Raw genomic sequence first — 144,179 nt, forward strand, 5'->3', positions numbered from 1 at the left:
ACCCCAACCTGAAGCAGATTAGCAGACTATGTAATAAATAAAACCCCCTTTTTTATCTTTCTCCTCAACAATCATTTATTTATTTGTTTACAGGAACAAATAAAAAAACTCAAACTGATTGTGTCCACCCTCATCTTTTTCATGTAATTTTAGAGGATTATGTGTTCTTAGGATAAACATTCACATAGTAATCAGTTAATGTCCTGGAAAGAACTGTTTCTAATAATAAACAAATGCATAATAAATTTTATTATTTAGAATTTGGTCACCAATATGTGCATGTTTCCAAGGTTTTTTGATTCATTTTGAGTTTTTTTTATATACAGAAGGAAAGCAACAGAGGAAAGAGAGAAGAAGTACCATTCCTGTCAGTCAGAATGTATTGTGGACACACACATTGGTAAACATGAAAATGTCTGTGCTGGAATTGTAAGATCTGCCATAGAGTAATTTTCTTGAAATACACCAGTAAAAGGGACATTGACCCATTTTATCTGTGCAAAGGGCCACCTAAAGAGTTTCTTCATCCACTCATCATTTCCCATCATCTTCTCTCTTGCATTTGCACATTGCACTGAGTAGCAGCATTTTCCTTGGTAGCCAGTACAAAATCATGGTCTTCAGAAGTGTTCCTTTCTCTGATATCTCTTTATCTGCATTAACACTTCTAGAAAGATCAGGAAATAGGGAGCTGTCAGAAAAAAAAGAATTAAAAAACCCCAATGGAAAATTACTACTAAAAGCACAAAAAAGCTTTGTGAAAACTATTAACAATCTCTTTCTGTTTTCTTTTGTGCCCAAGTTCTTCTCTTAACGTTGTTCAGTCATGGAATTATACATTATTACTGCTTGCTCAAAGGGCCTTATGTTTAAGGCACTTTCCTTCTGAAACCCATCTATTTGATTTAGTTTATACTGTTATAACTGCAAGTGTGTGACTCAGAAAAGGGCTAAATGGAAATCAGTATTACATTTTCTATTTAAATAACTTTTTCTCCTGGCTAATCAGAAGTATTTAATTCCAAAGAATTCCTTTATGGTGTGAAAATTCACCAAAAGAAATGTATTGCACACATACTCTACCTTCTGAGTAATTTTTGTTTAATTTACTGAAAAAAGAACAAGTTTTACTATGTCCAGTCCTTAGAGTCAATAAATCCATATATTATTTCACCTCATTCATCTTGATGAAAAGAACTAGAAGGTAAATTCTTACTCAATTACCAAATCCTCTTTGAAAGGATTTGTCACTCTAAGAAATCAAGCAGTGTCTTATTATTTGATTACTATTCTACAGTATTTGTCCTGAGTATGTGGAGAATGTAATTTATTGGCCCAATGACATCTTCTACCTCAAAAAAGTGTGACATTATTGTATTTGATGACTATCATGATGATATGGGATTTGGTTGGTTTTCTTAGCAGACTTTATATTGCTTTAAATTTTTAAATGTGTTGACTATGAGCAAATGTTTGCCCAAGAATTGTATTATTCAGAAAGAAAATAAAAGGTTACTTGTGAAAGAAAATGACTGATGTGAGAAATATTTTTTCTTTTTTTTCTATATCTTCTCAATGAGCTTTGATAGCTCTTCTTTTTTTTTTTTCTTTTTTTTTTTTTTTTGCTATTGAAGTTCTGCTTAAACAGTGTACGCTAGAAACATGATATGTACAAAGTACAACATTCAGGAATTAGTTTTTCCTCTGAGGCAGAGGTGCATTTTCAAATTTGTCACTACTGAGACTATTGAAATGAGTAGAACAGCACAAAATGTGCTTTTAAGTTTATTTAACAAAGACTTCTTTGTTCTTGCTGTTTGTAAATAAGGTCAGCTAATGTAAGAACCTATTTCCCAGTCTTGCAAGAGTAGAGCCATGCTGATATAATGTGCTGGTCAATTACAGCTACCCCTCAAGTTTCTTGAAAACCCATTGTATTAGTGAGAGCCCTAATAAGCTGCCTAAATTGCAATCCTCTGTTCACCTATAGCAACTGATGGAAGGAAGGAGATAACAACTTTCTAAAAAGTTCTCAGAAGCTGAAATTCTGTCTGATGTCAAATTAGGGCATAGAAGTTACCAAGAACACCCAAAAATGGGGTTTTGTGCCAGTTGTATGAGTTTAGTTATTTTGCTAGGTTGCCAGCCCTTCTGTAGGAATTAGGAGTGGCTCACCTTATAGCTCAGAAAGGTTACTGCAGCAGAAATTTGCGCTTATGTTAAGAATAACATAATGGTACTCAGTTAGAATTATTATTACTATTTCGTTATTTTAATTTTGAAGAAATTTTCCACCATTTTCGCATGACTTTATGCAGAAAGACAGGAGTATATACAAACTTCCAAAAAATCCTGGAAAATCAGATCTTGGGAAAAACTTCAAAATTATTATACTGTTATTTTTAATTTAACATTCTTCTAAAGGAAATAATGTTTTGAAAGTCCTAGTAAAAGCTAGGACAGAATTATCAAAAATGTAGCTAATGGGCTGTTGCAAATAGATACTTCATTCATATCCAGAGTACTGAGACCAGTTTTGTATTCGTGGGTATGAGGTATTTTGTCACACAGTGTGCATCTTGTTTATTGGTGGTACTCATGGTACATATTTTTTGATGCGCACTCCTTTATGCAGTCCAATTTACACAGAATCTGTTCTTTACATAGTTTGGGGTGTTTTTTGGCTTTTTTTTATTTTGGATTTGTTTTCAGATACTGTCTGTAGCAAATGATAAAAATTTGTGATGTATATGACGACGCAGGTAACATGTACTGTAAATAACTTAAAGTTATATAAAACATGCAGCTTATGGACTAGCATCAAATTTGTTGTCCAACATTTAACATAACCATGCATATTTATGTCTGAAAAGTAGTTGTAACTATTCCTCTGATTTCAACATAAATCCCTTGTAATTTGCAATAAAACAAGTGAATAAGTTTTAGTAAGTTCTATATGTTTGGAATATGCTTACCTGGACATAAAACCTTTCTCTGTATGTGCCATACAAGATTAATGCATTGGCCTTTAAAACTGTACTGCCAGCACTAAATATTAGGCACTATAAAAAAATATGTAAAGTATTTTAGTCTGTGATCTTCATATTTTTGTCCATGATCTGTAGTCAAGATCAGTTTTCTAGATGAATCTCTAATATTTTGTCCGGTTGAAAATATCTCAAATGATGGTGTAGTTATTGCTTGTACTCTGTACAGTAATAAAATAATTTGATGGGATATTTTCCTTATACTCCATTGCTTATTTGCTTCACTGAGGCTGCTACAGGTTTGTAGCTTTTCAAAAATTAGATGATTTCAGGATATGCTATAAAAAATAAATTCATGCATATCTATCAACATACCCATATTTTTGTTGCTGCTATTCTTTCTTTCTTTTTTTTTTCCTTCCCAAAATGTGCACACATTGACCTGTGCATGAAATGACTTTTCCTTCCTGAGAGAACAATGCCGAGTTTTTAAGGGGGCTGAAGAAGTACTATAGCATGGAAACACTACCAACTCTCCCTTTCTGCGCACAAGCAGATTAGATATATTAGTTTTGCAGTTGTTTTTAGAGATATCAAAGGTGCTCCAAGTGTTTGGAATAATAGCTTTACCTCTTTATTTTCCTCTCCTTTTCTTTGACTCATTGAGAAAAATCTGAGTCTCTCCAAATGAAGGCAAAAAATGAAGGCTTCATCTACACAAATATTCTATTTGCATAATGTCAAAGAGCATTTTAGAATAACTTTGTTCTTTTCTTTCTTATGTTTATAAGCAGGTTTCCCATTCTAGAAAAATTGTTTAGCCTTCTTCTTGATTAGGAATTTGGGACCTATACTCTGTTTTGTGTGGTTTTCCCTGTAAGCTTTTTTGCTATTTCCAATTTTAGGTAGGGAAACTATGTCTATATAGTCCTAGATATAGTCTGAGTATTCTGCAGCTAATTCTGTAAATGAAATTCCTAATTTCTACCCTAGTTTTTGTTGACCAAGTCTTATCATCAGTGTATAAAATTCTATTTATTTTGTATTCCAAATTATTAATATTTCCTTTAAAAAAGGAAATAGACTGCGTTTCTACTGCTATGGAATTAGAGCTCTTTAAGTCTCCTCCTTTTCTAATCAATCTGTGAGCTTTATACCATCTTCCCTCACTGCTGAATCACTACTTTGTCACAGTCAAAAGTTGCTTTTTACTTGGCAGTGGTGAGACTTTGGCTTGGACTACTGTGTCAAGTTTTCTTTGGAAGATTCATAAAACAAACAAGCAAACAAATAACAAACAAACAGTGACAGGGATCCAGAACAGAACAAATCAGAATGCTTAGAGTTTTAGAAATCATTATGTTGTATATTCAGCTGAAAGAGGCAATTGTTCATACAAAAGACCCTGAAAAAAAGATATAATGATCTGCCACTACAAAGATAAAAAAGGACAAGTCTTCTATTTCTACTGAAAAAAATCTTTAAATGAATAAGGAAAAAATACATTATACAGGGTGAATTTGTCATAAAGAAGGCTTTCACTGGAAAACTAAAGTAGACTTTCTGTTTATAAATATATATATTTGTTTTGAGCATGTTAAATAGAAGAAAATCAAGGAAGAGATTGTTCGGGAGGTACTGAAAAACACTTGGAGGACAATTCAATCATTGGTCACAGTCAATGTGGCTTCACGATAGGAAAATCCTGTTTGTCAAGCCTTATTTCCTTCAACAACACAGTAACCCAGCTAGGAAAGCTAGTAGATGTAATATTTTTGGACTTCTGCAAAGATTTTTATAAGGTCTCACAGAGTGTTTTTCTGGACAAAGTACCCAGCACAGAACCGGGCAATGGTGTTACGCGGTGGGTGAGCAATGGCGTTACATGGTGGAGCACAAAGGGTTACAGCGAGGGGGTGACATCAGGATGGCAACTGCCACTAGTGGGGCTCTGCAGGGATCCATCTTAGGCCCAGCTCTCCTCAGCACCTTCATTAGCACCTGGGGCACAGGACACAAATGAATATTAGGTTTCCACAGCACTGTGGAAAGGGACCGGAGGGTCCTGGTTGATGGCAAGGTGAACCCTGGCAGCCAGGAGGGCCATCTCTGTCCTGGGGGGCATCAGGCACAGCATCACCATCAGGGCAAGGGAGGTGAAACAGGGTAGATAGGTATCCTTCTGCTTCAGGGACATGTTATTTTGCTACCTTATAGGCCATTAGAAGTACCAAGGTAGTAAACTCAAAGACTTTTACATATGTATATTTAGTGCTCTGCTGAGGATATTTTGTAAACAACTGATGGCAGTTTTGCACTGCAGGGTCAAAGAAATAGGAAAAAATCTGTCAGTTTTTAGGGTAGTAGAAAATATGAAGTGTTATAGAATTACTAGACCATATACAAAATGAATTGCAGCCTAATATGAAGAGAAGAAATGAAACAAAAATAGTTGACCCAGTGTGATACCTTGAAAGACAGTATTCAATTTATTTACTTTAAATTGTTTTTTTAATTTGAGAGAAATATTTGGGAGGATTAGACTTGAGAAAAACTATAATTTAGCATTTAACAAATGCTACAGAGTTATCCTGAGACTTAGAGACATTATATCAATCAATTTGACAAGTACTTGCACTTTCAATTTCAGTGCAAAAAAATGATAAACTGTGAATGAATTCACAAAGATGTTTCCTGATATTTCGTTAACTAAAAAGCTACAAACAAAACAAAAAACCTCTGCAAGCCTGATTTCTACTACTGCCACGTCTTGCTGGTAATTATATTATTTGTGAGTGCTACATACACATGTATGAGCTACACAAATATTAAATAAAATCATCTTTAACCATACTTTCAGATAGAATCAGTACATAAATGTTTGTACACTTTTCTTTAAATTAACTAAAATTTCTAAATGCTTTTGTAAAATCAAATAGAAACTCATGAAACTCAGGGCTATCACTATCATTAGAGTTCCTTTGAAAACATCTCCGTTTAATCTTCTTAAATATCTAGTCACTGTCATGCTTTTGTTTTGTATCTACTTATTTGTTGGACTGACCTCTGAAGTGCTTTGAGATAAGTTTGTGCAATGCACTATACAAAAGAGCCTGAAGAATCATGTTGCTCCTTAATAGAGGCAGATAGGGCATAGAAAATTGGCAAATTGCTGAAATTTCCCCAGGCACATGGTTTGCAGTAAGATGTTTTATGACTCTGTAAACATCAATCACAGGCATAAGAAGCTGGGGCTTTCCCCCTTGTACCCCAGATTTTTCTAATTCTAAAGCTGTCTACCAAGAATAAACACAACATTATGTATATCCTTCAGTTTTTCCACATTTTTGGTTTTGGTACTTCTCCAATTTTTTTTTTTTTTTTTGTTTAAGGCTAGAGCATAGCCTTTATTGAACATTAGAAAAAAATGTAGGGGTTCTAAAGTTCAGCTGAAGTGAATCAATCAGATAAATATTAGGGGAAAATAATTGTAAACCTAGGAATAATACATCACTTGTAACCATATAGGTTTTAATGACAATTTTAAAACTTTTGCTTAAAATTAAAACAAATTTATTCTTTCAGATTAGTAGCAGATGATTAAGGTAATTAAATTGGATTAAAAATGCCATTTAAAAAAAAGTAATTGGCCAGATTCAGGATCAAAACAGGTTTCTTCATATCCTTAAGATATGATTTGAACCTGTAGACAAGCCCTTGTTTTGTTTTAAGCTTTTCTTTCTGACACCTGTGCTGGTCTCAAAAGAAATTAATGGCATTTAGTTTTCAACCAAACTGAAGCAAAGCTATCAGTAGCTGATGTTTTCATCAAAAGCACAAGGTCTAGAGGTTTCATTCTGCATAAGGTGTGCCTGAAACTTTGAAATCACATCATGCAGAGAGTAGAATGTGCTCTGAATCAGGCTTTACCTCATTAGATTCACTGCAGTGGAAGCAGAGGCTTCTAACACAGTCAGTGTGAGTACTTCACCCTAGATTTAGATCTCTTCTTACTGGAGTTGTCTTCTTATTTAGAGGACTTCAGTGGTTAAGATTTACTCTTCTCTGCTTCCACAAGTATATGTAAATGATACATACAGTTTTTTGAGGCAGATTTAAATTTACCCGTGTGCAGTGTGTATCTGTTTGGGCTCAGAGAAGCTGTTTCTCCCAAACAATCTTCTACTTGTGCCTTTTATCTTCCAAGGAGGGAACACTTTTCTGCTGCACTGACTTTCTTTCCTGAGCAAACACAGCTGGCCACTGTCCTGAGGCAGGACAGTTGTTCTGGGCTGGCTCTGCTTCCCTGGCTGGTCTGCCCACCCACTTGGGCAGCCAGGTAGCACAACAGGAGAGTAACATTTGCTAGTAATTGCTCCTCATGTGCTGAGATACCTGGGCAGACTTACACATAAAAGGTTTATACTGACTCTTAGTGCTAATTTGTATTCCCAAATAAAAGCACAGTACACATCAAAATATCTTTAAAATAATAGTGAAGCTGCTTTCTAATTACAAACATATCAGTATTACTGTTGTTTCTAACTCTGAAGTACTCAATTTATTCTCTGAGAGTATTGCTCTTATTTCTCCAAGATCTCCTTTTATCTTTGTGTATTTTGCCCCCTAAAGAAATCTTCCTTCTCACTTCATGCCTTTAGCACTTGCACAGTTCAAAATCCAGTGTTACAAATGTGAGATTATGCCTCCAGGACAGATGCAAAGGACAAGATTCATGCAACATAATGAAATGAAAAGATATTTCTCCTGTAGAACATGAGAGAAAAGAGTTTTATCCACTCATGTATTAATGAATAAATGTGTGTCTCTGCTATATAAAATTATTACGGATTTCAACTATATATAATTATTACATATTTCTGCATTCATGCATATAGGCTCTTTTTCCCTAAATATTTTTTCTGCAATTTCATGATAAGACATTTTTAATCGTTCATTCTGTGAAATTTTGGTATTTTAGAATAAATTAATTTAGAGCAGTTTGGGGTTTTTTTGTTTGTTTGTTTTTTTTTTTTCTGGAATATTTAATTTTCTTCCTCTGGAGAAAAACAAAGAGGGTTGTTTTTTTTTAAAGGTGGAGATTACAAACCTTTGCTCCTGTAGATTAATATACATTAGGCAGTAGATACTACAGAACTGAGAGACAAAACAGCTGCTACTACTGGGAGGGACACAGAGAGCATGGAAGCAAACAGATGCTTAAATAAGGCGAGAAGGAATTTAAAATAGGACCCATCTGAACTTTCAGTGGCACTGCTTGAAGCTGTGATGTAGTTCAGCTGTGATGGGAATGTGTGTGAGCACAAAGCAGCTTGCAAGACAAATTATTTTCTTTACTGCAGAGAAAAAACCTCTGGTCCAGTGAATCGCGTGCATATGTTTAATCTATTAGCTCCTTTAAAATGAAGCAACAATTTATCTCCCTAATTATTCTTTATTTGTTGTTAGGGTTTATTTTCATCTGATTATTTCATTTTACTGCAAATAGTTTATGGAATATGAACATGTGTCATTCTAGAAAATAGGACTTATGGTCCTATTTTTATGACTTTCTTACAGTATTATAACTAAGGAAAGCGCTTCTTTCTGTGAGGTGTACAGATTGTACACTACTCACTGAGTAGCTGACTAAAAGTTTTTTGTAAATCAAACTTATTAGCTTATTGACATAGAGTCTTTCCTTAAGGGAATGTGTTTGTATATAACTTATTGATATGCTTAAAAGCTTGGCACCTTCCATCCGTTCATGTTAATGAAAACCATATGCTTTACCTATGGTCTACCATTTCCAGAGGGAGAGATGCTGTTTAGCATATTCTGAGTATCAGCCCTTAATGGATTTAAAAATTTAAAATATTGAAAGAAATATAAAATATAAAATATAAAATATAAAATATAAAATATAAAATATAAAATTTCTTTCTAAAACAAACAAAAAATGAAATAAACAAACAAAAACCAAATTAATCTGGAATAATAGGGAAGATGGAAATAAATAGGAATAAAGAAAATTTACCTTGAATTGTGGAAAGTGGAAAGCTTGAGAAATAAAAGGTTCTTGATATATGAGAAATATTTTCAACAAAACATCTAAACTGGGATTAATTTTTTTATTTATAGCTCATGTATTAAAGTACTGCATGGTCTTTATCCTTATAAGATCCTATGAGTATAGTAAAGAAAAATTTGTTTCAGGAAATTTCTTTCACTGAAAATATGCTCTGAGATTTCCAAGTAAATACAATATCAATGACAGTGTTCCAGCTTTTTAGCAGAACATTTCAATTAAATATTAAGGTTTAGTAATGACCAGGGGAGGAAAACCCCACAATACCACAAAAAACTCTTAATCATAGTCCCTTAAACTGTTGAAGGACCACGGCAAGAATAAAGGCCGATCAAAAATATAGAGTAGATAGTACAGAATGAATGGCATTTATTAAACCTATTTTTAATTACAAAACACCCTCTTTTATAAAATATTCTGTTAGCTAATCCAATTCTTGAAAATGTTGTGTGTGATGCTTCATTATTCCTTTGCAAGATAGTGACATTTTGAGTTTGTGTGCTTAGAAGACATTAGAACTTTAACATCCCAGTCTTTGTCAAAAATCTTCTCTATATATATATAAATGATAATTGATTTTTTTAAATCAAAACCCCAACAACCCAAATCAGCATGAAAATACAGGAACAATCCATACTTTTTTATTTTTAAATAAATATTTTTCATATTTTTTAATTGTTCATTTATATACCAGTTTCTATGCATTTATATTTTTACTGGGTCATGGTTTGAACCCTCAGTCCTTGAATGTTGTGGTTCATCTCTGTGGTCATTAATCCTAGCAATCCCATGATAATGTGAAACAGCAACTCAATTTAAATTGAGATAGTACAGATTATTGTTTCCTTATAGCTTCTCCAAATGCCTTGTTTTCTTCATAAGAATTTTAGACAGCATAATTAGTATTTCCCAGACACTTATCATACAGGTCTGTAGAGCTTTAACTAAACAAAAGCAGTATGAGAAAGCTCTGCAGAGATGGAGTTATGATTTACACATACATGCACATCTGGTGTGTCTACATGGGCATGGGCAGAGGACACTCTCTGCCAATCAGGAGGCTGTTTTAGTCAGTCATTCCTTCTTTTCTAGGTCCTCTTCTTGTTGTGCAAACTCGAGAAACTTGAGCTCTCAAGACATTAAGTAAGAGTAGTTTCTGTAAATGTACAAGGAGTAAATACACTAGAAGCCTATTTCTTGTTGGGGATTTAACTGGACATTGTTTTTTAAGTTTAAGTAACCATAAGAAGTGGAGAGACTTATGAAACTCTTGATTTCATGTAGAGTTAAAATTTCTCAACCAGATGTTTTAGCCCCAGAGCTTTTGTTATGCACAAAAATATTAATTTCCTTTTAGATAATGTCACTAGAATTCATTTGAAAAAAAAATCTTCCCCAAATGAAATGGTTCATTCATCTCATACTCTGAAGGGACATTTATGGCAAAATAAGTGCAGAAATGAAAAGTGATATGAGACATGGAAAACTTGATTTATGCAGGGAAAAAGAATCCTCCAAGAGGCTCCACTTTAAGGATTTACCTATAGATGCCTGGCCCATGCCCTAGAAAAAAGAGGCAGAAAAAACCAAACACTTTTCTGTAATAGGAAGAAAAAAATGGCTACAATTCAGTGAAAGGTTTTTGCCTAGATGGTCAAAGACAATTAATCACAGAAATAGAGGTGTCAGCATAGTGTGTAACTTAAGATATTTTATACTGAATGACATAGCTACACTCAGGGTACAGAAAAGCTTTCAGTGAACTCTATTTTAACTGAAATGAGTATTTCTTTGTGTGTGTGTGTGTGTGTGTGTGTCTGCACGTACAAAGGGGAGAAGCAAGGTTACATCTACAGGTGTAGAGAATGAAATGTTCTTCCATTGGAAACCCATGAAGGAATAGGACTAAATAATGCAACTAGCTCAAATTTATCATTTAGACTCATAGCACCTTAGTTTTCCTTTCAATACATAGATGGTACACTATGGGTCTCCCAGAGAAATTACAGGAGTTTCACGATGTGCACGAGTCAGCTGCCGGTTTCTGAGTTTTCTGTGGTCGACTGACTTAGCAGAATAATGGAGACATTTTATTGCACTTTCAATAAAATGCAAATCATAGAAATTTGAGTAGTTTTACCTCAGACACCCACCAAATGAGGCTGAATAGGTTACTGATGATTCATCCAGATAGACAGTGATATTTTTTCAGTGTGTCAGAGAGAAGTAGTGCTACCATCAATAGGTTATCAAAAATGCTTAAGATGCATGAAATATACAAATGTTTGGGCCAATTTAATAAAAATAATGACCTTTTTTCCTAAAGATTTTTTAAGTGAAATTGTAAGCTAACATATCTCTTTTAAAATTATGAAGAAGTCCTTTTTACTCAAAATAATCCAGGTGTTTTCTTCAGTGCTCATCCTTTTTTTCTGATTTCTTCCTTAAGTCAGATGTCTTCATTACTGGTGATTTTTATTTGGACATGAAAATAATTTTTAGTCTTGAAATATGTTCTACTACATTCTGCGCCTAAATTGAGATCCCACTTCTAAATACCTTCTTCTGTTTTGTTATGATAAATTATTATTTCCTTTAATGTATCCAGCTTTGTAGCTCTTATTTTAAACATATAGATCTGTTTTCCTTAAACATATTTTCCTCTTTTGGATATTTTCAAAATGTTGCTTGGCTGGTCAGTCTCATTCTTTGATTAGTCACACAAATCACATGCTACTGGTATCTTATAGGTGTCCAGGTAATATGTCGACTACTGCATGCTGTAGTGTTTGGTGTTAATAAAGCAGAGGACTACTGTATTTCTCTACAGACATTACTTCTTTTTAATCAGGTCCAGAATGAGAAATGTTATTAAATGTTTGACATGCATAATTTTATATTTTTCCAATTTAAGAAGATAAATGTCAACAGGTTATATCAAAAGAGGTCTTTACATTGGAGTTTTAAGTGTAAGCCAGTGGCAATTGTCATGTTGCCTTTCTAGTGACCTCATAGCCTGTTTTAGGAGACATATATTTTTAAAGAGACATAGGGATCTTTTCTCTTTTTAGTTATTTCTTTTCCCCTGGAGTCATTTTATGGTAAATAGAAGTTCAACTGTCTAGCTGTTCAGTCTTTTCTTGTCAAGCAGTGTTCTTTCAGGTACTTTAATGCTTTTTGCTAAGAGAGAGAGAGAGAGAGAGTGTGTGAAAGAGTAAAAGAAAAGAGCTTAGTTGGAATTTCCCTCAGTTTCTACTATCTGATTGACTTATGTCTCAAATGTAATGCCTACACCAGCACTATTCATTTGCATTGTGCTTATTTATTTCTTTGACCCCCCCGCAAAGGATGGGTGCTGTGTTTTGTGATGCTTTAGTGGTGAGGCTATCACTGACGCTGTGTTAAGCTGAGTTCGAGAAACTCTTTCATCTGACTGATTGTGCTGGCCATACAGAGCCAAAGTGCTTGTGTGACAGCAAAATACTATCCAAGCTTTTGTAGTACCTTTCATGCAAGCTCATGCTTCCTCTAACTTGTGAAGAAGTGCCACTGACAAAATCACTCTGCCAGCTTGAGCTAGGGTTAATTAGAGTTAAAAAAAAAAGAAAGGGAAAAAAGAAAAGAAAGAAAATGGAGTTCAGGTTTTTGTTTTCCTAATTTTCAAGTTTATTGAACCAGCAATGAATGCTGTCTCTGAATGAATTCCCAACTAACATGGAAGTGAAACACAAATTAAAAGTAGAGGTGCGATACCACTTTGTAGTATAGAACATAAAACTCTTTCCCTGTGAATAGGAAAATCTGGGGTCAGTGAGTCATATAAACATGTTTCAGAATATGCTGGAAGCTATTGCAATTATAAAATGTAATAAGTGTTTGACAATAGGTATTGAACTAACTCCCCAAAGACTATCAGATTAAATTGAGGCTGCTTAGTGTGGCTTAAAATGCTTTCAACACCTTTTTGTGTTAGTAGGTGCACAGACAGCACAATAAAATAAAGCTTTTTGGTAGTCTAACCCAGATGTCAAAAAGGGATGGAATGAAGTTATCAGCATCAAACCACAGAAGCTATGACTGAATTATGCTTGGTGACTTTACATATGAAGTTCCAGCAGTGGACATGAAGCACATTGGGTGGCCTTGAAAAAAGGTAGAAAGGACTCTAAAGACAAATTTAAACACAAGTTCTTCCTGTTTAATTTTAGCCCAGAAAGTCTAGGCTTAAATTTCCAGAATATCAAGCTTCTAGAAATGGCTATAAAATCATTCTGAAATTCATTAAGGTCTGTATCTATGATATCTATCTATCTATCTATCTATCTGTCTATCTATCTATCTATCTATCGATCTATCAATCTATCTATCTATCTATTTCTATTTCTGTGTCTCTATATGTATCTATCTGAACTATTGAAGAGGTTGTTTAAAACACACCCTAAATATTTCTTAAGATTCAAGAAGAAAGCTGTAATAGCAATAGACCAAAATTAAACTTTTAACTGCTTCTCTGATTACCAGTTCCAAATTGAAGCGGAGAGCAGACTTTGTGTTAAAGCTAGTTAGTATCACAGATGATGCCCTTCCAGATGGTTATTGTCAGCTATGAACTGAAAAAAGCTCATTTGCACTTAAAATTGTGTTTCAGCTATACTCCATACCACCTGATACTTTAATGTTTTTTAGTATAGGTACCATTTCAACAGGTTTTGAGCTGATGTAGCTGATATAACTTTGTAAGCTTCCAGTTTATCTTCAGGAAGCTTGATTAGGAGAAAATAGTAGATGTCACTCTAAGTTTTAGATTTAGGTTATATATTATTTAGTTTTAGATTATATATTATTTAATTTCCCATGGAAAATGTGAAGATTTGGAACTGGATGAAGTAGTTTGATAAATGAAGTCTGATCCTCAGAAGTTTAGAGCTAAAGCTTTTGAAACTACTCTTGTTTACCACTGCTGAAGATAGTGATGAAACTCTTGCTGAATAAAAATTGCCCTCAGATTTTTGGTTTAGATGTTCATTCATGTGCTTGACTATGCATTCCAAGTGTATTAAAACCTTTCAAATATCTCTTGTTTAAAAATAGAATGGAAATATTAGGCTTTACTCCAGAATTTCCTTTACAGCTTATTTTCAGAAAAAGATTCAACTGCAGCCCCTTTTAGATTTAATACATTGTGTCAGCTCTTTGAGGCATTGTTGTTGTCTTTTCTCACTGACAAGTGTTCAGGGGCCATAATGACCCTTCTGTTATTGTTACCTATTTTTGTCTGTGCCCAAATTTTTAAGAATCCCCAAGATTAATCATTAAAATTTATAGAGATGGTGTATTTTATGTTATTTCATATATTCTATTTTAATTTTAGTCCTTGCTAGAGATGAGAACTTGGTTGTCTTAGAAGACAATAAAAAAATTGAATGCAAAGACTCCCTTACCTGGATTTTCTCTCTTGTTTTAATTTCTGTGTATTTTATGTATTGCTCTATTCATTAATTTTTATTGAAACTTTGATTCTGTAAATTCAAGCCTAACTGTAGATATTAGAATACAGTATTCTTTTTTTCTCAGAGAATAAAATATGACCTCAAATGCAACTCAAATACAGGATAAATTATTAGTAGCATGGGAATTTGACCACTTATTTTAACAGTGATTTACTTCTCAAGCATTGGTAAGTGTATCAGCAACTCCCAGTTATATTATTTATAATATATTCAGAGCTAAAATGTGGTTCTGATATTGAATGGCTGTTTCAGGAAAAATACAAGTGTCATATAATTTTCTGTTTGTGTCTGTGAAAGGAAAAACTTATTTTTATCTGAAGTGGCATTGTCAAGTTTGCAAAGGAATTTGTCAACCCAATGTGCAGTTTAAAAAAAAAAACTCACTATAATAAAAGAAAATATTTATTAACCTTATCATCTCCCCATTAGCATCACTGATGTGAGATGGGAGCATTACTAAAATGTCTCATTTGCATTTTGCATATCAAACAAAAGCAGATTACTTTGTTTAAATTACAGCTAATATCATTGTAGTGGTGTTATATATTAGAAATTGATTACCTTGTTTCTTCTTCTGTAATGGTCTCATTATATTTGATTTTTATGCCTCATTTTTTCCTTATTGAAATAATGAATGCACAACAGTGAGATTATTAATATTTTATACACATTACTTGCTTCCACCTAATATTTCAAATGAAATGCATTAACTAGTCTGACAAGAAATAAAGGAAATTTGACTCCAAGAATTGTCTGTCTGTGAATAAAATAAACCTGAGATTGTGACAGCTCAGCTTGTTACAAAGAGAAAAAAACTAGTATCCTCTATATTTTCAGAAAACAGTAAACCTATTGGCTGTGTGTATAGAAAGGAAAAATTCAGAGTAATGAACAGGGTCCATGATATTTGCAAAGAAACTATGAATGAGTATAAAACCAGAAAACTGAGTAAAGGAGAATCTGAGAGCAGGATACAGTACAAACTACAGAACCAGAACAGTGAAGTACACTGCTCTTCATTATGAGAAGGCTCCCTTTGGTCAGTTTAAGAGGTCTTTTTTTGAGTTGCGATATTTTGCTTTGGGCTGGTTTGTTTGTTTCTTACAAGTTAACTGGGATCATCAAAAGATTTTTTGGTGTTCGGAGGTCTATTCTTTCTTTTTTTTCTATGGCATATGCAATTACAATTTTTTATATGTGTTAAGATCAATTCTACTTCTGCTGCTTCCTGTGAAGTGTCTTACTCTGAGAACAACATTGATCTGAGTGACATGAGCAAGGATTTCATCCTTTTCAAACAGTTATCAATCTTTATTCTTCTGTACTAGCTTAGTAAGATTTATGAATGTAGCATTTATAGGATATTCATACCACTATCTTTACTGCGTATTTGCTCAAATATACTGTAAGGCTTTCTAGTCACTTAACCATTTCCTCCAATTTCTTGACAAGCTTCTTCTATTGAGGTGCCCCAAAGTGTGCATCATATTGCAAATGTGTTGAATTAGTGCTATACAGGAAAGGATCTTTATCTCCTTTTCAATGATGCAAAGCCACTGTGTATTTCACTGTCAGGATTTTTATATAGGAGGACAAAATATGCTGGTTTTGTTTGTACTGTACAACCTTTCAAGATCACATTTCTTTTTCCTGCCAAAATTGTGCCTGTTTTCTACAATTTAACCTCCTTTAAAGCGTTCCCTTCTGTTAAGTATAAGAAAACATTTAGAATTCATAAAAACATTACATTTTTAGGATAGATTTCTTTGATTCCTTTTTTCCTGTGATACTTTGTTGATATTCCTCTGGTGCCTGCAGCTTTTTCAACATCTAGTACTTCTTAAGGCTTCCATTAATTCATTTGTTTTTAACTTTGTATGTATTTTTTTTCAGTTTCATAGGAATCAGAAAAAAAAAGAATTGAGATTTGCCGTGATCCTGTGATTTAAATGGGTTTTATCTAAAATTAGATTTTCATTACATAAACCCAAGCTTACAATTATCATTTATACACCTTTATTTACATAGATAATCAAAAAGGCATTGGTCCTTTAATTGGCTTTAGTGGCACCTCATATACAAACCAACTAGAATTACTTTAGCTATCTTATTTTCATGGTAATGTGCATCATTTATTAAAATCAAAGGAATTCAAAAAGCAATTTGAAGTTGGAATATTCTGTCAAGGGATGTATTGGGATATATATTGTGTATATCTATCAAGATATCTTTTGTGGGTATCTATCAAGATAAAAAACCACTCTTGAAAGAGGTAATACAATTAGTGGGCTCTACACAATAGGAAAAAAATATTCTCTAGCTAGAGAAGTACAGAAGATAGAACTATATGACTCTAAATATTGGATTTACCCCCAGATTTCCTTGTGGTTTTGAACAAAGGAAACTATAAAAGGATTTTGTGAAACTGAAATTTCAGTAGAACTGAGATCAAATATATAGCACAAATTTTTCTATGTTAGCCAAGCCATTTGATAGTTCTCATTGAAAACTGATTGAACAATGCCGTTAGGTTAGACAAGATAGCATTTTCATGATTAAAATTATTTGTGAATCTTCAGTTCTTGAGAAACTAAAACATTTTTAAAATTTAGATTATGATCAAATCTACTCCAATTGGTCCTTCAGTCCCTTTGAAATTATGTTCAAAAATCTCCGCAATGGTTAAAGTTTTCAGGCATTTTGCAAAACTGCTTACATCTTGATGCTACACAGCCACAGTTAGGCAGTTACAGTGAAATGGTTCCCAGAGCTTTTCATACCTATGACAGAGCTGAGAAAATTGTCAGTGTTGTTTTACACTAAGTTCATGTTCTCAGCCTTTCCTCTGTGAGTTCATGAACACTAACGTGCAGTCTGTCTAAAGCTGGGCTTAGACACACCTGAGGCAGCTGTGGACAATGGCAGGAAAAGTAAGGCTCAACTTGACCCATTTCATGAGGGACCTATGGGTTCCTCAGACATGTCCTTATCTGATTAGGATGAGTATAAGGGCGGGGGCTTTAAAAATTAAAATATATTTATATGTTTGTGTGTGTTTGTATGGATTTATATTTCATCTGTTATGTATCTAAACTTTTATATATCCATATATAATATACAAGTAATACCGTCGCATATGGGCCATGCAGAGTTCAAAAGATAATTAATTTGATTCTTGTGCCAGACAAAACATTAACTCACAGATCATATAGGTGGATATTCAGGTACTGCTTAGACCTGAATCACAACACTTAGAGGCATCAGGACTATTATTTTACTGTACCTCAAATGTTAGAAATTGCTGGTTATAGTCACCTTTATAAACTCCTTTGGATGCTGAGAAAAAAAAAAAAAAAAACTGCATTAACAGCATCTGGTGTATTTCCCCTAAAATCAAACTTGAGAGGTTTTTGTCTTGTCTTCCCACACAGTTTGCTGGGAGTTCTTTGCCAGAGACTGCCTCTTCCCATAACTTACAGCTCAAGCTGTTTTCATTAGAAAGAACCATTTCACGAACATTTGCATCATCTTTAATAAGTTACATGTTCTCTGAAATCTCTCCCATAGTCCTGGCATTTATTCTTACTTTCTTTCTGCAATTTCTTTTCTTCTTGTCAAAGATGTAGTTTTATCCTATTAGCTGTGGTCAGCTAACCAGAAAGGTAGACTCGTAGTGGTAGCTGAATACAGGGGAAGTGATGGAACCCATCTGTGAGAGCAAGCAAGGGAAAAGGAGTGTAGGACCAGCCCAGCTGCCAGCAGACAGGTATTAGCTCATCACAATTAAGATAGCAAACCAAATCCTTGTCATTCAGACTCCTGTTACACAATCTTTTTTCTACTGAATCTAGTATTTTACATTGGGGTGAACAGTAATAAACTCTTTTTATACATACTGTTAATTAGGATAAAAAAATAAACACATCTTACCATTAAAATCTCACATTAATAACTTTGGGATGATAATGGATGTGACCACTGCTTTTCAAAATCTTTATTCTAAATATAATGCATGCATTACTAGTGCATATCTTTGAATATATGCATGCATATATGTAGTATTTACTGCGGCCATAGCAAGTACATATGTTTAGTATACTAAAAATATTTCCATAGAATGATTAAGAGCATTATTACTTACTATTAGTATGTTTACTTTCAGCATTTAAAAAATAATTTTTGAAACCAGACTTTCTGGATAATTTTCTCTTTTTTCTCTCTGAATTAATATTCATCAAAGTATAGAGTATGTGTATGCAAATATGTAAACATGTTTTATTAATTGCTCTAACACATGCAACTACAATTTATAGATAGATGGAACCACTGAGAGAATTGCAAACTATATTTCTTTTAACCTATACCTGTAGAGTATTTGTATTATTAATATTTCAGTGGCAGATAGGAAGAAAAGTTTGTTGGGTTTTTTCTGATTGACTGGGATGATTCACACTAGAGTCCGGTTTTGCAGATTTTCCCCCTAGCATTGGAAAAGTTTTGCAGTAAAAACATTATGCAGTAAAAGCTGAAATAAGCAGAATGATGATGAGTGGTGGACTTATGAGTTAAACATACATGTGGGGTTTTTTCTTCTTTTTTTCCTGCTATGTAAAACACATATTTTTCAGAAGAGTAAGGAAAATTTCCCTTTATCTGTTGTTACAGAAATACCAAAATAATCTACAGGTAGGGAGTGTAAGCAAGGTTAAATTTTACAGGAAGTTCCATAGACACATTTTCTTACAGCTAATGAAAATGTAAGGCTTTAAGTATCCTCTTTTCTTTCACCAGAATTTCTCCTTTACACTGAAATATTTATTTCAGAATTCTTTCTCAGGACTTTCATCCATAATGAAATTAAATTCCTTTCATGTCCATTGATTTAGAACATAAACTATTCAATATGTACCTACTGAGAGGAATCACAATAATGATAATAAATATTCTTGATGCTGGCATTACGTTTTATGTTGTACATAGTAGAAAACAAAAACATTTCTGTTTTAAGACACGGAACTAGAGAACAAGAAAATGCCAAATGCACTTGTATACTTACAAGAGAGGGGCAAGTATTTCTGTAGTTGTTTTTCTCTTTTAAAGCAAATCTCGTTTTATAAAGAAGAGAATTCCTCCCTCACCCAGCTGAGACTACCAGAGTGTGTCTTACTGAAGCCTGCTACTCCTGGGTTGCAGGAGATCAACATTTATCTTTTGCACACAGACATCAAAGGGTCTTCAAATGCAGGCAGTAGGTAAAGAGAAGGAAAGGTAAAATAGCTGCCAATTCAGGACAGGTTTATTGAGAAGGAGAAAAAGCCAGGCACTGTAAGGAGCATGTTCAGGTGGGAGAGACAGCAAACCAGAATGAAGTACACAAAACAGGCCCGAGTGTCTGCAGTTATTTTTTGCTTACACTGGAGTAACAACACCACAGAAATACATTGATGAACTGGGGCTCAGCTGGTCAGTCTGGTTCCAGGGAATTTACATTTTCAATTCCAGAGGAATGGAGGTTTAATTCTAAGCTCTATGCCACGCAGTGATTTGCACTGTTCAGTTTTTTTCCCTTTTGAGAGATTTAATACAGTCCTTTTCAGTGGCGCTCAGCTCCAAAAGAAAATGAAAGGTTTTCCTCACTCAATTTTTCATGTTTATATATATAAATATATATATCTGTTTGTTTTATTCCCGAGAACAAATCTGCCTAACTTGTGAGAGGTGAACAGAGCTTCATTGAAGACACTGAGGGAAAACTGCAGGCATACTAAGATCTTTGACTTACTACCAGCAAATATGACTTGATAGGCACAGTAATTGTTCAAAACATTCAGCAGTTCCTTCAACATTGATTCCTTTTACATACTTTCAGGTTACTCTTTTACATTTAGAGATTTAAAATGCCGAATTATGCAAAACTTCTACTTAAAGACTTTCAAAGAAACCTTCCTTCTTTCTTCTTTTCTGAGTTGTTATTTCCATGTTTTTTTCTGCTCAGTCAAACAAAAAGAACAGGCAGTGGAAGAAAAGGGAAGAGAAGATGAAAATTGAAAAGAAGTAATTGGATTTTCCTGCATGCGCATATCAGGAAAACCACAAAATAATGTAAAGAAATTATTTTAAAGTCCATAACTTCAATTAAAAACAAATTAGCACATTTCACATTCCAGTTACTTGTAGATTCCTTATGCAGGAGATAAATGTATATTGCTTGATCAAATGTGAAAGATTCTTCTGCTTTTCCAAAGACTGCTTGGTAAGAATTTTATCTTAGTGGACAAAATACCACTTTCATAGAACAAAGTAGCATGTTCTAAATCTATGCAAAATCTAACGTTCAGTTTTATAACACAAAGATATGGTCTGTCCTTCACTGCTAGTGATGTCTCCATTGTTTGTTGGTGATCATTGAAAAGCTAGAGTCTTATTTTTCTTAGATTGCTTCTTGTTATTTTGAGCTTTTCTGAAAGAGCCCAACCCTATACTCAGAGCACAGAAAGAGGAGTCAATATAGATGTCAGCGTTACACAATAAAAAGAGAGTTTTCTGTAGCAACAGAAATGAGTACTAGACTCATAGCACTAGTTAATATTTGGGGAGGATATTTATATAAAAATGTATATTACAATAACAAAGTTCTCTAGAGTTTACAAAAGTAAATTACTTGACTACCAAGAGTAAGAGAATTCAAGGGAAGTCTTGAATCCTTTAAAATTGATGAGTTTTACCTGAATTAAATCTAATAGGATCGGTGTTGGTCTCTTTAAAATCTGTTGCTCCCTAATCTCCTGCCAAACCCACATAATCATGGATTATTGATGATTTGGAAGATGTTTTATGTATTTCTGTACAGACTAAAAGAATAGAAGACAAAATATTGATTCTGTTTTTTTCCTGGTAGGTTTTCTTTTCCCCCCAAAAGTCCAGTTTTATGCGTAGGCTTGAGAGGACATGGTTGTTTGCCTTTAGCTACCAATAAAGAATGTTGCAGACACCAGCTAAGGGATTCAAATTGCAAGCAGAAATTGCATTACCATGATTGTATTTTATGCAGAATTAGCCATGTGCCAGTGTCCAGTAACACATAATTCCAGCATAGCTGTAGGGTGATTGAAGATACTGATTCTTTCTGCAGCGTTAGCTCCTGACTCATGGATGCCCATAAGTTTTTAGTGATGTATCAGTGGCCTGCAAACCTATTTCCATATGATTCTTTCCTGAAACCCGGAGTTTAACTATCACACAGCAATAGATACATAAGATGCTGTTACATTTTATATTATTTAAACCGTGTATGCTTTCTGTCTGTCTGGGACCTCCCCCCAAGGGTGCTGAAATGTGGTTTTAGTCCAGTTTTACTCTCCTATGAAATTACTTCTGGTTTCACTAAAATATCAAGGAGTAGAATCCTCACATTTAATTTATCCATGCATAGCAATGTGTCTTCTGCTGGTCCTAGCTCATAAGGCATGTTTTTCCATATCCTGTTGTCCATTCCCCCAGAATTTTCGCTTTTACAAAAGAACAAGGAAGGGGTGATGATTTTTATGGATTTTTATGATTTTTATTCATTCTCTGATGCTGTACAAGCAGCAAGGGGCTAGCAGGCATATATTTAAGTTCCTGAATGAAGCTTGGTTTGCTTTGGCTTTTTTCCTTTTCTGTTTTCCTCCTTTTCCTTAAAAGAGAAGCAAAGCCTTGCTTACAGACTATGCATCCAAGAATAGGAAATAAGGCACATAACTAAGGATTCTGGACCTTCAATCAGTCCTGAAAAAGTGGAACGTAATGAGATCATAGTGGTCATTGTATTTGGATTGAACTCGAAAAACAGGCATAGTCTTCATACTTTAAAATACTTCTGTGTTCTATTGATATTATACAACTGATAAATAGTTTTCACTTGAGCTATGAAACATTTTCTCTTACCAGTGTGGAATCCTTAGCTTTTCCTCTTCATGTATTTTATATTTCAAGTTGTGTAGTATAATTCACTGTTTTAAATACTATGAAGCAAAATGCTTTATAGATTTCAGCTTGTAGAAGATGCAATCAGAAACCATCATAAAGATTCAGATTTTTAACCTATTTCTTTTTATAGTAACAGCCTCATTCAATTTTGTATTTTACACAAAGTAAGTAAATGGGCTAGCTTGATTTGGCAATGCAGTTTTCTGATCTTTGTTGTTTTATGTAGTTGGCTCCTTTATCTGAAACTCCCTAATAGATATAAACTAAGGTTATGTAAACCAGAGGTTTTGCCCATATTTTTTAAATTTTGTTTCCTTTTGAGTTTCAAAGAAGAAACAAGGGACACTCCAAAGTCTCTGAAGTATATCTGCACATTTTCACAGACATTAATGAAAGAAATTATTTGGGAGATAAAAATATTTTGCTTGCAGCTCATTTGCCATATCAGTAATAGAGACATTTTAAGTAGTTTTATTATGCTGCCCTAGATTTAACCTTGATTTTTCCCACATATAATTGTGCTATTTCTCCCAACAAGAAAGAGTTGTGAAATGTGTTCAGGTGTGATGACAATTCATGCTGAGGGAACGACATGTTTCCAAATATCTGTAACAGACTCAAAATTATAGCACAATTAGCACCAGGACACTCCACTCTTTTAATCTACATATTTTCTTGTTCATAATGCAGATAAAAATTCCATCGTTTACTTCTCATTTCACAGTGGTATGGACAGACAAAGATTTGGTTTTCCTGTGCAAGCAGACAGTTTCTCTTTGCTTTCTTTGCACAAACTGTGGGGTCCAGGCACCTCTAGAGCCTTATTTCCAAATCAGCCCCACAACTGCAGAAGAGTCACAGGCTGTGGGGAAGGCTATGGAAGGGATGCCTTGCACATTCTCATCTGTCTGCTAGCATAATGAATGCAATTTATTCTCTGAAACTCATATACATTAGGTTCTTGGATGGATAAATTACAGATATCCTTGCCAGACATACAATGATATCCTTGTACAGAAAGTACATTACCTTAGTCAAAAATTGGCATTTAGGCAGGCAAGATTCATGACATGGGACTGCTGAGAGCGTGCCTAGGCAGGCCTCATGGAATTATACAGCAAAACAGGAAGAGCTGCCACAACTGAACTTATTATTTATTTCTTTATTCTGAGATAAATTTCTTTATTCTTTATTCTAACTTTATTCTAAGTAAAAGAACCGCATAAAGCACAGTAAGCAATGCAAAAACAACAAGGTTTTCACAACTGCTTTAAGAGAAAGCGCATTGTGAGTCTGCCCCCTGCCATGAAACCAAAATTATGTATTGATGTACACATCCCTGATTTTGCAGAAGTAGGATTCTGATGAGATAAAAACAACAGTAGCAGTGACCTGTTTAGGTAGGATGACAGTGTGTTATTTTTAAATTCTTCTCAGTAAACAACTGCATATGGTCACCTGTGTTGCATATGTGAAAAAAACATACTCATGTCTAAGATATAAAGCAAAACTTCTGTGGAAGTAGCAGGTTAATCAGGGTTATATAACCTATTTCTAAAAAGCTAAATTGCTTTTTTATTTACAGGGTGAGAGGGCAATAATAGATCTCACAAACTGCTACTTTTTAAAATCAAGTGGAATGGTTTTTTAAAATTTGTATTAATTCCAGATTGAAATCCCATATATCCAATTTTAGCCTACTGCACATTTTTACAGCTGACTGTACAGCTGGAACTTCTGGAAATGAGAGCTTTTATTATGGAAATGCTGGCATAGTTTTAGCTGGGGTCGGCACATGCAGCATACCATAATGTGCTTTAAAACTTGAGATGGAGACCAGAAGTCTGAGGCTCAACAGTAGCAAACCCTGTATGCATGAAACACAAGCCTCCCCAAAAAAAGTCACACAAGACTGGTGCTCCTGGCATAACTCTCATTGATTTAAATGTCAAAATGAACCTCACAGTGTTTGTTTAAAAAAAAAGATGATAATGATGTGCTTTTCACACACAAGCTGAAATACTTGGAATAATAAAAGATAGAGAAGAGCATAAGAAAACTCTGATATGTATGAAACTAAGTGATCAGTTAAAAAAAGTTGTGTTAAATTAGTTAGCATTTTGAAATCATATTAATTTTTTTTTTGGTTACTGATGATCAGAAGTATATTCCTCAGCCAAAAAGTGAATACTGGAGTGTCAAATCACTTTAGTTTATCCATCTGTATAATTTAAAGTAACAGGTGAGATAGAGGCAGTGCTATACCAGACTGATCAGTACGAAACAGTAGACTGATACTGCAGCAAATGATGTGAGAAAATGACTTCTCTTGGCAAGGTCCATAAGGCAAGGGTAAAACAGCCTGATCATCTCTCTAATGTGGATTTAAAATGAGAGTTAAGGATTATGAGTATAAAAAGTGTTGATTATCAGATAAACGGAGTCAGATGGACAATGACGTCCTTCCTAATTTTTACTCTGCCCAATGGCAAGAGACTTGGCACACGTTTAGTACACATGAGTACAGTTCTTTCATTTTCTAGCCTTTCTTATTTTTCACTTTATTCCTTACCTTCCTATTTTTCATTTACCTTCTCCTATGCTTTTGAGCTTAATACAGCTATTCAATACATCTCATGCTCCCAGTCACCTCAGACAGGATAATTCACACTCTAAGCTGTGCATTAACCTGCCATCTCCAGACACACAAATGCTTGCCTAGCTGGGGCTGTGCAAAACACTAGTGTGTGGACTAAATTTAAGAGGATAATCCTTGATCTCTTCCCACAGCTGTTACTGATGGAGAGACACATTTTCTCATTATTTTGATGATGTTTGTTGCAACTGATTATTGCACAGAACCGTGGAGTGTCTGCTTCCAAATTCAGACAATGGCATTATGAAAATATGAAAAGAAATACAGAATAATGTTTGGGGAATGCTCTCATGTGTGCTAAGAGATATGTTCAGACTGAGAAGCCAGTTACCATCCACTTCGGTAATTTATCTCTATCCTTATTCTACCCAAGTTTCATCCTGTTCTCAAGATGTTTGTGATTGTCCATGTGGGGAAATTCAGGTGCTTAGCATTCTCCCAGTGATGTCTTTCTTTTATTCCTCCCTTTGGTCTTTGAATCATTCTTTTTTTTTTTTGTCTATTTGTTCATTCCTTTTTTTCTTGGCCATGTAAACTGCTAGTTCACCTTTCATTAACAAAATAAATTTGAAATGCATTCAGCATTTTCCCTGATTTCTTGCTAAGAATATAACCACTGCCCTTAATTAGGAATGGATTAAAGGGAGTCATCCAGAATATCTAAAGGATTTAAAAGTTTTCTAAAGGGTGCTGATGATTTTCTGTATGCTACATCTTCTTAGAAAGTATTTTTTTGATACTTTCTTTAAACTAAGTGTGATGATGTGGTCATCGTCAAAATCAAGAGTAGTATCATTAACGTTCAAGCCATTTGTGCTCTCTAAGAGGACATATGCATTTTAGGAGGTTATAAGTTTCCTAGGTAGACTAAAGCGCCTTGAAATTTTAATATCTGAAAAAGAATATTTAATTACTGTTAAAGAAGAAGATTTAGAAATAATTTTGTATCACAGGTTTTTGAATCACAGATTCTAAAAGCATAAAAAATGAAGGCTGTCAATCACTTGTTCAATTAATACTGGTGTCCCTGTTGGATGACCACATGCAGAGAACCCTAAACAGATTAAGATAAAGGAGAGAAAGACAATGTTTTCCTTTTCCTTTGATGGCTCACAATTAAATGGAAAGTCTTTCTTCAGAATAGAAAATAAAACCAAACCCATCTTGAATGAACTAATGACATAAAACATTCAGAAGTTTTGGCCTAACAGTTTGAATCTTTTTCATTCTACTACACTGTTTTTTGGAAACAAATCACCGCTCAGTAATTGGACATGACTCTGAGAAACCTGGGTGACTGAAGATGTCCCTGCTCATTATAGGAGGGTTGGACGAGGGCATCTTTGGAGGTCCCTTCTACCCCAAAGTATTCTATGGTTCTATGATTCTATGTTTCTGTGATTCCATTAATCAATGTTTCGTCAGTTTTGACTCTAATTTGGATTTCTTTCTATCAGCACTTGCAATATTGTCTTCTCCTAATTCTTAATTACAGAATACATTTTAAAGTTCTATTGAATTTTCTGAAATTATTTAAAAATAAAAATCTCAAAGCATTCTTAAAGGAAAATAAGGTGTCTTCACCCAATATTGTTGCTTTCTTTGTAAAATAAAGGTATGTTGATGAGGTTCTTTTTCTCCCTCTAAATTATACTTAGAAATAGTGAGCAAATCACTAGAAGGCAGATGGAGAAAAAACTCAGCACTTATCAGTAGATCTAACAACAGCCAAAACTCTGTCAAGGTTGGATGTACTTAATGCAAAATTTAATTCTGTACCACTGGTAAGTTTGGGGTTCTCTGCATACGGCCATCCAATGGGGACACCAGTATTAACTGAATAAGTGGTTGATAACCTTCATTTTCCACCCTGCCAGAATCTGTGATGCAAAAACACTACAGTTCTGTTGTCAACCTTCTTTTTCCAAGTCCCCTCACAAGAAGCACAATTTTGGTTCTGAATTGATCAGTTATTTCTTCAATGACACTCATCTCTTTGTTCAGAGCATTTTATACCAACATATATGTGCCTGTGCATGTTCTGCATTTCAAGTTCTGTAATGTGTAATTTAGAACTCAGAAATGTATATAGTATATTTCAGACATCAGTTATGTTCAAATCTCAAAGTTCTCTGGGCTTTCATAATATTTTTATTTGTGATTAACTGTATGCTGAGTTTTATCTATTTTTCTACTGGTTTCAAAGTACAGCACCTGTGGCAGGTACTGTGAGGGCCTGGAACAGATACTATTTGGAATTATTTCTGCTACAAATGAGCCTCTTTCATTGATTTATACACTCCCTTTTTGATCAATACTTCCCAGAATCTCCCAGCAAATATGAAATGCCATTTTAAAATAAGTAGTTAAAATGAATAAATAATTAATTTATTTATATTAGAAAGAATTATAAAAATAATTATGTTTATAAATAAATAATTATATTTATAAGTATTTATTTAAAATAAAGAAATAGTTATGAAATACTGATGCTAAAATGAAGGTTATGTTTGTATAGAAATTACTAATACTGAAATGATGAAGTGCATAGATTTTGATGTTGCCGTTGAAACTCAGTATGAATCAGTATGAACAAAGAATGGAAGCCCACTATTGTGCACTGTAGCATAAGTTCTTGCTAGGCAATATTCTAACAGTAAAAAAAAACCAGCAAAACTCCTTCCAACATCCTAAACCAGCATTTTTTTAAAGTGTATAAAATTAGTATTATTTCTACAGGTTTAAAAATAAAAAGTATGGTATCTTTATTGTGTCTTTATTATATCTCAAGAGAGATGGACAGCAAAAAGTTCATGAGTAATTTGTTCTGTGGGGAGAAATATTTTTAAACAGTGGAGTTTTTACATAGGCAGAATGAAAATAAGGAAAAGGATATGAAGCTGAATTTTAAATATAGTTTTATATAATACACCAGTAAAATCAAAAGTATTTGGCAAAGGTATGTATGTGCGCATGTGATTGGCATAAATATATGGTCAGGTATTTGGGTGAAAAGTCTCATTTGTGCTTGCCAAAAGCTACACCAATCCCAGCTCAGGTAGGTGATGAGGATGGGGGAGCCAGATTTTCTAAGCCAGAAAAGTGGGGCTTATTTTAGCCTGGCATAATTTCAAAAGTGACACTACATCAGTGCAAAAAGTATGCTAAAGCAATATGGCTAGAGTCAGCATCTCATCTTGGTTATTTCCAGTTGAAAAGTGCATTGATAACAAAGAAAGGGGAAATTACTTACTAATTACCAGATTTTGTGAGCTGTCTAGTACACATTAATTTTTGTAAGTGATCTGGTACCAAAGTTCTTGAAGACAGACTTCTTTTTTTCATGCTTTTGCAACATCTGGAAATATTACATATTTTCCAGTCTTTTCACTTATTTCATTGTCATGCATAAAAGGTATGCATGCAAGGTCTTCATGCTATCATGTACAGCTTCCACAAAATAGAAGGCAAGGTGACTTGACAGTGAATGGATGAATCTCAGAAGAACCCCTAGCGCTGTAACTAAGCCTCCTTTGAGTGCTTACTCCATGTGCATGCATGTAACTGGTAATTCCTGCAGGTTTGCAGGAAGGTATTTAGACTCCCCAGTAAAGACTGGCCCAGTTTCTGGAAATCTGTTCATAGTATTAGTCCAAGAGTTCGAAACTGCTCCCCAGACTGCTTTGAAGACAGTGAGCCAGATACATAGCTGAATGTATGCAGGTCTGCAGATTTTGCATGATTGCACTTCCTCTTTGAATCAATAACCTAAAATTAATGTTTTATGTTCCTCAAGAATTCAGAAAATCAGATAGATTTTAAGCCCAGCTCTTATTTATTTAGAATCTCATTTATCATATCTGAAGTTAATTCCACTATTTTTTTTTCAGTCGCTAAGGAAAAAAAAATTACTCACATAGGTAAGAACTGAGGCATATTCATTTATTTTCAAATTTTAAATGTGGTCAGTTTATCTTCAAATGTAAAGATATTTACATTCATTATATAAAATATTTGTTAAACAGAAGAGATGGACTTGTCCTTGTAGTTAATTGAGAAGTATTTATCATGCATTTTTAATAAATGTATAGGAAGCCTGTTGAGTAATAAAATAGAAATGCTTCTACAATACCAGGCTTCTGAGCAGCTTTTAAATCATAATTTATTTAAGCTACTAAAGTGCTACTTCACCATCTGGAATCCCGTGATCTCAGTTATCTTGAGCACAAGGGAGACTATTCAATCACAGGTTGATATTAACAGAAAGCTCAAGAACTGACATTTTATCAACTATCAGTGGTAAAAAATGGTTTGATTACATTTTGTAAGCAGTAGTCCCTCTTGCCTTTAGAATTTATTCAAATATCAGAACTTAATATCAGAGTATAAAAACTCTCTTAGAGCCCCTTGAGCAGTTCCTAAAATTCATGCTTACATGTGTGGTGTCTGTGTTTAAGACATTTCATTTTATTTTATGTTTTTTAAGTTCAGACCTCCTGTAGTTTGGTTCCAAGGAATGAACGTCTGCTTGCAGCTGGAGTGCATTATGTGACTCCTGGAGTCCATCTTCTACTTCAGTTTTATTTTAAAATTGTTGAAAAATTTGGTTTCTAGTTTTTCAGAAAGCTTCACAAGGAAGACTAGAGCACAGTAAATGGGAATCTTGCTTAAACTGCATTGAAACTTCTGTCTCTAAAACTTCTCAGGTACACAGAATACGACTTTTCAGAGAGTTCTTCCCCTTTGCAGAGTAAATCCATATTAATTTAAATCTGTTATGCATATTTTAATTGTTAGTCTGATTTATACATTCATGTAGGAGGACTTTCTTTTAGGGTAAGCCATTTTTGAGTTTTGCACCAATGGTCTGTTGTTTCCAAGTTATCCATATTTCTATATAGGTATGTTCTTCACTATGTTGCTAGCTGTGTGTAGTGGGTTGACTGTCTGGGAGCCAAAGCTGCTCTCACTCCCCTCTTTCAGATGAACAGGGGAGAAAAAATACAACAAAGGGTTCATGAGCTGAGATATGGAACAGAAGAGATCACTCACCAAATACCATCACAGGCAAAACAGGCTCTAATCAGAGACTTAAACTGAATTTATTGCTGACAAAATCAAAACAGGATGAGAAGTAAGATAAAACTTCCAAAACAGCTTCCCTCAACCCATCCTCCTTCCCAGCTCTACCTCCTTCCCCAGTGGCACAGGGAGACAGGGAATGGGGGTTCTGGTCAGTTCATCACACATTGTTTCTCCTGCTGCTCAGGTAGAGGAGTCCTTCCTGTTCTTCACTATGGAGTCCTCTCCCATGGGAGATAGCTCTCCATGAACTTCTGTAACGTGAGTCCATCTCATGAGCAATAGCTCTCTGTGAACTGCTGCAATGTGAGTCCATCCCATGGACTACAGTTCTCCCCAAACTGCTGCAGCATGGGTCACTTCTCCACGGAGCCCAGCCCTTCATGGACAGGCTGATCCAGAGTGGGGTCCTCTCTCCCCAGGTCTCCCATGGGGTCACAGCCTCCTCTCAGGCATTCACCCACTCCAGCATGGATCTCTGCATCCCCATGGCTCTCCATGGGCTGCAGGGGCAGCTGCCCCACCATGGTCTGCCCCAGGGGCTGCAGGGGAATCTCAGCTCTGGCACCAGGAGCAGCTCCTGCCCCTCCTTCTCCATTGACCTCAGGGTCTGCTGAGCTGCTCCTCTCACTTATTCTCATCTTGCTCTTCTCTGGCTGCAATTACATCTGTGCAATACAGTGTTTTTATTCTTCTTAAATATGCTATCACAGAGGCATTGCCACTGTTTCTAACTGGCCCAGCCTTGACCAGCACATCCATCTTTGGAGCTGCCAGGGATTGGCTCTGATGGACTCTCCTCTGATGGAGGAAACTTCTGGCACCTTTTCATAGAAGCCACCCCTGTAGTCTCCCTATTTAACAAAGCTTGGCCAAGCAAAACCAGTATAATTGTGGCACTCAGTGATATATAAGGAACTGGAAAGGAGGGGTCTAGTGCTAAGGTTAAGTCCTAAAAGTCATTGGAAAGCATTGTGTAGATAGAATAATATCTTTACTAGAAACAGCATTTCTTTTTTTACCTTTATTTTAGGCAGTGTGAAAAGTGTTCATTTTAATTGTAGTTAAAAGGTACAAACTTTCCTTGAATGAAATAATTCTTTTATTGATAGCATCCGAACTGGTATACGTCTGAAAGAAATATATGCCAGAAAAAGTTTAGCCACTTTTCAGGAGTGAAACACATTCCTTCTAAAGGTCAACCAAGATTACATCATTTTTTTTCAATGGGCTGTAGTTAGTCCTATGAGAGGAAAAGGTCTGCAGCAAATAGCCAGTATCCCAGATTACAGATCAAATCTGATTAGCTCTGAGCTCTTTCAATTACTTTGAAATCCTTCTTGGGTTTTTTCCATTTTGGAAACAGTTTTCATTTGATTTTGACTAGCTATTATTTATAAAAAAGAAAAAGAGGTGATTTTAATGGAAATGAACTTTGCTTTAGACTGGAAAGTAAACTGGAAGATGCCCAGTTTGTCAGTAGTGCTCACTATAAGAGAATAATTATCAACATCACCTTTCTTCCTCCATACTCCCATTATCTGAATATGAATATTAGGAAATATTGTGTGCATTCCTTTTATTTACAATGACATAAAAGTAAAAATTACTTAGATTTTCAGTATTTATCTTAAATGTTAAATATTTCTCACATTATTGTCCTCAATTTGGAGAGCCACCTATAGGCAGCTCTTGCCTTTTGCAATGACACAAAAACATCCCACGAACTACAAAGTGTCTATTTCAAACACGTGAGCTTTCCACAAACATACAATCCAGCCCCTTAGTCAGTCCTCAGCCTGATATTCTAAGGCATCTAAGATACTTTTGGATGCTAGTGGCCAGCAGCTGAATACAGTCCTTAGAGGTCAATGCAGATATGGTGGCCAGCAACTCTAAGTCCTCTGCAGATACAAGCAGAATTTTTTTTTAATCTACCAGACTACATAGAAAAATTGTCCTGTATATGTTTGGAATTTGAACCTACAGCCTTTACTTGAGTAAAATCCTTATCAAATTATGAATATAAATATTCTTCTTTATGTTCTTTACCCCATTTTATTGACATGGGCCAGATAAATCCCTGACATGAATACAGACTGGTGAAACTCATTGTGAGCAGGCAGCCCTGCAGAGAAGGATTCGGAGATGAGAGGCTGGACATGAATCAGCAATGTGCACTTTCGCCCCAAAAAGACAATCTCACACTGAATTGCACGGACAGAGGGAGGTGAGTCTGACTCTGAGCTGCTCTCATAAGACTCCACTGTGTCCAGCTTTGGAGTTCCCAGCACAAGAAAGATGTGGGCCTGTTGGAGTCGGTCCAGAGGAGAGCCATGGAAATGTTCAGAGGACTGGAACACCTCTCTCATGAACACAGGCTGAGAGCTCTGGGATTGCTCAGTGTGAAAAAGAGAAGGCTCCAGGGTGACCTCATTAAGACCTTCCAGTACTTTAAAAGGGCTTATAAAAATAAGTCACTATAAAAATATATAAAATATAGTGACTTTTTACCCAGGCAGTTAGTGATAGGATAAGAAGAAATCACTTTAAACTAAAAAGGAGAGATTTAGATTAAATGCTGAAAAGAAATTCTTTATTGTGAGGACAGTGAGGCACTGGAACAAGTTGTTCAGAGAAGCTGTGGATGTTCTATTCCTTGAGGTGTTTAGGGACAGGTTGGATGGATTTGAGTAACCTGGACCAGTGAAAGGTGTGCTTTGCACATGGGGCAGGGCAGTTGTAACAAGATTATTTTTGAGGTCTCTTCCAACCATTCTATAATTCTGCAATTCTATAACATCAGTAGATATACTTTGAGGTTATACCTCTATTCACAGAAGGAAAGTTTGGACCTCTCCACTGTGCAATAATATCCTACCTTGTGCTGCACTGTGTTATTTAGTGCTTTCGGTTGCCATGTATGAGCACTGCCTATGGAAAATTTTTAAGTATATATGTCATACATTTATTGCAATATTAAGCAAATAGAATGCCTATTACTTTTAAGAATAGTTTGATGTTTGCAAAAGGAAATTAATAGCCATGATAGTTTGATTCAATAAGTGATAAGCAACGGTACAAGGAATAAGAGCTATAATTCCAGTAAAAATTAATAGTGACTAAGGAATCTTTTTCCTTTTCTTGTTAAACCCATGTTCTTCAATTTTTAAGAAAAAGCTACAGATTTTTTTTTTTTGCTTCTGTGGAATGTAATAAAAATGAATTATCATAATGAAATAATTTTTTTTGGTTAATTCAAATTCTGTGTTAAAATCAAATTAATATTAAAAAATAACAAAAATAATATAAAAGACTCCAAGAAAGACAAGAAAGAGCTTCACAACTCTTGGAATATTTTTTTTATAAGTTTGTTTTTGAGAAGTGCTTCAATCAATTTCTCTGCTCCTAACATATCTTCAGAAGATATAAAAAAGAAATTAAAATAATTTTTCTCATAAGACAAAATCTCCTAGGAAAAAATATTGATAAAATACATATTTGCTTTTACTTCTTTTTTCCAGCCAGCAAAATGACATTCTGTGTTCTTTATTTAGAAATGCTCATATTGTTATTTTTACAGAAATATGATTTGCCTGGTGAAAACTATGTGACATAAAGCAGACTATTATACTGCTAGTTTTCCAGCCACTATGATGTGTGCTTCATACACAAACACTGAAGAGCATATTCATTGCTTCCTGTTGGTGTAAATTTTCTTACATCTGATGATGCTGTTAGGATGCCAGTTTCTACCTGTTGGGGCTTTGCACAGTGTTCACCCATCTTCCAATACCATATGAACAGGCTTTAGCTCAAAATTTCCTGAGCTTATGTGAGACTCGGTAGAATTCAATCACAGAAGAGGCAATCCTTTGGAACAGTAAAACAGGTGAGAGTGCCATTATGATATCTGGATAATCTGCTGAGGATTTGTCTACCATTGTGAGTTCATTCCTTTGATATTCATAATTTTTATTATGTTTTCTTTCTTGAAAAAACTTACATTTATTTTATGACCTTTTGGAAATGTGGCATTAATAACAGTTGAAATGGTGCCACCATAATATGGTAATGGTTTGATTGCTGTTGAAATTCCATTTATTTTTAGTTCCTTTCTTCTAGAACTATTAAAGTCTTATGTGCATAAACTTTGCATAAATGAAAGTTAAGCTGATTGTCATCATGTGGCTATAAATACCATCAGATAAATTTTTTGTTTATTTTTATATTTATTTTTTTAGAGAAGAAAATGTGCCCTTTTCAAAACAAAGCTGTTAACATTAAGGTGTAAAGAATTCAAGTAACTGGGTGAGCAAAGCATATTTTGAAAATAAGTTAGACAATAAAGATTTAAAATGGCTTGGCTTTCCTCACTTCCTACTTACATGTTATTCAGGAAATTATAGAATTTGCTTATTATCTAGGAGTTATTTTAACCCTCCTGTTATTGAAGTTCTATAAAATATTTTCAATTGGCTAGTATTGTAGTCACAATGAATATAATTTCAAATAATTTACCTTTTAAAGACATATTCTTCATTAAATTATTAAGCAGGAATCCTGAGTCTTAGCACATTTTCTGTACTCTTGAATGTTTACAAACTGACTTAAAACTGCAGTAACAAAAGAGAAATAGACCCAAAATAAAAGTAAATCAGAACAGTGATGGTCTAGTGAAGGCGGTGGCTTACACAGAAATCATGGTTGGATTGGCTGTCTCACATCTCAAAGTGAAGTCATTGCAAAGGGAGCTCAAGTCATAGAATATCCAGAGCTGAATGGGACTCACAAGGATCACTGAATTCAGGACAGGCCCCCAAGAGCCACACCATGTGCCTGGGAGCACTCCAAACTTTCTTTAGTCTCTGTCAGGCTTGTGCTGTGATCGCCTTCTCGGGGAGCTCTGGAATCTGCTCTGTTGAGCACCACAGGGCCCAGTGACAGGGGAACACAACAAAAATGAGCAAATGAAGAAGTGTACACATGCACACATGCACCTGCACACAAACATAGACACAGACATAGTTCGATTTTCCCTCAAATCTGCCCAGAGGTAATGGCAAAATTGGACCAACTGCGATACAATCACATCCTGAAATAAAATCTGGCTACATTTTTAAGTCCTTGCAAATATCTCCTCTCTCACAAACTAGAACAAAAACCTACATCAAAATGCTGTGCAACCAGAACATTCAGAGGCAGTTCTGTACTTGAACTTTCCTGTCCATGCAATGAATATCAGTTCATATCAAGGAGTTGCTAAGAATTTTATCATCAAGTCCGGTTGAAAGCAATTTTGCTCACAAAAATAGTTTCATTTAAGTACTTGGGATGAATAAACGCTGCAGAATCAGACTCCTAAAATGTGAACTTTTGCATTACTAAGCTCATTGAGAAGGATATAATATTCTTTTGATCACAATGGTAACTGTTTTCCTTTTTTTCCTCAACAATATAATGAAGTTCTTGTGTCTGTCATAATGTACCCAGTCTTTTAAGCACTCTTTTTGAGTAAAGGGCAGTGGCACTAGCTCAGAGCAGGAATGCTTTAGAGGATTTTTCCAGATAGTGGAAAATGGTTGCAGTGCAGCTAATAAGAATGTTAATTTAAGGGGAGAATCAAAAGATGTACACACACTTGCTTACTTCACATGATTCTTACTAGCTTCTCCATGCAGGAACAAATATACTTATGGTGAATATTTACTTATCTTCCTTTACCACGTGAAATATTTGTCTGCCCTTGGCCTTGACTTCATTTTGGGGCAGAATTGTGTTAAGCAAAACAAAAAAGATAAGATAATATTCATCTCTGCTTGGCAACAGCAGAAAAGCTAGTGAAAAATGCATTCATCTTTGTCCATAGAGCAGTAGCAAGAACAAAATATATTTAAGTTTCTTCCTATGTACGTTAATAAGCCCAGGATAACTAAAAAAAAGGTCTTTGTCCCTGATTCTACAGATGGCAAGGGGAAAAATTACAGAAACCTCATTGATAAAGATTAAGATCTGTATAAGAATTGCAATTATAAGGCATGACAAAAATTGTGAAGGTGGAAAATTTTGGCATAACTAGGTTTGGACATTTGAGAATATTTTTTCTCTTACCACCAAACTATTGCAAAGATTATATTTCCCTGTCAAACATCATGATATTGGCTTGACAGTCTGGAGATCTTGTTTTTCTAGCCTTCTGGAGATGTTCTGAGGGTATATTTCTTAAATTCAGTCTGAAGAGCCTTATTTTCCCTGTCAGATGCAGTCAAGGACTAATTTACCACAGTTAATGAAAGACATCTCTGTTTTTCTATTTTTCTTTGTAACTTCTTTTATGGACAAGTGTTAGACAAGAAGGCTGAAACCTACTGCTTATGAAAAATACAGATTTTTTTTTTACTTTGTGCAGTCATTTTGATTTTTCCTTGCAGCTGTACAAAACAGCTGTAGAGAGAATGCAGAGGAAATCCAGTGCTTTTAGGAAGTAACACACTCTGCCATCGGTGTGGCAGCAGCACAGCCACTTCAGTGGAGCTATAACTGTTTCCAGGTTTCTGAGAATCACACACTATTTTATATATTCCTACAATTTTCCAGGAGAAATTGCACAAACACAAAGTCCACAGAAATTTTGATCTGTGAACGCACTAAATCAATGGGGGAGGACAGCACATAGTGATGGATGTGACCCAGTTCTAACTATGGGAAGGTGGTGTATATTTTTTCTTCAGATTTTAAACCAGTATTCAATATAGATTCCATTAAATCTAGAATTGGAAATATAACTAGATTTTCTTTGTTTTATGTTTCACTTTACTGCTTCTCTAGAGCGCACAAATGATTGTCTATGATCTTTAATAAAAAGGGGGCAAAATATTATTCTGATTGTGATCTATATTACAAATATTTCAAACTTCCAAAGATTAACTTTTGTTTGTTTGGGGTTTTTTGTTTGGTTTTTGGTTGGTTTGGGTTTTTTTTGTTTTCAGTTGGAACAAGCACTTAAACCAGAGAACTGCTCCCATTTCTTGCTGATTGAATAAAAGTGTAGAATTGGAGACATACATAACATAGAAAAATTGTGATGGTTTATATTCTAATATTGGAATATTTTGTCCTAATGTGATAGGTGAAAATGATACTCCAAAAACTTTTTGCAATTTTATGTAGTATTTTTCTTTGGTGTTGTTCTTGATTTTTTTGGATTTATTTTGGGTCTTGTATTTCTTTTAGTTATTAACACCTCTAAGAATATTATTGTCTTTGGTAAAATCATACTACTGAATATTTGTTAGAAAAACGAAAATAGTCGATTGCACAAATATCTTCCTCAGTCTATTATCTAGATTTTCTTTTTTGTTTTCACTAATTTTTATTTAAAATAATGGACTTTATAAAGAAATTTTTATAATTTTAAGCCTTTGTACATAAAACAGAAATGGTGACACAATGTAATTAACAGTGATAAAGAGGTGCAATAATAATAAAATTACAAAGTTATCTGAAATAATGTCATATTTAACAAAGACACCTTGTATGACACGGAGAACACTTTGAGTCTTAGTATATATAGCTAAGTTTTTTCTCTGCATTTAATTTCTTAAGGAAAATATATTTTCTGTTTCTTACATTAAAACCAATGTAAATCAGCATTGCTATAAATTTAAGAGGCAAAGTAAGTGTTGAAGATTATGCATAGTATTTCCAATGTCTCTGAAATCTTCTGAAACTTCTAAATTGAAAATACTGTCAAGCCTCAAGGCAGAAAACACCTCAGTTAATAAAATTTGTAGAATCAAATTCATCAAACAAGATGATAATTTGATTATGAATACAAAAGATTTATGTCATGATTAATGAATAGGAAGTCTTTGCTGGCTGTTATAAGGACAATTTGTTCTTAGGACTCTTGTTCTTGACTCTTGGCAACTTTATCAGGACAACTTTTTCACAAACAAAAATACTGAACAAATATGAACCAATTATGAACCCATTTGAGCATGTGTGTGAATGAGAGACTTTGAAACTGCTTAGAAATTTAAGGATGAATTTATCCTTCTGCACATAACTACAGATGGAGTTTACCGTAGCACAGTGAATCTTTGCTTTAATATTTGTGAGGATGATTCAATGCTTTGAAGTCAGTTTTACTGAAGGTGTTTTCCTTCTGCTTTCTTCTTTATTTACTATCTGCATCTGCTAGCTGGACCCAGATGGTACAAAAGTAAATTGGCTGGTTGAAAGCTACTTCAAGAACAATTTAAACACCAAGATTGAGCATTATCTAAACCTAAAGAATGAAAATGCAATGCTGCTTTAAAAACTATACCTGAGGTTACTGTGTTCTTGTTGCTCCAGATAGGTAAGTTGCTAGCATAATAAGAAGTGAAACGATAATAAATTCAGGCAGGGCATTGAGAAACATTCAGTTGCTGAATTATGAATGTGAGAAGTCCCTCAGGGCAAAGTTGTGAACTCAGAAAACACTAGGGTCATTCAAATAATGATTGTATATGTCTTGGGAAAATAATACACAAGAAAAGGATGAACCTTAGTGTGCTGCATGGCCTTTTTCACTCTCAGTATTCAAGCATCACAGCTGTCATGCTGCAAGGTATATTAAAAAGGAGAGATTACATGCTGCTGATTGAGATCTCTTCATCCAAAACCCAGCTCCATGCATGTGTGGTTGAAGAGCTTCTGTTATGTGGCGCCCACTGGGCCTAGCTGCAATTTAGCCTTTCCAGGAACTTCATTACCTAGCTCATTATTTGCTTTTAGTAAAATAGAAATAGCAACACATTGCACAAGAGATTCCAGTATAAGTGTAGGCCAAGTATCTTTAGGACAAAGGTGGCATGCTGTCACCAGTTCTGAATGGCTGCAGGCTGTAGGAAGGCGACATTACTAAAGCAGGAGTGATCTGCATGATTGGCTTGCCTTTGAACAAAGTGGTGAAAAGAGCATGCTAGAAACCCTTCTGTGATTAACATTCTTGTGGGCACACAAAGAACTTTTCACCTTATAGCCTGCGCCTGATGATTTACAAGATATTAGCTTTCAATCCTCAGACAGGATCTCAAGCTCAGAAGTAGAAGAAGGTTATTTAGCCCATCTAAGAACTTAGAAACCCTTTACACTCTAAGGTGCTTCACTGAAGCTACTCGAAGGAATGTGAAAGAGGAGTAGTTGTCTTTACATCACTGAAAGTACATTTTTGAAAATCCCTTTCTCTTAGGATTTGTTGCTTAACTGGGATTGAAATTGCTTCAAAACCAAAGTCAGTTTTGTTGAAAATAATACCAGAAATTAAAAACAACCCAAAAAGCTCTTCCTTGTAAAAGTTATAATAATGTTCAGATATTGTTCAGATACCTGGTGTAGAGGCTTTTCAGCATTTGTTTTGAATTTTTTCAGTTTTGAAACTGGTATCTATTTGAAGTATATTTATTTTCCCCACCACTCTGAGATGTTATAGTACTGTATTACCAAATAGAAATGACAAAACTGATATATGACAGTTCATTGAAATTAAGATGTTTTACAAATTCATTGAGCTTTTACAAGCTGTCCTATTTCTATCCCAAAGGATGTTTTCTCTTCTCTGCATTTAACTTCATCTGGGTTTAGGAGAAAGATTTTGTTCTCTTCAATAGCAATTAAATTGAAATTGTATTTTTTATTCATTTGTGCTAAGAAGTAGTGGATTTGAGGGCATAATTTGTGGAGAAAGGAACACAAATCAAGATGAAATTTTGATTTACTATAAATATATGTTAGCTACTTGAAGCATTGGAATACCCCATACAGAATATTCTGAGTTTAAAGGGACCCAAAAGGATCATCAAACCCATATCCAAAGAGAATGGCCTGTACAGGCATCAAACTCACAACCTGGGCTTTATTAGCCCTGAGCCCATTATTACCCAACCCTGATAATATCTTATTTCACTACATGAATAGAGTTCAAACCACAAAGTGTTTGATATTGTATGTATGCATATTAGTATTTCATGATTGACCTTATGAGAAAACTCTTTCAGAGGTAAATATTTGGCGACGTGGGGCACAAAAATTTAGGTAATCTAATAGCAAAGTACAGTTTGTGTGAGCACTTGTTCAAAAAATTGTTGGTTGTGCTGATCAAACATTTATTCATCCATTTTCATTTGTTTTGCAAAGGCTTACAGGTTTATGTGCACTCAAATGTTTAGGAAATTACTGATTACTGGGTTTTGTAGGTTCACACATGTTCATATGCTAGCTGGCTGTGCAGAAATGACAGAACTTGCTTGTATTTACTAAGAATTTTTCCATTAGGGAAAGACTGGCTTATAGACTGGCAACATAAAAAGAGCTAGGTCTCTCTGTACCTAGTCAGAAGTGGCCACATAAGACTTTGAAACAGTGGTGAATGGTGTATAAGGATCATTCCAGACAGTTTATGCATTATACAGCTAGCATGATAATTGAATATTGGAATAACAGGGTTAACCTTATTTGACTATGGTATTCAGTACGTGGATGCCTGGCAAAGCTGGAATCAAGATGTTTTCTGAGGAATTTTTCTTTGTCTTCTTATCAGTTTTGGACCTTCTACTACAGTCTAATATGATTTCAGATAAAATTTATGGTGGGGGTTATTTCTTTTTCTTTTTTGAATAGAGAATATTTTGGTAACAAATGCATGCGGGCCAAATAAATTATTTCATACTTGTCTTATATTCAGGGATGTTTTTTACTAATATGCCATTAATGACAGAGCTAGTTGGAATACCAGTAAGCAGTAAATTGTCTGAAATGCGCTATTTTACAGGATGCAGCCATTGGCAAGTTTCTCAGAAACAAGAGATGTTGTCTCAGAAAGAAGTGGTACCTGAAATCTGTCCTACAGTGTAATAGCTGGAGCATTGAGTCTGTGAGAAGGATAACACAGTTGCTCTGAAAAAAATATAAGAGAAAAAGATCTCTTGACCTGAAAAAATTGGACTTTTAAAAGATATGAATATAAAATGAAAAGGTTTTGTGTTTACAACTTGAAAGAAAGATTTTGTTTATTTTTATTTAAAATACAGACTCTAGCTGTCCTTTTGATTTTCTGGTCGTTTCTGAGATGGCTTCTAAAGCATTTGTAAGAGCAGTAAGGGAATGGTCTGGAAATGATGATATTTTAATCTTACCATACATATTTTATAGAACCTTGAAATTTAATTGTCTATGAAATGTCTTCCTTGCAAGTTATATAAAAAGCTTTTTGCATCTGAATTAATCTGCCCAAATCAGACTAAATGGAACAGGTTTTCAGCATTAAATGCCTGCCTTAATTTAGCTTTGCAGAGTGGGACCTCTGAGGGCTGTATAATTATTTGTCTGGTATGATCAGTGTAATGGTTGTTTTCTGTATTACACTCATATATTATTATGTTTTTGTTTCAAATTTTAGGAGGTTTTTTTTAACTTGGTTGAACAGCTAGAATACTTCTTCAGGTAATGATATATTTGGTCTGTGATTTGCTTTTTACATTGGATTCAGATTTTTGGCATGGCTACATTGCTTAGACTCTAAACAGTTTTCTCATACAAGTCTAAATCAGCTAACTTTCTGTGTTTTACTGTGGTTTTAGAAAAATAAAATACAGTTAGCTCATCCTCAAAGTATATATGTTATATATATACTTGGAAATGTGTAGTACACTTTCATGTATATATTTTGGATAAATATTTAGATCACATCTTAGCCCTTCAGAAAAAATATTAAGCTTACAGCCTTTTTTACATCAACATTAAACATGTTGATGAAAGATCGTAGGAGAGTAATTTGACTTGCTCTCTAGTAAAGAGTTAATGGGTTTTGGCGTGATCTTTATAGAGTTTTTCTGTATCAGTGGTAGGTTCTAGACCCTGGCAATTCTTCATTGACCACATAGTATCATTTATTGCAGGCATTTTTCTGACAGGCCGCTACTCTGCTACTATTTTTTGCTCACTAGAGACATTGATAGCCCTCAGTAGTCCCAAAGATATAAAACTTCCTTCTTTCCTCTCAGTGTTGCACAGAATTTCTTTTAGTCCCTAGTCCTAACATGCCGTCTTGAATAATCTACAAGCAACGCCCCTACATCTTTACCTACACTTAATCCATAGTACTGAAACTTCAAGTCTTGCTAAATTTTGTCCTTGTTACTTTAAGTGAATTTCAGAATATTTGGGTTAGGAGCGGTCTACTAAAAAGAAAAAAAAGCTTGCATTCTCAAGAATGAATGTTGCCTGATTTCCAGAAAAACATTTCACATCCAACAGACATGCGCGGACCAAGCAAACTTTGAAAGAAATCAGCCACAAGTAATGATGTTTAAACAAACTAGCTCAAGGAAATGACTGATTTGATACTCAGCCAGCTCTCGTTGTTTCAGGGTTGAAACAGGACATCTATTGCCCTACCTTGGATCTGCAGTGAAGGAAGCTGGTAACATAACCTCAGGTGAGATCATGTAGCCCTAGCCAGGAAAACAGAAGTTTGCTATCTGTGTAGAAGCACAAAGATAAGGCAGCTGCCCAGAAGATATTTTCTTCAAAGCCAGAGAAAACCAACTAAAAAAAAAAATGCAGTTTACAGAATTGAATATGGTACTGAATATTATTTGTACAGTCTGAAGTCCTTGACATTTACTACAAGTTTTTATCCAGCTGAGTAAAATAATATTCCAGGAACAATTAATGTTATTTAATTTATAAACATATTAGTGGCTATTAAGAATAGCTTTAACCACGTATATCTATGACACTGAAAAATACTAACCATTTTAAGGCTGTCAGCAACAGGATTTCTAGCAAAGTAGGTGGATTACAGGTAACTGTCATGTGTTTTGAGAAAATAAATGTACTTTTTAAAGTCCATTTTTCTCACTCCATTGCAATTTATGTTCCATGTAGCCTGTAGGCGCAAGAACTTCATTGTTCTATTGAAAACTTGCTTGCCATATAATCTTTTTTTTTTCCTAAATGAAAGTAATTGACCATATTTAATGTAGCTTTTGGCCACAAATGTTGCCATAAATATCTTTCACTTTTGCACTACAGGACTATAACACATTTCATCTACTAGGTCCCACCAAAGAAAACAAATACAGATATTGAGAAAAGAACATAAAAGTTCTGTGCAACAGCTGTGAGCACTATCTTCCTCTGTGGAATAGAGTTTCTCTTTAAAGTTCACAGTAGATTTATATTTGTCACTTACTAGTATTTTCTCACAACAGATTTCTAAAGATTTTTTTTCCCTAAAAGAAATGCACAACATTATCTAAGAAGTCTTTGTTTTTAGACATATTTAATAACAATTTATTAAAGTTTAATTGTTGAACCCCTGTGTACTTTGGTAACATCAGTTATGTGGTGATTCTTGTTATATTTCAAGGTTTGTTTATTTGTTTTATTTTTTTCACACAATTTTTAGAGCTTGCTATTTTTTTGGACCAAATGGCTCTACTCATCTTTCTAAAGGTCTTGGGTTTTGTAATTTGATTTATGTGGTAACCTTGAAACAAGGAGAGGCACTAATAAACTGTTCTGTTTTAATGAATGGCTTGTCAGGTACTGGTTGACTACTTCGGTGGCCAGGAACTCTCTTCCTCCAGGCACTGTTTAGAAGGGCAAGGCTTCAGGCGCTCTGTCATGTCTGTGCCCAGCCTTATTTAATATTTAACAGCTGTCAAGAATAGCATTGGTTTGAAGGACTTACTTGATTAGTAATGGCTTTGATATTTCTTTACTTCTCTTAAATTTGGTTTTAACTTTGTAGATTCAAGGAAGAAGATCTGGCATAGTTAGGAAATATTGAAACTGTCTAAATGCATGCTGTCAGCTCTCTAGGTCAGAAATACATGAGATGCATGGAGGCATAGGAATAACATACTCAGGTCCTTCAAAGACAAATGTCGCCTTACCTTTTTGATAATTCCTGAAATAATGCTTTCTTTTATCCAGACTTTTCATTGATGATGTCTTTCTCCTTCTGACTTGGCTCCCAGGAGGTAGGGGGACATTGTGAGTGGCATCTGCATAGCTCACATCACCTCCTGTTTTGTTGTAAACCACAAGACTACACACACTGTTAGGACAAACAAACCTGCCCAAAAATCCAGTACTTCTACTTTCACCTCCTTCTGTGGATTGGGTCACAAAGCAAGCTTAGGGTGTGTAACCTCAAGTTACACATCTGCAACAGCTGTGTGTAAAGCAGAATCATTCCCTGAGCACCCCTCCCCTCAAGTAATGCAGTGAGACTTTAAGCCACTTAAAAATCCAGATTTGAGTTGAGTGTCATCAATAATCATGGATTCATTTTCCTTAATTTTATGACTACCTATCACTAGTCTACTTTTTTTTGATGGCGCTTTTTGGGATTTACTTGGGGCTTTTATTTCTCCCTACAGGAGCTAAAAGCTACAGTGCTCATTATATCCAGTTGCAGAAGGCAGTGATACAGCTCTGGCTGCAGCATCTAAACATTTAAAAAAATAGCATCTAAATATTTCTATTTTTCAATTTTGTACTTACTGGAATCATTGACAATAGACAAAACCACAAAAACCCTGGAATTCTTGCTCACATCAGTATTGCTTATCTGCACTTATGGGCTCACTCTTAACCTTGTGGTCATTGATGCATGAAATGTTTCTGATCCCATTTTTGACAATTGTAATTTCTTTGCTCTTTTTCTGCTAATTTGAATATCTGATTTTTATTCAACAATTCTGTTTCCAAGGCCATCTGCCTGGTGGATTTGTTCTGAAGAGAAAATTGATTTGCATTTCTCATGTATTCGTTTGTAGTATCTGCTCTTTTTTTTTTCCAAAGCATTCTGAGAAATATGAGCTCCATGCATGCACAAAATATTAAATGCAGAGACAATTGAATATAGAGAGCTGTCACTGAAATAAATAGGAAATTTTACTCCTGTGGTAAGACAAAAGTGAGCTGAGTTTTAGTAACCTGAAACTGGGTCCCTATTAACGGCTTCTGCTTACTCTGCAGGTTTTCATGAGTTTCTTTTAGTGTCATGCATCGTCAAAAGATCCTTTCATTTTTATTATTATTGTTGCTTTTGCAGTTATTATTTTATTATGGTTCCACTCTAACAGATTTCAAAGACATGTACGTGGAGTTAGTATAAATTGGAGTTCTACTTTGTTTTAGATTTGAGATTAAATTCAGTCAAATACACATTGGATGATAGTTGTGGCAGTGGAAGAAGATCTCAAATTGCACAGAAATGTAATCTGAGATGGAGGAGCTGGATTTAATAAAATGGCCATTGCTTGGGAAGTAAGCAGTAGTGATTTATACAGAAATTTCTCTGAGCTGTAGGTTTTTTCAGATAATCTCAAAAAATTTGGAAAAGAACATCTGTTGTGGCATAGGAGCTTCTCATCAGAGCAAAGAGCAAGGAAGAGCTGGAACAATCTCAGTGCAGCACATATGACAAATACTTTCACAGAACTACCCTTCTTACTAGGTTCTATGGTCAAACCAAGATAACTAAATCCTGGTGATAGTGCTCTACTATTACTTGCACACAATTATTTTGTTTGACACAATTATTGTGTTTGAAATTTTATATTATGTCAGACACTGTAATAACCAAGCAAATCACCAAATATATGATTAACAATTCTGGGGAAAGCTTCTAATATTTCTGTGATTTGTTCAATTTCTACGTCTTTTGACTTTGGCTATCTGATATTTTCACAAACAAAGAATTAAAAGATGGGGGAAAAGTAACTTTTTTACAACAAAAATAATGCTTTTAAAACTAATGGCAGGCTGTTTCTGTCTCATATTTCTCTTCAGCATGTTAGGTTTTTCATTTTACTAATTGATATGCTTTAGGTGTTGCTCAGATTCTGTCTCCTATTCAGAATGTTCAATTATGTGACTGATCTACTAATTTATATGGCCTATATTAAGCTGATCTGTTCTTAGAATACCTTCTTGTGTAGAATACCTAGCTTGTGTTCTTTTAGTATAACGAAAAAATATGCATATTTCTGTTAATCATAGATTTAAGACCACGATCCTTTTCCTTGGAAATCCCCTTAAATGACTTGTTTTGAATAAGATTTTTCTACCATCAGCTACAATATTTTCATGCTACATGATTTTTGGTTTTGATTAAATTTTAGAGTCTAGGAATCCAAAGTATTAGAATTAACAAGCAAAAGTTTTTATGTTTCTTCTCAGCTCTTCTACCCTGAGCTTTGACTTTGCCTTTCTACCAGTATGGACTATGATTTGATATCAAATTGTTTTCACCGTCTGTAATTCCACATGGAATAGAAAATAGATATGGAAATTCAGAACAGTCTATCTTGCTATTGAATTTTGTTAACTGACCTAATAAAAAGCACCATCAGATCGAGAGAAAAACCTAAGATGTGTGTCTCTCTCTATATACACAGATTGATATATATCTATAGTTCCAAACATGTGTAACCAGAGGGATATAGTGGTGCATTCATTCAAGCTGGCAGTAATAAGTGAACTGGGAGCAGACAGGGATTGTTAAGTGTACTTTGGGACACATTGTGCTGAAGGAGATAAGAATCATTAGGAAAAAGGGAAGCTGGGGACAGTCTGTTTTACAACCAAGTAGCATGGATCTGAAAAATAGGTGATGGCTGTCAGGTTCATAGTTCTGTGGGGATTTTTGGAATGTGTGTGTATATATATATCTCTATATATCTATATATATATATATATACATCTTCTAACAAATCTATACAGAATAAGGTTTGATACTATGAAGTAGTCTTTGAGCAAAACTGCAGTGAAAGCCATAAATAGTAATAAAACAGTAAAATACCACGACGTGGCTGAGATCAACATTGCTCAGTTCTTTTGTTGTTCTGCTGTGATTTTCAATATCCAGCTGAGTGTGATTGATTCTTCGCTGGGGATTGAAGTTTACACATACTACCAAAATAACACAGACCTGAGTTAGTGAGCATTTACACCCTGTTTCCAAGTGTACCTTGATAATACAACTGAGATGGAAGGACACTACAACACTCTGTCTCTCTTCTGGGATTCCTGATTGCTTCTTCACATTCACATTAAAAAAGAAGCTTTTCAGGAGAATGTCCAGAAGTACTGAGGCAGAAGAAACAGTCTAGAGACAGATGCTTTCCCTCTTTGCTTCTATGGACAGAGGGAAATAAATAAGAGGCCTGAAAAATGAATGAAATGGGGAAGGAACACAGATTTTTGCATCTTGATGTTTCATTTCATCCCTGTAATCTAGCAGGAAAAAAACCAAAATGGTGCTCCGGAGACATTGTTTTTTTTCAGAGAGCAAGTATTTGAGTTAAAAAATGGCCATCCACTGATCACAATAATTCAGCCCTTTTCATGATTCCCACATTTAGTTAAAAATAGTAGAATATTCAATAATTATGAATCATGAAACAAATAAATTGATTAATTTTGTAGTTCATTTCATGCAACAGGAAAGATCATGATACACTGTGATGTATTGTGATTAAATGTAAGTCAAGGAAAACCAAATGGTGAGGAATCTTTAGATCTGGTTTTCCAGATATGAAGATAATGAAGATAATGTGGTTTCAGCTTTTAGTTAAAACTTCTGCTTTTCTAGCTAGATTTCATACCCCTCCTTAGTCTGAGTCAGTTAGATAGCATTGACTGTACTCATGCCAGTAGCATTGACTGTGCCCAGCAGCAACAGCACAGAATCAGAGAATCACAGAATCATTAAGGTTGGGAAAGACCTCTAAGATCATTGAAGATGACCATTAATTTAACATACCCATCTCCACCACTAGGCCATATCCCCAAGTCCATTTCTATACATTTTTGAATACTTGCAGGGATGGTTATTCCTTCACTTCCCTGGGACTCTTTTTCCAGTGTCTGACCATTTCAGTGAAGACATTTTCCCTAATAACTAATCTAAAGCTTCCCTGTCACAATCTTCCCTGGCCTGTGAGGCCATTTCCTGTGGTCCTGTCACTTGTAACACAGGAAAAGAGGTTGGCACCCAGCTCTCTATAACCTCCTTTCAGGTAGCTGTTGAGAATTATAAGGTCCCCTCTGAATCTCTTTTTCTTCAGGCAAAACAACCCCAGCTCTCTCAATAACCCCACTCCTCATAATAACTAGCCCTTTCACTAGGGCTAGCCATTTGCTAGTAGCCATTTGCTAGTCCTTTCACTATCTTTGCTGCCCTTGGTCTTAAATATTGCCTAAGGTATGGCATAATATGAAATTTTTCCCTAATTCCATAGCAAAGATTTGCCTAGGCCTCTCATGCATAGGCACAAAAAGAATTCACATATGCTTGTACAAAAAATCTTACAGTCTTAGGGCTGGAGTGAATCAACCAACTTTTCAGGAAGAACCCTGAACACATACATTTACAGAAGTCCCCCCACAATTCTGGCATGCATGCCCTCTAGAAGTTATTTGACCAAATCGGATCCAGTAGGGTTAATGGAAGGCATCATCTATAAACTGAATGAGGTAATGACATAATGTGTCCCAGAGCTTGTTGGTACCAATATGGCACCATACAAGTGGGCTTGTATGCATATTGAGTGATGTTTTCCATGTCTGGTCACAAATCTGGAGGATCACCTCATGTGATCTCAAGTAATGAGATGTGACTCTAAGGACACGTAAATGTGTCTAAGAGCAACTGTAGAAGGTTTTACTCAGGTAAATGCTAATTTTTCCTTCAATAGAAATTCTTATCTAGGTGAAATCATCATAATTTGCTGAAAAAAGATTTGGCAGACATATCCCAGAAATATGACTGAGATGTTACATGTAATGTGGATGATACATAATGAATAAAAAAGACAGAAAAAACCCAGTATGAATAAATTTAATCTTCTGTGCATGGCTCTGAGTTCCCAAGCCTAGTGATTTATTTGCAATTCCTGCTAGGTTGATACATTGCTCTTACATTTTTTTTGTTAAAACGTGTGGTTTATAATGCTGTTACTGATATCTTCATTTTGCATTCAGCAGAAGGCATGTGCTTGTTCAGAGCTTCACTGGCATTGGGCATATTATGTAAGTCACTTGGGAAGTATTTCATGCACTCATTACACTTTATCAGCACGAAAGGAAGCACAGAGAATCAAAACAAAAGATTTCACACAGAGCAATAGAAAACAAGATGTGCTCTGTAGAATATTCATGAAAGGCTTGCAGTATAGCTGGGAGGTATCTGAAGATGGAAGATTTTGTGATAGCATACACATTTCTCAGTCTTTAAAATTGCATAAGCCCCCAGGTACAATTATTCATAGCATTGCACATCCTAATTCAGTAGTCTTGAAGCATTAAACACTTGTTTATAAAAGACAGAATTCCCTGGGCTTCACTGATTGTTCTTATGATGCCTTGAAGACAGTGTTAACCATTTACATTAGTAATACTTGGAACTCTGTACAAGACAGCTGCATATTTTCTGTGACACACAGCTGTAGGAAACAAAATATCATTGAGGAAAACAAGTTAGAAGAACAAAGAGTTGATTGTAGCCCACATGATGGCTTCAGCTTTGATTCAACAGTGTTTGAGACACAGGAGAACAATTTTATGAGCTTGAGCAGAGCCAAAGTGCAATGGTGGAAATTGCTGTAGGAGTCTTTTATGTGTCTTATTTCATTGCCATCAAAAGTAGCTAAAAATGAAAAAATAGGAGAAGGTTATAATAAAATGCACATGTTAATATTCACTTACTAAATTCTGTTAAAGTCTTGTAATCTCAAAGCTAATTTAATCCAATTGCCTTTTAGCTACAATGTCTTGCTCCAACTTCCAAATATAATGACTTTTTAATATAACTTGCACTGCTCTGTATCCAAAGTTGGATTTAGTCATGCAATTTATTCAATCAGAACCAACATATTTTGTAATTAAGCCTTACACCTGCACGATCTCTATACTAATATATAAATAAATCTATCTTAAGCCTAGAGGAAAGACAGTTTTAGATGCAACCCTAAACTGCAATTATATTGTGTAAACCATACTATAGATATGCAATTATATTGTGTAAATAACAGTATAGGTGTGCCACACCACTGCATTCCATTATTTTGGTATTTCATCGTAGGCTGGGCTGTTGTTTTTAGTTTTTATTCATATAGTGTTCTACTATCAAAGACAAAACTGAAGGCCAAATGTTGAAATAAAACTTGTGGAAAATTAGTGTGCATTATTTAGTATATCTGCGACATAGACATTAAAAATTTACCTGAAGAACACATTTTAAAAGCATTAAATACATCAAAGCAGAAATGTCACTTTTGTCACTGGTTATTTAATTGATAATTCTAATGTGTACATTCTAAACCAAAGATTTTTTGCATAATTAATGGTGATTTTTAATAGACACTATTAATAGAAATAAAATTGAATGTTTTTGGACATTGGGAGAGTGAGAATTTACTCTTAAAAATTATGTAGGAGCTTAATTACTCTCTAAGTATTCAATTTTTTTAGCTCTCATTTTTAGATAACATTCTCCTGCCTACTGGACAAGGGGCTGCAGAAAGGCTTAATTTAACATTTCCTTCTTAATTGACAGCATTTTCTCACTGCTTTACCATCCACTATAAAGTTATATGCATAGGAACTGCTGATTCTTAACCACATTCAATGCACATTGGTGTAAACATCCTGTTTTTCATCTCCATGGGCTTTTTTACAGACCAGAAATGTTTTGGGCTTTCTGACAGCCAAAAAAGTAATTTAATGGTGTAGGAAATACTTGAAAATGCAGCCAACCCATTAAATATATGGACTTTCTCTGATTTGAAAAAAAAAATATTGTAAACATTTGTGTGTACTTTGGCACACCAGTAATTTTTCCTGCTTGATTGCTCATTGCTCTCCTTAATTTTATACCTCATTTTGCTTTTGAAATGTGTCTTTGGAGTATGGGAGAATATTCATGTTTTCTGAATCCATTTGATAAGTCTGCAAGAACCTATGGAAGGCCAAGTTCTCACAATTTCTAAACTTGCCACTAATGAGACAAAGGTGGATCCCAAGCAGCATATTGCTTGGAAATCAGAACAGAAAGCACCTGATACACTTTCTCTTTGAAAACAACAATTTAAAACTTGAAACCTGGTTTGTGGTTGACTGTACGCATCTCTAAATGCCTGTGTGGTAAATGCCTCCTAGTAAAAGTCTCTGTGTGGCTTATATCGTAACTTGATATTTTATCTGGTCATGCAAAAAACAGTTTCTATAGTTCTGCTTTGTGTCTGAGAAAGAAAATGTATCCCTAATGGTACTGAGATAAAATCACAGATCTTTAGCATTAAGCCACTTCATCTGTGTCCCTTTTAGCAGGATGAGAGAATTGGAAAAATACTTAAGAAAATTTCATGCACAAATGAGCATTGTAGAAATTGTATAGTAAGAGAAATGTGGAGACTAAAGGAACTCAGAAAGTCAGGATTGAGTTAAAATATAAACCAGGACTACTCTCTAACACACAAATTTTATGTTCTGAATTTATGCTACAACTGTGAAGGATTTGAGTTAAAAGAAAATCATGAGGAAGGATAAAAAAGCTATAATACTGATATGAGGAGAAAGGGAAAAAATTACAGTGATCACAGGGAGTCAGAAGGGGGTGTTTACTGTGGAGAAAATAGGCAGGAGAATAAGAAAGAGACACCAAAAGAAAAGCCTGTTCAAAAAGAGAAAACCACAAATTGAAGAAATTAGGTGTCCTGACATGTTGTGTCCTAGGACAGCTTTCCAAGAGTTTCCTATACTCCTTTAGTTGTCTCCCACTTCTGGCTTTCTTTCGAAAGTGAAGGGAAGCCTGACTGCCTTGATGGCTTCACCCCTTAAATATTTCCCTTCCTTATTAGAAATTGATGGGAAGGTATGTAAACAGAATTTGATATCCCAGAAAAATGTCCATATCCTTCCCATGGTAAATCTAAAGAAGTAAAGGATAAATCAAATTTTTTTCTGCTCCAGATAGAGTGTGTAGGTTCACACTGTCTAAGTAATTGTTTCTTAGAAGAAGACACTCTTCCTTGAATGTGAAATTAAAAAAAAAAATGTCCTCCAGAAAATGGAAATTATTATTCTTCAAGACTAAGATTCCTTTCATTTGTATATGACCTGCTCATTTTATCTTAATACCTTTTGTTGAGAGGAAAGGGTTTGAACTGGAAGATTCAGTGAGGAATAAACAGTTTTACTCAAAGTGACCTTGCAGCTGGGAATCCTAACAATGTTGGTGTGGGACAACTCCATTTACTATGCCTACTGTTGCTCATCCTCTGTCTGTTTTGAGAAGTAGAATTCCTGTGTAGAGATAACACATGGACATGCCTGAACCTCCTGTTAGTGGGAGAGAGAGATCATAAAAGCACAGCCTTGTGACAAACTGCACGTGCGATTGATCTCTTGGGGCAGCAGTGACAGGATGAACTAAGCTTGAGGAAACCTGTGTTCTCTGCCACCCTGCATTGTTGGTGTGGTAATTACATAAATCTACTCTGCATTTCAGCTGGGGTTTGGTGGTTGCCCTGCTTACCTGTATGTGTCCATTCAGATGCTTGTATTTCTAAAGCCTGGTCTGAGGGAGGAAAAACAACCGGTGTGCAAACATCTTTGTAAGGGTGTAAAAATGTTCATATCGTTTTAGCATAAAATATTTGAGTGTGTTTTTCAATTATTTTTCTTAAATATGGGTTCTTTAGGATATATAACACACAATGTAAAGGGGGGATTTACAAAAAAGCTTTTAAATGCTTATTGATTACACATGGAACTTGCAAATATACAACCAACTGTCAGTTGCAGAAGTAAAAATTCAATTACCTTGGACAATGTGCCCATAACCAGTTTACCAATGTCATAGACTGTATTTTTTCTGCATGACCTTAAAATATCACTGTTTCTGTTATTGTAAATTAATATTCACGGCTAGGAAATGCCCTTGTCATTTATTCACCTATCAGACAAGATTGTTTTTCAGAAGGAAAAGAATTAATAATACAAGACTCCTGCTGCTCCTCAGTATAAAAACTTCTCAAACTTTGCACAGAAAGGACTCTACATTTAGCTGTTCAGTGTTCTTGAGGATTTTACTTTAACAAGGAATGATCACAATAATAGAAAATAGGGATGAAGCTAATATAATAAACAGACAAGACTTTTATTTATACCTATTAATGCCATATTTTGATTCAAAATATTTAATGAACTCAGTCTTATTTTAGTAACACAAACTATGAAATGTGTTAATTTTTGTGAATAGTAAAATTATATATGTTGTAGAATGGTTGTTCTCAAATGGTGATCATCAGGTCTCTGACAGTGACACAGAGTTCTTCCCAAAACCATGTTTCCATATGGTATTATGGTTTAAAGTTTTAAAAATAAAAATATATTTGGTGCCCCCAAAATGTTCATGGTAGTTATGTCATAGCGGTTTGCATAACTTGGTATGGGATGAATTAATGACTTTACAGTTTTCTAATGTGTATAGAAATTGTAACAAACACCCTGCTTTCAGGTTATTTTCAAATCTGATCTTCCATTTTTTAGGGGTTTTTTCTTCAATAAAAGGATTTAGAGGTTTGAAATCTAACTAGGAATTTTCTAGCAAATTGTATTGATTGACCTTCATGAAAATAGAGTGACATTAAGTATTTCTTGTACATCAAACAATCTAGCTGTCTAATCTAATGGGATCTCATATGCCAATTTGTACAAGATGCAGGTACAATAAAAATGTGGCTTAGGAATCAAAAGGATGTCAATATAATTGACAATGTTATTGAATTCCAGTTTGCCAAGCTGCTAAAATATCATAAAGTTATAAAATAATAAACTGAGGATGATACATAAGATCCCATAATCTTTAACAGAGTGAAAAAAAGATAGAAAAGGGTTATATGTATGTTATTTGTACAATTTTTTTCCCCCAGAAACTGTGTCTTACTTTAACTGCTTGTTACCGGTCAGAGAACATTACACAAGCAATATTAACTTCATTGCCTAATTTCTCTTTACTGTTAGACAGAGCTTGTTGAAACTGTTTACTTGTCTTCAGGGCTGAGGTGTTTTTTGGAGTTCCACCAGAAAACCAAGTAAAAGACAGCCATAAGTGAGGTATGTGTTTAAAATAATTGTTGGTATATGTTATTGGAAGTAAAATATTAAGCTTATGTATTTGGCAAATTACACATTTGCAATGTTCTTTCCTTGATGCCTGAATGACAGAAAATCTGATGATATTATCTAAAAGTGAAGCTTTTGTGCAATAGTACTGGTTCCACTGCTGTGGGTATAGCACAGTGAATATAAAGATCTAAGGCAATCAGTGTTTCATCATGAGACCTGCGATGTTAATGAAGGTGAAGATGATGCCATTCCTCACTGGGCACAAAGTATCAGAGAGGCCAGGAAAGAGTGGAATATAAGCAGGTGGTCTGATGTGTTTTCTTGCATTACTGTAGGATTATACTGTAAGGCTATGAAAATGCACGGGGAAATAAAGCCTCAGATCAATGCTAAGCTGCATCACTTAATGGACTAAAGCAAAAATGTTTTTAGAGACCAAACTAAGGTACCTTGCTGAGCTCAGATAGTGAAAAAACCCCAGTTTCCAGAAAATGTGCTTTCACTGTTATCTTAGAGACCTCATTTTCAAAAAAGCAATTTGATGCCTTCAGCCTGAACAAGTAATTCATTTTGCTGAAGACATTTAAGAAGATGATGCATAGGCCCCGTTTCAGAAACTTGCTACCTTGCTTTCTCCAGGACTCAGACTGTGTAGACAGCCCATCACTGGATTTTGCTGCTGTTGCTGGCAAGATACAGGTAGCAGGGAAAAAACTTCCTAAAATAAAAGTGCAGTTTTAACCCCATCCACGTGCAGTTCAGATGAGATTTTCACTCTCTGAATCATCCTTCAGGTTTTACTCTTTTAAGCTCTAAAGCTCAGGACAGAATATTTGCATGCTACGAAGAAGATATGTTCTACCAAATACTATGAAGATATTATCAGGGAATGCGCGACCTTTATTACTGCAAAACTTTCCTCATTTTTTTAATCCCAGATATAATTCTAATTTGAAAATGCATATTGTTCTCAAATGCCAGAATCTATATAACATAATGGTTTTCCTATTGTTTTTGGTTTTTTTTTCCTGAACAGGGCCACTATGTAGAAATAATAATTGGAGTACAATTTCTGATCTAGAAACAGATTGTGAACTTTCAATATACCTGGAGAATCTAGTGAGCATCCTTTTAAGATTTTCAGTGTTGAAGTAGTTCATTCACACCACAAATTAGATTACAGTAAAACAATACATTACTAGGCACTCCTGAAAGGAACTAAAAAATCTGTGCAGGGCTTGTGCCAACCTGTAGAAATCAGTAACAAAACAGAAGAGTTTTCTGTGATTTTTCTACTTCACAGACTGCAGATACTATTCCTCACTTAGGAAGGTAGGAGGAATTTCTGAGAACATCTGAAGGAGATTTGTGTCTCACCAATTTTCTAATGAAAATGAATGAGAAACTTGCAAGTTTTCACAAACTTCTCTTGAGTCTCTGCCAGTTTTCAGAACACAGCACTATAGTAATTGCACTGAGCACCAAGATTGATGTCAGGATTAAAGGTTATAAGCTATGAGGGCAGGCTGAAAGTTTAGATCCATAATGTCTGAGAACGCAGGCTGTAGAAATGCTGTATTGAATGCTAACCTGAAGTTTTGGAAAGAGAACTAGGGTTTTTTTCCCCAGCATTACTGTGCTAATTGGACACGTGGGTGTGAATAGTTATTATAGGAAAAGCAATTTAGGGTAGGTACCAGAAATCATTTTTCCATACAGATAACCTGCAGGTATGGACTGTTACAAGGATGAACAAAAAATAGAATCATTAAAAAAATACAATGCACACAGAAAACTGATGTCATACAGAACTGGACTATTCTATTGCTTATTCATTAGCTGTGGATGTGGGGCCAATTGTTAGTCTAAGCCAAGTTTGCCATATATTGCTTTAGCAGTTCTAAGCAGAATTATACCTGTTCTGACTAACTGGGGAGTTATCCCACATGGGAGAAATCTCTGAGCAGTGTAAAGCTGTCATTGCAGCATCTTGGCAAAGGAAATGCTTATTGGAAATGTGCTGGAGCAGGAAGGACTATACTTGGAGCATACCATGCTTCAGTCATCCCTGCCAATGTAATTGCCTCTAAGGGGTTCTGCCATCTGGTGCAAGTTACAGACAGCCTGAGGCTATTTTAACTTGTACTGGGATTTAACCTATGAACAGGAGAGGGTTTAACTGGCTTTAGGCCAATTTCACCTTTTTCTCTTCTGAATTAAGCAGACTATTTCTATAATTATAAACTCTGCTTAAAATCCATTGAAGTTCAATTAGTTAATGTGGAATTGATTCTGACTTCAGGTGGGAAATAGATCTTGGAAACAAATGAACTTCTGTGTTCCATGTTTTTCATGCAAATACTCCTAATAAGAAGAAAAACAGGCAAATGTCAAATGCACAAGCAAAGCATTCTCAGAACAGATTTTTTTTTTTAAGAATGTTTCCATTAAGTCAATTAGAAACTCTAACTTGCTGAAACAAGTCCAAGAGTAATAACGAAAATACCTAAATAAATAAAAGGTGCACATAAGCAATTCAATAGGAATGGTGTATGAATCCAGACCTGTCATCACTCCCTCACTATATAATTTTGCCTATTCCACACCTGTGGCATATAGTAGCAGTGAAAGAGATAACCAGGTTTAATGTTACAGCTGTATATATTTGTGTCCTTTGGAACCCTTTTTGGACTTGCAATTATTATTCTTCAATCAATGCTCCTGCAAAACTGTAATGTTGTTAATTTTTAATTTGACTTATTGCTTGTGTTTCTTATTTCAGTCATGCTCCTGAGACAGTTTTTATTTTTGTTTGGTGGTTTTTTTGTTTGTTGGTTTTTTGGGGTTTTTTGGGTTTCTTTTGTGGGTGAGTATTTTTTGTTGTTTTCTTTCAGGTTGGCTTTTTTGTTTATTTGGGGTTTGTTTGTTTTTTGGCGATGGATAAAACAGATATGCAAACCTTTCTGGAGTAACTTATCTTCATGATTCTCTGTGACTGTGAGAACTTGATTCCCTTAGTGGCCCTTGATGTTACTATGAGCTGACCACTGCAGCTCACTGTACAACTCTCAAGAAAAAGATACTTGGACAATGATTTAAACTCTTCAAATTGTGTGGGTACCATACTTATATCACTAGCTACAATCAGAATTTGTATTGTTAATGATTATCAGTGTAATTTTTTTCCCCAATAAGTCTCATTTATTAGAGACTAAATCTATGCTTTGTGGAGCACCATTCCAATCAGGATACTTCAGAGATTTCTTGCCATTGCAGGAAACAGGTCTTTAGAGCTGCTTGTGTGACTTAACACCTACAGTCCCTCTGGCAAAAGTAGTTTTCTTGGTTTATTTTAAAGTATTGCAATTTTTTCTTACACACAGTTTTCCACAAGAAGCACTGGCTATATATGAACATAAAAAGAGTAAACTAACAATGGTTATACAGAGAAGATACTCAAGTTTAACAAATTGAATTTTTGAGACATTATTAAAGAACTAAAATAAAAATGAGAATTTCATTATATAATTCATGATTTTACACATTTGTGTTCCTCTTGTGTCATTTTTATCATAATGTGAACATCTATTGTTAGAAGAAATGAGCATAAAACTTCATTTTATTGGAAAGATTTTTTTTCCCAAGTCCCAGCCAATTTAAGAACAGAAACTATCCCTAAATTAAGTAGAATAGGCAATAGAAAGGTTAGATTGTGCCACTGGGAACTGTAAAAACATCAGGATTTAATTAAGACTAAAAATATTGTTGAAGACTGTTAGCAAGTACATAGTGGAAGCTCAGAGGTGAGTATGTGTTTTGTGAGCCTGCACAATATCTGAGGTATCAGCATCAAATTCTAGTAAGCAACAAAAATGTGTGAGTGAAGGTCATAGGTATATTTATTGATCTCATCTATGTATTGACCTACTATTCATGGAATTTGAAAAGGCAATCTCTAGACTCACCAAAGCATATCGGGCCCATGAAATCTGGATTTCTTGCCTAGAAAAAAAATAAGGCAGGATAACAGTTTGGAGTGATCCACTTAAGTGATCCACTTAAAAATAACTGTAAAAATGAGGAGGACAGAAGAGGAGACAAACAGCAAAAATGAGATGGGTATTTAGTACAAAATGAACACGCTCTCTCTGCCGATAGGTCACCAGCTAACTGACAGTCATAGGTTTACCCAGTAAACACATGAGTTTTCATGGCCACCTAGGGCTAGTGGCTGAAGATTGTGTCCTCTTTTCACCCCATAGAAAAGGAAACTGCATAGTGGTCATCATAAATTAGCATAATAGTGCATAAAGCAATATGTGCTTTTATGTTCAGACAAGTCATTAGCATTGAAGGTCTACTGGCATGACATGTCATAAAATCACTGCCAAAGTCAGCAAACAGCCCAGCGTGTGCCTGTCAAATGCTAAATCACTCTGCTCTCACAGGGCTGCCCAGGGTCTTATCCCATGAGTGTCTTGTTGCCCCTGTATGATCCAGTAGCAGTTTCCTACATTTGCTGGTTGGGCAGCCTAGTACCTTCTTTCACAGGATAGCTTTGGTTCCCATAAGCAGCATTTTGTCACGATTTGCAATATTTAGAGAAATAAAAATACATCTCAAATAACTGGCAGTCTAAACAGAACATAAAAATCAGCATGATTATATTTATGAATACTGAAAACTTAATTGTCATCTTTACATCATCACATAGAATGCCATTTTTAGATTGGTTTATTCCCAGCTGATTCACTGTTCCCCATACATTGTACTCTTGCCAAGTATTCAATGATGTACACATTCTGAACAACTTTGTAGAATTCAGAAGTAACGTTCTTAATGCACAGTTGCAAATGAAAAAGATTAGATTATTTTAACTCACAGAAATGAACCCTAAGTAGGGCTAAACAAGCAGTATGTTTGCTGATGTTTATCAGAAATCATAGTTAGAACTGAAAGTGATGTTTAACTACCATTTCAATTAATTTAATATTTTAATTGCTGATTTTGAGCTTTCCTACATTAGGAGAAATTTCATAAAAGTGATTTCAAATACACTTCTGCAATATTTCTCTCGAAATCGCTTTTTCATGCTGGATTTTTTTCTTTAAAAAACCCAAATAATTCAATGCAATAAAAATTAATTTGCGGACATTTTCTTGCTCTGAAACTTTTGTTTTCTTTCCCATTGAAATCTCTTTCAAATTATACTCCAGTTTTTAGCACCAATTTATTGACTTTCTCTCAATTCTATAATTTTATCTATATCTGTATCTTCTATGTATCTATATATGTATGTATGTATGTATGTATCTATCTATCTATCTATCTATCTATCTATCTATATCTCCTTTTAGCTATATGTGAATTCCTTCCATCTCTGCTGTTTGTCTGCATTTAACAAAGTCAGAGGAGTGACCGCAACACAAACAATTCCACAGACTGTACAGGTGTCTTGTACTCTAGAAGTAGCACAGAGGCATTCAGCCCAGCACCCACAGATCTGCTGTCTTGCCAAGCTGTTTGCAGTGCAGAGGCTCTGGTCTCATTTGTGGACACCCTGCTGCCAGGTTAGTTAAGACTCTGCAAAACTGAACTAATGAACTTGCTTTCAGTGAGGTTAATTGACTTAGATGCAGGCCCAGACATGTATAAATATGCTGCTTTCCTTCTTCTGCCAGCCTGATCCTGGCTAATTACAAGCAATCTGTACAGGGTATTTCATCATGATACCCCAAAGTAGCGAATCAAGATTCTTTTTTTCACTTCTGTATATATTAGACTTTTTTCCCCACGTATACTTTTCCTCTATTTCCTGGTACATTCATGTTGTTTTTTAAAAAGTAATCAGTCCCATGACTGATTTTGTGGTCAAAAAATAAATTTTACAATGCAGCAGTCCTTTCTACAGCACAAGAAACACTTTACATATCAGAAAATGGAATTGGCTTAATCATCACCTGAGTTTTTTAATGTGGGATTTTAGATTGTAAGAAATGGATCTTTAAAATCATAATTTTATGGAGGAACAAAAACTTTAATTAATGATAAACTAATCTCACATCGTGTGATAGTGCAGTATTAGAATTTAATTGATATGTCCAGTTCCTTGGCTTTTCATGTTAAGAGCATGATATAATTACAAATTTGAGCACTGTCTCTCCAAATAATTCAGTAACATATACTTTGCACAACTGAATTAAATTTGCACAATATGTATAAAGCAGAAAATGTGGTACAATAAGGTGGCATCGTGTATTACTTCCACTTACATTTTAATTTATCATCAGCCTCAAGTTTTCTTAAGGAATCACCCAAGAAATTTTTTAAGTCCCCTCTCAAATCTTCTGTGTCTGTAACAATTTCTCTTGGAGACCTTGGCACCCTAGCAGAGTGCTGAAACACTGCCAGTTTCTCATTAATAGGTTTTATGGTTATATCTTCTGTCTGTCCAACTCAGCAGCCTTCTATTTTTTTCAGGATTCTCCTGGGAAATGGTATTTATGGGATCAAAAGGGTTTTCCCTTATGGCTCTGACTCTCATAAACACAGTTTAGGAGAGATCACACAGCCTCTGTGCTCTTCTAAAGTGCACTTTCTTTCTTTAGTCGTACAGTTTTCCTGTGTGCTTTTACAGGTTTTTCCCCAAACACAGAATGATGCACAACATTTTCTTACCAAATCCCACCTGCAGTTATCTTGTCTTGGTTTTAAAAATCCCTTATTTGTAAGAGAATAGCTTTCTTATTTTGTTTTATCTGTCATGTAATACTAAAGCTGCAAAACTGTTTGTTCAGGTGTCTTTCTGTCACTAAGACCAGTTAAAGGGATCGGTAAAACACTACTATAAATCTATGATGCTGCTGAACAAAATGTGTGTACTATACTGACAAATGGTCAGTGTATTCATACAAGTGAATGCAAGATTTGTTTGACTAGCTTTTCTTTTCTTTGCTTACTTTAACCTAAATATTTAATGTTCTGGGATTTGTAGATATGGGGCTCAGTGCCAAGTTTAGCAATGCAGAAACTGTGGATAAGAATTATTACAGAGGCATGGAGAGCTCTGTATATAAAACAATGTCAAGATCAGTTGCAGTAATCAATGTATTTTTTTTCTTTTTTGCTTTAGTACTCAGGCATCTGCTCTATCCCCTAACAGAGGATTGTTTTCTTGAAGATGATCACTATGTGTTCAGTGTTATTTGAAAATCTATACTACTGCATCCATTTGTGTGTTTATATGCAATTGGGTTAAGTTACTATGTCTCCTTCCTCCAGCTGGCTTACTTCAAATTGCAAAAACTACTAGCATTCATTGTGGTTGCTAAAAAACCTGTACATGAAGCTAAAATAATTTTTAAAAACCACCTCCTTCTGAGTCATAAAACTAATATGTTTCTACGGGACATATTAGAGTTCTTCATGAAGAAAATTGCCTATAGACTTGTGCAAGAATCATAGAATGGAAAAACTTCCCTCCTGCTTCTATCTGCTCACTTGACATTTGTTTTCACAATCTTCCTTGTACTTTTTGATCTTCACAATTTGCAGAGAAAGCAGCCTAGCTTAGAAACTGCTAATGCATTACCAGATTTCTGTGCAAAGTAGACTCCTAATGTGACTTTTACCTTCAGAAAACCTCTGAAAAGAAGAATCAGACAAACAGTAGAACTTAGAAGGAAAAGGGAACTCTGAAATAAAATTATTCTTCCACAAAAAGAAGCAAGATTTACAATACAAAATATAATATATGTGCAAATATTAGTTATCATAGTGGCTTCATGTTCTGTGCTATCAAATTAGAGATTCCTCTCTCCTCATTCTTGGGTCTGCTGTAAAGCTGACAGGTAGTGAACACAGAAGGGCACTGTAGAAAGCTGTATTAGCTATAGTAGATCTCTGACTGAATTATCTTTGTTTTTGGAATATCTCCAAAACAGATATGTTTGCACATCATTTCTGGAACTTAATCTCATTCCTATGGAAGAAAAAGATACAAATTCTGCTGAACTCAAAAAAAAAATTTTAATTGTTAAACGTTATTTTTTTTTCCCTTTCTGCATTGGAAATATTTTCAAACTTTTGAAACTTGATTCAGACTTTGTATAGTTTTATCATTATATAGAAAAAAACATTAAAATTATTTCCTATTAAAAATATATCAAAATATTTTACAAGAAAAATAGGGGGCTTTTGTTTGTTTGTTTGTTTGTTTGTTTTCTTTATTTCTCAGGTACTCTTAATCCTAGAATTATACCAGGAAAGCTGTTAAGGATAGTCCATCAAGAGTATCAAAGTCTTCATGACTATATTGTAGAAGATATGAGCAGAAAAGTCCTTGTCCCAACAACAGCTCCTTCCATTTACAGAAATAGTTTTAATAATACTGGCAAAATGAATACATTTACAATGGTAATTCAACTAATTCACAAATGCAATATTGATGAAGCCTTTTAAATTCTAGCAATTCTTTAGTCATAAGTTACCACAGAATCACAGATATTAAACCATCTCTATTTATTAAAACTCCCTTCCAATGGCTTAACATTGTGCCATTTTCTATTCCTTTTACAGATGTTATGGAAATGAAAAAGGAACACACCTGAGCATCAGATATTGGATATGGTGCAGACAGCATTGTGCAATTCTGGTTGTATTAGTATTTGGAATTTTGACCTCCATTCTGGAGGTGCCTACCATCTCCAGCATCCCATTTTCATGGAAAGGAGAAACACATCAAATCATCACTAGAAATAGTTAATGATCAGTGTGACCTGGCTTTTGTGGTATCCTGTTCCACAAGGAACCAGGCTATGCACATTCTCCAAATTCTTAAGAATTCAGTTTGCTGTCTGTTTATGAAATCAGAAAATTCTTGAAGTAAATCCAGCTGTACCTATATATACATTACAATACAAAAGTAGGAAGTTTATCAAGTTTATTCCCTCATATTACAATCAAATACACTGTTTATTCTTTTTTAAATTTTACTTTTAAGTAAAGAGATTTTCTGCTTTTTTGTGGCTTTTAAAACACTCTTACAGATTCAACCCTTTGGAGGTAATAATTTTACTACTTATCAACTTTTTCTACTGGTTAAGGTCAGCTTATACCTACTTGATCTTTTGACAGATTTTAGATCAAGTATAGTTCTCATATGCTTGTCTTTCTTCTGGATGAATTAAACGACTCCCTGGAGCTCAAGCAAAGGCAAGTAGTACACATACTCACAATCAAAACAGAGAATTTTGCATAGTATAATGTCATACCACTGTCTTGCTACAGCCAATGTCATCAGCTTGAAGTATCGTAATATTTTGTCTTTGATATTCAGTGAAGGATTTTCATTTGCAGTCCATGACTTTTTAATTTTTTTGGCTTTACAGGCAAATCCTTGACTCCGTTTTTTAAGGGAGGTTAAGAAAACAACTTAAGTGTACTAAAAGTCTGCAGGCATCTATAATCTGCAGTCATCTTTTGGTATTCCCCCATCTTGGCTGAGAAGGGCTCACACAAAGGATTATGAGAGGGACCTGTAGTCTTCGGAGTCTTGTTGTGTTGCTGTCTCATATTATTTATCGGTAACCAATAAGTTTTACTAACCAATGTATATTGGTTATATAATATATAACCAGCCAGCCATATTAACCAAAATCAATTATTGGTTAATACACAGATAGTTCCCTCTTCTGTTGTAGTCAGTGAATTCAAAGTCAATACTAGGCTGGAGCTGCTAATAAAGACTAGCTCATGTCTTACTGTCAGCTTAGACCATGAATTTGATATGATTATTTTAATCCTGTTTCTATTTCCTTGTTCCTTAGTCACCCTCATCTTCCTGTCAAATATTCTGACTATTCAGTACTAACGACATCTTCCAACTTTTTGTCAATGGTAAAATTAAGTAAGGTATTTTTTCTGCTTCTACGAACTTTGCTAACGAATTTGTTCAATAGCAATCAACCTACACCAGATCATTAAGAAAAAGGTATGTTAATTTCTCTTGACACATTATCAGCTTTCAATACAGCCAGCTGACTTGTCTCCTCTTTTCAAAGTCTCAGCTGAACCTCATTATCACCAATCTAATTTCCAAACTTCCCAGTTCCAGTACTGGAGATTCAGATAAAATACAGTTTTAGACAAACGAAATGTAACAAATTCTATTTTTCCAGAAAAAGAAATTATCAGGATGCAGGTCTGCTATGGAATATCCACGGTGAATACTTTATATTTTCATTCCTTATCTTGTGTATCTCCAAAATAAAATCAGCATTTGCATGATACCACTGTCATGTGAATAGTAGTATTTAAAATAGTCACTAGTGAGACCATGACTTTATTGCCAGTTCATTAAGTAGTTTGGCATAGAAAACAGCTATATATCCTCTTTCATTAGTATCAGGCCCATTCCTTCTTCTCCCTTCCTGGTTTAAGCCAAGAGAAATCACTTGACAAACTCTGAAAGAGCATTTTCAAGGATTTATCATGTTGACTTTAGCGCAGCCATGCTAGAAACTAATAACGATTTTTAATCTGACTTTTTATCTGTCTTCCTTTCATCCATTCCTGCACATTGACTTCCAATATCTTCTTATCTTCCTTTCAATAAATTTGTTTCTGCACTTTCTTCCTTCTGCATGCTTTTTAGCTTTTCATTTACTCTACTCTTGCAGTATCAAATAGTCTGAAGTGACGACTGAAAAAGAATCGTGGCACTCTTTAGATGTGCAAGTAGAGGCAAAAATGGAAGCAAAGTTTTCACTTTTCAGATTTGAAATATAATTCCAAAAAAGCATATCAGTGTTCCTGAAAATTTTTACAGATAAGGAAAATACATTCCTTTTCAGATACAGCTTAAATCTGAGTATCTTTTTTCAGTCTATATTCTTTCACTACCTGGTTATTTGCTATCTGTGGGGAATTTTTTTCTCCAAAAAGGAAAAAAAAAATATTTTCTGTCTCACTTTTTTTTTTTTTTTTTTGTCTCCCAGCTTTTCCACATAATCTCTTTTCTTTTTCAGCTTAAATATTCCAGTTTGAAAGGATTCCTTATAAATAAATAAAGAGTGTTAAAGATGTTATGCACATATTGCATGCTGATTTTTTTTCCCAGGTTCCCATTCGAAAGACTTGCCATAAAAACCTTGTAGCAATCCAGAACTTCGAATTTGGAAGCCATTTAACACAGCTGAATGGATGATAGGAATATGACAAAGACATGACAACTCTGATGCATATATTTTTCTCCAAATGTGAGGGAATGTAATCTGCTGAGGGAGAGTTAGGGGCAGTATCACTATCACTTTTAACTAGAGAATTATGAAGAATTCATTTACCAAAGTATACCTGAGAATTTCTTCAGAAAATTCAAGAAAAAATTTTAAAATAGCAGCTAAAATTGCTTGCACCAGAAGTCCGTTTTCAATCATGTTCACTTGATCAGGAGTTATTGAGACAGTAAGATAATTTAAAACCACATGAAAAAAGAAGATTCTCTGCTCTAGACCAATACAGTGAGAAGGGTCTAACTCATCTTCTATTGATCCAGGAAGTTTAATTCAGTCCTATCTCATATATCCCTGATGAATACATATTAATCTACTGATTTATCACCTCTGAAATAATTTCCACATCATCCAGTGAATTAATCAGGAGATGAATTAAATATTTAATAGCATATGTCTAGTACAGGTAGAATGATTTCTCCTTCTAATTATAATATCTAATTTTCTTCTTACTATTCTTCAGCAGCTGTAGTTTTGGTCATGTTAGGTTTTTTAAATTTAATTTTCTTTCTTATATGCAACCTCCTCACCCTAAAATGATCTTTTATCTCCCATAAAAACAGACGACAAGATTATTTTTCAGTTCAGAACTTTTTCATAATTACATTTTTGGCCTCAAGGGAAAAGCTGTATACATTATCAAATCCCTTGGTTTTGCAACTGAGTAGCTTTAACAGTCTTGCACACTGCCTGTAGCTATTGTAATTTATTTTGAATATTAGAAAATCCTCAAATTATAAGTTCTAACAAGGTAGAGTCCTGTTCAAATTGAAACACATTATGTTTCTTACTGCCTTGTAAACTGATCCTGCAGATTTCTTACAGTTGTTTATTTCTCTTCCACGCCTTACAGTAACTACTAACCATTCATACCGTGATGGATCTAACAATTTTTATTCATCAATATAAAAACCACTGGCCTTTTGCCATTTACATCTACAGAAGCACTACAGTGCAATTCAGGAATATTCCTGAGCAGTGCAGAGCTGATTGTGAAAGCGTGAAATGCTACCTGAAACTAAGCTCAAACTCTCTGAAATAATCCCAGAATCAAAGAATGGGTAATAGTACTGGAAGGGATCATGGTGGGTCATCTGGTCCAGCCTTTGTGCTCCAGCGGGATTATCCTGGAGCACACGGCACAGGGTTGCATCCAGACCGTTCTGGAGTATCTCCAGTGAGGGAGGTTCCACAGCCTCTCCGGGCAACGTGCTCCACATTTCACTCAGATTTCACCCACACGGTAAAGAACTTCCTCATAATCAGGTGGAACATCCTGTGCAATGGTTTGTACCCATTGCCTCTTGTCCTATTGCTCAGCATCAGCAAGAAGAGACTGGATCTATCCTCTGACACCTTCCCTTCAAATGCTTATGGACATTTATGAGATTCCCTCTCAGTTCTCTTTTCTTTAGGCTGAACAGGCCCAGTTCCCTCAGCCTTCCCTTGTAAGAGAGATACTCCAGTCCCCTGGTGTATATTTGTTGATCTCCACATCTCCCTTGTACTGAGGAGCCCAGACCTGGACACCACTCCTGATGTGGCCTCACCAGAGCTGAGCAGAGGGGCAGGGTCACCTCCCTTGACTTGCTGGCAATGTTTTTCCTAGAGCCCCACAGGATCCCATTGGCTTTCTTGGCCACCAGGACGTGCTGCTGGCTCATGGACAGCTTGTTGTCCACCAGGTCCCCCAGTTCCTTCTCTGCAGAGCTGCTTTCCAGCAGGTCAATCCCCAGCCTGTGCTGGTGCATGGGGCTAGTCCTCCCCAGCTGCAGGACCCTGCATTCACCTTTGGTGAATTTCAGACAGCTTTCCTCTGCCCTACTAGAAAATACTTCTGAAGCAGAAGCATACCAGTAGGTTATAGAATTTGGGGTTTTTTTGGAGTTAAGCACCAAGAAGAATTATAAAGCTTGAAGAGTCATCATATAATTTATCCATTTGTTAATAATTTTAGGTTAACCAGAACACAGCCCAGTATCATCCTCTCCTGTTTAAGTGACTTAGAGAGTCCAGGGCTCCCTCAAAGTTTTTGGATTTTGTTGGGCTTTACAGATGCTTGTCTGAAAATCAGAGTTTTAGAAAAAGGAAAGGAGCTCTGGACCTATAGTCAGGAGGCAACTGAAAATATGATCTGCCCAAATACCTTGCTTATTTACAGTTCACAAATAGAGATGCCAAGAATAACTGCTGTAAATTGAAAACTATGCACTGATCAGCAGAGAAATTTCTGCTTAAATATCTATAGAAGTTAGTCCAGTATTTATGAAATTCATAGTAAAATTGTCACAATGGTTAAGGTGACAATAACAGCTGTTTACATACCTGATTCTCTATTTTCTTATTTCAAAGTTATACTATTAATAATTAGCAATTATCTTTCAACTGACATCCTTAGGAATACAGAATTGTTTTCTAGTAAAAGAAAAGTGAGTTCTCCCTCAGGTCTCTTAGAACAACCTTTCATACCCAGAGGTTTAAAAGTATTTTTGAATGCTTTAACTTAACTATGCATGTTTATCACTTACTCAGAGAAAAGGTAATTATGCATAGAGCAATTGAAACAAAATCTCAGTAACACTTGCCCAATTTTTATAATTTTACCTTAATATCTGTTTTCTGACATAGAAAAGAAACACTAGTACTGGTTTCAAGTCAAACTCTTTTAATAAGTGTTACCAATGAACGCAGAGAAATAAATCCATGTGAGCCCTCACCACCACTGTAAGATCTTCACCAGCCTGTGTGCTCACTTCGTCAAGTCCTCCTTACTTGATAAAGGATCGCCTGACTATACATCTGGCATTATAACTATTTCTGGAAGTTTCTTACTGAGGTCCTTCCCTGATTGGCTTGATCTGCTTGAAAGTCTTTGATTAGTTAATTAGCACCCGGGAGCTAAATAACAGTGAATTGTGCGGTAGCTCTCAGAACATGCAATTTTTTTCTATCGCTTTTTTAGGTATTTCATATCACATATGCAAATGTTTCATTTTGATTTTTCTTTCTTTTTTTTTTTTTTTTTTGTTCTAATTAAGATAAGCTCAGAAACTAGATAGAGATAGTAATTGCAATCCTAAATTTTTTGTCTGGGTGATTGATTTGAGAATGGTTGTACATCGCAATAAGGTCTGTCCTTGCCAGGCTGTGTCAGCTCAGAGCTTTTCTATTTTTTTTTTTTTCATTTTAAATCTTGCTGCAATATTAAACAAGCAAGATAGGTTGTTTGTGCAGTTACTTTTTTCCTTTACTTGTGCAATACTTTTTTGCTAGAGTGAATGGCGCTGAGACCTATGACAATTCTGAGAGCTATTTTTGAATTTGTAGTCATTGAAGGAATTCTGTCTGGGTCGTCCTATCTGTTGCAGTTTCACTGGAGGTTGGAAGATGGAACACATTGAGTCTAATATTTTCAAACTGCTCCTGTTGATCCAGCTGTGCTTTCTCTCTGACACATGGGGCAGACTTTCTCAGTAAAGTTATTTGAAAATATAAGAAAGAAACTCAAACTGAGACAGTACAATGAAACAGCTTGAGGTAAAAGTATGAATAGCTATCTGTTTTATTAAATGCTTTATTTCTGCTTGTGGAAGTCCAGAAAATACGCTAGAGTATAAAAAGTCGCCTATTTTTGCAGATGTAGGAAAAAACAAACAAACAAGCAAACAAAAAACAACCCCTCCCCCCAAAAAAACCCAAAACACCAAGTCCAAAATAAATGAAAAACCATCAAAACACCCCAAAATAAAATGAAATTTAAAAAAACCCAACTAAACAAACAACATCAACAAAAACCTCCAGGAATAACTACTCACACCATAATTTATTATTATAAGCACTATTTCTTTGACTTTGTTCTAGCCCCAGATTATTTCAGCTTCATACAAAACAGCTTTCTTTGGGTAGTTTCAAATGTGATTGCTACTTCATGGAATTTTAAAAATACATCCACAAAATCTATTACAGTAAAGCTGGTTAAGGCTTATTAAGGTTTTGCTTCATAAATAAGAAGTACACCATAAACACTTGAAATGGAGTAGAATCCTACTTACTAGTAAAAAACTATGTTTATTTTGGTATAATGTGGAGTGGTTCACATTCTAAATGTGTATCTTTTCCTTGGCAGCCCAGGGAAATCACTGTATATGTTTCCAAGAAATATAGAATACAGGCTTACATTTTCCAGTCTCTCATCTGTCCCAAGGACTACTGTCATGCAATAAAAAGACAAGATTGTAAATCTCTTACATTTTCTTTCATTTCTCAGCAATAAATTCCTATGGAAGTGAAAACTAAACACATTTTATGCTTCTTGTGCTGTCCTGTATTTTTACTAAATATTTTACTGATACTGTCCAGAAAAGAGTCACGAACAGAAGACTAAAAGTCCAAAACATACATACCCACTAGCAATCCACATAATGGGAGAATGATGTATTGCAAATCCAGCATGCCCCTGAATACCATTCAAAAGATAAATGAAGAGTTTTCAAGTAATTAAATGTGAAAGAGTCTCACAACATCAGTATGAAAAAGTAAATATAATGTTATAGCAGCTAAAAGACACAGATGCAAATAAACTTCTGTTGAAAATATTTTATATAATTATAGAATTTTTTTATGGTTTTCATAATAAACAAATCCAATTTAGGAAAATCTACAGTTGCTTCAGATGTATCTGTGATATAGTAATGACAGCTATGAGCCACTGCATCTGGGGCTCCCCTTACTGAGCAAAAGTCCTGCATGAAAATAACTCTGCATTCCATTTAAATGGAAGTGAACTGGAACTTTTCCATTTAAATGGAAGTGGCTAGAAAACTTTCTTTATTCTTTGACAGAAGCAATAAACTGAAGCTGGAGTAAAAAACTAAGGGAGGGAAAGGTGCTCAAGTGCGTAAGCTTCCCTATTCTTCAGGGAATTAGAAAAAAAATAAAAAAAGGAAAGAAGACACAAGGAATTACTAAATGTGCCTGTAGGCAAATGGGGAAAAGTGTGACTCAGAAGGGAATTTTCCCATGCTGGTATACAGATAAGGAGGTGGAAGTTTCAAAGCTTTCAGGAGAAACACATGGAAATGTAGGGATTCGTTTTTGCACCTAGCCAGCTGCTTTCATTGAAATCAATGAGATCTGAGTTATGGTGTTTGAAACTTTAATGAGTTCACAAAAGTTTCGATTTTCTCTCTGTAGAGTGTCAAAATAATAGCTAAATGTTATATGGGGCTGAGTTTAGTCCCAATTTGCGCCTTTTCAAGTGTTATTTGAGCTTTTTTAGGTCTTCCCAGTAGATTCACTTCATTCTTCATCTCTAAGTGTAAATGAAACAAGTCTGGTTTTGTAGTTACCCTAGGATTTTACAATGACAATATTTTCTTAACTGTTTGGTCTTGTTAGTTTCTGAATATTTTGAAGAAACAAATGCATTTCTATGAAAAGATTTTAAGTACCACCATATGTTCAAAACAGACTGAGCACATTAGCTGTTCTAACTAAAATGTATGAAAAATAATATTGAAAATGGCTCTTATTGCCTTTTAGAAGCAAAGATATTCTAACCCATTTGGTTTTCAAAAAGGTATTTTTGTGCATAGTTGCTGTTTTTCAGTCTGCAGGCTGTGCTACTATAATGATCTCCTATTGCATGTGAGCAGTGTTTTAAGTTGTTTCACCAACAAAAATATTCCTGACTTGTTTCCTTAATGTAGTCTAAAAGTAGAGGTATTAATATTGTAGCACTTCTAATATTTATTTTTCATTTCAGTGCAAAATACATACTTGAAGCCTGTTAATAATCATGTCAGTAAATTGCTAAATAAAATTTCATTTAGGACTATTATAGGTTTCTGTAGTTTTAAAGGCTATCTATTTTTTTATTGCCTTTATTTTGGGAAAGAGGCATAGCAGATAGACCTAGGATTTCTGAGGTAAAATTCTCAATAATTTTATAAAAATATATTTCTCTCTCAAAATAATATCAGGTTTCACTGAAACAAAGGATTGATTTCTTTAAAAATATATTAAGAGAATTCCACATGGTCAGTGCCCCATCCTATAGAACCAAGCAGTACTGCAGCAGTCTTAGACTTCTGGAAGAACAGTCAATAATTCCAAAGATTATATGTAATTATTTCAGGGGAACTTGTCCTCCATAACAAGTTTTCAGTTCTTTCACCACACTTTTAAATGCATTTAAATTACTTTATTTCTTACCACAATGTACATTAGGTACTTAAAGGAAGCATCGACTTGTACAATGACAATTTGACAAAAGCATAATACAAATACAATAGGGGATTGAAAAACAAAAGTCAAATCTAATTCCCTGTTCTGGTTACCAGTACCCACAGCACATTTTACAGTAGCATCACTTCAATCCAGACATTCCACCTGCTGGAGGCAAGAATGGCACAGAGCCGGAATAACTCTAGCATTGCTTTCAGAAATAGTGATTAGACCTTGATTTTGGATTCTTTCAGAGAATGGATATTGCAGTTAGAGAAAGAATTCACCACAGTCTTGGAAAACAGAGGCATGATTGAACACAAAATCTCTTTTCAGCTTTGACCTAATTGTATCTCTCAATTGCTGTTAAGGTAGCCAGGTTTACCTTTGTGGATGTATGGAAGATCTGCAACAGGGTTTTCAGACTTAGATACAAGAATTTCTTAGTGAAATTACATCTACTGAATGTTATAGGACTCGTATAGATGAGTCATGTAATTAATTCATACATAAGTGCTTACCACTGTGTGAGCTTAATTAACCTAATGATTTTTCTCCCTACTGTTTTAAACTGTGAATTCATAATAATGGGAATTTCAGGTCTAGGTTACAGTAACTGTCTTACTTAACTGAAATTTCCCATTCTAGACTTTATCTATGTAGTACAAATGTAAAATTAAAATGTTATACTTTAAGGAAAATGTTCGAAACCATTTTCATGTTAGTACTATACAACTATGTCATCATGTAGCCTAAAATATCCTCTCTAAAATTAGCTGACAAATTGCAGAAAATTGTTCTCTGGGTTGGCAGAAATGAATTCTATTAAAGCTAATGAAAATTGCACATCTGTGGCATAAGACCATATGTCCAGAAGGGAAGCAGTATGAGGAATAACCTTCTTTCAAATTTAAACCAAATCACTGAAGTTTTTCCATCAGAGAGTCACCAGATTTATGAGACCTATGAAAAATCCTACTCTGACAAATTTTGAATCAGTAGTCTACATAAAATAGTGATTAAATCAAATTAACTAAAGTATTAGATTATTTTAACATGTCTGGTGTCTGCCAAATCCTTCACATATATATGTTTAATTTAATATAATCTGAAAAAATACAATACATGCACATGAAATAGTAGAGTGTAATTGTAAAAAGGGATAAGGAACCCTTTGGTACTATTAAGTTCTGGGCTTTAAATAAGAAAGTGTAATTTTGGTACAATAGAAGATAGATTTACCAGCAGAGCTGAGCCAAACATCTGCTTTTCACTACATTACATTTTTTTGGTTCCCTTTTCCAAATTGGAAAAACAGGAACTAGTAGAACGGGTGAAGAACATTAAACTCTTCCATTCAAATTTGGCTAGCTAGCTTTTTTTCTTGACAATGATTCTTTTCTTTTCAAGGAAGAAAAAGCCAGTAATGTCTATAGTATAACCATTACTTTTGTGATTTTTTTTTTAATACAAAAGGTTTCTTGTCATTCCCTGGGAGCTCTTCCTGGCAAGTATAATTATCTTACAAAAATATGCTTCTCCCTACCCTATCTACTCATTATATATACAATATATGTATTATAACATTTATCCTCCTATACTCCAGGGTTAACTCAGAAGTCTTTGAAATGGCTGAAGCATGTTTTAGCCAGATAAAGGAACAAACTTAGACCCTATGATTGGACCTTGAATTAACTTCTGGATTTATGAGGAAGAAATATACAACTCTTGGAGATTAATCTTAGTTTAAGATGACTTGTAAAATTAATTAAATCAGTATATTTTTTCACAATTATATATAAATGTTCCTTTTTAAGCATCAACAAATACAGAGCTTATGACAAATGGCACAAAAAACCATCTTCCTTACACTGCCTAGTAACAACATTCTGAAAATGGGATTTCTTTATTACTGTCTCTTTTCTACATTCATGATTACCCCATCTGTAATTTTCCTAGTTTGGTATCCTCTTAGGAACAAATATACTAATTTTGGAAGAGGCCAAAAGTGACAGTCAACACTGAATATTCCCTCCTTAAAGATTTCCATAGCCAAGGTTTCCCACAAGCTGTATTTTCAGCAAAAATTCTGTAGCACCTTTCCTTGAATAACACAAGTGAACCACTTGAAAGACATTTCTTTTGCTTTCTGTCACTATCTTTGATTTTTCATCCCATGCCTATAAGATTGTGGTGATTTGACCTGGGCAGGATGCCAGATCTGCACCAAAGGTGCTCTACCACTCTCCCTGGGAACAGAAAATAGAGTGAAAGTCTCATGGGTTGAGACAAGGGCAGGGAGAGACCGCTACCAGTTATCATCACAGGCAAAACCAACTCAGCCTGGGGAAATCAACTGAATTTATGGCCAATCAAATCAGAAAAGAATAATGAGTAGTATAAAATCTTTAAATACATCTTCCTCCCACACCTCCCCTCTCTCAGGCTTAATTTTATCCCCAAATGTCTACCTACTTGACCCTATCCATAGTAACAAATGCTGATGGGGAATGGGGGCTGTTCCTTGCATGTCTCTTCCACTCCTTAGAGAGAAGATTCACACTCTCCCCCTGCTCCAGAACATGGTCATGATATATGACAGATGTTAGGGTCCCAACATGACAGATAATCCCACACAATCTTCTCAAACGTAAGCCATTCCCACAGGCTGCAGTTCTTTTTTTACCTCATTTTTCATTTTTCCCCTTAAATTTGTTATTCCCAAGGTGCTGCCACCATCACTGAAGGGATTGTCTTTGACCAGCTGTGGGTCTGTCTTAAGAGGAGACAGCTGGTACGGGCCATAAAGGAGGCTTCTGGCAGCTTCTCAGAGAGGCCTCCACTGTAGCTCACACCCTACCAAAACCTTGCCACACAAACCCCATGCAAGATACATGCCTAATTAAGTGCAGAAACAGTGTCTGGAGTCATTCTTCACATCACTCATTTTTACTCTGTTAGCAATCACTTTTGGCGCCCTAATATGAGTACCTAGCTGCAAAAAGTGCAATTATCAAATCACAAGATATCACATCTGCATAATTTGCATGAAAATATTTGTAGTGGCTTTGACTGGGGTAGAGTTAATTTTCTTCACAGTGGCTTCTATGGAGCTGTGTTTTGAAATTGTTCTGGAAACAATAACTGATGGTCCTGTTGATGACATGGGGATGTTTCTGTTATTGCTGAGCAGCCCTTGCACACTCAGGAATGTTTGTGCTCCTCACCCCACGTCCCCAGACAAGAGGCTGGGATGCATAAGAGGTTGGGAGAGGACACACCTGGGACAGCTCCTGATTTAGGACCTGTTCCAGGCCATGTGGCATCATGCTCGGTATCTAACGTGGGGGAAGGAAGGAGGGAGGGAAGGAAGGAAGGAAGGAAGGAAGGAAGGAAGGAAGGAAGGAAGGAAGGAAGGATGTTTTGAGTAATGGCATTTGTTTTCCCAGGTCACCTTTACATGTGATGCAGCCTTGCTTTCCTGGAGGTGGCTGAAAACCTGCTTGCCCATGGCACGTGGTGAATGAATTTTGTGTTTTGTTGTGCCTGCTGCTGTGGCTCTTGCTTTCCTGATTAAGCTGCCTTTATCTCAATTCATGAGACTTTTTAGCTTTTAGTCATCTGATTCTCCCCCCGCCCCATCCCACTGAAAGGGGAGTTATCAAGGGGCTGCCTGGGGCTTAGTGGCCAGCTGGGGTTAAACCAGAACAATAGCAAGTATTCTGTTTCATAAAGAGAAGACTGAAATATAAAGAAAAGAAAATAGATATAAAACATACAGAACTTATATTTTTTCATAGCAGCCTTTTATCTTTCCTTTCTCCTATGACTTTTCTGTTCATCTAATGAGACAACTTTAATGACATTGTATTAGTTTCTATAGTCAGTCATTTAGGAACTGGTTTTAAATAGTGGGAAAACAGAAACAAGAGGTATCATTTGACAGGCGTGGTAGAGCTGCTTTTTTTCCTTGCAATTGTTGTTTTTGTTACTGGTGTATTTTGTGTTATTCAGTTCTGAGAAATCTGGTAGAATTTTTAAGAGCAATCATAAGGAGCAGTCTCAATTTTGTTAAAGATGATTTAAGGTTGTACATTTTCAAATCACATTTGATCTAGAACTGAGACTCCAAAGTCCTGGAAATATTTTACTGCTTGCCTCCTCTGCAATATTAAACAACTTGAAACAAAAGAATTCCATAATGCATTCATTAGCAATCTAGTTAAATATTTTCAGTCATTAAAAAAATCAAATTTTCCTAATAACATTTAAACTTATATCAGAACAATGGTTAAACAGGTACTTGGACATTCTGAAAACTAATTGTTTTAAATTTGAAAGCAAGTACCACTGATTCTCATTCATGATAATTTGAGGACTGCTTTGTCATCATAATGTCCTCTAGGTATGGAAAAGCTAGATGCAAGAAGGCATGTCTCCAAAGGAAACATGTAGGGTGGAATTAAAATCTTGGAGGCTGAATGCTTCAGAAAATCAGCTCTGCCTCTCATACTGCCCTGAATAATACCATTGGTCATGTTTTTCAAAAATCTTGTGCCTTCCTATTTGAACACAGGAAACTACACAGATGTACTTTATGATATAATGTATAGAAAGGGATAATGGATAAAAAATCATAAATAATAAAGAATATGAAGTAGTATATAATTCTAGTTTATAGAACATAGCGTACAGTATGGCTATATAGTATAAAATATGGAGAGTTTAGGATTTATGTAGTACATAACATACATGTGGCTTTTATAGAAATATCTTTTAATAGCTACATTTAATATATATAATATAATAACTAACATTCAGATTCATCCCTTAAGAATACATTTAAGTTAATGGTTTCACAACAACCTCAAAAATAATTCACATCAGCCTCACAAATAAATACAGACAATATACATATTATACCAGGCAAATAACATCAATTAGTGGAAAAAGTTTACTTCAACAGAGTCTTTAGCAACTATTTTTTCACCTTTTAGTTTAGTTTTAACTCCTGTAATGTCAGAGTTGCAACTAAACAACTAGGAAAAATGTGGTTTTCATTGAAAAATATTGATCTGGTTACATCAGTTTTGTATTGTTTTTTTAATATTATATATATATATATATATATATATATATATATATATATATTACATCATTTATAATATATATTACATCATTTATAATATATATTACATACATTTTAATAAATTATATATATCTATTACATCAATTTAATATTGTTGAACCTTGTGCTCAAGTAAGAGAAAAGAAATTGAATTATCTGGAGAAAAGTTATAGCACTAAATTTCGGATTTGTGTAATGCGCTGTGGCTGTTCTCTGGGTGACAACAGAACACAGAAGTACCAATAAAGTTGAAATCTCAGTAAAATAGACAAGTTCTTTTTAGTGTTCTTTCATCATATGTTTTCACCAGTATAGTATTTCATAATAAAAACTTCTGGATGTGTTGCTTTACTGAAGACTACATATGGTTAGTAAGGCAGGGATTCAAATCCATTGTATTGAATGGAGAACAAAGTGCACATTGTTTAAATGCTCAGCTAAGTGAAAAAGAATATACAGAAACCCTGTCTCTAAATATGCAGTTTTTCATAAGGTCTTACTTGTGTATCCAAGTGAAATCTCTGATTGTTCAAACAAGAGAGTAGTAGTACACTGATTTATCTTTTACTCATTGCCATAGGTTTCTTGCTCTTGGTGTTCTTTGTACTGTACCAGTCCTTCATGAAATATTGTTATGCCAGACTTTGAGGGCTTTAATTACATTCCTTATTCTTGGCATGAAGTTAGATGAAAGGAAAAATTTTACCTTATAATTTATCTTTTTATAGCAGGGAATTTTTTTACTCCTGTGAAAAATACCTGAATAATATTGAAAATACTTAAAAATCCCAAATCTTGAATCATAAACTCTCATCTTGTTTTATGTTTTCTTTCACCCATGTCAAATATATAGACATTATTATTATGAGATAAATATTATATCTGCTAGAACTATTTTTAACAGGTGGAGAGAAATTGTGTTCTTAGCTGTAATAGATTGTTGGCAACTACTGAATTGGGTAAAATTTATCTCACGGGGTTTACCAAAGCTATAATCAGTGGGGATTTTTTTGATGGAATAATTATATTTCAGGCTTGGTTTATTTATGCCAACAATTTATATTTATCACTTACTATTAAAAAAAAAAAAAGACTGTGTCTATAGAAATCAATACAAGTTTAGCTATTACCTTCCAAAGGAGAAGAATAATGGCTTCAATATTCCAGTTTCTGTTCTCAGTGGCTTGTTATAAATCAAAAGTAACTTGAAGTAAATTTCCTGTAATTAGAATATGCATATGGTGCTATGTGCTTTAACATCTTTGATGCTGAGGACTCTCTTCCAGAGCTCCTTCTGAGCTATGGTTTTGTTGTCTGTGGGGGTTCTGACTGGTTTTATACCTAATATGATCAAATTACTCTGAAACAGCTAAAGATTTTTTAGAAGGGGTTAAGCAGGCCAACATTTATAGGAAATACATCTGATGCTAAGTACCATCCTTTGGTTTTTATGAAGGCTTTACTAACTTTCCAGAGACTTGCCTGGAACTTTTCACTTATAGGCATTTCTGGGGTTTAGGAGGCACAGAACAACCTAAGCTACCTAAAGAAACTCTGTGTCTTTATTGAACCTTCTTCTCTCTACAAGTTGTGAGTAGTGCAGATGGACCACCAGATGCAGTCAGTATACAAAGAAAAAAAAGGCTCTTCACCATTAGTCAGCGCGAGGAATCTGAAGTTTTAGGAGGCCTCTGTTCAAAGTGTTTGAACATTTTTTAAAATAGGCAGAGGAAGAGGAACAAAAAAGTGTCTGTATTCTAGAATTTTGGCAGCTCATCAGAAGCTGATGTTCTTATGCAATGTGAGTTCCATAAGAATATTTTGGAGTATTTCTTCTTTAGTCCTCTTATACTGCAAAGCTTTGCCACAGACTTTAAAATACCCTTGTTCTTCTTTGATATCTTTTAGTGTTAATTTTGTTGCTTTTTGCTTATTCTTAAACTTTCTAAATCCCACTACTTTTCTTTGTAGGTTTTGATATCATTCAATGGAAGAGAACCCTTACACACTTTGCAGTGCCTCATGATAAATAAAAATATCCAAGGCTACACAAAGCTCATAATTATGGTCAAAGGACATTAGGGAAGATTTCTTTGCATTATTTTTGAAATAGTGAAAATGTTGAGTTCTGTCCTTCCTAATCAATTTAAAATATTATAAACTTGTAAAAGAATAAGTGTGATATCCTGTTTCATTTGTGACAAGGTTACTTTTCTTCTTGTCATTGCTCCAATACTTGGGGGCATTTGGTAGATAATGATGAAGAACAGGGAAATCTGGTGTGTGCCTTAAGGGGATTTGATTTCTGGTGATAATAGCCAATGAATAATATTGCATACTGTTGCTTGCCATATAACACTGGGTCATATCACTTCTATGGCCTGACACCACACTGACTCACAGTGTCTGTTTTTACCACTCTGGATCCAAGGATCAGAACCAGACTGCTCATTGATTGCCACATCAGTGAAGAATGAACTTTGATGAAACCAAAGAAATGAAGACTTTGACTGAGAGTGTCCTCATCAAACTCTGTATCGGAAGGGAAGGTGCTAAGAGAATGAAGTCAGGCTCTTGGTGCCACCAAGCAATAGGACAAGGTGCAACAGACAGAAATTTATGCACAGAAAGTTCTACCTGAATATGAGGAGGAACTTCTTTATTGTGCAGGCGCCTTGAGCACTGGAACAGATTGTCCAGAGATGTTGTAGAGTCTCCCTCACTGGAGATATTCATGACCCATCTGGATGCACTCCTGAGCAATATGCTCTAGAATGACTCTGCTTGAGCAGAGGTGGGACCTGATGACCCACTCTAATCCCATCCAGCCCTGCCCATTCTGTGATTCTGCAACTCCCTAGAAGGTCATAGGGTACTGGGAAGTGTGGAATCTGGCATGATGTAAATGATTTAGAATAAGGGCTGGATGCTATGTTAGTTTTGGCTGGGACAGAGTTTCTTTTCTTCTTAGTAGCTGCTACAGTTTTGAATTCAGCATGAGAATATGTTGATGTTTGGCTGTTGCTACACAGTGCCTACCTCAAGTCGAAGACTTTTCAGTGTCCTAGGCCAGTGAGGAAGTGCACATGAAGCTGTGAGGGACCATGGCCAGGACAGCTTGCCTGAACTGGCCAAAGAGATATTCCATAGCATGGAATGTCATGCTCAGGATGCATGACAAACTGGTTGCTATGAGAGGGAGTGAGGGGGAAGGAGTGAGCCACTGCACGGTATTTAGCTGCCAGCTGGGGCTAAACTACAACACATGGGAATGGGAGGAACAGAGAGACACTGCTGAGAGTAGTGATGAACATTAACTTACTTGAAAAGTAATATGGGCTTTACCTGAAGCACAACTCAAGAGTATTTATATCTGGTTCTAAATATCTTTTGCAAACTTCTTTCCACTGTATATTTTTTTCCCGTCATTATATCTCTTCTTGCTTTTGATCCTTATAACTTCTCTTATTATTTTTGCCTCAGGATTTCCCCCACCCTTTTTCCAGGGTTTTGACATCTCCACTAGAAGATTCTGTGAGAAAAGCTGCTCTTAAAAACACCTTTTTATATTACTCTGAATTTTTACAACTTGTCAAGCAATTCAGGCCATTTTTTGCTGATAGTGTATAAATGACTGCCAAAAACATTCTTTGTGGGTTGGGCAATGATAAATTTGGATTCCAGTATTTCAAACTCAAATACATGCTAAAAATAAGCAGAGTGAACATCTGTGACAAGCAGGTAATTTTTAATAATATCAGACAGTTCCTTTCTGTGGAGAATTACTACTCTCTCATCTCTAATCAACCTCTGCTGTAACAGCAGCTGCCAATTAGGGATGTTGTCTCTTGACAAAATGCTCAGCCCATGTTTAATTTATTTTAAATGTATTGTGGTTTTCCATGGAAGGTGAGGGGTGTTTTTCCAGAATTTTATGCCATCACAGGCTCATGTCAGTTATACAAAGTGGTGAGATATGCAGATCACAGTGGAGCACCTACAGATTCAAGCAGATTCTCAGGGGACAATTCCTCTCATCTCCTGATGGTGTTAGAGAAGGAGGAATACTTAATTTTAATTTTTTTCTATATATACAGCAAAACCCACATTCCTTTCTGTTGAGACACCTTTACTGATTTCCATGAGAATTTTCTCTTTGAAATTACTAAACTTATTGATCTAAAAGATAACTAGTTGTGTTAGCTACCTACAATATTACAAAAAATTAGAGAATTCTGTGGAGAATCTCCCTAATTTAAACTACAAGGTTTAAGAGTGAATCTATTAATGTAAATACACCTTATATTGCTGTTGTTAAATTTTAGCTGTGTATTTTAGAGTATAAGAAAACCTACTTGTATCATATTTGTATTGCATTTTATTAAATATCTTCCTTTTACCTATACCTTTATTTTTCCTCATCCAATCACATATATACAGGTTCATCATAATAAATTTCAAGTAACCATTGAATCTTTGGTGATTTGATTCAAATGTGAATAAATATTACTGAAAGAAATTTTAAGACCTTATCTTATGTTGATCAGATATTAAAATTGCTGGAAAGAAGGAAACTCACCACCTTATTTGTCATTCTTCTTCATTCAGTTATTCTTTTATTCCTAAATGGCAGCTAAGGCATATTGAATATCTTCATAACCAGACAGGCAGAGACTGGCAAAGATTTTCCTTTTTTTTTTGTGAAACAATTTCCAAGTTTCCTTGAGTGATGTGAGAAACTGAATGGTTAAATAACAATTCTTGCAACCTGCAAAACAAGACATATAAATTAGCCTGTAAATCAGGCAGTATGCTCCTAATCTTCACAAAGTATAAGCTTGGAAAGACCACCAACTAATACTTAGAGACACTGTACAGTTCTCATGCTATTTTGATTCTAGACTTTTGTTTGGCTTAAGAACCACATTCATGGCTGCAAGAATGTCTGGATAATTAAGAGACTTGGAAAAAAAATCTCATCTCCTGGGACTTTAAACAGTATTTAACTTGTTTTATTTTGTTGATGAGCAAGGCTTTTTCGACAAAGAGCAAAAGAAAAATACCCATGGCCAGAATAGTATAAAAATTGATATATTTAAGCCCTCAAAAGACTAATTTATGGTTTGAACTTCAATTTAGAAAACAAAGAATTTGTCATTTTGTTTTTTAGGGTTTTTTTAAATTAAGTTTGATTCGTTCTATTTCTAATTGATGGATTGCTAGATTTGCTGCACAATGTGAGGAATCCGCAGCCTGTCAAACCATACAATAAAACATTTTTTAGGTTGAAATGACTATATATAAGCATGGGCAAACATACATGTATACATGAAGGGTATTTGAATTCCCCTTTCCCTAAAAAAGTGAAACAAAACCGAAGCTCTACAGAATCTTTCTGGAGTTCATAAAAAAGCTTCAAAGAGTTTGTGCAGTATTCTCATTTCTGTCTGTATCAGACAATTCAGTGTGTGTGTAGTTTATGAAATTAGTATGTCTGTGCTTTTTTCAATATATTCTAAAGAGAAACAAATAGAACAAAAAATGAGAGACGAACAATGAGAAATAACTGAATATGAAGAATCAAAATAAAGAGGAAACACAAAGGGAAAAAAATGGGAAGGGGAAAGCTGAGAAAAAATTGAAAATTTTGTCTTTTAAGAAAATGATGGATAAATATTAAACCAGTATCTCTTCAAGCTCTATCACTTCCTGGAAATACCACAAAACATAGGCATAGTTATCAAGATGATAGATCTCTTCTTCCCTTAGGCTTGAAGCAAGAACATTTTATTTTACAGGATACAGTGAACTTTTGGAATTTCACTGTGGTTTTTGATGTTTCTTTTTCTATTTAGTAATGACTTAGATTTTTATCAAGCAGTCTTGCTCCTTGAAAATAGTTTCTTCTATTGGTTCATTATTTGTATTTTAATAATGGCCTTCCTGCTTAATTCTTCCAAGAGCAATAAACACTTCGAAAAATTCAATTCTTCGTCTTCAGAACTCCTATAAGACTGTATCCCTGGGAAATCTTTTACTTCATGTGGGACACATCTTCATGATGACTTATTGTTGTTATTTTATTGTTTCACTCAGCCTTTCCCAACGATATCATTTCTTTTGTCTTGAGCATAGAACTTTACTTTGTTTGGCATACCTGGATTTTTCCTCAGTTGGCATCCATCAAAATCAATCATCAATCAAAAGTTATTAGAGATAACTTTTGGTAGATAAATAAGCAAAAGCAAGCTCATATAAAATAACATGTTTTATCTTGTAATCCTTTTAATGCTGTTTTGTATCAAACCAACTCTTTTCATTAATACTGTTTTATATATATATTCTGTTAGTAGAGTGTAATATACACTTTTTACTAGCTTTTGCAAGGGTATGTTTTAGTATTATCATAGCGTTGGGAGACATGAGGAATTCAAAATTTTCTCTCACCAAATAATTCCTATTTAACATAGTATCAAAAGGAAAATGTCCCTCTTGGCCTTGGTTGCAAAAGTCACAAGTTCCTGTTAAAAATAGTGGAAAATAATGCAGTGCATATGTGTGCACACACTCACAGACAAATATACTATATACAATGTGTTTGACCTTCATCCATTTATCTGATTCTAGAATTCAAAGAAAAAAAAGAGCTATTGTCTTTCTGCTTCAATCCATGTCAGGAAACAACATTTGAAATTTCAAAAATACCAATGTGATAGAGACAGATAATTTCCCTCTCAGCTCCAGATTTTCATCTTTGTCCTTTCTTTTCTTAATTGTTCTACCTTTTGTGCACTGATCTCACAAAAATTGCAGTGACCTGTAGTTTCTGTGTGTTTGACCTTCTCTTTGCACTTTTGCAAGAATGTTATTAAATAGAAATACAGTTCAGTACCTAGTGATGTTTCTAGCAGATTCCTCCTTAAGAGTATTTGAGATAAAACCAACCATTTCCAAAAATGAGAAATATTTTTCCAGTAATGCTCAGCAACTTTTCCTGCTGGACTCATTATATAACTGAAATTTCCAGGTTGTCACCCAGTTCATTTCAACAGTCCAATGGTGCTCTTAGAGAGATTAGAACAGAAAATAGGTTATCAATAAAAACAAGATTTTTTCCCCCTTTTAATGTACCTACATTCATCATTTGTTTAAATGCTGCACACATTCAGAAAGATAATTTTTGAGGGCAAAAAACTGTTGCATCTATATTTTTAGAAGTAAGTCAAAGCTTTGATAGAGCCATAGAGATGAGATAAACCCACAGGAACTCAGCTTTATGCCAACAGGTTTTTTGCTGAAATATACCAGCTGTAAAGTCTGTGGCCACACACAGCATCTACAGACTTAAAGGTAATTTTTCTTTTGGTCATGTGCTGATTCCGTAATCCAAACCTATCTTGGAGGGAGGCTGTCCCTACATGTTTAAAAAAAAAGTATTCAGTATATAATAATAGCACCTTTGAGTTCAGCAAAGTATCTGTCTCTGTCCTTGTAATCCCTTTTTTCCCCCTGTAGTTGTTATAATTTATCAAAATTTAGCTGCTAAAAATTGCTGGATGCTTTTTATAAACTGGGCAAGTTTCAGAGTTACAGAGAAAAATCCTTGTAAAGAGCATGCAACACATTCGTTCCACAGGATGAAAACAGACTGGGCAACGGATTAGACCCAATCCATTGAGATTAACAGGACTATCTCCATTTTCCTTATACAAATTCTTATTCAAATTCATAATTTCCAGTTTTCTATAATGAAAATGGAAAATGTTCTTTTATGGATGCTGGATTGCAGCTAATTGATTTTTTCTGAAAATTTTTAGTACTTAAAATGATTCTCTTAACTTTTTCACCCAACTCCAAATTCAGTAAATAAACAGGCAAATAAAAAATATCAATAAAAGAAAAATATATATGTTTGTGGCACTTCATTTCACACTGCAGTCACCAGGCAACCCCTTCCTTCAGATAGTGGGATTAGAATTTGCAGTTTGGCACCAAAATATAGGCTGCTAACCAGAAGGGGAGACATCTGTCTGTGTAAGATGAACTAGTCAAAGAAAACAAAGAAAAATATTCTGTATGAGGTAGTCTGACATGGGTGTACTAAAGTAAAGGGTAGTGGTCCACATTCATCCATCATATAAAAGTCAGCCTTCATGAGTCAGGCTCAATGATTGAGAAAGGATCTTTTTTTATGCCTCACAAAGTTTTCATTTAAGCTTTATAGCTTTTACTTCTCACCTTTTCTGTATGAACTTATCTCTTTCATGGCAGGTAAATCATTGAAGAATAATAGATGTGTAGTTGCCCATGGACATGGCATTTTGTGACTTATATCCAGTGAAACAGCCTGCATATAATTTGATTAAAATAACTCCACAGTTTTTTTGCAGCTTTTAATTACATTTAAAAGTTCATACATACTACCTTTAGCTTCCCTGAGCTGTGATTAAGGCCTGCAAAAGCAGATGCCACCTCCTCTTCCACCATGCATTAGAAAGCTTACTGGAAGTCCTGCAAATAGTAATAAATTACTGGAAGTGGCCACCTCAAAACAGACAAAATGCTGTCCACACTCATTGGATTTTGTATTTTATAATGTTGCCATGAACAAGAAGAAAACTTCTTGAGTACTTCTGAAAACTTGCTTTAGAAAGTTTCTCAGTTTTATTAGGGGTGATACCATTGTAAGTTAGTAGAGCTAACATCACAAATTTTGTTATATTTGTTATATATGACTGTAGTACAAGGGAATTTATGAGTCAGGAGTTCAAAAAATATCTGCCTCCTATCTTTGTGAGCCAAAAAAGCTTAAAAGGCACTTTTGATTAATTGTTTACTTATGAAGTAAATAACGAGATCTCCAGTGGAGATGTGCTGGTATCAGAATTGTTCCTGGAAATGAAAAGCAGTTCAAGTCTTGGCAGAGTTTTCTGATCAGGTTACTCTTTAGTGGCTCAAAGTTTAACTGCATGAACCAAATACACAAGTCCCTTTTCCTACTCAGAATAACTTTGTTCTCTTCAAGTGCAGTTCTGATGAATAGTAAAGACGTCTTTGGTCCACAAGGGCCAGTTATGTGTTTATGTTCAACAGTGCAGTAGCATGTTCAACAAAGCCCCAGACTGCTATACTTAACGGTTGTGCATAATGGTTCAAAACACTGATATGTTTCTAATTCCTCTGTTAGGTTTCTTACTGCCTCTTCATGTTCTAGATTTCATTTCCGTGGTTTTCTGTTTCATAAAAGTGAGTACAGCAGGCGAGCAATAATAAAACATCTATGCACAAATTTTCTCCAGTATCTTAAAGTTCACATTACCTCTTTTAATTCTTTCCTACATGGAGTTACCTGCAGCTGTTTGATTTTTCTTAAGGTATCTGGAGGAATCAGCATGTGGTCTGCTATAAATCAAGTATCCAAAACCAGTAGTCTTTGTCTTGATGTTTCTCAGGTGGGATCTCAACTTCTGTTTTATGGAGTGCATGCCACACTGCTGTAACTGCTCCCCCCACCTTTTCAGGGGACTCTCCTTGAATTATTTAACCTATTAATCAATATTTATCATCTTGATAAAATTTCACGTCTTGAGGGAGTGAGACCTTCCTTCTGTAAAAATTCAGCAAGCACAGCATGAGCGGTCGCAGGTGAGTGGTTATACCCCTGTGGGAATCTGGTAATTGTATACTATATACCTTCACAAGGCAAAGCAAATTTCTTTTTATCTTTATCATGTAAGGGGACCATAAAGGACATATCTTTTATAACTAGCACTGCCCTACGTGGGGGTGCAAGTGCTTGTAGTGTGGCTGTTAGGTTTGCAATATTGGGTATTGCAGCTGTTAATGGGGCTCTGTTGGCACTTAAGCACTGCTAGCTGCCATCTTCTGTCCAGTTTTTGGACTGGCCAAACCGGTGAATTTGGGGAATGGGTTCTGGAAATGATTTCACATTCACATATTTCTTATGCTAATTAATAACAGTGCGAACTTCCACTGCATAGTCAAAACACTATGAGCAGCTGCCTGTCTCCTTGCAGCGTTCAGTTCCCTGACCAATTAATCAGAACTTTACAATAAGGAGGAAATGCATGTGAAGGAAAGAGATTGCTGAATCCTTCAGAGAATAAAGCAGAATGCTTAGAAGAGAGTTATGCAATATGAGTGAGGATAAATAGATATTTATTTAGGGCAATTCAAGTCTTTTCAGTTCCTCTGTACCATGTAGTTGCCTGCTCATTTAGGCCTTAGGGAGAAGTTCTGTAGTCCATTAACAGGGTTTATTGACAAGCTTGAAATTTTACCTTTTTCTTTTATCTGATTTCTGTTGGCAAACTGTAGTTACTTAGAACTGGAGTTATGAGGGGAGCAGCTGGTGTTTGAGAAATTCCAGCAGGAATTTACTTCTCCATATCTGTTTGGCACACGAATACATGCACACTGCGGGAGAAAAAAAGCAAAGCTGTCCCAAAACCTGTTTGTGTTAATGTACATACACTGAAGATTATAGAGAAATAAGGATGTGTGAAAACCACCACATTATGATTTTCATGTAAGTTATTTAGACTAAGACTGAATCCTCAATTAAATAATACACGGTTGCATAAATAGAAAATTTTAAACAGAGGAGTCTTGTCCTCCCCACTGAAGGGAAATTCAAATTCACAATCTCTCCTAAAGATACTTGGCTCTTACTTCTTCTTAAATGTGCAAATTTTTACATCAAGCATCTCTACTGCTTGAATTATAAAGGGAGAAATACCTCAGGCAATACTATACAGATTAGCATTTAAACATGTCCTTAACCCAGAGCAAGCCTATGTCAATTCTGTCCTTGTGAAAGCAACTCTTTTGTATCCCTTTTAAGTGTCTTTTCACTCACAAGGTTCTCATCAATTCATGGATTTTTAATACTAGGGAGACGCATCTAATATGTGCTTTTAAGTTGTGGAAGTGACACCGCTACATGATTCACTTGTGATGTTGAAAAATAATGTGCAGTTATACAGAAATGCCTTATTACCTGCGAAAGCCTTCTCTGTGTGAGGGGAATGCACTATCTTGGCACAGAAATATAATTATGCCCTTTCTTTCCTACTCTGCACTTCAACAGAATTTGCTGGAGAGTGGCTGTTTTCAGCTGTCATGTCTTTCTTGGAAGTCATATCATTACATATTTTCAGGCATTTCAAAAAAAGCCCACAGCAGGGATTACAATTCAGCCAGTGGTATTTAATGAACACTAAAAATGCCAAATCAAATGTGTAATGAGACTTCTCAATTCAAGCCCCCTTATATCTGTTTTGCCTCTGATTTTTACAACCTAGAGTGAAGACTGGCCTTTCAAATACCCTTTCTGTATGCATCCTATGATACAGCGCTGCCCCGATTTAGTGAAGTATAGTCTGCTAAATTGCACTAAATGACAGAAATTTCACTTCAGTGCATTTTTTCCTTTCTACAGAACATCTTAGTGTTGATTACCCTGTTGTGCTATTCTCTTAGAGTTATGAAACTATGAAGGTGAATTCTTTCACATAGTCCCATCACTCTCCCATTTCTTTAATTCCTAAACTGCAAGAACAGTCCTTAGGAAGGGAGAGTCCTAGACCACTGTTGTTGTATTTTTCTCCAGCAGAGCAGCATTTCACCCAGCTATAAAAGCAAAACACTGTCCCAAATCAACCTCAAACTTAGTTCAACCTCAAACTGGAAAGGAGGCTGAATAATAATCTCTTACGTGTTCTGTCCTTTTTATATGCTGATATTGCCAGATTGGCTGCAAGACTTAGGTTGTGAGCAGCAGTAGCAGAAGAGCATGTTCCACCCTGCAAGGAAAATCATACCAAAGGAAACATGAGAGGGACATCGGCTCATTGAACATAAGCTAATAGGGAGGAAGAAGCAAAAGGGATAGAACGGCAGCCGGGGATATCCCAAAAGTGAGGGGTTTTTTGTGATAAAAAGTTGTAAGATTTGAAAAAAAGGATCACATTTTACAGTAAAACATGGGTCTCATTTGTATAATCTAATGCTTGACTTTACCGTGTTACCCTGAATATTTTCCTCTCCTGGTCGTTCAACCACTTTTCTCCCTGTTCAAATATTTTTGCTGGCTGGCTCTAGCTTTCCACAACGCTGTAAATCTCCTGGGACTTGTCTATGGCTTGGTACAACTTCACGCTCTGTACAACTCCAAATGCACATTTTCCCCATCTCTTCTGTTTTCCTCTGTAGAGATGATTGGATATAGTTGCTAATAATTTATTTGACTATTCAGAAGACTTTAACATAAAAGATATTAACATTGTTGATCAAATAGAGAGAGAAGCATTGTTGATCAATGCAAAAGAAGGTGAAGAATTATCTAAATTGATTAAACAGACTAGAGTATCTCTTCATTACTCCAGCTCCCTGCTTAGCTCTGCCTTTTTTGTTGTTGTTGTTGTTTTAGTTTTTTATAATTCATGGACAAACTCCACGATAATCCTTATGAGTAAAATGACAATGTATTTGCTACCTTTCTGCTTAAAGCTTAGTACTTCTGCAAAAATTATCAACAACTCCACAGGATAATCATCGCAAGGTAAATTCACTTGCAGTGAACCTTATGGCTGAAATGCAACCAGTACAAAATAAGAGTAATTTACAGCTGGATTAGGTATCTTAAAGTTACTGCGCACTCACTGAGACTTTATCACATCCCCACTTTTCTCAATGGGAAACAAAATCCTATAAGGCTTGTCTGTCCCTTTTATTTTATGGTGACCTTTATGAGCCAGACTTTTTCTACATCCTTAGATCTTTTTTTTTTACTCTTGCACAACCAGCCTAGTTGTAAAAACAATGTAAATCGGTAAGTGATGGTTACACCAGCTGAGGTGAAGGTTAGCTCTCTTTAAGCTTTATCAGCCTTTGCACTACTCCTCTCAGGTCCTTGACCTCCCTTTTTAGTTTCAGGGGGTGTCTTCATGTTTTTACAATCTTCACACCATCTGCTGTTTGTGGAAGGATTCATTGATGACATCTTTCTAAATTCCAAAGCAGGAAGCCTTCTCTCAAAAGCATAAGCACCACATTTTCTGTATGTCAAACCTTCTCTGCAGAGCCCTCTACTATTGAGATAGTGTTAGCACTAGTCTGTGCTAATCTGCAGAACTTTTGTCTTCACCCACACCAATCTGCTGTGCAGTGGCACTGGAGCTGAACTGATTGCTCTGGTGTTTACAATACTTCGCAGTTATGATTTTTACAATGAGTCAAAAGAAGAGCAGTTATCTTAGCCCACTCCAGAGTTCGTGATAAAATTGGGGCCTCTGCTGAATATGACAATATTGGTAATTTTATGCAGACATATTTCTGATTGTCCAGTGGTATCTTTACAAAAATAAAATGAAATCTTTCATTTCTTTATTTGAACTCTCAAAGTGAATCTTCCAAAAGAAAGAGCGTGTGTTTCTTATGATAAAATTGAAAGAGAGAATTACATAGAAGCCAAGAATATATTAGGTGAGATTTTGCCAGTAGCAAATGCTTGCTTGCAAATAATAAACCCTGCACAAAGGAAAACTGTAATGAATTTGCTGGAAAAGTTCCATATTTCCATGGACATGTTTTAAGTGCTATTGTGAAATAAGATCAGTTATTTAACAAATTAAGGTACAGAAATGCAAGTCTAATTTACTGAACAAAATATGTGTTTGGCTCTTTGTCAAAATTAAATGTTTAAGGAAGATGGAAGATGCATTTAACATATGACATACCAACACTAGCAATTAGAAAAAATTATCAGTGTGTAACTAAATTTGACAGTGTTTCAGAATTTGTGGTTCTTAAATATCATGCATTTAAAATGACCAGGAAGAGTAATAGCTTCCTCATACAAAAAGGTCTATTGGGAAATTGGGACAAACCAGGCAGAACAACTAAATTCTGTCCAGGTAAACTCAGTATCTTTATTCCAACAAAAAAGGGTGTGCAATCACTGTTAAATTTATGGTTAGAAAAAATGCAACTAAATGAAAATGATTTAGTGGTTTTGAGACAACAGCAAATTGCATAAAATGAAGTGGACTGCAACTTTTTCTTTTTCTTTTTTTTTTTTTTATTGCCTGGGTATAAGATTTGAGAGTCATATCATCGTGTGTGTTTGTATAATCCCTATGACAATGTGTGTCACTAGTCTTCACTAGTGACTGTGGTTTCTGGAAAGTCTTTTTTTAAATGTATAATACTAATATCAGTACTTAGACATTTCAGGAGAGAAAACTGCATTATGAAGGAAATTTAGTAAGATATCTCCTACTGATTTAAAAGGGAATATGAAGCTCAAACCCATACTAAAAATATTGTGCAATGCTGTGGAAAAAAGGGAACCTGCTAAGGGTATTTAGACAGGGACATATCATAACTCCCTGTTGCTATTTTCATTATAGTGATTTTAGAGGGAAAATGCTTTCTATTCACCAATGTTTTGATAATATGGAAGTCTTGACCATTTCTTTAGAAATGGTGAGAAGTAAGGCAAGTTCCTAATAGAAGGGAAATAAGAAAGCTGTGCTGCCAGTAGCAATTTGAAAATGTTCCCACAAATCTTTGAGATAAACCTACAAATGACATCCCATTTGCTTTATGTGCCAGTTGACATTATAGGCCAAATCTTGCCCTGTCCATAAAATATGGCTCAATGCAATAAGGCAGGAATAATTTGTGGCAAGATTTCAACTTAAAACATAAAATGGATGAAAGAGTAAATGAGGAGCAGCACATGGTGCTTAACAACAGAACATAGAGACAAAGGAAGCTAAGAGAATTTTTGAACCAGAAAAGTAAATTTCATGCCAGGCAAAATAGTAAGTGCCTACTCACAAGTTTGAGAATATTTGATTATATTTATTTGTCATTGACTTTCCTCCTGAGAAATACATGCACAGATGGTAAGTTACTCAGTTGAAAAATATTATATTAAAACTAATATATCTAAACTCAAGATGAGTGGGGAGTTTGTCAGTCTCATATAATTTTTTTGATTGAATTATTGACTTTCATAGAAAATTACAGTTTAAGCAGGCAAGAATCAGACACAGAATTTATGTTTGTTTGGTACTGTGACTATGGAATCAAAGGGTATTAGTGCTCTGCTTATATTCCAGAGGGCATTATTATTTTTCAGGGTAAATTTCCCTAACTGAAAGGCCATAATACAAAAACACAGCAACTGTTTTGTTCAATTTGTTTTACTGGCAGAGAGTGCAACTCAGCTCACTTCCTCCTATGATGCAGAATTTCCAGTTAGTCCATGGCTGTTTCATAGTGAACCTCTGCAAATCTGTAGAGATAACCAGAGCTTAATAGCATTTGGCAGTTTCATGGAGCTCTATATTTTTTTTTTGTTTGTTTTAGCTTGTGGTATCTCAAATAAAAATGCACTAGAAACTTAAAATTAAGTACAATTCTAACACTGGATACAAACTTTCTTGAAGGAAAAATTTTAAATTAATCTGGTAAAAAGCCAAAGCATATTTCTTTGTGCAGTGCAATTTTGGTGGGCTAACTTTTGAATGGAGACTTGTTGTGTTTGTTTATTTTTAGCATCTCATTTACATATGCAATCCAGCTAATGCTGTGTGGAAATGTCTGTCAGAATGTGTTTTTGCAAACATGCATTTTTTCAAGACCCATAGATATAAGCATTAACTAAAATAGTGTCTGTTTTTGCCTGCAATGCTTGCAGTCAGACTTCTATAGCAGTCATATTGTCAGAATATTTTTCTTCTAAGTAATTATGGAAAGAAAAATAGAAAGTTCCAACTCTTTAGCAGAATTAAAATTGGAATAAAAAGACCCAAGAGGGATTAGGTAAAAAACTATTAAAATATTCTTTGCCAGTTTGCTCCTATAAATGAGACCCTTAGTGAAACTTAAAGGCCTACAATTTGCCAGCTGTAAGAAAATTCACAGAAAGGTAATCTGTTGCTATTTTTGTCATTAGCATTTCTTAAGACTAATTATAAAATTCCTGAGGTTAACCTTGTCTGAACAACAAAGATTGAGTAAGGCATTCTTTGAAAGCAGATTTGCTGAAAGGATGTATCTATGCTGAAGTCACACATGTAACTTGCAGGATAAGTAATTTCTCTGCTGCTGTACCTGGGCTGTTGCTCAGAGCTAAGCCTGGCTCAATGAGGCCCAGCTTTGGCATCTCTATTGCACACTTCCATTTATTGCTGTGACTATGCACAAGCTGTCAGTACTGCAGTTCAGATTTTTTTTTTTTTTAGATAAGAGCAGAAATCCATCTAACCTCCATCGTTTTCCCATATCTTTGTGGACTGATGCCTGGAGCCTTCTGATCTGCAGGTTTTAACAGCTGTCCTTTGAGCCTGTCCATAGCACAAGGTGAGAGCCAGGAAGACGACATGCTTGGAAATGATCTTACCCATATGAACTAAGCGTTGAACAAGCTATATAAAAATACTACTTTAAATTGCTGGCAATTTGGGGAATTATATAACAAATACAACCGTTCTGTATGAGAACAGATGAGATTTCCTACAGCTTGTACAAGGATAAAAATAATTATATGAAGGTAAAAAAGTAAAAAAACCAGTTTTTTTACCTTTCAGTCATTTCCACTTGCGACATTAAGCAGAAATTATTGGCAAAGGCTGAGAGGTATATGGAGCCATAGTTTCCTTAGGCTGACTTGATGTACACCAATGACTCCCTATGCAGATCCTGTTGCTGTCATGTGATGCAGAAAGCCTGTGTGTTGCACAGTCCTGGAAATGGTGCAGCTGTATATATGCCTGGTATCCCAAACTAAGTAAGTACATTAAGCATCTCCTGAGCATATCAGTTGTAAAGGCATGTCTATTGTAAAGGCAAAAAATAGTACAATCCATTTTAGTAGATAAAAAACCCCTTTTTGTTTGTTTGTTTTTTCACAATACTTTAACAAAAAGATTCTGGAATTAAGCTGAAAAGATGGTATTTGGTTTAGGAACAAAAGCAGTGCTTCAGCTCACTCTCTGGTCACAACATAGCTCTTCACAGAGCTCCATTTTCCAGCACAAAGAATAGCTCTGGCTAAAAAACACAGTTCTGGAACTGAATGGTATATTGAGTGGGTGGCTTTTCTTTTTTCTTTGGGTAAGTTCAGTCTCTTTGTTTTATCTGGCAGAAGGAAATTGATATCTGGAAACAGTATCACAATATGACATAATGTCTTGAATGCTAAAATTCCAGGAGATGTTTACATGCACTGAAAGATTTTTACTAAGAAGGGGCCAGATCTATGCTGCTAAGCAAAGAGAATCACTTTTAAATGCCTTTTGCTCAGACAGATTCCAGTACATTACACAACTAGAACATCTTGAACTCCAGAACCCAAGTCTTATTAAAAAGTTTGTTTGGTTCAATGTTTCTACATAGGTGTATGTTTTTGCATACACATACAGACACTGGCCTGCTGTGCTTAAAATTAGTAACTGAATGTCAAATACATTCTGAAAGTCATAGACGGCCCAGACTTGCATCGTAAGTAGTACAATTATAGACCTATTCATCATTAATTTATTCTCTCCCAGCAACTGCATTTGTTATGTGTTTCTATAAAGTTTGGGATATGAAGGAGACGAAGGGCTTGAAGGCTGAAAGTAGAGTTTTACAAATTGCTTGACTGACAGTAGGTAGACCCAGGAAATTATATATATACTAAGAGACTCTACATTAAAGGAATCCTTTTGCTTTTTAAATACTATTTACTTATTCAAATATATTCCCATAGTCTGTGTCTCAGCTTGCCATGCTTTAATAGGGTTAATGCTCCTCTCAAGCAAAGTATTTCAATAATTCAATTCATGTGTTTAAAATTTATTAAAAGCCTTTTGAAAGCATTTAAAAACAAGACTGAAAAAAAGGTAATTACCTATGGTCGCTGCTTCTAGTACAGTCTTGTTTTCATGTTGACTTTGTCTTGATTTATCTGTCTTTTGCCTATTTGTTCACATGTTTATATGCAAAGAAGCTCATATTTATTAATGAGTACTTTTCTGGGGGGTCAATGAAAATGCTACAGATGTATATGTAGTATAAATTAGATGCATTAGAAACAAGTAGAATTTCCCCTTGCTCTATGTACTATCATTAGAGTTCTTTTTATTTACAAAATAAGAAAGGAAAGTGGTGCAGAGTTGAGAGTATTTATGAATGCTTGTGCAGACCATGATTCAATATCCTAATTAGATCTTTGGGAAAGAAAACAAAATTGATATCACACCTTGTCTTCCCAATAAAAAAGAACATTCAGAACCTGTTCTTTACATCTGGATAACCTGACAAAATATTCCTCGTTATTCTTTTTGGTCAGTATACATATACATTAAGGGCAGCATAAACAGTTTAAATGACTTTCTTGAGTAATGCAACATCCTGAACATTGTTTCTACATCCTAAAAAATTAACCTGACCAACATGCTAAGTCCAAAACTTGTATGCCGTTGTTAGCATGACAAAGAAAATAATTTTAAAGTTTAATGCTAACTAAAGGATATGTTCAGAGATAATAATTACTCAGTGTTCTGCATTGAGATACAGAACAGATCCTGTGAATTTAAATTATCAGAATTCTGGTGACCAATTCTACTTCAGCACAAAGAAGTTTACTGTACTTTTCTTATATAATAACTTTAAAGTTTATCTCATTTGATTGGCCATTGATTATTTTTCAGTTTCTTCAGTGTTCCTTACACCTCGAGACATGTTTAGATTCCATTTAGATAAGTATTAAACTGGATATGTGTTTTCGTATAGGAAATGCACAATTTTGTAAAAAGTTCAAAGTTTGCAAAAAAGAAAATACAACTTCAGCTTTTGGACAACTTTTAGGAGATGCAGAAAGAGACTGAAGACAGTCAAGTTTTATTCCTGTCTTCCATTTAGTATTCTGATATGGGCTTTTCTGAATTGTTATTCAAGTGTCATCATGAAACATTATGCTACCTCTTTGTGGGGATTTTTTGAGGTAATAAGTACTTATACTTTCATTAATTTTAGCTAACATTGGTCAACAATTGTTAATGTACATTTTTATAGCTGCTTTAAATGCCATATTGCAAAATCAGTTAATATATTTAGTTATAAATAGATGATTTACCAAAATAAAATATTACCCATACTTTGAGCTATTTATTTTAGGTAACAGAGAGACCTTTTATAATACTGCTATAATAGTTGAAAAAAACCCCAGACACTTATTCTATGTGTACTTCAAATTGTAGTATAGAATCCCTGGTACTAATAATATTTTACCTTTTTTGAGATCAAACAAGTCCAGTGTTGAGCATGTCTTAAAAGTTATCTGAAAGAGGACCATTTTCAGAGTCATTTGGTAAGTGTATCATCCCTCTAATAATTTTACAACTTGAAATCTTGAGCTACTGTTCTGTAATTACCTCCTTTTATAAATGTGCATACAGGACAAACTATTGGCTATATTACAGGTTATTCTATTCTAGTATGGCTCCACATCCTAATAAAAAGTTCACAGACAAAATGTGCATTGTTTGCTACCCTCTTTATTCTGATTTTTGAAAACATTTTGAAGATATGCAAAAAAAGACATAATTTTTGAAAGAAAATTTTATGATCCATTTATAAACATTTTGCAGAATAAAGAAAAAAAAAAACAGACAAGCAAGACATGAAAATTATCTGCTGAGTTATACTTTTTGCCTAAAGGTTTTGTTCCCTTATATCTTTCCTGAATTGTAAAATAACTGTTACATTTTTTTCTTACTTGAAAAGTCCAATTTTTGTTCTCTGGTGTGAATTCAAAGGATATTCAGTATACTATTCCCTTAAATAATGATCCCTATGCTATATGAAACATACATCCTTGAAAATAATAATATTAATAATGATAATAATAATTAATAGTATTACTTCCATGAATTCTATTTGCTGTCATTATTCTTCAGACAATGCACAAAACCAACTCATTAACGCACAGTGAAAACCAAGAAGGTCATATATAAGCAGTTCACTCCTTAGACTCATTCATTTTTGCCAATTGCAGGAATAAGAGTTAAAATATAAAGGACAAATCCTAATTCACCTGAGTGAAGGAGCATGCTGTCCTTCAAGGACCAAACTAGAATCATTGCTTTTAAGCACAAAGATTAAACATGTTGGAATCTAAGCAGGATAGCTTTTGGTGATACGACAAAAAATATGGTGGAGGTACCCTGGCATCTGCGTGGAGGAGCAGTGGCACAGTAGCATCCCTGGGGATGAATATTGCTCTGCGTCTGTGAGCATCCCCACAGAAATCTCTAGGAAACAAAGGAGGAAGTGGGTACAAGTCTGGGTCAAGAAGCAACAGCACAAGTTTTAGGCAGCTATCACATTTTTTAACCTTCCAAGTGGACAGGATAATGGGAACCTCCAGTATTCCCTGAAATAAATAGCAAAGAAGAAACAGTGTTAAAAGTCTTGGTTCTATTTCCATGTCTGTAAAATGTAACGCTTAACAGATGCAAGCTGGAGGACAAGAGAGGAAGAGGTCAGATTCCATCTTCTAACAAATCTGCAGAACTTTCTACTTTACAGGAGTGAAATATTTCTTTATGTTTACAACATACTCTGTAAGGATGGCTGGGTTTCTGCTTATCCTTTCAACATATTTTCTCCTGAAAAATGTTGTTTCAGCTTGCTGCTATTGGCAGTACTCCTTCCCCTTTCCTCTCAGATGTTATGTGATGTTGAAGACTCAAGTGACTAATAGCTACTAGGTCTTTGTGGATGTGGTTGGCAATGGAGTTTCACATAATTTGGTAGAGCTCAGATAGCAGTGCTTCACAGTGTGTTGCTTCTCCAATTTCCTGGTCTCCTGAGATCCCAAAATCTCCAGCAAGGGCCAGTAGCAGCAGATAAGATGGCGTAAATGCATATGTCTATCACAGCTTCCCCTGGGATAATTTGGGTTTTGACTGTAGAATGAAAGAGACACTAAAAACTTTATTTCTTTCTGAAATTGAACTGGCTTGAACCAGACAATAAGTAGATGTTTACAGTCCTCACACAATAGAACAGCAGCAATAACTTGGGAATGTGTGCTTACTGCTGTGCTTCCCCCACTGAATCTTAAACCCCTAAACATTAAACCATTAAACAATGGTTTAAGCTTGATAAGAACAGAGTAGTGTCTGGTTTTGCCATTAAATTACAGTGAAGCTGATTCTACCTCTCTGTGGGAGAATAAGAAGGGATTAGTATCTAATCTAATAGATAGATAAGAAAGTGAAATATTTTGAATTATCCATACTGCACAGGTGAGAACATAATACATCAGATATGAACACTGATTCAAGAGCAGATATGGTTCTAAATATTCTCTACAATATAACAGCAAAACAAAAATGTCTTTGAGGAGAAAGCACTTTTCGTCTCAGAATCACATGACAGTCGTGACTAGGATGTGTCTTGAACTAAACTGTCAAGTGTTGCTTCAATCCAGTGTGGGGGAAAAAACCAAAAAGTAAGAAAATATTTAAAAAAAGAAAAAAGACACAAACAAAGGAAAAAAAAAGATCCACAGGCAGTTTTTCTCACATTTCATGCAACTTTAAACTTTTAATTACTCTGTAGTATGTGGGAAATGGCAAGAGAATGCTTAATGACAATTGCCATGAGTTGGAGATTAGAGAAAAATTTGAAAATAAAGAAGCTGTAGATCAGTAACTCTCTCAAACAAGAACTTAGAAGTAACTATTTTCTGCAGAAATATTATGTATAATGAAAGATTGGACAAAGGAATATGTACCTTCAACATGATGTCAAAATATATTAAAGGCGTAAATTTATGATATGTCCTGTTTAACAGTGGTACTTATCAGCTCAGAAACCATCCAAAGATCTTTTAAATAGTCAAGCCGCCCATCTCAACATAAATTTGATGTATTTTAATTTGTAAATATCTCTTATTGTCCTTTCTTTTTTTTCCTTTATCTCTATTAAAGGTTTTCATTTGAATCACTAATATATGAAGATTCTTATGTACTGTCATACTAAGAACCTTGCTTGCAAAAATCAATTTTTATGGGGAGGAGGTTTGTAATCACCAGGAATACATAGAAGGTTCCTTAATATGCCAGACATAGAGGTACAGAAACAGCAGAAATGTGCCTTGATTTGTTGATGTCTTGTTTTCACAGCATAGAGAAATGTCAGATTACCCTTAGGTAAAGTTGTTGAGAAATACTGGAAGATAGAGACAGCAGATTTCAGAAAGTACTTCCATCATCTCTGATAAGGAAACAGAGTAGATGATAATCTCTTTCTAGAACCCTTTCTAGAGAATGGCTCATGTTCAAAAACCATATGCAATCTCCCCTGCAAATACAAAGTTCTTTATTGTCAAAACTGTTAAACTGTCTTCACTATTTCAGGTTCTAAAAATGAAAAAGTCTTTGGAGAAGAATCCTTCACACAAACATAAATGGTACTTATATAAGTAAACAAAAATAAAAAACAAACAAACAAACAAAACCCAAGATGGACAGTATTGAAAGTTAATACAGTCATGCAGTAACTTCGGAAGATGCAAGTTTTAAGTTCATCTATAACACAAAAAGATCAAATAACTGAAAAACTTTTCAGGACTTCTCTCTTCTTGTGTTTCTGTTGTCTTATCTTTCCCTTTCTTTTATAAAACTTACTATGTTTTGGGCATCTGCAATAAATGTTCTCTGAAAATTGTCTGTAATAGATACACAGCTTAGGGATAGACGTATTTTGAGTAATCAGTTTTCTGCTACATCAGGCAAGCAATCAGGAGATAGGAGCTCCCGAAGATGAAGACAATATACAAATATCATATTCATTTGCCACTGGGTGGATTTTTCTCCATTAATTTATTTCTTATTGTAAATACCTCTATTTTCATCTTCACAATGCCATGTGCCAACATGTTCATAATTTATTAACAATTACTAAAAACAATCCCACCATTTACAGAGAGTTTTTCTTTCTGTTCATTTTCTTTTCTTGATATTCCTTACATTCTTGGCTATTCAGAGAATTATTGTGCTAAGCTAATGGCAAACCATTTTATCACATGAGTGAATCCTGGTGAGCCCATCATTCTGGAGCACAGTGTTATTCAGCTCTGCAGAGCTGACTACTTTGGCCTTGTGTAGTTTTAGAATAAAGCTGCGGGTCCCTCTTTCCTATTAACTATGGGGGGTAGATGTCTGGTGATCAAAGTAGCAGAGAGGACACACCATTCTGTTTGCCCTTCCTAGTAGGACTTTAGGTCTCACACTTCATGGTCTCTGTTGCCTTTGCAGATTTAGTTTTTCTTGTTTGTTTCCTCTGCTCACTTTATTTTCTACCTGGCATTTCCTGGGAATTCCTCTTTTTCACACACTGTGACTATAACATTGCCTTCTTTACTTTATGAGCTGAAACAACCACTAACAAGTACTCAGCTTGTTGTCAAAAGCTGTAATTAACAACAAACTTCATACACTTACAGAAGGTACTCGAGGTTTTCCTACATCCCCACAGTGAAAAAATCCAAAGCTGAGAATGCTATAGTGGCTCCAGTGAAGCTAATTGCAACCTTCCATAGATTTCAATTAGAGGGCAATTTATCCCTCTCTGTTCAGCTGCGCACAATGATTTGCATGGTATCTAATACACAGTGTGCCTGGAAAGTGTTGAGTTAAGCAGTTTAAAATTTGAATGTGTAGCAACACAGGAATCCTAGAGGATTTCTTTTGACCACAGATCTAAATTTGTGAATGTTTCAACACAGGTAGTTTAGACAGCTATTTATTTATGCCTAGCCCAAACAGAGCTGGGAGATCTTAGACCTTTCCTATATATGTTGTATCAAGTTGTATCTTTTTGCTATACAAATGCACAGACTCAAAAAATACACAAAAATACACAAAAGCAAAACCCACTAATCCAGAAAGATTGGAGACTTTGAAAAAATTATAGGTAATAAGATAATTTGTTAGAATGCCTCTGGTCTCCATTTAATGTTTTATATGTTCTTTTTAGGTCATTTTAATTAAGAGGGGAAAATAGCAATAAATGTTAACAATCTGATTTAGTTTTATTAGAGAAGAACTGAACGCAATTAAATTTCTTAAAATAGTTTTAAGCTGAAGCCTGTATAAAGGTCCCAAAAAGTATTCCTATTTGAAATCTGATTGAGGGCAACGTGCTTTTAGAGTGGCCAGGATTTGGGATAAATTTTATATAAGTGGCAACAAAAACAAACCACAAAATTTTTAAGTTTAAAACTTCTACTGAATTGCTACTATTAAGGACCTCGAGTTAAACATACTTCCCAGCATGTTTTTGGACTGTGAAGGAAGTTAAGCAGGAGCTTAGCTCAGCTTCTCCCAGAGCCAAAAACATTGTTTCTTAAGCAGCTCTAAAGTCTAAAATAAGTACTGGGACACCTTCACAGCTAAGTAACTCTTATCACATGAGATTTCAGTCTCTTCTATTGCTGTTAAATATTTAATATCTGGTTACCCCACTTTATGCCCTATTGTGAGAGTACTATATTACTCATATATCAAGTTCCCATTTCAATGGAATTAGTGTGGTTGGGTGCTATTTTGAAAACACTCCCAGCTCAGCTCTGTAAGTGTTCACATATTTCTGTAAATTACTCTAAAATTTATTTTAAGCACGTTAATGGGAGTGTCACTGAATACATTCTAGTAGAGATAAGGATTTGAAGATATTTAGCCACAAGTAGTGTAATCATAAATGATTTTGATGCATGAAATCAACTAACAAAGACTGCACCATCACTGTCTCTCCATTGACAGAAGTCTCCAGAGGTCTTCATTTTCCAACCATTCAGATCACAGATGACCAAATAGGGTGTATCATTCCATTTTGGTTTGCTCATATGACTTGCTGGCATTTCTCCATGACATTGGCTAGCAGCAGAATATTTTAAATTTGGTTAGTTTTTTGACATGAAACGTCTACTATGTCTAAATAGGTATGGTCACTCTCCTTTCTTATATTGAACTTTATTTTAAATTTTTAATCTTTTTTTGAATTATGCTGGGAAAGTAAAATTTTATCAGTTCTTGCTTCCCTCTAACCACTATATATTAATAAAATAAAGATTATTTCATTCTTTCAAGGCACAGACTTCATACATGGATAGATAATTAAAATTTAGGCATAGCACACAAACCTCTGAATCATACATCTCTTTTCTCAGTTCAATATTTCCCTTTTTCTAACTGTGCACATTTCAGCCTAGTTTTATGTTAAGTTCATTGTATGGCATTGGTCAAGAATGTTATATATTATAATGATAAATTTTTTGTAATAACTCTATATAGGAGAATAACTCTTCACAAATTTTAAATTATGATTTTTCACACTATTTCTAAAGCTAGGAAAATTCTGTAAATTATAGTGATTATTTATGATTTTCATAAATGGAGATGTCTCATCTTCAATAAAATCAATACAGCAAAAAATTATCCCATATTTTCTCTTTGTTGGATGTACATGATTATATTAAATACTACTGAGGTGTACTTCATCAGTGTGCACTATCCCAGGGCATATTAACCTGGAATGTTACTGCATGGATGCAGTACCCATGCATATTAATGCATGGATGTCTTGAATTTATTCGATCTGTTCTTATTCTCTTCTGATTTTTTCAGCTTATTTTTTGCTTTCCCAATGACTACCTTCTTATACTTTTCTGTGAATGAAACTTTGAAGAGATAAGAAGAGGTAGTAGAAATGGAAAAAGATTCCTTCAGCAAATAAGCTTACTATTACCTCTTCTTTGATGAATTGTAGTTATCATCAAGTACAAACCACTTTAATGCATAGAAGTTTCTACCCACTGCCACTGTGTCCTAGTTTTGATGTATGTCTTCCTATATTTTCTCTGCATCAGAAATCTCCTCTATTTAGTTTGAAGTATGAAATTATGTACTGGAAAATATTCTGCAGGTTTTTATTCATTACTGGTCCATCCACACTGAAAAAAGGATTTGAAGCTATCTTGAATGTGGTCCTGTGCTGTGCAAGTTATATTCACAATATTTCACTACAGTTCCCTCCTCATGTCTCCCAACCTGCCCCAAATCTTAATGTCTTGGTTTTATCTCTAAAAAGAAAATCTATTTTCTTTCTAAAATGGAAGCCCTAAGATGTAGGCAAGAAATATATTAAGCTATACAGACAAAGAATGGAAAAAACTTATGATAGTAGGTTGCACTCATTATCTGAATTTTGGTACTAGATGATTATTACATTTCTGTCCTAGAGGTCAGACCACTGGCCCCGTGCCACTCTTCAACAAAACAACCCTAAAAAACTGAACAAAAAACCAGCAAAACAATATGTTCTCTTGATCAGTCAACAAAGCATGCAGAATAGAATGACTGAAATTTCTGCTAAAACAAAGAATTTAAGCTCTAATATTTACTTAAAAATTAACTTTTCCCCAGAGACACGAGCAATCCTGGCATACTGGTGGCCTTTCTTGCCACTTAATCTAAACTGCTAAGGCCTATTGTAGTTCTTTATTCCCAGCTAACAATGACCTACTTTAAGCTGCAGATTTTGGTTAAGTAAAAACCCATTAAAAGGAAAAAAAGTTCCCTCCAGGCCATCTGTTGTTTATTTTTCTATTAGCAGCAAACTGTTCTCTTGGAGAGCAAGGGTCAGGCAGCTCCACAAGAAATGGGAACATTTTGCCCTTTCATTTGCAGCTTTGTAAATAGTAGCAGGTATTACTTTTCCCTCAAAATGTTTAAACAGGTAGAAATGGGTAATGTGATAATGCAGTCTTTGCAACTATTCGTATTTGAATTCACTATAACACATCAGCTGAATGTGGATTTATGAACTCCTACTCCATGACATTTCTTTTGAAAAAGGTTGCAATTTTCTGATTAAAAATTTGCTTTCATTGAATGTTTAAGCTTCTGACAAGATAATGGCATGACACATATTATCCTACTGGCATTTCTAATATTTGTATTCTTTCTTTAGTTTAACTCCTTTTTTTTTTTTTTGTCTAAGAATATATTTTCTTGTATAAATCAAAAATACCACAATTAAGGTAAAAATGAGCTCTTCAGGTATTGTTTTTCCTTCTGAAGACTCACAGCTATTAGCCAGCTGTGGAGAAAAGGGTGAGGAACCTTATCCCATGCATTTTCTGTAGCATTTAGAGGAAGAAAATAAGTAGAAATATGCCGAATTTGTGATGATAATTATATACACTGCAGATATGAATGGATTTATTTTTTAAGTAACTGAAATACAAATATGTACATATCCAACTCTTTTTACAAAATCATCTTTTGCAGCCTCTAAAGTTAAGGAAGGACACAGCAATAGGTGGTATTGGAAGATAAGGACAGGGAATCATATAGTTGCAGTGAGTAAAATGTTGAGCTTTTAATGGGACATAAATAATTGGCAACACGGACAATAAGATCCTTTCCCCCTCATTTTCATTTTCTAAAATTGGAATTGTGTGATGAGCAATAAATTTTTCTTTTCATTTATTGTCATGATTAATAGTAAATTATCTTTATAATGTTCTTCTATCTATTTAGAAGCTAGACATGAGTCATAATTCTTGAGGCAAGGAAGAAAGATAGACGAAAAATGCATTATATCTTTTGGTTGCACTCCTCATAATTGTGTTGATTCACTTTAACTTCATTAAAAGCGAGGCCACATTTCTTTAATTCACACGATGTAATCCAAGTTGAACAATGCATAAGATGAAAAATATTCTTTAGAAATGAAATAGGAGACTCTGACAGCAATCATTTGTAATTCTATTCATTTCCATAAGCATTTTGTGATGAGCATACTTATATAAAAACTTGGGGAGGTTTGGGGATTTTGGTGGTTAATTGATTCTACCAGCCAGTCTATGTTCTTGCTGATTATAGAGAAGATTGTCTCCTCTGAGAAACAGACATTATTTTGAAGGAATTATGAAACTGCTCTCAGTCAAGCTTTACAGTTTTGCTATCTATTTTAGTGCCAATACTAACTGATACGCTGTGTAAGTGAAGTATTCAAACTATCATTTCCATTCTACCGAATTACTGTCCCAGTAAGGATTTGCTTGTTCTGGTTATGTTTTATCACATTTTGCTTTTGCAGGATAAACTGGAACCATAATGTGACCGTTTCAGATTATTTTACTACACTGATGCCAGCACAATTTATTTAAGCTACTTTTTTGCATCTGTTCCATAAGACATGCTTCAAAATATTCATCATACTGAAATATGGAAAGCAGAAAGGTCATTGCTTTTGTTTTGATTTCCTCAGCTTCCCTGCCAAAATGTAAAATCAAACCACATGGATTCTAGAGAATCATAAACCTATTTCATGAATTTTGATGCAGGATTATAACTGGTGCTACAATGAGCGGATTTGAAATAAAGAAACCTTGTTTTAGGAAAGGCATGCATATAGGTCAGAGAAAAACCTTTCTGTTTGAACATGTGCTACCACTATTTTTCTTAATATAAAACTTTATTGAATATAAAAATTGTGAAAATGTAGCCTAATAGTGTAGAAAAATACCAGTCACCTCCCTATATGCCTTCATTCACCTTGCTCAGGTCTGATGAGCATTCTAGCCTTACATTGTTGCACCTCTGATGAGGCAAGGAGGAAAGGCTCTCTCCTGGCTGGAACTGCTCAGAGACCACCCTGAATGGAATCCTTCCCCTGCTGGAACCAGAAGGTGTGTTTGCAAGTTTTTCACTGCAAGCAGGCTTAAAACAGTGCTATGGGTTAAAGTTTACAATCTATTTATAAAATATCATGGTAATTTTTTTGGTATTATTCTGAAACCTTTCTTTATTCATACTTGGATACTGTTTGCTTTGACCTCCACTGCGTTTTAAGCATAGCTTTTCACAGATCTCCACTAATGGCATTCATGTCACCTTATTTTTTTTTCTCATGTGAGTTAACACGTAAATTAACGGGAATCATCATGGTAAGGAAAAAATGTGGTGTTATGAAAGAAAGACAGTCAGTGAAAGTAAGAAGAAGAAAAATATTTTTGATTTTTCCTTAGTAATGTAAACAACAAGAAATAATAATGGATATTCTGTTTATCAAAATTATAGGTAAATGGATCTGTTCACTCTAGGATGCTATCAAAGACAGATGAAGAACGTTAACAGTTCATCTGTGACAGCACTTCAAATTATTATCCATAAAAAGAAGTAGGACTTCTAAAATTCTGTAATAATTATTGGAAGTATCTTTCTTTATTTTTATCAGAGAAAATAAAAAAATATAATAAAATATTTTAAAATTTAGGCTTATATATCTTGCAGCCATATAACAAAGGCAACAATTTTTCAATGGAAAATGTCTTTAAGGCCAAAGCTACAAACTGGAATTTTCAAGCAGACACTGGAAAACTGAATACTGATTTATTTATATTGTTGATTGTTTGCCCCTTCCCTTCCGTCCCCTTCCTGGCTGTCCTAGAGTATGTCTAGCATGCACTTTTTCACATAATTGAAAATCCACAAAAGACTTTGACTTTTGACTAAAACAGGAGATATTTTCAGAGATATTCTCAGTAGGCCTTTTTGGAAGACACAATTTTTTAAAAATTTTTTTGAATTTGATATAGAAATATAGATTTTCTATAACTTACGGGCTAAAAGACAAGAGATCTAGAAGATGTTATTCACAGGATCAAAATTATGATTAAATGTTAATTATGTATAATTTTGGCAATTTGTTACTTAAGTTGCAACTTAATTTTTTACTTTAGCTCAATGAAATAGAAAACAAAACAGTGTATGATTTTAGCATTAAATAAAATTTTTAATCAGAGCCATAATTGTTAGACACAAAAGTACAGTGAAAGAAAAAAAGAAGTGAGCGGTTTTTAGAAAATCCTGCTATTACTGTCCTTCCAATATCACTAAACAGATTCAAAACAAGTGGCTGTAGTTGCAGTGCCTTTATGATTGCATTAGAATTCTTTACTCAGACTCAGCATAAAGGTCAGTCAGCTGTATTTCTCATCTTTCATAGCAGGTAGTACATGAATGAATAGTGTTTGACCTATTTTTTTTTAACTCAAAACACTGAAAAAACTCAAGCTAAGATGAAATGCTGGAAAATGTAAAGCAAGCACTGTTCAAATGGGGGTAGGTGAGAAATTTTTATTTTGAACTTTCCATCCTTGGATTTCATCACATTAATTAAAGGTATCAGATAAACATTTCAGATATGAATCAAAATTTGTATTTACTTTTAAATTACTTCTAAAAGCAACTTCAGATATCCTTTTCCATAAGTACTCTCAGAACAGCTAGCTACTGCTTCAAATTTATGTAATTCCTCCTTGGAGAGTATAAGAAATGTTCCAGTCTTTACACAGGATGGTGTTTGTAGAGATCTTCAAAGGCATGCAGTTTCCTTCTAAATGCAATGCACCATTTCTGATACTGCTAGCTCCCACTGTCAAAGCTAGCTTTAAGCAAAGCCACACATGTGGATGACCATGCCACAGGTTTTCAGTTCAAGTGGTAATTGCTTCTTGCATAGGAAATGTTAAACTATACCTATATTGGTTCGCTGGGTGCTTCTCATTTCCAGAGTATCTGGTATTTTGTTTTAGGGAATGTTTTATTCCCCATTAATTCTTTTGCTTCTTGAGTACTCTACCCAATTTTAAGCATTTTATATATTATAACTTTAAATATTACTCCACTTTCAATGCTCTGGAAATGCAGTCAATGACAATCAATCTCCTTTCTTAACCTTTCTTTTCATGATATAATCCATTTGTAATAAAAAGTGTCAAAACACTTCTGAAAACAAACAATATTGTGATTCCCATGGAATGAGGAAGATTTCTACTGACTTCAACTCATCAAAGACAATAAGATGAAATGAGAAGGGCTTTTACCATGAGGACCATCACAAAAAGAAGAGAGTGGTGCTGTTGGGTCAATACTTGGGCTACAAAACAGTAGGGTTTTCTCTTTTTGGATGCCAGGACTCCCCTAGGAAATCTTTTGTTTCAGCTGAAGTGGCACGAATTCAGTCATAAAGAACAACATATCAGAGTTTGATCCATCAATTCAAAGAAATCCTCAGTGGGATTGTAGTACCTTTCATTCCATATCTGTTTGGTTTTGGGTTTAATTAGAGATGATATTATTGTAGATTTTCATAATATAAGGGGAGTGAGATTTCTCAGTTCTGATGATATTAATCTCTGTTTATATGGGAGGATAAACTTGTAAGAACAGACCCCCAGTGGGATAGAACAATAAAAATCTTTTATTAAAAAAAGCAACAATTCAATTGTAAGTTCTGGCCAGGAGGTGACTGGATCATTGGAAAAAGTGTGGAAGTTATCCAGCCACAAAGTCCTTCTGTCATGTTCAGTTTCATTAATGCCTCGACCTTGGTTCTCAATAACCACTGCCCAGGCACAGGGAGAGCAAGCCTGTCCTGCTCTTGGCAGGACTGTTTGTGCCAAGTGCTCCAAATCCAGCCAATAGACATTCTGAGGGGTTTGTTAACCCAGTAACAGCTGATCCTATAAAATGAGAATCCATTAGCAACTGGAGAATATTAATTGGAAAATATGAAGCACACCTTCTTGGTTATTGCACTGCTAGAAACCTGGGTCATGAGAGAGTTCCACCACGTAAATACCTTGTGGTAAATGAGAATAAAAAGGATCCATTTCAAAATAGATTCCTTATCAAAAATCAAATCCTAATGCAGGTACATGCTGTGAGTGTCCTTATTTGGAAGTAACTTAATTTTTTTCTCTTTATATAGAATTAAAACCAAAAAATTAGACCACCTAATAACTGCAAGTATATATTTCTTTCAGTCATTTACTTGCTACTGGAGACTTGAAAAATAGTTCTGGAAACAGAAAATAGTTTTCACAAGAAGTAAACTTCTCTTTTATGAAATGTTGTGCTATTCAGTCATAGATGATGGTTGTAAAATATGTCATTGACCTAATCCTAAATAAAACATACACCCTGGATTTTCATCTTTTTCACTACATAAAAAAGTGTAAAAAGCCCTGTAACATATTGATTTACTGACTGAACTCTTATGTCACTAGTTGTTTAAAGCAAAAAAGTTAAGAAAAAAACTTGCTAACAAAGTAGAAAACACAAGTGATCACAATGACCAATGTCACTCAACTTAAGTCACAAGTCCATGATCCTTTTAATATTGTTTGTAAAATCTATTCTTTGGATCTTGTAATAATCTCTTCCTATCTAACAAATACTTAGAGAAACTTGAACTTGATATTTGAAATAATAGATGTGCACTGAAGGTTCATTATCAGTGATGCAGTTTCTAAATTTAGTTTGGGTGCCATTGTTGCCTCAGTGATGACATTGATTCTCTTGCAGAGGGAGTCCTGGAGATACCACTCACACTATAGTGATACATCTAGCTGCTCTACCCTGAGGGTGGATATTTTAATCTCCAAGGCATTTATTGATTTTTCCCAGAGTAAAGAATCTTTGGGCTGTGAATTCAGCCCTACAGAACTGATTGCCACCTCTGTGTTGATACTATTGATTCCCCTGAAGAGTTTACTGATGCAGTTCATCTGATGACCAGTGATTGCTCCTGTGAACATGAGGAAAAATTCTATTCCAAGCAAGATCACCTTTCACCCATGGCAAGTTTTAATGCTACGTGAATGTAGGGCAACTCAAAAAAGTGTTTTTAGACCAAAAGCACTTTTTTCCAAGCTTAAACACTAGCCCAGGTCCATGTGGTGTTGCCACTGTTGGGCACAATTTTGTGCTAGCAAAGCCACCTAAGTCACCTAATGTGGAGATCACCTCTGACTTGTGATTAGTTTCAACTTCATTTTGCGCTATAGTGTAGTGATTATTCTACAAAACCTGATGGTCAGTAAAGATAAGTAATCTTTGCATGGCTTAATCTACAAACAGAGCAGTGTTTGCATCAGATTTCTGGAAAGCGTTTGAAAGTTGATAAATGAAACAAAGTGGAAGAGCATCCATGTACCCAAATAAATGTCCCATTGACAGAGTTCTCCTGTTGAGGATGGCTTCCCCAGCACCTGGGAGTAGAGGAGCTCTCAGCTTCAGCCCCTGCCTTTTCTGAGCCTATGAGCCAAACAGCAGAGAAGAGGGCAGATGTTTTTGCTAAAAGCAATTGTGCTTCAAGTAAAGAACTATAAGGCTTGATACTGCAATCATTTTTGTACTAACAGACAATAATAAATTATTGGACAGATATGGACTATGTAGTTAAATAAAGGTTTCAGTTTTCCACCTATAATGATATTGCAGCTTGCAGGAAATCTATTTTAGCTTATCAGGTTCAACTTTTAAGTGATGAAATAAATTAAACTTGTAAATCATTTGTACTTAAATGACAGTAAAAAATATTTAATATTCCTTCTGTCAATATTAATAATCAACTAGCTTAAAAATAAAAGATGAGATATGATTTCCAATTTGTTAAATGGAAAATGGTTCATAAAAAGAAAAATATCTTCAAAAATCCCTAACATCTGAGTTCCTAATAATGAAGCCCAAAACACCCTGGGTAACTTCAAAATCCTTTCATGTTGATTAGGAAGACAAAGGAACTTGATTTTCTTTTAACTAAAATTATTAAAATTATATTAATATAGTTCTCAAAATATTTATTTTATGTTCAAACACATTTTTAGCTATTTATATCAATGTATATGTGTGTACATGTATAAGAAAGGATACAAGTAAGACTAAAATTCCTCTTTGCAAATGCTAAAGTGGTTGTTTGCTGAAACTAGAAGGAAGCTAACTAAACTGACATGTTAGAAAAAGCAAACATGGCATATTTACATATTAAAAATATAATTTATTATATATTTAATATGTAAATATTAAATTATAGCTGTCCTGTCTAACTGAATGTTAGACAGAACAATTAGAATTCCACCTTAATGGTAAGATAATTAGTGAGATCAGGATACCAATAGTTTAGACTTGAGTCTTGTGACTAACTGAAAAGATCTTATCTAATTTCTTTCAACTGAGAAATAGGCAGAAATTTTAAAACTATTTTGGGATTCTTTACATGTGCTATAAAATTACAAATTAATGGCCTAAGGTATTTCTGGTATAATAAGCTTTAAGTGTTGTAAAACTCTAATGAATTAATGAACTGGAAATTAAAAAATGGAGAATTCATTCCAAGTCCTTCCATAAGTGCCCAGGTTGTTTTGGGACAAAAAATAATCACAGTTCTTCTGTACATTTGTGAGCAATGAGAACTAGACTTTCACATTTCCTTGTGCCCTTTGGATGTCAAAAGCCAAAGCTTTCAGCAAATTTCAATTTCTAAAGGTTAATTTAATTCATTAGAAGGAATCTGCAGGAGTAAGTATCCCAGCTTACTTGCTTTTCTACCCTTCTCTCCTGGCAGAGTAACACATCAAGAAAAGACAAACGAAAAGGGGAAATGTAGTTGAAGAGCACATGGCCATTGCAATCCTGTCTTTTAGGGAACACTGTGCATATTTAAACTGATGTTACGAGTCTTTGAAATTCAGTGATCTCTTAAGAACCACAAGGTTGTACCTGATATGGTTTTGCTCCTTTGAATCTTGCCCATTAATGTTTACATATATAAAGGAGAAATTGTGATTACTTTCAAGTATTTAAGGCCAAATGAGGTCAGTTTTCTCACCCTCTAAACTATGAAATCAGTGCATTAAGTCCTGCTTAAAGCTCTAGGTAGAGACAACCATCTCAATCTTCAGGATGCTAAACTCTGGGGCTACAGAAGGAAAAGAATACAATCTAAGTCCTGCCATTAGTCTTAGCTTATAGAAGTCTTAGGAAATTAATTTCTCACATAAACTCAAGTGGTCTTATTTTGTCAATCCTCATTATAATCTCCAGAGTGAAAAAAAATATTATGTAGATACCTCAATAGTGTAAGGAAGGAAAATATCCCCTGAACATTTAATGAAATATGTTGATATTGCTATAAGAAAAGTACCTAAGAAAGATTTAAGTGGTTTTAAATTTTTCATCAAAACTTGTTCTGCTCAATATAGTATTCCCTGTCTATATAAAAAAGAAATTGAGGAAAGAGGGGAGAACAGAAAATAAGAAAGAAAACATTCAGCCACCTTTATTTCATAGGTAAAAACAACAACAACAACAAAAATTATTGCAAACTTTAGGAAAGATAGTGTCCAAACACACTACATTCAACAGAAGCCAGTGTGTGGATACTTCTCCATACTGAGAGTAATGTAAACGATTCCCTCTTTTACTTGTCCATTCAAACTAAAATTGTGGATGGACTTTCTCTGGGTGGGACCTTGAATTTACAGAGCATATAATTCTATCCCATTCTATCCCACTATTCCCATAATATTGGTCATCTTTTTTTCCCAAATCTGGGAAACAGCATATTTACAAAGTATGCTGTAGAATATGCCACTGTGTGTTATGAGGCATCATGGTAAGAAGTGTGTATACCACATCAGTTCAACTTTTTTAACTGCTTTTGCTGACACGTTATCTTTAGACTGCATTAGACTGAGTATAACAACCAAATACTGCATTTTACATTTTCTTTTTAAATTTGGAAATAGTTGCCTTATTGACTAGTTTTATTAATATCCATGCTGTAAGTTACAGAAGTTTTCAAAGTTTGAAACTATTTCAACTCTAATTTGATAAGCCAAATTGCTTGAAATGGATGAGTGCTTATTTTTTATTCCTTTAATTGCTTTGTGTGGTACCTTAAGGTTTTTCAAGTGTACAGGTATCTTTTGTGAAATGTGATCTTCAAACCTGGAGTATTTTCTTAGCCAGCAATGCTCACAACACTACCAGTAGAGTCAGGATAGCTTTCATATTTCAAATGGATGTTCCCCATTTTATTTAACTAAGAAATGCATCAAGCATTTTTACTGGAGCACTGCATACAAAGGTCATGTAGAGATGATTGCTCAGGGTGACCTCCTATCTCTTTCTGAATCACTGCTCCACCATCTGGTACATGCTCCAGATATATGTCCCTGTGCATTTCTTTAGTAATTTTGGATTATAATTACTATGATTTGCTGAATATTTTGTGTATTGTTAAATTCTGAAAGAGAAACATTGAATGTACTCTGCAGATTATTCTCTTGGACAATTCATTACTAAATATTTACCCAATATTCTAAACATTTAAACTTTAAAAACTGTAGACATTTCCCTTTTTAGCCTGTTAGTGTATTTTCAGATGGCAACCAGTCAGTGTAGTGGTATTAATAAATTCATTGCTTTCTGAGAAATTTGACTGTGAATATTGGAGATAATTCCATTGATGTTAATACAATTAAATAGATTAAACAAAATCAAACAAAAAGAATATTATGCTACAGATCACTTGTATGATCTTTCCCTTGTATTTTCAGTACTGGAATTTATGGGTTTCCCTTAATGTTCTCAAGACTTAGAAGTGCCTATCAATGGAAATCGGAATTTGGATCTGAGACAGGTATGCATTTTCTTTCATATAATCACTGAACAGCAAAGAAGCTCTGGAGGTCTTGAAGGGAGTATCCATCACTAAATTTAAACATGCTGACTGTTTTCAGTAAATTGAAGGAAAAGCAGAAATTAATTTTCTCTTCATCTTTCTTCTCTTGACATTTCACTTCTTTGGAGGAAATGTGTAAATAAAGAATGCTAACACTGTCTCTGTTGCTGTACTTGAGTAATTTTTATCCTCATGCACTTCTTCATCATGTTGGATTACAAAATAAGTCACATGCAGACTCTAGCATTTTTAATGCATGGACAAATAGGTAAATGTTAAGAATTGCAAGAATTATAACTGTGCTAAACTGTGTTCTAGGCACTTCTGGATTTCAGGGCCATGTTTATAGTAAGCTTAGTAGTGAATATCTCTGAAATTAAAAAAATAACAGTAAGAAACATATTCCTGAAAATATTGAAAATTTACATTTCACCTGATGTTCAGGAAAAGTTAAATGAGAGTCCATCTGCACTGTAGCTTGAGACAAATTTTCCACCAAGAGCCAGAAATAAAACATTTTCTATATGATAAGGCAGCTCTAAAGTACTAGCCCTGAAGAGTAGAAACGTGCTCATGTTAATACACCAAAAACTGAATTACAAAGTAGAACAATAGGGAACAAGTAGTCTTTTGAGATTAGAGAGTAATTGCTGCTGTTAGTATGGAAAACAATTTTGAATAACAAGCAGTGGATTTTTCCCCTCTTATCAGCTCCTAATATGTTTTTCTTTTCTCTTTTTATATATTATTCTTTATAATCAATCATCTCTGCTGAAAAAATATTTTCTGAAACCTTGTCCTTAGAATTTTTCAGATCAGTTGACTTATACTCTTCCACAAAATCAATGTGAAACAAATAATCAAAAATTCTGATTTCCAACTCATCAGTCTCTGTTCTCAAACATTGACCTATGTATTTGGTATTTTATATATAGTGAATACATTATCATCTTGATAATTATGGTTGTCTGTAGGGACTTCATGCCACTCAGTAAAAATCCACTCAAATACACTTTATATGGGCATGAATTTTAAATAACACAGAATGAAGAAATAAACAGAAATATGAAAATTCACAACACTGATTTCTTTAATTTACATAAGCTGTAGTAAATTTGTATGTGCTATGCAAATTATATGTAGGGAGAGGAAGTAATATCTCCAGCTAATTTTACAAACACTTTCAAATATTTGCTTCAGGCTTTTCCAAAGCCCCCAAAAGCTTCCTTCACTCTGTTTCAACTATTTCTTTGATACTTCCTAGCACATCAGACATTTCACTGGAAAACCTTATCACATACTATTTTCCCATTTAATTTTCTGTTGTCACACAGTAAAGAAATACAGCAAGTGGTGCAATGAAGTGAATTCTATTTTTCCTCCTTTTCCTTTCACTTTGTACAGAGGTATGAGCAAAGTACCATTCATACTTTTTTTTCCAGTTATGTAACATAGGTATATAACTGATAGAGCTTCTTTGTATAACACTGGTGAGTTTTTTGCTAATCTAGGCAACTGAAATTACTTGTCACACTTCAGTACTCTTCCTTTGATCATAAAGATTTGCTGTTATAAAGTATCACAGAGATAGAAGTAAATATGTTTTGTAAGAAAAAAACCTGTTCTTTTTGTTATGACAAATAAAATATTTTGGACTATATGATTTTATATGGATTTTATATCACAGAGAAAATTCAATGCATATTAAACTTTCCTTTGTTTCTCCTGCCTTTCTTTTCCCATTTTACTTGCACTACAATGTATTCATTAAACCAGCAAACGTGTTCACAGAGCTGTGACTGAAACTCTGTTAAACCATTCAGTGAGTTTTATCTAACCAATTCTTCCAGCACCTTGTGAAACCTTGCTAAACCTTGCTAAAGGCCTTGCTAAAGACTTTTGCATGTTAATTGTATGATGAAGCTGCAAGGATAGTTATACAGCTGGAATTAAGTATATGCTTTCAGACTTTGCTCAAAGGTACATTTTAATTGTTAAATCTTTATTTCTGCAACCTCATCCATTTTTATATTTTAAGTAGTCATTCCTCTGGACCCATCTTAAATTAAATTTTGTGTCTTCAATCATACTAGCTGGTTGATTATCTATCTTCAGCTTATTATTTTAGGTATTTTGACAGCTAAAAGTAATTGTGTGCATTTCATAAATTTATCTCTGCTTTTCAGTAGCATAAGTGCATTTTAATTATCTTGCTTAGGAAGTGTTAAATTGCAAGTCCCTGTCAAAATAAAGGGAATTTTCTATCATTCCAGCTCATTCTGAGGTGAAATTCATTGAGTTGGCTTAAAACACATGTAAACCCAAGCGTATTTCCATATACAATGCCCCAGGGCCTATAGGACCTAATGTGAATGATTGAGTGTTTTTATCTTCTGGTAGCACAGGGCTTCCATATAACCAACTCTGTGCTGTACAGGGAAGAAGGCTGGAATTTGAGTGTGGTTAAGCACTGAAAAAAAAGGGGTTGGATTTTGTCCATGAGCTCAGCACTGCTGCCCAGTGACTGATACTGCACATCCTGGGATAACCAACAGCAGCATGTCATTGGCACTGTGGATGGCTTCCATTTAAATCCCTTCATTTGGATTTTATTAGAATGGTACTAAAATGGGAAAGCTGTTTCGTTTTAGGAGCATTAGTGCCTGCATTTTTAGCCACAGAACTGATAATAACTCTAATGGGAATGGTAAATCCCTTGCATTTTGTTACAAATACCCTTTAGTGATTTCCCGTGACTGCTACTCATGTTTAATATCCATTCACTCTGTTTATTTTCAGATTAGTGTGGTTTGAGGTCTGACATTGATACAGAGACAGTGAACACACTCTGCAAACAGAGAACATGCTCTGTTGCATGAGAGCTCTGCGGTAAATGCCAGCCCTGCTCCCAGAGCTGGCCAAGTTGAGTCATGTATGGTGCTGTTCAGCACCTCCTGTATCTGATGACACACGAGGGACAGACTTGGACAGGTTTTGGGAGTGCAAACCTCTTGCTGGTGCCACAGTGAAGTCATGGGGTCATGGAGGGGAAGGGAAAGATTGGACTGAAATTGTAAGTGAAGGATATTAAACCCCTACTAGTGCTATGATGATAGGAGCAGTGTCTACAGAAATGTTTCTGCTGATTATTTTCAGCAGACATCTGGATTCTGTTTTTAGCACAAAGATGCATTTCTTGTGTGACCTTGAAAAAGACATCTCATAGAGTTGTTGCCATATTTGAGCTGACTGTAAAACGTCCATTCATTTCAATGAGTTATGCTGTGGATAAGGAGAGCTGCAGCCTGCCCTGATTAGCTCATGTGCTGCACTGACATAATTCCAGCGGGCAAGACAGAGTTAGTATAGCACTAATGTACCATTATAGATGTTGACAAATATAATAACTTTAGCTGGTGAACAGCAGCTCAGTGTGACTGCAATATTTTTGTTCATTGCATAATAGCTGACATTTCTCCAATACCGTTTCCTCAACAGCCCCTCTATGAATCCATTGTTATGACATTAAAATAATTGTCCATAACTGAGGCCTTTTTGCTCATGGGATTATGAAATCTGTATGTAAAATACAGGCTAATTAAATACCATTTTGTACCTGTAATTTTGCTGAGTGAACATTTTCATAATGAATATCTTCATGTTGCAATCAAAGATGATGATGTCTACAACTTGAGAGAGAGAAACAGTTGATTGAGAAAGGCCACAGGTTTTCAAGGCAAAATAACCCCAAACCCATAACTTGCCAGAATGCACAAAATTTTGGTAGAGAACAGGGAAGGAAACACCAAAATTTATAGAAACTTTGAAGGGATGGATAATGCTGAAATAAATGCTTGAGCTTGATGGTAGCAGTGAAATCACGATCTATGCCTTTACTATAATGATGTAGAAGTGGAGTAGCTGCCTCGCAGCATCCCCACTGAGGGCCCTAGTGGTGAATTCCTGAAGTCACACTTCCTGCTTTCCTTGTATCTCATGACAATTCAGGGAGCACACACTTCAAGAAGCAAGGTATTCCTTGGTTTCTTAGGGTAGGTAGATATAGGTAAAATGTAATGTTGAATAGTGTCCTTTAGAACAGTAAAAATAATATCTTGTTCTTAATTTTCCTTGGAAAGAAGTCAAAACAGCAAATACAGTAATTTGTATCAGATTTCCCTACTGAAAGCAGCCCTGTAGTCTGCGTGTCTGCTTTTCTGCACTAACATCATAACATCCTTTCTCCTTTTGTTTTCTTCAAAGAATTCATGCATTCTGTGAAAACTTGCTGGAGAAAGCAGGTTTTCAAACAGTCTGAGCTGCTCAGACAGTCTGTCTTTTCTGCAGATGTAACAGTGTTAGCTCAAAAATAAAACAGTGCAATCTCCCAGTCTGAGCAAGGTGTTAAAAGAAATACCTGCAGACACAGCCATCAATTAAAATGTTGAACCCCTCAAAATCAAACCATGGGATAATTTGTGTCTCAATGCAGAGTTGGGGATTCCATTCCTGTTTCCAAAAGATATTTTCTGACCTTTTTGACAGGGGTAGTAAGTCTAGTTTCTTTTGCTTTCCTGGAACATATTGCTTCTTTCAATGAGCATCATCTGAAAAAAACCCAAACAAACCAACTACAAAATCACCTCATTGAACACCTTCTTTCTGAAACATGAAGTATTTCTTCTAGATTAATATTTAGTGATTATAAGTCAGCCTCTACTTTTCTTTGTCTCCTCCCACAACTAACCACATAACATTTTCTTATAAAAAATAGAAGCATGCTAAAATAAGTAACAAATTTTAAACAAAAGAATGGGATTATCCTACCCATTAGACAGAACATCTGTGCACAGGTTCTTTGGAAGGTCAAATGCTGAGTTAAATACTGTGAAGGACTGTTTCTGTCATGCTAGCTAGATAGACGCACATCTAAAAAAGCAGGAATAATCAAATTTCATACTTTAACAAGGAGATTACATATGAAGGTTAGGAAATAATTTTATAGGGGAAATATTTCAATTTGCTAGAGTGGGTTCTAAATGAAACCAGCACAGAAAAATCGTATGATATTGTGTTTATTCCCTCAGTAAAACTGTTTTGAGCTTCATAAGTTCACAGTCAATAGCCTGGTCAGTCTTAACATTTGTTTGAACTCAACAGCTACACATTATTACTTCTGTATGCGTAGTAGGAAAACCCTTCACTTTAATTTAAGGATTACATTTTTCTTCCAGCAGTCCTCTGCTTGGACATCAAGCTGGAGTGTTCGAGGGGTATGGGCAAAGAAGGTGTTCTCTGACATTTTAATGAAATTTACTGGGATGGTGAACCAAAGGCACTTGAGGAGGCATTGATGCCTGCCGAAGCCCTGTGGGGAGACAGCAGTTTGTGCCAATGCCAGCTGCCAGCAGGGAGGGCACAGTGCCCTGCAGGGCCCAGGGAACCCGCACCCAGGCTGGATGGGGACACCCAGGGGCTCCTCTGGCCGCCTCTGAGAAGGGAAGAACCGACCGGCCACTGCAAGGGGATCCTCCTGCAGGGAACTGCAGCTACAAAACACAGCGTCCTCAGCGGGTAGGAGGAGCAGCCTAATGGGTAAAAAAGTCTTCTAGGATTTTTGTTGCTGGTAGTGATGGTAGTCTCTTTTGCTGGCCTTTGGGGTTGGTTTGTTTGGGGTTTTTTTGTTCTTTTTTGTTGTGTGTGTGTGGGTTTTGTGTTTTTTTGGTTTTTTTTTCAATCTCATTGGTAGCTCTGGATATTTACCAAGACTTTCAATAAAAAAAGTAAGGTTTTTTTTTTCTTTAACTGACATCTCTATACTAAAAAATACCTACTCAAAATGAAATAAAGGCATGAATCTGGAAAAAACCTCTTTTCCTACTTATTCTTGCTCACAATGATTTTCAACCCATCTAGTGTTTTTGTTATCATAGAGTAATTGGAACTTCAGTTTACTGAAACTTCAAAAAGAAGGCAGGTTTAGATGCGTGAAATATTTCCTGATTATTATCGTTATTTTTATACTCACTGCATTTTAGAGTCACCTGTGCAATATTCAATCAGAAAAGTTAGCTCCAGAAGGCTACTCATCTATATCCTCAAATAATCTTATCAAGAAACGTGAAGTAGGTGATGGGCCAATCTCCATGCCTCAAGAGGGAAAAAGGACAATGAAATATTTTAAGGCTTTTGTGAAAGCATATTTCCCAGGAATCTTTATGGAGTTACTTCTATACAAAGTCTACAAACCTAGATTTAGAAAATCAGAACCAACCAGATATTCTACAGTCAGATGAATATCAGTTTCTTGTTTGCAATCTATCAGTGTGAGATCCCACTGATGACGTTATAAAACTTAAAACTTAATTTCTTCATCTTCAAGAAATTAAAGACAATTTATGATATGCTAGGATACAAGAATTTGCTCTGAGACCTATGTACAGTTTAATCAATTAAAAAATGGTAATTTATTATTATTTTTAAATATAATCTAACCACACTATTTATACTGTTTATTAATATATAATTTATGAAAATTTGTATCAAGTCATTATTAATGAAACATTTATGTTTGACTGTATATATACATACATCTATGTAATTCCACATCTAGAAAAAGTATGTTGTTGGTATAATTAGCATTTGCTACTCCTGCAGTTGAAGCTGGTGATTTGCTTACTTGTCTGCCTGTAATTCCTCCATCTATTGCTCATTTGACAGCATATTTCAGCTAATTTCAGTTTTATCTGCTCAACTTTGGCTGCTTGTTCCAATGTATTATATTTTCAATGACAGTTAAATGACTCTTTTCTCAAGATGCAGTTTAGTATGCAGGATGATGATTTGGCAGTTAAATAGTACACTGAGATATGTAGCAGTCCTGATGAAAGTTTTAGTATGAATTATGCTATGGAGTAAAATTTACCCTAATTACATATCCAAAAGCTGTGGAAAATACAATGTGAATGTTTAGATGTAGGGGCTGGGAGGTTTCAGCTTTGCTTTTTTTCTGACAAATGAATAAATATCTGCTGTCCTTTTGTTTGTTTATTTATTTATCTCCTGCAAAATAGAGTTGAATTTTGCTCCATGGGAAATTAGAGATAGTAGATCATACATGGCTTTTAAAAGGTTATTACTCTATATGTTCATTAGAGCATAAAATTAAAGTTACAAGAATAGCTTATCAAGGGCCATGTTGCTCAGCTTAAGTACAGCACTCCTAAATCTTCCCCAAACTCTCTTTAAAGGTTTATATTTCATCTCAGCTTTTCCCAGGCTGCTACTTGAATTCATTTTCTACACAGATCAGCTTCTACAGAAAGTATCTGATTCTAAATCAAACAAGAGGTATTTTATGTATAAGAGCTGCAGAACTGTATTGTTTGTCAAGTGGATCAGAACCTCTCTTAATCCAATAAGCAGTCTTTAAAGACCAGTAGGCAACCCATGTCCCTTTATTGCTGTTTAAAGACTAATTTAAATGGTGGTGATTGCTACTATTCTTTAGATGTAATCAATAAAATTGCAACAATTATTTGTTGTGAAATTTACATTTCCATTTTCAGGTTACAAAACACTTCCAGGGCCTCAACCAATATTCTTTCTAACTCCCTGATTGCTTTCTTAACATCATATTTTATTGTGATTTTTCCATGTAATTCAAATGTAGATGATAATTTTTTTAATGTTCATTATAATGAAAAGATAATTTTCCTTGTACAAATTATGACTACTAAGAAAAGAATGGCTCTTTTGAAAATATGATTCAAAATGGAGTTAAATAGAAACCTGCAAAACATCACCATAAATCTGGTTTTCAAAATAGATATTCACATGTAAAAGTAAGGGTTTTTTAAAGATCTATTTCAATTTTTCTTATCATCTTTATGAATTAATATAATTTTAGGAATAGCAAGTAACAGTTAAAGGCTGTCCTGTCTGACAGTAATCTCCAGAGGTTAATTTCCTTTTAAGGCTAGCAGTAAAAAAAGCAATCAGCTTTAACAATTGGACATTTAATTTCTTTTTTTTTTGAACAGCAATAATTTACTAATAATTAATGATTTCCAAATTTATACCAGATAGCTAAGAATCATCTCTCCAAACAGAAAACCTTTTCTACCATCCTGTCAAGTGCCCACCAGTATTGAAGCATACCATCTATTTGCAGTTTTTCTTTTTCAGTTTAAATGCATAATTCCATTTAAATTACTAACATTTCTGTAATGCTCTGGTCTTAAACCACCACATGTAACAATTAAAAAGACCTCCTCTACCCACCAATACAGACTACCATGTTTCTAAGATGACAAAGGGCATCCTGAGGAAAGAAGTGCATAAGCACAGCAACACAACTATCAGCAATGTCCAATAAAGTTACAGGTTGTTTCTTATGATTACTCACGACAGTGAGTTTGAAATACATATGTATATACACACACAGAAACACACACACATATATATGTATGTATGTATATGTGTATGTATGCATGTATGTATGTATGTATGTGTGTATGTATAAATATATATCTATATAAAGGCCAAACAAACATTTGGCATGGCTCTGAATAAAAATGTTGATGGAAAAATATAATATTTAAATTTTACCACTGACAAAAATGGGATTGCAGATGAATTTTCGATATATTGACTCAGTGTTGCTGCCTTGTAGCTTTGGAGCTATGGGGCAAGGCAGTTTATTGTCAGGATTAGGATGTAAGAGGTAGGAAACAAGATGTGTTGGAAAACCAGAATTATTTTAATTTGTGAGGTAACAGCAAGGTAGGATGCAATTAAAGCAGTAAATCTGTGCCACCATTATTTTAATTGTTGTGCCATTAACTGTAAAATGCTGTATAGCATACACAGGTGCGAAGTTGAATGAGGAATAATTTCTGCTCAAGACTGTTACTGAGCAGTAAATATATTACTATATTGAATTGGTTCTATGATCACAGTTGACTGTGGAGAGAGACTCTTTACAAGAGCATGTAGTGACCGGACAAAGGGGAATGCCTTCAGACTGAAACAAAGTAGGTTTGTATTAGATATTAATGAATTTTTTTTCACTCACAGGTCAAATAGGATAGCAAAGACAAACTATTGACAATAATGCTGAGCTCAGGATCAAGAACTTGTGATCACAAAGTGGTCCAACAGAAACTGGAATAATTTTCTATTATGCCAAGCATGATCTGCCATCCTTTTTTAATTTTGGTGCTAAGACAGCAGTGGGATTAAAGACATGGAGAAAATAAAGCAATAAATGTAGTGCTAGAGAAAGATCAGCCTTTATCAGTGGGACAAACTAAGCTGATATTTAGGGGTGGGTGTTATGGGTGTTCGCTGTGATGCTCAGTCAGATAAACTTGACACCTTAATATATTTTTCCATTTTGATGCTGAGAAAATGTTAAGTATAGATAATGATAAGGATAAAACAAATTTTTAGATACTTTTACTGAGTATAGTTCTACAACTATGTGTTAGAGAAGTTTTACTGTTAAAAACTGGATTGCTTACAAATATTCATAGTAGTAGAGTTATTTTTGAGAAAAGATATGTTTTTTTTAGATTCACCTACTTTCCCATGCCAGTGGCAGTTTTACAGAGAATAAAAGAACCTAATATGTACATAGCAGACTGCCAGCAGTATTGTTACTAGCTATTTTCTAATGTTTAGATTGAGGTCTACACTGAAGCATGAGGGGAAAGTGCTGTGTTGTTACAAGACAAATTCTAATGCTCTGAAAATGATCAGAAGATTGCTGCTCTTTGCCTTTTCATTCATAAAGCAGGCAGAACTCACCATGAGTTTACAAGTTGAAAGTTACTGAACAGCAGTCAGAATATAAAACATGCCCTTAGATAGCTGTCTGCAGGAAGTCACAAATATTATGCATATGTCACAAACAAGTGTCTTGACTTCTCCTGCAGTGGGTAAGGGTAATGTGCTCTTTGGAGTTGGAGCTTGGTAAGCAAGAATGGAAGTGTGTTCACTCTTTTTATGAGTTTCCAAATTCCTGTTGCATTTGCAGGTAAGTTCAGCATAAATGCCCAGATGCTTATAAGTTTTTTTCTTGAGATCTGCAACCAATTTTCTTTCCCTTTTCTTTCTTTTAAAAAATTAAAAAAAAAAAAAAAAACCCAACAAAAACCTCCCAAACACCAACAACAAAATGCCTACCAAAAAAGAAAACAAACCAAAAACAAAAAAAAAAATCCCAGTAAAAACCTTTGGCCCATTGCTTACCATAATTCAAAGTTTAGATCACCTAGCTGTTACACTGCTGTGTTTTGAATGTGCCAGTACTAGCACACATAAATGTGCTATGTGTATATATCCAAAAATAGCTAGTAGGGTTTTACATTTACACTGACTTTCCTTAACTCCCTGGCTGGAATTTTGAAAGCAAGCATTATCCTGCAAGAGACTGATCACTTTGCAAGGCAAAGCTGGTCTTTCATATGTATGTGTATGTGTACTGTTCATGTCTTAAGACATTCAACAGCCACTGTGTTTATTCCCTCAATTTTCGTGGAAAATGAAAACGGGTACAAGTCTGGTCCAACAGTGTCACATATCTGGCCAGAAAGTTTGCATGCCTTCCTATTTTTGTATGAATTCCATTAATCTCTGCAGATGGCTGCCAAATAACTGCTAAATTTACATTAACAATGGCCTTATTTGTAATGTAGCAGAGCAGGCAATGTGAAGGCTGAGGGAGCCTGTCACTGTTGGGCGACAAGGGTGCAAGTTTTCAAGCCATGGAAAAGGATATGATTTTGGGAATGGAATGCAGACTATGTGAAGCAGGGTTGTATACACTCTGAGGACTCCAGCTCTGGAAAGACCATGAGAGATGGACAGTGGTTCCTCCAGATGCACTGGAATTAATTAGTAAAAAACTAACATGGAGTATGGATGCAAAATGGCCATGGCCTGGAAAGCTGTGCTCAGTAAAGCACTAGATGAATAATGCCAGCCTTATATTTTGTGGAAAATTTTCTGAGTTGCTTACCACCTTATTAATATGGCATCAGAAAAGGGTGGATATCATTATGATAACAGGAGTATTTTAAACAGCAAAACCTGAAATTATTCAGAATTTTTCAGAATAAAGCAGCACTTTGAGTAGATCATAAATTCCTGGAAGTAAGAAATAGTTTGATGCATAACATGAAAGACTGCAGCCATCTGGACAGGAGAGATGAAATATGGATATGAAATGAAAATATGGATAAAACAATAAGCATAGGCATTGTAAGGACACCTCAATAGTGGTTACCTCCAAATCTGTAACATCTGTGAATTTGGGGAAGTATCTCTTCATCCTTTTTTTCATTCTAAGAAGTTTTCAATAAGGCTGTGTTACTTGCTGTTTCATCTGCAGGAGAACCTGCTTTGCGCTTTTCTTCAAGATTTCCTTGAAGTCTTTCTAAAAATGGCTTTGATGTAATGGCCCAGACCCACTCTGGCCCAGACCAGTACAGAGGTTAAGACAAATTCCATCTAAGAAAGTGGCTGAGATTTCAGAATACTTAAGTAAAGGCCATGTATTATGTCATCAAAATGCTTTGATTATGGCAGACTTTTCTTTAGGTAGTATTAATTTTAATTAGGGGGAGGGGAGGTTGCTGATTTTGGTTTTTTTGGTTGGTTTGTTGGATTGGAGTTTTTTGTTTGTTTGTTTAGACCACTGTATTTTCAGCAGTTAAGTTTGGGCTTTCACCTTTATTTAGTTTTGATGTGGCTATACCTAAGCACATCTGTGGGATTATTTACAGTTTCTAGTAACCCCAAACCTTTGGAGACGTGTTGTAAAGTGGGAAAATAACTTAAAATATCCCTTAAGATTGAATTTGGAAAATAGCTTTTGAATTACAAAAACTCATTTCAAGGCTTGGAATTTTGTGGTATTTTCCCCATCAGTAATGTGCTTTAATTGGTTTAAACTCAAAAACATCCCAAGAAGACTTTTGAGAATTATTAGTAAGAGTGCAACCAAAGCAGCTTTGAACAATTTAGCAAGTCCTTTACATAGAAAGGTAACCGTAAGACACAAATTTTCCTATCTTGTGTTACTTTGTTGATAAATTCATGTGCTAAAGAGCAACTGGCAAAAATAGAGAAGGTTAGTTGCTTTACTTTTTTTTTTTTTGACAATCACATTTATACGCATAATATATATGTGGATTTGTTATCAACACCTTTCTTATTAAATTTAACTACTAAGGCAAAAATAAATTTTTATTTTTCATGCTGCTTGATTTTTTCTGACCTTTACAGCTTGTACAGTGAAAGGCAGACTGCTCTCCTCTTAAAAATAATATTTATAGTGAGTTTATTTTACATTTTTTTGTATGTTCACTCACTGATGTATAGCCTAAATTGTACATATTTGTGAATGTGTGAAGTCTTGTAACAGACCAAATCACCACATGCAGGATGTGCATTCCAGTGGCTTTAGGAGCCTTAACAGTTCTCAACAACTGTTGAGTATGTCTTGGTCTTTTCCCTGCTGACAGTGAGGGTATCTTAAAGAGGTGATTGAAATAACTCTTGCAAGGAGCCATTTTCCTCCTCTCTCTCATAACTTCTGCCATCTGACCTTGGTATCAAAGCATAGACAGACAGGACTGCCTTTAAATAAAACTGAGTTCTTGCATTGGAATAAAGACATAGGACTGTATGAGGTAGCTTAGTAGCGGGATGAGGATAGGTAAGTTCAAGTACTTAAAAATATTTTCCATTTAAAACATCTAAAGCAGATGGTCAGTAACCTGCCCAGGAAAGCTGAAGGACTCTTTGGACCCTCTCATGCAACACTCTTTGTGCACAAAGAGTGTGGAGACACATTAGGCACTGAGGTGAAGAGACTTTAAAAAAATGAGCTTCTAGATTCAGTGCTGTATCATGTCCACTTGAATTGTCATGGTTTGCTTGAGAACAGTCAAGCATGCCTCTTTTCCATTTAGCATCCCTGTCTGCCCTTACATGTCCCTCTGTAAGGATTTCCATGAAGTGGAGAGGTCCAGAAAGCCGGAAGAATGGAATTGCAAAAAACCACATTGCAATTGCTCAGAGCAAAGGTCAGAAAGATTAACATCTCCAGTGCTACAGGCAAGGCCACGGCAAGCTAGGTAAATCCTTTCTATAATGTCAGTTTGGCTATTAACTGCAGACATATTGAGTAGGACTCCTGGGAAGCAAAAATCAAATTTGGAAAAAGAAGTCACTTTTCAATGATTTAGATTAATAGGTTACAGAGCCAGAAAACACCACTGTGATCACTGAATGAATCAGTTGCATAATGCTGCACAAAATTTCTTTTAAATGTTGTTTGGTTTGGTTTTTATTTTTGGTGGTTTGTTTTTTTGGTTTTTTTTTTTTTTTTTTTTGTGTAAGAAATGTATTTTAAAGCAATTGTCAAGTCTCATTTTCTAATATGTTTGTAATGGAAAACTCTACCGTACTTCAAAAGTCTGCACTGAGATCAAGTTTAAAACCTTTGAACTTTTCCAAGAAAAGCAATAATAGACAACCAATCACTTTTCAAAATCAAGTAGTTTGACAGGCAAAGCTCTGTTAACTGGACTGTAGATATGATGGATTCAAAGTTGCTCAGTAAACAGAGAAAAACCAGAAACCTTTGTTCATACATTCTTTGTCAAAACTGTAAGGTATATATAAATTTTTCCTGTAAATTACTATTTGGAAAATGAGCAATTGCCTTGATTAATACCCTTTCTAAATATTGCAGGCGTCCAGAAATTTCCGTGTATGCAGGGATGAATGCCAAATATTAGATATGTATGGTAAAAAGAATTAATCTGTTAAAAGTTAAATGTTCTGGTAATTAGCCATTCACCAATCTTCATTGCTAAGGGAGATGTTCTTTTCCTTCTCTGATTAATGAGTTATATAAATATTTAAATATATCCTTTTTTTGGCACGAATTGTACCTAATCTGCTAAAATAATGTAATTCCATATAAATAAAATATGTAGTTCCTCTTTTGAAATATTTTACAATATTTTAGACTTCTGCGCATTTTTTATGAATTTCAATACATAAAATATTCTACATTGTGTAGTTTTAATGCTTCATAGGTGTTGGAGTGTAAAAATCCATCGTATTCTTTAAAAAGGCTGGTATTTGATGATTGCTTTCCTGCTGCCACCAGCATAGCATTACTCAATTGCTAATATGTCAAGATTCTAGTTTTCTAATGACATTATTTTATTTGAACAGCAAACATCACCAAATCTCAGCCACACCAGCCTCCTTTGCAAAATGTCAGTTGTATTTGTTTAACACTTCACACCCAGCACCCAAAGGGAGCTGATCCCAGTGCCAGAGAGTCCCCCAGAACTCTGCACCTCACTTGGCACACTGTTTTCAGACCCTATTGGGAAAACAAGGAGAAGAATATTTTATTAGGCTACTTGAACAGTACTTTGCAAGAAGATAGTTTGGATGTTCAGAGGATTCAGTCACACTGGAACATAAGCCAGTGTCTTGCGGCCCCACGGCACTGGTGGCAGGCGAAAAAGGTCATCAGCAAAGATCACCACTGGAAAAGCCTCTCTGCATCAGGTACAGGCCAACTGGAATGTCTCTCTTAAAATTGTTAGCACACAATAAGAAATTATCTGGCTATATTTTTTCTTTTAATGAATGATTTCTGGGCAACATCAAGCTCTCTTCCCAGTTAATAAAGAGTATCATTATTTGATACCATCAATGTGCAGTGAGGTGCATCCTGAAAGAAGATGGAGCTTCTTCTGCCTGTAAGGGTTTTTTTCTTTTCCACATCAGATTGAAAAGCATAAAGCTGGGGAAGATGGCTCAGGAAAATATATTCATTTTGTAGTGTATGTAGGGGGCTTTCTACATGTCAGTTAGGCTTTCATTCTTTGAGTAAAGGTTTTTAAGGAAAAAAACCCTTCACTTATAAAAAAAAATCTCTTTTAAAATTAACTGAAAATTGTATGCAAATTTGAAATTAGCATCACTTTAAATAATGGTGTTTATGAAGCTATGGCTAAGTTCATTAGTTCACTCTAAACCATTTGCCATTCACATTATAGTATATATTTTTTGTTTCAAGTAGGTAGAACAGCCTATATTTATCATGTTGATTCTATTAGTATAGCCAAAGGGAATATTTTTTTTTCAAAACAAAAGCTGGTTTTGACATTAGATTGTTTCTTTTAGCAGTATATTTAGCTGAAATGACATGATTTGGCACTGTCAATGATTTTGACTCATGATGTAGGATGAAGCATTTTGAAAATAATCTCTTCTCTCACTAATATATTTAGAAAAAAATCAAACAGTATCTGAACCTAATTTTTAAGTGCTTAAAACAGCGGTAAACCTTAGAGAAATTAGGCACTGTTAAACTGTGTTTGCTAGTAACAAACTGCTGAACTTGTAGTATATGAGGGACAAATAGAGTAGATTTGGACAACTTATTTACATGGCTTCTTGTGATTCACACAAACCCTGAACTGCATATTTCTTTTGGCAAGGGCTGCTGAAGTCACAATTCCTATTACAGCTGTGCATGTACTAGTGTCAGCACAAAAATGGGGGCAAGAATAAATAGGTCATGGTGAAACAGAGGATGAGATCTCCTTTGCCATTGAATTCATGTAGAAGTGAAGTTGTCCAGGTTTCTATCTGGTCAATGTAAAAAATAATCTACAGGGAAATAAAGCAGCAGTCACAAAACAAACTATGTATGTTCCTAACACTTCTTTTTTAATTTCCATTTTCTAGACCCTTCTACCTCTCTGCTTTATAATATAAGAGGTCTTTCCCAGGCCCATAGAAGCAGTCTGCTACCATTTGAAGTTCTGAAGTGAAGATAAAATTTTTGAAAATACAAAGGCAGGAATAAATAATGAGCAAATTTAGACACAAAAGGTGAAAGTACTGTCAAAGACAGTATTTTCTGCACTGAATCAGGAAACATTTTGCAACCTTTTTGAATCACTGCCTCTGAGGGCTCATCTGCCTTTAGGAAAAAGAGCTCTATGCTCTAGGAAAAACAGACACAGCATTTCATAGCATAATAAATTTTTATTAATATTATTACAGAAAATGTTGACATTTTGAACACTTGAAAATGTTTAATCTCTGAAGACTGCAAATTATTACCTTTGATAATTTCATGTTGTTTTCCTTAAGAATGTTACTGTACCTTGCCTGGTTTGGCAGGGAGTGTGAAGAGGACCTCAGCCTGCTCATCCACAGTGCTGGACTCATGTCCAAGGAAAGCAATGGAATTGTGACCCCCCTTTAATCTTCCCTCACACCTTTGCACAAGCAGATATCCATATGTTCTTGTCTAAGCTCTTGAAAATGCAAAGTGACATGAAGATAAATTTTGTCCATCTGCAACACAGGGTCTTCACTTTGAATATTGCTCTCCCTAGAACAGGAAGTTGAGTCAAAGCACTCTATTCTGGTTTGTAAAACTGGTTTATCACTGCTTAAGTGCCAGATTTCCGGAGCAACAAAATGTCTACACAGCAAACACTTCAGCATAACCGACAAAAATTACTGATATATTACTCATGGGTAAATATTTGCACAGTATTCAAATATACCATGCATGTGTAGCTCCAAATAGCTGGCCCTGAAATGATCCATATTTCAAGGAAACTTCTCCCAAATGTTCTAATGTAATTTCCAGGCAATATAAATGCTCGTTATATTGGGCAGCTTTCCCAATCCTGGAGAAGAAAGAAGTGTTTCTTCAGTGAGCCCTCATAACTCCTAAATGCTGATTCCTTTTTCTTCTGGAGTAAGAATTCCCCTTTCTGCTCATCACAGTCTTTCTTTTGTCCACTATAGGTGTTGAAGGGGAAGCAGTTCAAAGAGAAGATATGTATTTCAGAAGTGACAGCATTTGCTGTCAGACTGAAGTAGATATATTTATCTTTTAATGATTACAGAAGTTCCTGCCTCCTTTAAGATGTAAACATATGATATCTATACTGCTTTGTCCTTTCTTAGGGAAGCTGCGTGAAAATACCTCAAATGAGAAGGGAAGATGGAAGGGAGAAGTGAAAGATAAGTAGGATAACTCAACCAAAAATCTATGGTTGAGTTCATATGTTTCAAATGCTAATTGCACCTATGCAACTTTTCTTTGCCAAAGACTTTCTGAAATAGAAAAACTTCTTTAGCCTACTAGAATAGAGCAATTTTATAAAATTAGTAGATATTAACATGACATCATGAATAATTTTGTTGTCTTATTTTCTCTCATGTCTTGTTGGCTGCTTGGTTCAACACAGATAGCTGGGGCAACAGAAAAGTCTACTTTGCAGTAAAAACTGTAAAGCATCTAAAGGCCCTTATAAACAGAATTTACTGATATTGTTATTGTTTGAACCAAAGTAGTGTCTAATGGCTGCTGTATTTTTAGTGTCCTTGTTGTGTTCTGTACTGCACAAATACTCTCTATATGCTTTGTATTCTAGGTAAAGATCACAGATGGCTATAGGAATAAAGACAAACTAAGCAAAGAAAGAAAAGCAAGTAGAAGGTCACAAATGTTATCACATAAACATTCTGATAGTAACATAAGGTTGTCATTTTTGTTAGTGTTTCTTCCATTGTCATATGAGAGCAAGCAATTAGTTTTTCTGTTTTGGCAATTGGACTTTCTTCATTAATGCTGTTGGTGGGAGAAAGAAAACTACAATCCACTGTGAAGTCAAAAGAAACAAAAGAAAGGGAACTGAGGCTAAATGAAAAGTCTTGCAAAGGAAGCCAAATTGTTGTATTAACAGTTCAATTAATGTAAAAGTTTGCATATGTTATATTTCACAGCAGAGCAGAAAATACAATTTAAAAGATGAAATTACCTTTTTTTAAAAATTTATCTTTAACTAGGCTTGCCACTGATGTTTTCCTTTTTGCCCTAGATGTATGTGAGAATTAACAAAATATGTTAGAAAACTTTAATCAATAGGTAGCATCAGAGGTGCTGTTTACTGCCCGAAATTCCAGACATAAGTCTACCTTTTTCTTAGTTCATGTTCTAGAAAAGTCTAGATAACTAGATAACTAGCAATATTAATATAAATAATTTTTTCTAAGCTTCATTTTTAGGGTACTTAGTCTTATTTAAATTTTTCAGGGGTATTTTCTCTATGTGTGAAACTGTCATTGTTCTTGTGCAATAGCCTCACTAACACTGAAAACAAGATATTCTGGAGTTTTGAAAATAGCTTCACATGCCTATTTTGATTAAGCTTTAGGATGGTTTTAAGGTTGCATTAATATGGCAGAGTGAACTCCGTTTGACTTGGTGTGGTGCTTACTCTAACGATTTCTAACTTCAAAAGTCTTGTTCTGCAATAAAGTCCTCGTACCTCCACTTCTGCATTTAAAGCAGCATTGCTTTATAACCTACAGTAGTGTGCACAGTTGACCGATAAAAATCTAAAGCAATACAATAAAGATTATAGAACGTTCATGGTCTGCTTTTACTGATCCTCCATATCATTCAGAATCCAAGTTGGCATTTTCCAAATCTGAGATGATATCCAAAGAGAGCAGATTGACCTATAGACTCTGCCCTGCGGTGTTTTGGGCCAGGTTGCTTTTCAAAGTGTGCTCTTTCTGCCCCGTGTACCATCCGAGCAGGTGTTCCACTGAAGTTTGAATGATGGCCAGCTAGCTCAAAACCATATAGGGAGCAGAGGTGAAGGGAATCAAGGGACTGAAGGCAGAAATATGGATAGGAGTAAATGAAAAACAGAAAGGAAAAGGTTACACTGAAGTAGATATGGGTGAATAAGTATAAACAAAGCTTGGGAAGAGACAAGGTAGAAAATATTGCAAGTAGAAAAGAAAGACACAGAAAGCGAGAAAATATAAGAATAAAGAAATAAATAAGAATGAAAGGAAAAAAAGACAGAAAAAGGACAAAAAATATGGAACAATGAGAACAGGACCTTTACCTTTCTATAAAGCTAGAAAAAGGATGATGAAATCATCTATTATTGTCTGCAATGGTGAGAGGCTCTTTGTGACTGAAGTATTTCCATTAGTTATATGGATATGGATTATAGCGGTGATTTTACTAAAATAATCCATATAATCCCCATTTAAACCAATACAGATTAGGATGTATATCACTTAAGATAAAATCACACTCTCTATATTGAATATTATCTCTTTTTTTATATGTATAAGACATACATTGAAATAACTGCAAAGATGAAGGTATTGAGGTAACTGGAGCGAAAGACTGAACATGGATAAAATAATAACAAACGTGAACAACAAATTAAGAACTATTTTAACTAAGACATATCACAGTCATATTTATCCAAGCAGCTCAAAACATTTAAATCTAAGTTGGAAGAATTGTTTTGAAATTAATGTACACTCTTTGCACACTCAATAAACAGAAAGTAAGTAAATGCAGCACCTTTGAGTAATTTATAGAAAAAGGTAAAGTCTGGAGCTGCTAATCAACGTTTAAGTCTAGAGAAAAGAGAAATTAAGCTAACTTTACTCATTTTAAGACACAAGACTTTGTCTAAATTATAGTTAGTTTCGAATTACCCTTGAAACATTTATAAATTGCATGATAAAACTCTGGGTGCATATAACTATGTGGCTGGATCTTAGGTTTAGTGGAACAATACAGCTCTGATTGGAAGGAAATACATTTCCTCTTCTAAAACTTTTTTATGTCATTTCTGGTCCAAAATATAAAATAGTATTCAACCAGCTTTCACCAAATGAAGAAAACACAGGAAAGTACAGGATTCTGCCAGGAATTCACAGTGTCTGGATCTCACCTCTTATGTAACAAGAGAATACTTACCTTAGGGAAGCTAATTTTCCCTTGTAAAATTGGACTATAATTGTGAAAGCCAAAAATGTAAAATAAGTGAGACAGTTCCCACTAACAGAAAGAAATATAGGAAATCACATTGCCAGGATCAGTCAGACATGGAGGCAACAGGATTTTTCCCCCACCTCATTTTTATAGCTAGGAACTTAACTAAAATAGTACCATTACTCAGGGATCCTAAGAAATAGTGTTTTGTTTGTTTTTTTTTTATGTATTCTTCTAGGATGAACATTTTGATAACATGTCAAATTCTGTGATAGAGGTGCACAGGAGGGACAGCAGGTGACTTGCCTTAGATGTACTACCCATAGAAAGCTAGATTTGTTGTGTTCTCTTTGAGCAGAGGGCTCATTCTCTTCTTAAATAGCCTTCTATTGCTTTCTCCAGTTCACAGTGTAGTTTGTACAGTTTCTTGGGTTTTTCCTTACAAGTCCATAAGACAGAAAGTTTCAATAGATAGGCTGGTCATTTTTGATATTCTCTATAAAAAACCGAACCCCCTTAGAATGAAATCAAAAGGTTTTTATTGAAAGATTTTTAAGAATAATGTTGGATATTACATTACCATCATATATTTGGATTCCTAAATATTAATAAAACCATATTAGGCTCTCTATACAGGTTCACCATAAATATAAAGCCTGATTGATTTTTTTTGTTGTTTCTGTTTTTAATGTAACTTGTTCCCTTGCTCCAGGATACTTTCATCCTTCATCGAGTATCTTATGAAAGGCACTGATGTGATACTAAAAGATGCAAAGTGACTGAAACTGGACAGAATATTAGTGCATTATATGTGCATACCTAGTTCAAGAAGACATTTGCAAAGCAACTTTCCTTTCAAGCAGCTACCAGAGTGTATGATCCCAGTTGTATTTCAACTTGCTCTTTGCCCCAGGAAAGATAAAACTTTCAGCTTTCTAAATATTAATTCTTTCAGAAAGACAGAATCCTTAAGGAAGGCCAGAATACAGCAGTAAATTCAAGTCTCCCTCCCAAAAGCCATCATATGACTTACAATGGATGCTACTAATAAATAAAAATTCTGTCTGTTTTTCAGAAGATGACTGGCAGTCCCATTATAGTTCCAAACTAGCATTTAAATGCACATCACATATCTTGCTTCTATGGCAGGCATGATTTAAAACAAATTACAGAACTCTTCTTGTAAGATATTACTTTATGCTATTAAAGCAGAAATCTGATTAATTAACTCTTAACTTAGGAGAAAATTACAAAAACCTGTAAAAATATAAACCTCATGACTGGTATTTACACAGATCCCAGAATTAAAAATAACTGCCCTTCCATTTAGTTACTCTGGCTATTAGTTTGTTAGAGTTTCTGCACATTTTTCAATTATAAATATAACAGCTAGACAACATAGTTTGAAAGCCATGACAGCCAGATTTGGCAGTCAGTTCATCCATTCTGCTTTCCCTTACCATTAATCTAGTCCTGAGTCTATCTTGGAAAAATAAACCAATATTTCTAGTGATTTCGTTTGTCTGGTATATGGGTTTTACTAATTTGAGTAAATATGAGGAAAACTATTTGAATAACATTTTTATGTTTTGTTTGAATAATAATTTTTACCAACAAATAAAATTAATAATTCATTGTCTTGAATTATTAACTATTAAAATATTAATGTAATATTCTAGCTACTTTTTCAGGTTTATATTATGACTTTTGTTTTAAAGATGGAAAATATTCAAATAATGGAGCTTGGGATTCCTTTAAAATCTTTTTTTATTATATAATATCTTAAAGTTTGATCACAGTGAGCTTGCTTTATTGTGGTTTTTTTCAGACTTGCTTAAGATCAAAGGATTAGCTAGTACTAGATTTTCTAGCAATGAAATATACTCTGATATGCATATGTATTTTAGAACTTCAGTTAAAAATATCAAGTCAAATGCCACATCTTAGCATTTGCTTGTTAAGACCATCCAGAAAGCAGGTGACAGCGTAAAAAAAATAATTCAGATTTTTCTTTACTTTCTTCACTTCAGCTTCACCATCTACATCAGATATTGTATACATTCCTACAAATGTAAAGAGATTAAATAACTAAAAGATTTAAACTAAGATGTCTAGGGCAAAAAAGAGATTGAAATATTATCCTAAAACATATGCTCTTTTTTTGAAAGATTCATGCTATTTTGTGGAGTTTCAACAAAATATTCCTGAGTTGTGCTCCTGGAAATGAGAGTCTGAAAAATAGACTTTAGTTTTAAATTAGCTACATTTCTATAGGCACAAAGTTAACTGTTTTAAAGATATTTTTGAGAATCAAGAGCAAGGTAAACTTTTCATTCAAAGTCCTGCAAGTGATCAGGATTAATTTTATGCCATTAAAAAGAGCAATATAAATACACTCATTCAAGTTCTTTTGTCAAATGTCTTTCACAAATAATAGCAGGAGATAAAGGGCTTATTAAAAACATAACATAATAAAAATAAAGAGGTTTTTTTGCCACTAAGGCAAACTGGAGACACCAAGTTAAGTCTAGGAAACCATCACATGGTGCTAAACCATCCTTTTAAGCAGGAATGAAAAAGAACATTGCATCAATCTCTTTCACTCTAATGTCACAATATTCTGTCCTCCACAATATTTTCATTAAAATTTAGGCTTACATTTTCCTACATTGCACCGGGTAGAAGAGTTTTGACCTTGTCATATTTTTTTAATTTTGACTGGCTGTCTCTGCTAACTTTTGCTTCCACCACCCTGATAAAATGTAAAAAGGGATAAAATTGCCAGCCTACTAAAATACAGAAGACCTGAAAGGTTAACACAGTACATCAGTGAATAATATATTGTACACGAAAATTTTAATGTCTTATTCACAGTGCAGGAATTAGTAATAAGGACAGTGAATTACAGAAAATTATTTAGTCCTCATGATAATGCTTGTAATAAGAACAGAAAGTGCTACTGAAAAAAAAAAGTTTTGAAGTGCATGGTTGAAATTGCAATCCAGAGCTTAAATTGTGAGAGTAGATGATGGATATCAAACGAAAAACAGGTGCAAGAGAAAACAAAACCAAGGAAAAATTAAAATTTTTGATAAATGTTTATTATAAGTTATGAAACTTTTGAAGAGCTTGGCTTATGGGGATAATCTATGATTTTAAAGAAATCACAGATCACATAAAGAATTTTTATTTTTTAGGTACTTTTTCTTTATAGCTAATCATTACAAAATCACTGTATCTATGTATGAAGAACCATTTTCAAGCAGAAAAGCAGAATAAAGAGTAGAATTTTCTGTTATTTTTTCAGAATTTGAGTATATGCAGCTGCTGTTCTGAAACATATATATTTTTTAGAAATCGTCAATTCTGATTATTCAAGCAAAGAATAGAATGTTAGAATTGCTTCAAAAGGCAATTTTGTGCCTGGTCAAAGTATTTAGTAGTAGTCTTATCTTAAAATAGTGATTGTCTTCTCTGACCTGAAGGTAGAATACTCTACCAAAACTTAACTATCTCATTATTTTTTTCTTCAGCCTTATTTCCTAAGTAGCTTAGGCTAAAACTGGAAACTAGTAACAGGGAGAGAAAGTTGAATCTTGTCCAGCTCATTAATTGAACTGAAAGTTCTGTAAAATGAAGCACTTTTCCTGTGCCTGAATTCAATGGAAAACCACAGTGCATGTGAAAAACTTAGTCACTAGTTTGTTTCAGGCATTAAAAAACTTCATCAAATACTTCCATGGTAACTTCTTATGACACTCTACTCCCAACGGAGAAATAAAGTGATACTCTGTTCAAGGCTGAACATTCAATTTAGCTTGTGACTTATGAACGTCATTATGCCAGTTTAACAGTGGGCTCTCAGACTTTCTCACGAAGTGACTGACAGTGGGAACAATTTAGCTGCTACTTGGCCAAAAAAAGAAAAGGGGGAAAAAAAAATAAAAAGAACAGTCCTGTGTTACTCGGATATTTGCCTACATCTGCTTTAGTGAGCAGTTGAGTTGATGGTGAGGTTGTGACTCAAAGACTCAGAGAACCCATTTTATCATATCATCCTCCTTCTTTTCTTCACCCTCCACAGCAGATGAATCCTAGCTGTGTTCCATCGACTGAATGCCCATTTGCAAGCAGAGTGCATCTGCTTGATAATACAAGCACATCTTCTAGATTACATTAATGAAAAAAGAATCCAGTTCATGCACTCCAAGACCACTCTAATACATTAATATTATTTCAGCTCTATCTTCAAAAGAGAAACCACAGTAGCAATAACTGAAAAATCGTCTTCATAGATATCATGGAAGTTATTTAAAATTAAGTTTCCACCTATCACTAATAGTGGTTATAGCTGTTCTGTATCAATTTCAAAATGATGACAATTTTTAAAACTAATGCACCACAAAAAAAAAATTTTGATCTTGGCATATTAACATCTTCACAAATTAGACTGTGATAATTTTGAAATTACCCAGTTCAATTAAAAATACATAGAATTATATAGAATATGTATAATTTTTCTGGTGAAAATTATATTAAAGGAGTATGCAAATAATTCTATAATAATTTTCCTATAAATAGTGGTTGGTTAATGCATTTTTAAAATTGTTTAATAATGCAATATAAGACAGGAAGAATTTATCTAGCTTCTGGATGAAAAATATTTGTCAGTGTTATCTGCCTCCTGCCAGTACATTCTGAGGAAAGGATCAAAATAAATATTGTGTGTCCAGGTTTCTTTCAAACTGTTAATCAGAGAGTTAAAGAATATTCTTAAATAAGAATAAAGAAGAGTGATTGTTTTTTCACCATTCTGGCCTTGAGTGGGAAATGGATTGAATTACCAAAGTGGAAATAAGAAATCAGAACAAATGTAATTTGCCTGTCTTACCACTCAAGTCCTGCTGCAAAATCACTTTAGCTGCCTTGAGGCAAGAGAGAAGATACAAGCAGTTAACTGTTCCTGCAATTCAAGGGAAGACAGAATCTCCTGTTGTTAAACAAAACTGAAGAAGTTCCTCTAAATTTACAGTTCCAAGCAACTAGTTTAAATGTGTAAATGAGGCTGAATATTACTCTTGTCATACATACTTCGTATAAACCTAATGGCAAAATGAAATCTATTCTATTTCCCAAGTTTCTGTAACTTTATATAAATTACCTACATGTCTCCTTTTTATACAGTTTTGACAAAATGTCTACAGAGTTTCTACAGTAATTTTGACTCCTTTTGAAAAGTCAGCTTAAAGTCACCATGTGACTTTAGACAGAAAATGGCCTGACACATACTGGGGATGTCACTGTTACTAAATGACTCAGGATATTAAAGTGTATTGGCCACATAACATAAAAAAAATCCTATGGTGGATACAAAATGCTGGTGTGATCCATTAATAAATAATGGTCATTTTTTTTTACCCTGTGGATCTGCGATATGTTGAACAAAAGGAAAAAAACCCATGTGAATTAGGTCTTGAAACTGCAAGTTATAATTCAAAATTCCAAGTGTGTGAAAATGGAGAAGTGCTATGGTCTCCATATTTGATGAGTACATTGAGGTATATATTCAGGAGAAGTTTGATTTGTATACAATTTTCTTTGCACTATTGCTTCAATGGTAGTTTGCAGTCACAGCAGCTGCCCACCTACACTTTGACTCGTTTTAAAGCCAGCATTAGATACTATCTGAAGGACATGATATTGTAGCACACATGTGCTCTGCTACTTATTGTCTGAGTATCTGCTTAGTGTTCACTTCAAAAACCTGAGAGTAGAAGAGAGGGGTCTTTAAACTGTCCTAGGCCTGTTCTTCAAATTTTGCTAAGAATAGTGCCTACAGGTTCTGCCTGCCTCTGGTTACTGTTCACAGATGCTCTAGGGCTGTTGAAAGATCTTTTTAAAAAAAAAGAAACAATCAGAGAGCTTAGAGTATGACTCTGGAGTGAAGAGAAACCCTTTCCCCAAGCCCTCTGTAGATTAAGGGACTTACTGGGCAGCAGGTTGGTTTTCATAAATTCAGGATGACCAGTTCTGCCTGGAAACATTTTTGCCCCTCCCTTGGAACAGGAGGTTGAAAGATGTATGAAAGTCACCCATTTTTGGATATAGCACATGTGTAAATAGGGCAACCTTCCTGTGAAGTTTTATAGGAAATATATTTAGGAGCCTCAAAGGTTCACCAAGAGAGCTTCAAATGGAAGCATGTTAGAGTAACCCATGATTACTCAGACTGACTAATGCTCCTGAAGGCAAAAAACCAACCAAACAAAAAAAAACTGCCATAAAGTATACAAGAACTTATGTGCCTACGTTGGTGCTTATCAGTCAAGACTTCAATTATTCATGGCAGTCATGTTACTGTAAGAAAAAAATTTAAATGCAAACCAGTCTACAGCTCCCTGAAGCCGCTTCTTTCAGTTTCTTCAACATTTTTTGTTTTCCACTGTTATTTTAGGTTACTATTTCAGCTGGACACTATGCTTGAATTCCAAAGTGCTGTTTTCTTTAGTACACAAAAGGAGGAATGAATGGAGTTCAAATAGCAAAACATACCTGCAGCAATCAACACTGTACATGTGCTTGCCATTGTCAGGCTCTCTTTCCTTTGAGCCCTAAATGAATGGAGTTTGCAACTGTATATTGACTTTAACTAATCTCAATTACTTCTTTAAAATGTGTATGAAGCCAGTTGGAGGCAATGAAGAAAAACACTGAAACAAAAAAAAAAGAAACTCTTGCTGAAATGTCCTGCGTTTTTACAAAATGACACCATTCTTTCCTTTCAAACAAACATGTCATGCCTTCTTAATTCCAGGCAGGATATTTAATTTTAACACTGACATCTAACAATGGAGCTTCTGCTGATCTTTGAATGAAAAACCAATGTATAATGGAGATTTCCCAGGCTCATAAAGTTTACATTATGAGCAGGTTGAAAAAATTAGACTTTAATTTTTTTTTTAAATGGGAATAATTTATTGATCTTATTGTCAATTGGAATCAATATTTTCTTATTCTTGAATCCACATGCCTCTGACAAAGAGGAATAGGCTTTTAAAAATTATGTTTCCTCCCACAATTCTTTATATAGTCTGCATTCTGCATGCTTTTACTGTTGCTGCTTTCACTTTCAGCTTGTCTCTCTTTTTGCACTCCACCTTGTGCTGCCTGTTAAAGGTGCTCCGAATTTTAATACTCAGTTTTGATACTGAAATTTTATCATTGGTATTTTAAGCTCAGATACCACTGAGATTAATGGGATAAAGGTGAGATTTTGGTTAAGACTGCCAGTTATAAAATATTTGCAAAAGTGCCCATGAATAAAACTGTTAAAAAGTAAGATATTCAGAGCAAACTTAACAGATTATGTGATCAATTTAAGTATATTTATGGATTATATTTTTGTCACTTGCCTTAGGATTCATGTATTGAAGTCATTAATCTGATGGTTCACACAATTATAAACTAATAAACAATAGCAAAACAAAAATCTCAGTGAATGACTGATCATTTCTCAGCAACATTATTATTTCTATATTTTGCAACCACCAACCATTACAACCTGACAAACTAGTACACATGTTCTTTATTCCCTTTAATGTCCTTACTGTTTCACAATTTTTATCCAGAAATCAATTTCAGACTAAAATCTTCAAGTAAATAATTAATTTTTCTTGCTATGAGAAGCCTATGATGTTCTTTAGAAGCCATCTGCTTTCCTACTCTCAGTTTCTAGCATCTGCTAGGGCTCTTGGCATAAAGATTAAATGTTACTTCAGACATCTAATTTCTGAAGTATTCTTTCTAATATTCTAATTTTCCACTCAGTTGATACTCCTCTGTCTGTAAGGACTATGCATCTATAAATACTTTCAAAAAGCTATAGTATTAAGCATTTTTTTCCTGACTTTTGCACAATTAGGTGCTGAGTTATTTATGACCAGTGATGCTAAGTGCTGCTTTGTAGTAAAGTTGGCCCTTGTGTGACAAACTCCATTTTCACAAAATACATTTTCCCAAGGTAACCAGTAAACTTTCATCTAAATTTTAGGTTCGACCTTGGGGAAGCAAACTAACACAGGCATGTTTTTCATTGAAATAAAGCTTTTTTTTGCTGTATATAAATTTGAGTCCTTTGTCATTTAACATTCGCAGAAAAAAATGGCTCAATTTTAGCCACATTTCTCTTATTGACACTAATGGGAATTGTACAAGTAGTAAAGTTTACAACCCATTAAATATCCAGAGGAAAACATAAAACACTACTGCTTCCTACTGCTGTACCCTAATTCAATAAAATTTGCTGAACTTTTGCAATGCTGATGTCAGTGGGAGTGGTGTCAGAGGGGATGAATTTTACTCGTCATATCAATTACCTTTATAGAAACATTTGCTATGTTTTTGGTGAGTTGTTTAGCTCCTTAAACAGGAACAAACTGAACCTGCAGACTTTTGGACCAGGTGGACCATGAGCTAACCCAGCTGTATGGAGGCAAACTCAGCCTTGATTCTTTGGCAAGAAAAGGTTCAGCATGGACATGTGGGTGGTACTGTTGGAAGGTACAGCAAGTCCAAGGCATGGTGCAAGCAGAGAAGAAAATAATTTCTTCTTAAATAATTTTGAAGTCAACCTAAATCACTCCAAACCTCAGAAGAAGATACATTTTGGAGGAAAAATGTATGTATTTGTGAAATGAAGATGATCATCAGATATGATGCATTTTAAAATGCATGTATTATCAGTTTAAACGCAAAAATAAGTCCTTCATCACCTTTTCTCCTTTCAGAAGACAAGGCTTGTTCACACATCAATATATGAGGTACACTTGAGGTACGCAATGAAATTTCAGATTTCTGTAAGAAAAACATTACATGACAGATAACCTCCTCAAAGAGTATCATAAAATATTATATAGTTATTGTATTACTAACCATAGCTCATAAATCATTCACTCTGTTTGTCATCATATGCACATGACTAACAAATAACCAGAGAAAATCAAAGGTTAGAGATTAGATGGATCTCAAATGAAATTTTATAATCTAATAAAAACAATACTGTGCATTTCACACAGTGTTATTATGATTATCCTGGAATACATTTGATGTTGATAAAGTTTGGATTGATTTGAAATAAAAAACAAGAGCTGCAAATGTTGGAATATTTCAGCAATTTTCCCAATTTATAAACTGGTGTGTCAGATAATTTATTAACCAACTTAGGTAGTGGCTGTTTGATGAATTATTGGGATATTTTTATTCTTTTCCTCCAAGTAAATGTTTTTCTCTCTTTGGACAGCATTAATTTTTATTTTTTATTCTGTGATATTTTCCTCCTGAGTCAAAGCTAAAATTTAGGTGAAACACATTGGAGAAGAGAACCTTGGAAGCGTTTAGAAATATAATCCAAAGACATTTTAGTTGCAGAATAGAAAAAAAATTAAAATATTTTTTCTGTAATATCATGCTTATTTTTTTTAATATAAAGTCATATTTTGAAAGATTTTGTCCTAGAGAAAGCCTGAGATTGTATTGGTTTTGTGCTAGGTCACAGTACTGAATGCATATTCTGCCTTTCATAGCAGTGCCAGAGGAATAAAGGGAAAAAAATTAACAAGAAATATTTCTGTTGCAGGCAAGTTTATTGACTTTGTTTTTAAATCAGCCTGGTGATCCATGGAAAATATACCTACTTTAACATTCACATTCTCCACTGGAGCTACAGTGAAATGTCAAAACTGGAGAAAACTTTGCAATAACACCTCACCTTCAAAACAAACACCAGAAACATCTTTTTTTCATTGCTTCCAGTATTTTCTCCAAAGGGGAGATTTAAGAGGCCTGTGAGGCATTTGTCACGGCAGGCATTTGTCACTGCAGGGCTTGGTGAGGCCAATGATTGGTACCAGGCAGTGGCAGCTCCACTGGCTGTGTGTCCCTCTGCCAGCTCAAGGGCATGAGCACAGAGAGCCCGGGTCAGGTTTATTTTGCCCCTTTGCTCCACACCCAAAAGAGAGCAAAGGGTTGGGATATCTTACTTATAATCATCAGATATGGGGACTGTAATAAGGCAGATAAAAGAGGGAAAATTATTCTTTTTGCTTATATTTAAGAGTATCTCTGTGAAAAAAAAAAAAAAGAAAGCAAAGCAGAGCTTATGTTATGGACTGCCCTTGCTTTTACGACTGTATGCATATCCTCTGACATAGAAATACAATACTGATGCCACTAAGTGAAAATTGTAATAAAGAAAGGTTTTTAAAATATTTACATATTATTTACATAAGACACTTGCAAGATTCAGCACTGCAGAAAACCATAAATGTTCAAATGTCTATCAGCCTCTGTACAAATGTAGAAATTTTCTGTCTGTATAGCACCTTTAACCATTATGTAGACACCAGCCAAGACTGAAAGTAGTATTAATTTTTGTCTTTTTCTCAGTTCTTATTTCTTTTGACAGAAAGAAAGTGTATATTCCAATACAGTATGTGTATTTCAAATCCATTCTGTTTCTGTAACAGGCGCACAATAATAGATC

Source organism: Melozone crissalis, unplaced genomic scaffold, assembly GCF_028551555.1.
Source record: "Melozone crissalis strain CALT ecotype California unplaced genomic scaffold, PUWL_Pcris_2 ptg000006l_1, whole genome shotgun sequence".
Classification (NCBI taxonomy): domain Eukaryota; kingdom Metazoa; phylum Chordata; class Aves; order Passeriformes; family Passerellidae; genus Melozone; species Melozone crissalis.